At 44.6% G+C, this 124075-nt stretch overlaps 1 protein-coding gene and 2 long non-coding RNA genes across 5 annotated transcripts; 1 reads left to right on the forward strand and 2 right to left on the reverse strand.

Moving 5' to 3' along the window:
• The first annotated feature begins 16077 nt into the window (after positions 1 to 16077).
• On the forward strand, positions 16078 to 96785 carry MARCHF4 (membrane associated ring-CH-type finger 4). 2 transcript variants are annotated; one of them, XM_085228285.1, is made up of 4 exons: positions 16078 to 16847; positions 70955 to 71116; positions 77892 to 78084; positions 96424 to 96785. In XM_085228285.1, the coding sequence occupies exons 1-4, from the start codon at positions 16386 to 16388 to the stop codon at positions 96783 to 96785; spliced, it is 1179 nt and encodes a 392-aa protein (XP_085084411.1). In that variant the 5' UTR covers positions 16078 to 16385. The 2 variants fall into 2 exon arrangements, with proteins under 2 accessions (XP_085084411.1, XP_085084410.1); XM_085228284.1 differs by having other exon boundaries at positions 70955 to 71110.
• On the reverse strand, positions 89235 to 94872 carry LOC146544003 (uncharacterized). The gene is made up of 3 exons (XR_014884327.1): positions 94788 to 94872; positions 92158 to 92318; positions 89235 to 89446 (listed from the first exon to the last, which is right to left on the reverse strand). It is a non-coding gene; the product is annotated as an uncharacterized LOC146544003 (long non-coding RNA).
• Positions 96786 to 96837: 52 nt separating the features above from the next.
• On the reverse strand, positions 96838 to 100362 carry LOC116216812 (uncharacterized). Of its 2 annotated transcripts, none has more exons than XR_014884436.1 (4): positions 100203 to 100362; positions 99621 to 99787; positions 98354 to 98527; positions 96838 to 96969 (listed from the first exon to the last, which is right to left on the reverse strand). It is a non-coding gene; the product is annotated as an uncharacterized LOC116216812 (long non-coding RNA). The 2 variants fall into 2 exon arrangements; XR_014884437.1 differs by having other exon boundaries at positions 99617 to 99787.
• Between the last annotated feature and the right edge of the window lie 23713 nt (positions 100363 to 124075).

A 124075-nucleotide genomic window follows, 5' to 3' on the forward strand; every position in this document is an offset into this window, starting at 1 on the left:
TGTGGATATGCAGAGTTTTTTTGTTTTTTTTTTTTGTTGTTTTTTTTTTGTTGTTTGTTTGTTTGTTTGTTTGTTTGTTTGTTTTGTGGTTGGAGAAAACAATTTGTATATGCTTTTAGTGTCTAACATGAATACTTTCTACAGTACCTACCCTCCAAGGGCTGAGGGGATGTGTTTGGGATCCTCAGTGGATCTGAGCTTTCTAATGGAGCACCAGAGCCCCAGGTTAAGAGTTCAAGAGAGTGTTTGGCCTGTTCTTGGGTTTTGGACTGGACTTGGGCATGGTAGTTGACCCCACATCCCCCATTTCTGATTCTCTGAGGGTTTCTGTTGTTACACAGCCATTGATTCCCTCTGCTTTCTCTTTGCCACTGCACATCACTGGCTGACCCACTGGGCAGCCCAGCTGTTACCACAAGTAGACTATGAATAAGGTCCTTTCCCTGAGCATCTCTGTAGTATCCAAGTCCAAATTTGAAGTTTGCTAAATCCAGTTGCATCAACCCTGATGAAAGAAGATCTCCAGAGCCTCTTGTATGAGCTTTTCTAGAATTTCAGGGCTGTTCCCCTCCTCTGACTGACAGCTTAATGAAGTGCACTTCTTTTTCCCTGCTCCTTGTCCACTGGGTGCAAGGAAAATTAGTTGCCCTCACTCTTTTGAAGCAGCCTCTTTTATCTACACAGCTTGTTCTTCCCTGGCACACTGAAGCCTTCCTGCTCATGTTTATAGTACAACCCCACCAACAGATTGCAGGGTCTCTTTTCTGCCTTCTGTCCTTCTTGGCTGGATTCCCCTCCACAGCTCCAATACAGAGCAATGGTCTGCACAGCACATGGCCTCCACTTGCTGCCAGGCCACTGCCACACTCACACGGCTGCTGCATGGCTGAGCTGGCTCTTCATCTTTTATATGATGCAGCCTAAGTGTGGGGAACAGTTTACTGGCATCTGAAAGAAAGATTTAAAAGAAAAAAAAAAAAAAAGGAAGAAAGATCTGCATTAAGATGCAAACAGTGTTTCCAAAGCTGCTGTATTGCCAGCATTTAACACAACAGGAGGTGTGATCCCGCTCCAGGAGGCACAGGCAATGTGGTCTCTTCGAAGTCCTGTAGTGTGCTTGAGCTTAGGCCAGAGCACGTCCCTCTGCTCTATGTGACTGCTTTTTTTTTTTCTTTTCTTTTTTCTTTTTTCTTTTCTTTCCCCCTTTATTTATTTGTTTTCTTTGTTTTTCTCCAGATGCTGAACAGAGCTTTATCACGATGAAACATGGCTGAACTGGCAGAAGGGTACAAAGAGAGAAGGGGACAACCATGTGCACACAAAGAATTTAATTGCATAAGCTTTGTTTCCTCAGGAAACCAGGCTAAAGAAACAAAAGTTGCATTTCCAGTTCTTTTCTGGAGCTTAAATTACTGGCCTGGTTTTTGAGCTCAGAATAAACAGCTAATCCTAGTGCCGCAGTATTGATATGAAGCCAGCTTTTGAGATCCTGTTTGTTAAAACTAAATACAGTTCTCTGCCCTTTCTCTTCCAGGTGCACAAGACACACAGAGATACTGAGAAATCCTCTAAGCAGGAGCATCAAAGGTGATGATGGTAATTAACCAACAATCTAATGTTAGCAGTCTTTTGCCCTTGTACAGGAGCAGCATCACTCCTTAGAAGATCTCAAAGCACACTTCAGATCATGAGGTGTAGGCAAAGAGGTAGTGGACTTCTCTGAGACACAAAATCTGGGGTCAAGGGGGCTTCCAAGACACAGACTCAGGGTTGTGGCATGCCAGAGACTTTCCTAAGAGTCCCAATCTTACACTGGATTCTGGTACAGCTGTTTGTCCTAATCTGCTGTGACTTAGGCCACTACTGCTTTACTGAGGAATGTAGACTCAGAGCTTTCCTCTGCCTCAATCTTTACTTAACCAAGTATGCAGGAAGTTTGTTCTCATCTTAGAAATCTCCATGAAGGCAAAGGATGGAAAGTGAGCCAGAATCTGGCCTTGGCAAGCAGCACACTTAAGCATACACTTAACTTGAAGTGTGCGTGCATAAGTTTGTTATTAAGATTCCTCTCTCAACAGAGATGGTTTTCCTTTATGTTGGGAGTCTCATCTGCTACAGTGGGAAAAGTCATCAGGTGATTTGTTTGCTACATTTTGTGTAGCAGCCTGATCCAAAAAACACTTGCTGTCAGCTGCAGTATTTTGCTACTAGCTTGTCTCAGTGACTTCCACTAGGCTACTTGGGATAACAGTTGCTCCGCTCTTGGAGTGTCAGAGCAGCGTGCTCATAAGGCACTGCTGCAGTTGCTGCTTGAGTGGTGCTGTGCAACTCCCATTATAAATAGCAAGGGTTGTGGGCAATGGGAATGCATGTGCCTGTATTTATGGAGGTATTTCCCCATTTTGATCGCAGTAAAAGTCGTGATAGCTAGATCCTAAGAAACAGCTACAAAGGTTCTGCTTAAAAGTGTGTGACTACAGAAAGCAGATGCTCATCAAGTTAAATAAGGAATTTAATTAGCCGGCATTTTATCTTGTTTTCAGCAATATGATGACAAATCGCATCTTAATAAAATAACATTAGGGAGCAGCACAATTTCAGTGCTTCAGGAAATGAGAAGCAGTATAAGTTATAGGCCTGTTCCCACCAAAGAATGCATTCTCATTCAGAAATCTGACATGATGTTAAGATGGATAATGTTTTAGCAAAATGGTCCTCTGGCATTTAGAAAGATCTACAGCCACTTCCAGCTTTAAAAGGCTGAAAGTAGGGTGATAGGGGAGAAAAAAGTGGCACGAAGAACACAAGGGACTGGTAGGCAATTAATTTTTTTTTTCAATCCTCCACTGTCAAACACACACAGGGTTCTTTACAGATGAATAAAAAGAGTTGTCCTTTCCCCCATGGGACTATAACTAAACATAGACATGGTGCACTCTGCAATGAGCAGCAATTTTAATGTTTGTTGTGTTGCCAGATATGTCCACATTCAATTACAAACTCCCATTTGATCTAGGAAATTGGTTTTGTGTAACATTATGATCACAAGTCTCACTTTCAGAAAGGTTCATGAAGGATTTTCAGAAGGTTCACTCAGGTCACAGCTTGAAGGCTGCAGAAGTTTGTCTCAACTCAGTTGTAACTTTTGGGACTCAACAAAGTAGTATTTGGAATATTTCTGTCTAGTAAAAAGGATTATTAAAATATAAGAAAAAGGATTATTAAAATACAAGAAAAAAATCATTGCTTTAACAAGAGTTATAGCAATTAAAGATGATGAGATTTCATTTAATTATACAAGAATACAGGAGCCACATGTCCCATTCAGCATGGTTGTCTATTGATTCCTTTCTTCTGTCTAGCAGCATTCATGTTTTAAGTGATAGTTCATGGAATTAGTACTTAATTGTCCATCATAAAATGCACTGTTTGATCCTGAGGCAGTAGATTTCACTTGCTGATTGTATCTTGTAAAAACACTTATTCTCAGTGGTCCATTTGACATTTTCCATCTTTCAGATTCACTGGCTGCTCCATAGCACTGGTATCAGAAAGGGAGTATAAGAGTTGTCTGGTTAGATCTTGTCATGCAACAGTGCACATATACACAAACAGTACACACATCAGTGCATATATAAATACATGTGTGTATATATTTGCTGATAAGGTTGTTTAATGATTTCATAATTTAATCTGTTAACCTGAAATTATATTGCTCTTACTGAGGACAGGAATCCTTCAGAGATTATCAATAAATTGGGTTCTTCTGATAGTAACTTGGCCTGCCTTTGGGTTAAGTAAGTGAGGGCTGGAAGCTCTGGGTCCTGGACAGCTGTTCATTGATGCATATGAAATGAGTTTATGATTCTTTATGTACTTCCTATAAAAACGGATGTACATGCTGCAAAATTCACCTTTGCTGTTTTAGATCCTCACTAACATTTACTGGAAGGATGATGGTGAAGCTCTGCTCATTGCTGTGTGGCAGCCTTGAATCAAACCACAGTATGAAAGTATGGGTTGGGAGCAGATCTCCTCCTTTAACAGGCATCAACTGTCTTTTAAAAGAATCCTGCAGGACATAGATTTGAGACTGAATGTAGAAGGGTGAGGTTTTCTCTTCTCTCCATCAGTGGAAAAATTTTTGAAATGTATTGACCTAGAAAATCCAAGCTTGGGAGCAGCAGCTGGGTTTTCAGCAAGTCTTTTGCTTCTTCTCCTATTGTCCATCTGGATTAATTGTAACACAGAGAAATGAAGCATTCCCTCTGAGGTCAAGTAAAGTTTGGAAATAGCCATCATTTCCATGCAGTTTTGTCAGGGGTGGATGGTGCTGCTTTGAAAATGGTACTTGCCAGACAAGTAGAGCTCAGGCCTGCAAGAGGTGGTGCAGCTGATTTTTTCATTTGCAGAATTAGATCCTAAGTCCTCCTGGAGCAAATTGTGAGGCAATGCATGAATCAAATCAAGATGCTGACTGTGACTGCATCATGGCACAATATCATGCGGATAGAATTTGAGGCTAAAAGCAGTGACATTAATGTCTAGTGATGTCTAATACATCATATGGTTGTAAAGTGACAAGTGAGTCCCGGAGGACAAAGATTCACCACCACTCCCCCAAAATGCCCCACCAATATTTTCTAGTCCACGGGCAAGTTAAAGATCTTGAGCTCTTAACAGCTGAACAGGTAGTTCCCTCTGCATTAGCAAATGCTGTGAGGTTTTATTTATGGTCATGGCACCATGTGGTATTAATGATCCCCATGGATGCAGCCATCTTTTTTTCATAGATTTTCCAAACTTTTACTAGTTCTTAATTGGTGCACAGTAATATAAAAAAATTGAGTGTATTCCTACAGGGCAGTCATACTTCAGACAAGAACGAGACTATTTGTGAACAGAATAAAGAACAAGCAGGAGAAACATTTTCTGTTGTCCCTGCTTCATCCCTGATTTCAGCAACAAAGCCGATACATTGCTATGTACTGATCCCACTACCTGGGATTTGTCCAGCTTGAAAACTTATTCGTGCTCATTTGAAGAAGGAAGAGAGAGAGAACACAGCCTGTATAAATCAGATTAAAGTATTGACAACTCCTAGGCAGTGTTCATTCCAGGAACAAGCTCAATATGCGTTAATGCCACTGCTATGAAAAAAGTCTATTTGGAATGCATGCCACTTTGCAAATATCTGGCGGGTCATGAGTTCCTGGGGTTTAGTTCCTAGAAGAGAAAACAGCTTTGCTGGAAAAGCCAAATACTTTAAATGAAGATTATCTGTATGATAAGTGAGAGACTTAACAGTGACTGGACTTTGCTTTGCCTGTAGTTGATGGTTCAAACCCATGAAGAACTGTAGATATTGTTACAACTGCTACAGACTACATGAAAAAAATCAGGGTTTTACCACAGGCAAGGTACACAAAGGACTCCACTGCATGCCATGATTAGACTCAGCTGGCATTCAGCAGGAAGGGCATGGCTAAATGCAAGCCTAGAAGAACAAACTTCTGTTTCTCCTTTCAATGTGATTGCTAGACGTCAGAACCATGAAATATTAATAGTCAGTGTATGTTAAGTGTCCCCCTCTCTGCCTGATCCACAGATGACTTGCATCTGTCTCTGCTTTCATCCACGGAGCTCAGCTCAACCTGTGGATGCTGTTGCTTTTTGCTTGGGAGCCTTCAGTGCACTCAGCAGCACAGCAGCTTTGCCACTGGTGTTTAGTCTGGGCTTGGCAGATGGCATCAGCTTTGTGACTACCACCCTGGCATCTTGCATCAGCACTGAAAAACCCTTTATTTTTTTTCATTTGATACATCAATTTATTTTTCCACAAAGCAGAAGTGTTGGAAGCAGTGCAACATGACCAGAGCAGCAATAGATAGCAAAGTGGTAAGAAAGAGAGAGGAGAGCTTCAACTCAAAGTGGAGAGATTTTCTGTGGCTCTACCAGGATCACATCCACTTTCCCCTTCTCTCCTTCCCAAACACACGCACAGATGCATGCACACACAGGGAGTTGAGCAGTGGCAGATGGAGAAAGGAAATAAATAAAAGTGTCAGGAGGATGAACTGGCTTGCACTTGGTCTCCTCTCATATCTCTGCATATGTTTACTGGTATGTAAAGATCACAAGACCAAGGGACTTAGTGCTGACCCAGAAAATGTATACCTCTTACAATAAAAATGAATAAAAAAATAAAAACATAGGAAAAAGGTGACTCTAGAAGAGGGGAAAAAAAAGGGGGGGGGGGGGAATATTGTTTTTTGTTTCCATGCACATAAGGACTTGAGATTTCATTGGTACAGCAATTTTGTGAGAGCACATATTGCCAATGATACTGCTGGAGAAGCTCAGCCTGAGAAAAGACAGTAGGTGGGAGGTTTCTGCTGCTGAGATCACTCACAGTTTTGACCTTTGCCTACTTAAACAATGGCCCCTCCAAGGACATCAGAGCTAAACAGAGATGAACTCAGCAGCAGTCTCAACATGTGAGACCCAGAGTCATGTGAGTCCCAGACAGGAGAGACTGTATTTCCCTCTGTGAGCTTCCCTGATATCACGCACCCAAACCAGAACAGAGGAAGGCGGATGTATTTCAACAGCACTCTGAGCTGGTGCTGCTGTGGTTTTCCAGTTTTCCTGTAAGCTCTGTGCCCAAAGGAAAATCCTGCGCAGGGAACCCAAGCAGAGGCGAGGCAATGGCTGGGAGAAAGGGAAACAATAGCCACTACTTCCTCCAGTGGGGCCACAACATGCTCAAATGCTGTTCTCTTCTCCTTCAGGGCAGGTGGGGAGATGCCAGTGTCACCTGTGGGCTGCTGGGGCTCCTGGCCTTCATGCATGGCAGGAAGCCTTGCCCAAGACCACAAGCAGGTGCAAGCATGGGGTGACATTCAAATTTAGCCTTGTCTTCTGTGTGGAAACCTTCACTTTTAGAACATGCTGGAAACAATTTTTTCTATGGTACTCTCTATCCCCCAGGGCATCCTTTCCTCCTTCTCATTGCTAGTTTCTACACAAATGCAGGATCTTTGGTGCTTAGTCACTCTACCATTCCTGCTGTTTATTTCCTCTGACGGGCGTAATTCTCCACTCGGGAGGCCTTTGTGAGTTGCTGCGAAGGAGCCCAGGGCCGTTGACATCCCATTTCCAGGGGGCAATAAACAGCAGCAGTCAAACTTCCATGTAACAAAGATTGTATGGTTATTCAGCCGTAAAGAGAAGGAAGAAGAACAGATATGCATTGTGTGTGTTTATTTGCACATCACGCAAAGATGTGCAAATTGCTCTCATAGGCGAGCCTTCCCATAATGTAAAATAGGTCCCTATGTAGCACTTTGCAGCTGACTCTGATGAGGGTTTTTTCATTTCTGTGCCTCAGTTTCTCTATAGAAATCAAAGGGCTGTAGGCCTTCCCACCTAGCTTAAGTGTTTGCAGAGCCAGATGGTTGTTCATGGTCAGGATGGCAGGGATATGAGTTATGGGGTGATATAGGCAGGGATGTGTCTCACATGGTTATGACTTGTGTTTCCCCCCTCTCATTAATGAGATCAAGTGTTTGCTTGAGAGGCAGACCTAGAGAAACAACATTATTGTTAAGGAATTGGAACTGGTATTGGAATCAGCCCATCACCACAATGACGAGGGATAAAAAGACATCAACAGACAGAACTAAAGCTGGTTAGGAAGGAAAAGTCCCTTCAGCAGCAGGGAAATGCTGCCTGCAAGCCGATGCTGGCTCAGAAGCCACTTTTGAGGGACTGTGAATTCCTCAGTCCTTTGAGGCCAACGCATTAACAGCATAACCCAAGGACCAAAGAGGATTTCCAGCCCATTAGCAGGGTGGGTTCAGCCCACTGGGGGACCCAGCGCTCAGCACCTACCTGGAGGTGTTCTGGTAGCATCCATCCCTAAAACGCTCCCCCTGCCATGAAGTGTAATTATAAAACTCCTTAACTATATAAACTTTATTCTAAATCAATTAATTATCTCAGCAAGAATATGCATATGGTTTTGAGATCTCCCTTTAATTAACACTAAGTCCATTAGGAAGTGGTAAATCTAGGCCATTGCTTGGAGGTAACAGTCTCTCACCTGACATGCTCCCACAGCCCTGGCAATGTCCCCACGGTGCCCCAGCTCCTTTTCAAATGCTCTGCCTGGTCCACGTGCAAGGCCCTAACCCTCCTTTCACAATGAGGTTTCCATGTTGTTGTACTGACGGGGTCCCTCCTTAGAAGTGCAAGGGTCAAAAAATCAACTCCTGTTTTCACTGGTGTAAATCCATTAACTTTCCCCACACACTGCTCTTGCGTTTCTTCCTGCTTTCATCTCCAGCAGCACTCCATCTCCGACAGCCCTGCCTTTAAATCCACACGATCCTCTTATCCCTATCTTATCTCTTCCTGATGGAGCCTTCAGTACTTTTATCAACAGACACTGCACTTGTCCTTTGTGCAAAGGTGTGAGGAGAAATCACTGGGAAGAGTGATAGCTTCCAGTGGAACCATCGCACACTTATTAGCAACAGTTCTGAGCTTCCCTGCCAGAATTTGGAGCATATTGAGGGAAGGGGAGAGAGCACCTCGACAGGCTGTGGGTTTGCCTTGTACTTAGTAGCTGGCACTTCCAAGCATATCTGGAAACCTACTGACTGCTCCTGCTGGAAAATGATGTGAAACTGCTGTGTGTGGTGGGTACTTGTCAGCACAGGGAGTAACGAGGATGTCCTTCTATGAGATTCTCCACTGTGTGTCTTTCTATGACCTCCAGTGTACCCTCCCTTCTCAAGACCCTCGGTATGCAGTGGTCACTTAGGAAAGACCAAAAATGGCCCTCATGTCTGGATATTTTCTTCTGCCCTCCCAGAAACTCATCTCCTATTGATGAAACTAATAAGATTATCTGACTTTTAAGTGACTTCACTGCCTGTCTTGTATTTATGCAGCATGCATACGTTTGCCTGCTGATCCAGAAAAAAGCTGCTCTAGCTGAGGATGTTATCTGGGCAGACTAAGATGTTAAATCCTAAGATACAGATTTGTAAGACTTTGGGGAAACAGCATCTAATGTTCCGCCTGTTCAATGTTCTCAGGGAGAGTTGCAGCTCAGGAGGGCTCTCACTCAGCACAAGATTCAGGACATCCCAGCACAACATCACCATGCATGATTCCTTTGCAAAACTGTTCCCTTTTTTTTGGCAGGAAGCTGGGACATCAGCAGAAACATCCCAGATGAGGCATCTCTGGCCAAGCAGCTCCTATGTCTTTAAGCTAATTGTGGCAGTGTTGTGCCACAGTAAAATCACAGAATATCCTGAGTTGGTAGGGACCCACAAGGATCGTCAAGTCCAGTTCCACACAGGACCATCCAAAAATCTAATCCTATGTCTGAGAGCTCTGTCCAAACACTTCTTGAATTCCAGAAGGCTTCATGAAGATCATATGAGGAATATTCTCAATGTTACTGTATCCAATTGTGAATCCCAATAGCAAAGCAAACATCTGATAACATGCCAGATAGGCTCAGCTCATCTTGACTGGGGGAGTACAGTGTATCTCTCAGAATCAGCCTCTAATAGGCTTTTTAAACCCCATTATTTTCTCTCAGTCTCATAATAGACAAGTGAGAGCTGGTTCTAGAGCTGCTCCATGTCCCCAAAATAACCAGTGCATCTGAGAACACAATTAGAGAATTGAAACAAATTTGACTTGACTTGGGAGAGGAGGGGAAATACCCAAACACCCAAGGGACCTGCAACTATATGCTTTCTCTTTTTTCTTTTGTTTGTTTGTTTGTTTTAGTATCTACATTCCAGGTCCTTTTAGGTTTGGGATTTCATGACAATTAGTGCATTCCTAGATAGTTAAAGCTGCTCAGCATCTGGCTAAATGCCTTCTGAATCTATCCTGAAATTTACCACCTATTGCAATTGCTCTGTTCAATTCACAGCTCTGGCCAGTAACCAAGGGGACAAGAAATTCTCTCTAGGACTTGAAGACAGGAAAGTCCCATGCTTGGTGTTCCCTCATCCTAAAGAATAGTGCCCTGGCTTTTCAAATTTCAATCTGAAATCCTAAAGGAGTAATGATGGGGTCTGTCCCCATCAACATTTGTGTTGTGTCTCTCACCCACTCTTGCACAATGACTAGCCTCAAAAGTGCTTGCAGAGGAAGCTATATAAAACAAAGACTTGGATTTCTTCCAAAATCCAAGAAAAAAGAGATGTACAGTTGTGCTTGTGCTTGTCTGCTTGGGCTACTATTGCAGGACATCTGATTTTTTGAATAAAAACAACAGTTCCTTCTCTTCATAGAGTAGAGAGCAGGCTGTTGTGGAAGCAGAAAAAAAAAAATGCTGTTTATCTGCTCAGAAGCAAACCACGATCCTCACAGGAAGAGAAGAAATGGAAGTTCAGTCCCTGCTTGGGGAGAAAGCAATAGCGCAGGGACTCTCTGAGAGCAGAGTGCCATGCTTTTTACTGCAGCCCAAGGCAGCAGAGATACCAAGGCACAGCACTTCAGAAATTATTTCTGATCTCCTTTGAGAAGATCATTCCAATCAATACATGGATTATTTCTGGATGCTTGGAGGATGCATAAACCCCACCCGCTGAGCCCTGCTTCCCAGCAGCAGCATCCTTTTTGTCAGTACTTTGCAACTGCCCAGAAAGAAAGAAAGAAAAAAACAAAGAAAATGTGACAGAGCTCCCTCCAGTCCCTGTCTGTGTCTGCCCACAAGCTTCATCAACTGAGTTATGGTAATTACATCACTTGAGATTTATTTAATATCTCCATCTAGGAAAAAGAATCAAGAAGTCTGGCTGTGACAAGCAATCAGAGGGTACTCAGCTGATGAACAGCTCCCCATCACTGAGAGAGCAGTAGGAATCTTCGATGGATTGGACTTAAGTAATGGTGTGCCAAAGGGATGGGGCTCACACCACGGCAATCAGAGCTCCTCTGCACCATTAAGGAGCTCTAAGTGGAGCAAGAAGCGCACTGCAGCTATTGACCGAGTAGGTGGGCATGAAAATGGGTTTAGGTAACTGTTTGCTTTCTGAGAGATGGAAAACACAAAGGGATGTTTCTCTGGCAGCTTCCTGGCTCTCTGATCCTGGCAGTACCCATCAACATTTATGTTGTTTATCTCTCACATACTCATGCACAATGACTGGTATGCTGTGTTCAAGCTGTTAGGCTTCAGTCCACATAATTTTCCTGCTTGCATCTACCTTCTTGTGGTCTCTGACATTTTTTTTTAATATCTGATTTGATAACATTAAAAAAAAAAAAAGACAAAAAAAAAAAGAAAGAATTTCTAATATGATTCAATATTATACTTCCACATAGACAGGTCAAGTATCACTGCTTGCTCCAGCTACCTTCTGCACCTCATTGCACTGAGTTCCAGCTTGTACGGAGAATTAAGGACAAGCACATGATCAGAAATATTTCTTTCCTCTTTGTTGAGGTGGCAGCTAAGGACCACCAGCCCACACTCTGCTCTAGAAGACCAGAGTTGGGATATCTGCCGTGAGATCTGCAGTCTGACATTAGAAACCATCCTGACACAGGATCTGTTGCAGACTTGCATACAGGGCTGTACTGAGATTCCTGGGCATTTCCTGAGAACACCAGGTCTCTGCAGAGGTTCTCAACCTGGCCTTAACAGCCCATGGTGTGGATAGCAGCACACCTGGTGCTGAGGCCCAGCTTGGATGGATGCTTTGTTGGATGCATGTCTTCTTTACTAAGCTCTCTACACTGTGCAGCTTACAGAATGAAAATACTTTATGGATTATTAATGCTATTGCTGCTATTAAGAATAAATTAGGGTTATAGAGAGAGCATCATGCCAGAATCCTGGCCTTATTTGAAGGCAGGAAGAAAAGCATGGGAGTGGTCCCACTGAAGGGAAGATCTGTCAATAGCACAGAGAGCTAAAGGTTTGCAAAAGCTGGGCTGGACCATGCTTCTCTATGCTCTGTAATACCCTGAGCCAGAGGGGCACACTCATACCACTGATCCCCACTCATTCACTCGTCTTCAGTAAGTTATAGAGCCCAAACATTTCTCATTCCAAGATGTTGCAGAGCTCAGGATGTCCCAGTCAGCAGCCAATACGTAAACACCCAGGAGGAACCAACCAAGAGGAATCACTTCCCATTTTCAGCCCATGCACCCACGTTTTTTTCTCGCTCTTTTGGTACCCAAGGAGGATAAGATAGTTTGCATTAGCATTGATGCCTCCAGTATGCTTCCTCCCTGTTATCCTTGCAACTGTTGGTGGGCTCAAGAGACACAGGGCCAAAACCCTCAGAGACAGATTTTTTCTACGAGGAGAAGGTGTTGCCAATTATTTACTCTACATTGCTTCCCATGGAGCAAAGTTAGGCAGCCTGCACTGACCTACTGACAACTCCCTGCTTTTGCTAGGATCTCACCAATGAGGCTTGGGCCAGTTCTTTCCAGTGCACACATTTTAAGCAAGAGACCTCAATCCATAACAAGGGACCTGAATGCAGCATCCAAGTGTGAAAACATTGGCCGCTGTCCCATTTACTGAAAGAGGAATATTAGTACCAGCTCACCTCTGGGAAGCATATGGAGCACCTCCGATTTATTATTTGTTTTATTTATTTTGTCACATTTATCAGCCATTCAACTCTCTGGGCACACAGCCCATACATTAAAACCCAGAGTATAATATAAAGATCTCCTCTATCGTGAGCACATCATTTCTGAAAAACCAGGCATGGTCATGAGGGAAGGATGAAGGATGCATTACACATGCAAAATATGACAACAATATATTTTTTTCCAATTCTGTTATTGATGGAACCATTCTGAAAATGTTGGTGACATCAAAATAATAGGATGAGGGCAATAAAAAGCAGGAGGGTGGAAAGCCATGCTGGAGGTTGGGCATCTAGACAGCCTCTAGTCGGCCTGTCTCATGCTCAGGAAGTCCCTAAAATGCTCTTTCCATTATTATTTCTCTGATGACCTCATCAGATACATGTGAAATTCTGAGAAGCCTTAAATGTGTTGTAGAGATACACAATGGCAAATCTGCCCAGTTTTTCTGAGAAACAGCAAGCTGCGATGACGAATGCTTTAACATTGCAGCATCTCAATGTGTAATTTATTTGCTGGAAATTAATTGCATATGCTGGCTTCATTTTTCTGTAGCGAATAATCAGTTTTGCTCCCTTTTTAATTAGGTAACATAGATTCCTCTGCTGATCATGGCACAGTAGTTTACACATCACAACTTATTCTAAGAGAGACCATTTCAAACAATTGTGCAGGGCCTACCACAACTTTTGGGTGGCATCACATTCTTTGTCAGCTCTAACTCCTGAGTCAGTACTGATGAAGACCCCATGCACCCACCAGCTAGAGAACCCAATCTGGGTTTTGGTGGATGTTATACATCTGTCATATGGGAGCTGGAAGAAACTCTACAGAGAAAACAAATTAAGGATCCTGAAATTTCAATGGTGTTGACGTGATGTCAGGCACAGGCACTGCTTTGTTTCACCAAAAAGCGTGTCCCATCGGGCGGATATTCACTAATCCTTGAGCTGAGACACTGCACCGACATTAGCAGAACTTCACAGATTAGAAGCCTACACATCATCTGTGCCATTAATGGGTTTGGTCCACATCAAACCAGCACCTTTGCCAACTGGAACGGCTGGAGCAGCAGGACAAAGCCCCAGCTGAGAGCTCATTTTCCCCCTGTATTTGGCAGCTGAATGGGGCTGTCTGGCACACATGGCAGGACAAGGTGGGGAAAGCCACCTCTGCTGACATTTGCAAGAGAAAGCATAATGGACTGCAGCAGCTGCTACTTAAAATTTTCAAATAGGCTGAAGAGAGTAAGAAACTATGAGCTTTGGCTGCTATTGGTTACTCTCAGCAATAATTTCTATCTTAATTAATTCTAATTAAACGATAGTGTTCAGTCATATTTACCCTTTATTGGGCTACAAGGAACCCATATTTCTACTGAAATATGCGCGACCAAAACAAAACAAATCTATCAGCGAACGAACGCTGCTGGGGTGAAATGAAAAATATTGATTATCATCGCTATTAAACCATGAAATCCTCCGCAACTAATTAATCTGCCAGGGAAAAAGTTTGTTAGCGGCATTTCTGCTTCCTGCCGGCAACCTGACAAGCAGGAATCACCAAACACTCGATGGCTGCCACCTGTCCCTGAAAGTTTCCCCGTTCCTTAGCTCCCCGCAGCAGGCGGCGGGGAGGTGAAAAGCAGCCCGAAAACATGCCTGAGCGCTGAGGTTTGGCGCTCATCAGCTCTGCCCTGCCTCGCTGCCTTCCGGCTCCTCCGCGCCGCCGCGCCCGCCTCCCTCCACGCCCGCCCTTTCCGCAGGGCTCGCTGCGGGGTCCCGGGCGTGCCCGGCCTCGGGGGCGCGCAGCGCGGTGCCGCCGTGCCCGCGCCTCTCCCTGCACCCGCGCTCGGCGGAGCTGTCCGCGGCTCGTGGTGCTGAAGCCGCAGCGGCCGCCCAGCCTCTTCCTCCGCCCCCCTCCCTTCTTCCCCGGCGTGGGCTCTTGCAGGCAGCCGGCAGCCTGGGGCATCAAAGGCTGGGGAGGGCCCCATTCCTCCCTTTGATTCTCCCCCCCACCCCACCCCGCCTTTTTGCTTCTGCTTTTTTTTTTTTTTTTTTTTTTTTTTTTTTTAAAGCCGGGGGAGGGAGGAGAGCGCAGCCACGTTACACCCCTCCCTTCCTGCAAATCCCCGCTTGCACTGCAAACAATCTGCCTTCCCCATTGCATCCAAGGGAGATAGCAACAGCAACATCATCACTGCAAGCCGGATGGGAGTGCAGAGAGGAGGCTGCTGAGAGAGAAAGGCACACACGCACACACCAGCTCGATGTTGCCAAAGCGGCAGGAGCCGCACGAAAAATAAGCCATGCTGCTCGGTGTGTCTGGTGCATTGTGCTCTATCAGAGCCTTTTAGGAGGAAGAAGAGAATTATCCACTCCGATTTTTTTTTTTTCCTGCCTGCGAGAGTGCGACAGACTTGCGATGGTTGAATGTCAATGCCTATGAGAGAGAACAACAGTCAGAGGAGGAGGACAGAAGGAGAGGAAAATGAAGGTGGGGATGGTGGTGAAGAGAAAGAAGCACCCTCATCCAATGCATCAAAAGGAGGTCCCTGCAATTGCTGATAGAGCCCTGGCCGCCTCACCATCTACAATGGTCTGTACAAGCTGCCAATGCGTTTGATGACGTTCCTGTTTTGTGAAAGGAGGAAAGGAAACGTGACCATGTAAGATCCACGTTTCTCCGGTCAATTACATGCGAAGAATAGGTCTGATTTCGACGGGTTTTTTTTTTTTGGTCCAGGATGGCAACTGCCTAGGGAATAATACAGCCGCCTTCCCTCACCAGTTTTGCTCTGATTTTTCTTTTTTTTTCTTTTTTTATTTTTTGGTGTGGTCCAGACAGCTGCTGGAATAGAGAAGGTCAGAATATACAAATACGTATAAAATATATATATGATATATATGATATATATTATATATATAAATATATTTATCTCAGTACGTCTGGGATTAAGCTCATTGAATGCTAATTATTTCTTTCAGGACTTTTAATATTTACAGTGAAATCTTTTAAAGGCAACAGTACATTCTGACGCCACCTGGGAGTACAGTGTTGGAGACATAGGGTGTTTTCCCATAAACAATGTGAAGGTCTTTTTGTTAAAGAGGCAATTTTGATATTAACAGCAGCTACCCATTTTGCATTTTGATAGCCAGACCGGCTGCTATTTTGTTCGGGTACACACCAGGTCTCGTGCGACTGAGTTTTATTTTATAATTGAAAAAAAGAAATAAAAAAAAAAAAAAGAAGAAAAGGAAAATTACTTGAGATGCCAAATACTGTCGAGAGGACCATATTCTCCCTCTTCCCCACACCCACTGGAGACGCGGACCCTTCTTTTTTACAGGCTTAGAGTCGACGGAGCCGAGCTGGGCTCCCTCCGGAGCGCCGCACAGCGCCGTGCCCGCGCCCCCGGACCCCGCGGCGTGGGAGATTTCTTCCCTCCTCCCGCTGATTTGCAAACAAACTTGTGGAATCCGCCCCGTCCGAGGGGGAGGGGGATAAAGTCGCCCCGGGGAGCAGAGTTGGTTGTTTTTTTTTTTTTTTTATATTATTGCAAGATTTCAGCGGGCTGCTGGGGATCTCCCCCCTCTCGCCCTCTTTTGTCGTTTCTCGGCCGGCGAGCGCAGCCCCCCCGCAGCACTGAGGTCTCAGCAGAGCCCCCCGGCCGCGGGGCGCCCGGCTCCTGCCCTTTCTTTCCCACCTCATCCCCGCCTGTCAAGGAAAGGCACATGTTAATACCACCCGGCGCGGTCATTTTCTGTTACTGCTGCTGCGGGCTCCTCCGTCCGAGACAGATGTTGCGAAACCAAGGCCTCCTCAAGTGCCGCTGCCGCATGCTCTTCAATGACCTGAAGGTCTTCCTGCTGCGGAGACCCCCCGCGCCGCCGCCGCCCTCGCCGCCGCCGCCGCTTCCCATGCCCGGCGGCGCAGAGGCGGGGGCCGGCGGCGCCGCTCCGCTCGGGGGGCGCGGGCCCGGCTGGCGGGCGGCGGCGGCGGGCGGCGGAGCGGGCAGCCCGGGAGCCGAGGAGTGGGGCAGCCCCGCCGGGGAGCCGCCCGCCTCCCTGCCCAGCAGCACCTCCTCGGATGACTTCGGCAAGGGCAAGGCCGAGGACCGCTACTCGTTGGGAAGCAGCGTCGATAGCGGCATCCGCACCCCGCTCTGCAGGATCTGCTTCCAGGGTCCCGAGCAGGTGAGGCCGTGCGCGGAGGTGGTTGGTGGGGTTGGATATTGGCTCATCCGGAGGAAAAGGAGATGGGGACGCTCTCCGTCAACCGGAACGGCCCCCAGGGGAAGAGGAGATGGGGTGCTCGCTCCTAACTTGGAATGGCCCCAGCCCAGTGGGCTCTAGAGATGGGCATGCTCTCCTCTAACCAGAATGGCCCCAGCCCTGGTGCTGGGCAGGTGTGGGGGCCAGATGTTGCTGAGCTTAACCGCAGCTGTAGTTCTTCAAGGAATTGTTGGGGCTGTGCTCCTATGCAGCCCAGGAGCCTTGCCTCCAGGTGCCCATCTCACAGCCACGCAGGTGTGGCACAGCAGGGACTCACATCCAGAGTGCATGTCAGCATGGGGGTCTCCATCCCCGAGTGAGTACTCAGTTGTGATGATGCCAAAAAGGATGTGAAGGATGGGGATCTGGTTGTGATGATCTCAGAAGGATGTGCTTAATGTGCTGTTGGCTTTTAAGAATACAACTCGAGTCTGTAGGAACACGTGGTAGGAGGCAACCCCACCTCATCAGCTTTCTTGCCCACTGCAAGAGCTCTGCAGCTTTACCAGAGCTTTCATGCTCCCACTGCACTTGCTGGAGGAAAAAAAACTGCTGGCTCCAATTGTACCTGCTGAAGCAGCAGCCTTGAAATGCTCTGTGGTACAGACCGAGGTTGGGCCAATGAAGTTTCCTTCCATCAGATGGGAGAATTAAATAAATGCAACCCCACTATAACATAAGGTGCCACCCTTGGAGCATTATTCTCCCTCATTAATGACAATTACAAGCAATTCACGTGTTTTCAAGCTGGGAATGTCCATGAAATAACATACTCAGCACAATTTGCACTTAATGTACAACTGCAGGCAGCAGGGAAGGCTGCAGATCTCTGCTTATGTGATCAAACCCAGATATGCAGGTAACCTTTATTATTCAGGGTAGCTCTGTGACAATAAGGGATCCTTGCACAAGCATGAGTCAAAGTTCAACTTAGCTGATACCCATTGCTATTTCAGGCACAGATTGTGACACACAGGGCATACGTTAAAATCCTGAGCAAAGCAGGTTTTGCTCCATGTCTTCTTCCCCCTTTAAGGACCCATGTGCTCTGCCAAGGAAAGCCAGTGTTCACCTGAGAGTGGCCACATTCAGGCACACGTCCTGCCAGTCCCAGGGGGTGATGCGTTGTGCTGGGCAGTGACCATGCCTACCACTTTGTCAGTGATAGTTGTTCACAGAGGGGGCAGTGGGCTTGCATTTATCTTCAGAAGCAGGGCCTGCCATGGACTCATCTGAATGCCCTCATGTCCTCCCCATCAGAACTAGATACTCAATAGACTGTAGCCTTCTCTAACGCTTCTGCAGCTGATTGATAGCCATGAGACACAGTTCTCACTGTAGGATTTTAGGTGAAAGTTGGGGAAATCATTGTTTTTTGGAGATGCTTTATGTCTTCCTCACTTGACTGTCTCCTCATTGTCTCTTCTAAAAGTTGGAAGCTGTGCAGCTCCGTGCCTGGGAATTTGCATTATTCCACGTTTCTAGTACTCTTCTCTGGCTTACAATTCTGCCTGTGTACAGGAGGCGTAGCGCCCGCATGATCGGCATGCGTGTGTGAGCAAATAGAGCCTAAGCAGAATTAAAACAGAAGTAACCTGCTTCCTTGGCAAACATCAACACTGGGAAATAATTGGATGCTAATTTTCATGCTTAAAGACTGTGTAGGTTGCATTGTAAAAGTGGGACTGTTTGCTGACCATCTGCCAGCCTACCTGAGTGAGAAGCCGAGCAGATGTGACTGGCATTTAATAGAGTTTCTCTTTTCCTCTTACAGTTTCTGACCAATATAATAAGACACTTACAGCTGGATTCTGCCTGTCACCCTTCAGTAGTACCTTATCCTGCAAATAATTTCTTTTTCACCAGCATGTCTTGAAAGCCTTAGCCCAGCTGAGACTTAGCATTGGTGAGCACAAGTCAATATGTGGGCCCAAGTCAGGAGTTTTAAGGCATGGTCATATCCTGACGCAGCTTTCTACAAGTACGGTTTGGAATGACTGAGAACTGAATTAATGTACTGATGTCAAGACCTGCAGTTTGGTTTATTTGTCCCTTACATCCATGAAATTCCAGTGTTGCTAAATCATAGAATGGCTTAGGTTGGAGGGGACCTTAAAGATGATCTAGTACCAAACCCCTGCCATTAGCATGGCTGCCAACCACTAAATAGGCTGCCTGAATTCTACATTCTTACTCACTGAGGTGGTTGTTACTGATTTAGTATTTATTCCCCATTTGTTTTCCAGCTGAACAGCTGAGCAAAGCCTCTTTTTCAGACGCTTGCAGCAATAGATGCCATAAACACACGTTATTCCGTACCACCCTTGCCAAGATCATCGTGAAAATGTATCCAATTGGAAAGAAAATGCAATTGCAAGTTCTTTACTGTGCAGATTAATAACAATGGCAGAAATAAATTGTGTTTTATTTACCTGTCAGAAACATCTGAAACTGCTGCAGCTGTGGGCAAATTTGCAAGGCTGCATCATAGTACCAAGAACAAAAGCCTTCATTATAAATTGACTGTTAGGCGCTTTAAGCTTATTTACTCAGATAAAATGACACTGAGTCTCCAAAAGATGATTTAATCCTGTTTTGACTTATATATATATATATATATATGCAGCAGCCAAAAAGGTTTCTTACTAATCTGGCTTTGCAAGTGGGTTTTATTTAATATCTAATGCAAAGCAAAACCTGTAGGGATTTTCACTTTGAATTTATGATTGCCCACTAAGCACAATATTGTAGGCTACTGAATTGCTTCTATCTTAAGCTCCTCATGTTTGTTTGTGGCTCTTATTAGTAAACTGATTTTTTCATTATAAATGTGCTGAGCACTGTAGGAAGGAGTAAAGCTCAGTATTGTAGAACTGCTCCAATCCTTGCAGGTTATTCAGGGAAAAACAGTAATGCAGACAAGAACAAGGGGACCTGGATACCAGGTGAGCATAGCACCTCCCACTTTGAGGGCATGGAGAGAGTGCAGCTTGGGTCTGGCAGTTGAAAGAGACAATTGCATGTACTGAAGATGGGTTTAATGTCATGAAAGCCAGCGGGCTGGACTCTGCACTTGGCAATGGCATTGCCTTTCAGAGACTTACTTGGCATTTTCAAAGGTTTTACATCCTGCACCATTGTGTCAGCTAGTTCTGAAACTGCAGATTGAAAGGCAGAGCTCAAGAGAGAAAGTGAGAAAGATGCGGAGTATTTTCTTCTGTTTTAGTTAATGCTTCATGTTTGCAGAATCTTGTCTGCTTTTCTGGATCTTTGGCAATGTTCTGCAAGAGAAAGAAACTAAAGCGAGCTCTGCTTTCACATATGTTTCATAGTGCTTGGTATGGATCCAAGTTGAAAGCAAGTCATGGAGAGTAGCAGGAACGTACATGGATGAGAAGCCCCTCTGCATCCACAGATACAGTGTTTGCTCATGTCACAAGGAGTTAGCAGTACGGTAGCATTTCGGATTTCTGAGCTGGTGCTCGCTGTGCTGAAAATAAATAGAAAAGCATTCCTAGATGAAACTGAGATCATTTAGAAATCAGTGTCTCAAGGATTGCTTGCGAGATTCTCAGTCAGAGTGTGCGTACGTCTTTCCCTACCTGTCAGTTTCTGCCTGTGTTTCTCTGTTCTGAGGAAGAATACTGTAAAGACAGAGATTTTCGTAGCGTGGATAGGACTTGTTGGCTAAGGAGGATCAGAGGGAACAGACTGTGACTTTTGCCAGCAGGTTGCTAGTTTGGACATAGCTCTGTACTCAGTGGCAAAGCTTGCGGAATAGATTTCTCTTCCCACTAAAGTCCCTTCCAGATTTTAAGGAGACCAGCTCATTAACACATGAACACGGAGACCTTTAAGGAAGCTGGAAGGGAAGACAACTTACAGTTGATAGCAGGACATGTGTTTCTATGTGATATGTCATTGGGCTGTGGAGCTCCCTTCTGCAGGACGTTAGCAAGCCAAAGGACTTAACTACATTTAATACTGGTTGTAAAGCCGTGTGGGTACCAAATCATGTCTACAGTCATCAGAATTAATTAAAGATAAGGCACCTGAAAGTACAGTACATTCTTCAGGTCTGATATCAATCTTGAGATCAGGAAAACTGAAGAGGAGCAGATCCTAAGGCTGGTCTATAGCCCCAGGGCTAACAGCTCCTTGCACACAGCCAGTAAGATGTGCCTCTCCAATGCATGTTTAGACTTCATGTGCTTGTGAGGTAATGCAGGCACTTGCTGTCACAGTCAGAACCTGCCTGGAGCTAAGATGGCCCTAAATGCATAGAGAGCTCTCTCCTGTGTACCAGAACAGCCCCACCTGGTAATTCCTGGCTCATTCTTGCTCCTCAGTCTGGATGAACACACCATTCTTGATGGTTCCATGTAGTAGCAATGCATGCTGAGTACCACTGAATGGACAGTCCTTAGCATGTGCCACTGGAAATAACAGATGAGAATCTCAAACCTGCTCCTGTTACAAATACAGGCATACCTAGAAGCTCTCCTTAGCTTGCTGGTTGGTAGCACATGAAAAAAAATCACAAACTAAGCCAGGAAACATTGCTACTCTACAGACTGGTTTCTCCATAGCACAGAGAAGTTCAGGAAATCACTGGGATGCTTGATTTCTGATTTACAGTGTTGTAAGACAAAGCAGAATTGGGTATCTTCTTTCTGGAGTAAAATAAAGAGGATAAGAGGTAGTTTGAGGCTGAATTAGAGGCATGAGTGTGATAAGGAGCAACTACGTAAGTAGCATTACAAGCAAGTGGAAAGGCAGGGAAGCTCAGGAAAGGAGATGCAAATGTTTGGTGAGATCTGTATAAGCTGGCTAGAACATCAGCACATTGTTTTTGAACACGTTGAATCACATAATGACAGTACAGGCACCCCACCTGAGTACTTTTCATAGGTGTGTTCCCACATGATTCATTTACGTGGTGTTAGAAGGAGAATTATTCATTGGAAAACAGCCAGTCCTGCTAAATCTGAAGCCTAAGAGATGCTGGGTTGCAGCTCATCAGATTTCAGTCTGTATACTGCAATTTATAACAGAAAGGAAGAAGCTTCCTGTGACGTTCAATCCACCTCTCTGCTTTCCTTTCTTTGACTTTCAGCACTTCTATAGATAGCATTTCTGTTTCACCTGTTCCTGGATGAAGTCTGTACCATGCAGGCAGAACTTATTTGGCTTCAGCAAAGGCTTTGCTTGAGCTATCAACTGAATGGAGCACAGGATGTCATCTATTCTAGATTTAGACTCTGTTGCCAAAGAGTTGATTGGCAAAGCTCCCATTAACTTCAACAGCAGAAGAGTAGGCATCCAGTACCGGGGACTTGACCCTTGTATTTCAGTAATGTTGTGCACACAGTGGGGTTTCTATAAATAATAGTGAAGGCTGCTAATCCCATTGACTTTTAATTGCTCCAGGAGACAGGGTGTTCACCTTTTGTGCCTGCTGAAACTCTGATGCCTGACCCATTTATTTCAATGCCACCAGCTAGCCCGAGGAGCAGTTTTTCTTTTCTTTCACTTTCCTCTGTATGAAAGGCTTTCTGAAGGAACTTGTCTGTGTTTGTGTCACTGTTTCTTAAATATACATTTCAAACCATGATTAACAGTGTCTGATGTCAGTTAGTGACAGAACAAGCAATGCAAAAGCATGTAGCTCCATTGTTTGGATCTGTAGAGTCACTGTTATTCCCACAAAGGCAACACTTGCTCCTGGAAGGGCTCTGTTTGTACAAAACTGAACTGCATTCAGGTTGTCTTTCAAACATTGATTCACAGCAAGAGCCTCCACTGTGACAGCTATTTACCTGCTTTGGTGTTTTTCCATTCAAAGATGGTCCAAAGGTCATAAATACAGATGTGCCAGAATCTGCATGATTCATAGTGTCTGTGATGCTGCATTTCCTATTTGTCCACTGCATGTGTGGTTCCAAGTTGATGAAAGGTGATTACCTGTGCAAAGCTTCCAACTTCATCTACATTCCCTGGGTCAGGCCTTGGTCCAAGACTTCTGGGTGAAAGATGTCCTTGAATCACTTCCCAATGAGCTGCAAGTGCTCAGCAGCCCTCCAGATTATACCTGCAGAAATCCACTGCCAGGGGGAGGAAAACATTGGTTGGGGATTGTAGGGAAAGGCAATAGCAGATAACCAGTTCAAAATTACCCAAAAAACAGTGACAGGCACAATCCAATTAAAAAAAAGATTTGCTTACACATCCCAAGGATCAGGACTCACCAAATACTCCAAAAGGAAGGATCTCCAGATAGAACACCTTCCCTTCAGGCAGCCAGCCCTTAAATGAGGCTTAGGGAGTTGCACAGGTGAATTGCTTTTACCTACTCCCAGGGCTGGCTGTGTCCTTTTACCAGGTGCTCAATCACTGGTTCAGGCTGAGACATAGCAATTCCCATACAAGGATTGTGCTATTTTAATATGTAGGGCTCGTGATTTTAGGCTGAACTTTTATGCCAGAGACAGCAGCAGAACTACTAGCCCCACACCTAAAATCCTCCCCTTGCCTGCTAGGGAGTGAGGACCCAACAGTCTCTTGCTGAAGAGGCATTTCAGCTTCTCCATGCAGTTACACCTCAGCTCTCTCTATCAGCTGTGGAAAGGGCTGATTTAATGATATGGACTGGATTAAAATAATCTGAACTGAAAAATGGGTTATGTTTTTCTCACGCCTAGGCCTGGAGTAAAATAAAAAGATAGACTATAATTAGGGTTGGTCCATATCTGTGGCCACCCAGTCTCTGTTCTTAGCGGATTACTGAAGTAATAAAGCCACACGAAGGTGTTAGATTGTATGCTCATCAGCTCTCCTCTACACCCATTGGCTGATTTCAATCAGGTTTGGCAGGGATTGAAGATCTGAAAAGAATTAAATTCCTTAAAGTTTCTTGAAAACTAGCTGATGAAAAAGAGGAAAACTATGAATGTCCTGTTATGGGAAAGATTACAGCATTGGCTCAGATGCACTACATACTGTAGCATATGTGTGCAACCCATGTTTTTGTTGCCCTCTTTTTGTTACTTATATGCATTAACTATGTTAAGTATTTTATACGTGGCCCAAGACAATTCCTCTTTATTCAGTGTGGCCTAGGCATGCCAAAAAGTTGGACACCCATAAAGTCCATGGAGAACAGAGCTTCCACAGCAAGATTTAACAAGAATATGTACTCTATTAGGGAAGAAAAAAATCACACAAAATAACATGATATTCTTCCCATGGAAAAGCAGGCTCAAATAATACAGCTTGTTAACTTTCTATCTTTCTCCTTTTCTTTTGTTAATCAGGGTTACTTGCCTACAGTGAATTGCTTGATGTTGAAAACTTACTTATCTTTCCCCATCCTTTAACAACTGACCTTTATCCTTTTTTGCTTCATCAGTGGTTACAGTAGAACAGATTAGGTTGTTGGCAGTGAAGAATGATGAATGTTGCCTTGTCTCCATGGAGGAAAAAAAGAGCAAGACCTGGAAGCTTATGTAGGTAATAAATCTGCTGTCGCCATGTCCCCCTGTGAAAAGTTGTTAAGCAGGTGGTCTCCAATGACAAGATCCAGAAGCTGAAGTTCTCACACATCATTTCTTCTGTCATAGTTTTAAACTCTCTGATGGTTTTCCCTCAACTCCTTCTCTTCTTCTTTGTCAAAGTCAATAAATACGTCAAACTTTGGTCCTATCCATCCCATGGGACTCTACTCTGCATAGGTTTTCTTATGGTCCATGTTATCTCATCTTATCCAGGCACACTTTGTTTGTAGCTCAAACATTGGTGGTACTCTAAAAATCATTACCCTCAACAGTCACATCAATTCAACCTGCTTCCCTGGGTGCAAATGAAGGAAAGGATGGTAAAGAATAGAAGAATTATAACACAAAATATGTTTCAGAGGTTGTTTCCTTCTTCTCTTTGGAGGCAAAGACTGACAAGGATTGATTGGTTGACACTGGGTTTACATTTGTCACCTCAGCATAAAACACGTCATTTGGAAACATCTTTAAATAAGTTTGTAGTACATTGAGCATTTGGGGATGTCTGCCATCATCTGACGTAGGCATGCTGTAACTACAGTTTCTGTGAAGCCTTTTCCTGTGGCTACCATCATAACCTCTGCCACTATATGGATTTACCTTGTTACTTAAACCATGCACTGATACACACTGATCCTGTCCAAGCAGTAGGCGGTGCACAGGTCTCAAGAGATCAATTAGTCCACCCATCTAAAAACCTAACACAGGCTGATATAACCAGTTCTTGAGGGTGAGCGTGGTTGAAGACTCCACTTGTCCCTAGACATCCTGTTATAGGACTTCATGATCCTTCTTCCCTCTTGTTAGCAAGTTTTATATAATGTCTGACCTGAATCTTTCCTGCTGCAGCCCATTTCTTCTTGCCCTCCCCATTAGGAGGACAGCAAATTATTTTTGCCTTTTTCTTCTTTTTTTTTTTTTCAAGTACTAAGTAATTGAAAGCCTTATCCAGCAACTGAATGTAAATATAGCAAAAATTGATCCTCTGAGGACTTTACAAGTTGAAGTGATATCTAAAGTTGTGACACTCCTTGCTATTTTGTAGTCCAAACAATCCCAAATTTACCTTTGCTCTTATGACATAATTTCTAGAATTCTAATAATCCTTTAGTGTTCTCCTCTGGATTTTCACCAGATGGTCCATATTCTGCTTTAAAAGCACTGTCTAAAGTGGAAACAATTATCTGGTTGAGTCTTTGTTAATGCTGAGTAGTGCAGAAAGATTTTGAGTCCTCTTCAGGAGATAACAGATGCCAGCCATTTCAGGGTGATGTTTGCTTTCTCTTTTCTTTCATTTACTTATTTATTTTTGGAGCAGCAGAAGGTTATTAATTTTATTCAACTCATGGTCCCATATAATCTTCGTGTCCTTCAGAACTGCTCTCTAGTTAGTCCTCCTTCATCCTAGATCTGTGCAGTTAAAATTACTGCCTTGGTGGAGAAGCTGTACTTGGCCCCATTTAGTTGCTTTTTTTTTTTTTTTTTTAACCAGTCTTCCCCTTTCAGATAAGCCTGCAGATGTAGTAAGTATTCCCTCTATTGAATCTTTCATGCTGTTAATGATTTAAGTTCTTCTGCCTTGATTCTTTAAGAGAGCTGAGAGAAAAGCGCTGCAAGAGCAGCTTTAAGGCTGTCTTCAATGAGACTTGGGTTAGGACTGTCCGTTCTCACATGTAACCACATACAGGATGGGAGAAGAGATTCCCATCATTTCATTGCAGGTGTCTGCACTCTGTTCCCAACTAAAGATACCCTCAGCAAGGCTGAATGTGACCTTTTTTGACAGATCCAGGCCTCTATCCAGTCCTACCTGAAACATTGCCCTAGCCTCCCCTTTTTCTCCTGCTTCTCTGATCACTCTAACATTGATGTGGTGGCTCACATTTCCTCCACATTCCTCCCTAATGGAGTCCCACAAGCCTCCTTTCTCTTTGTCCTTCCCATCTTTTTCCAGCTTGAATACTTTCTCCATTATGGCCCTTAAAGCCAGTTCTGCAGGTTTCATTTCTTTCAGTCCAATCCCAAATCTCCTTGTGTTTCCCAGACTTAGTGTATGCTTTAGCATCAGTAAAAGTAGCTCGGATTTCTTGTATCCAGCATTTTCCTCCATGTTCATCTTTTTTCTGCCTTTCTCTTGTGCTGAGACTTTCTCTCAGGCCATTAACCCTACCCTTAGCTCGAGCTTCTTTCCTCTCATTTTCCAGCTATGTATTGAAGTCATGACCAGATTGCTTGTTGCTTTCTTTCAAGTCACACAAACACATGCTTAGATCCTTGTCTCTTGCTTTCACTTCTATAATCTTTTTTTTTCTCCAACCTTCCTGGCACAGACATTGCCTTATTTCAGTTCAATCAAAATGAAAATGTGAAGAACATTTGCTTTGATGAACGCTTGAAGAACAGGTTGCCACGAGAACTTCCATGTGCACCTTCCCTCCCATCAGTGTTCTCTGTCATTACCCAGGTGGATCCTGTCCAGTTTTTACTCCAATTCCCAGTCTTTGGGAGACTTAAGAAAGCCTTGTGGATGGCTGATGAAGACACAATATACAGCATTGGCACCCAGGGAGCCTGCTGACTCTTCACCCACATCGCATTAGCATCTACCCTGGTAATTTCACGGGGCACTGAACTAAAGCTCAGAGGTTATTTGCATTTTCCACAAGTACAGAGCCATGAACTAAGCTCACCCCCAGCACTTCTAGTTGTGTCAGATCTTCTCAGTCTGTCTGGTATCTTGTTTGACCTTGTCCTGTCTGGGAAATGAAGCACTTTCCCTCTCCTTTTCTCCTTGTTAAGTGCACTGGGACCTGTCAGGATTAAAGGTACTGGGAAAGTACAGGCTGATTATTATCCCATTCCAAGTGATATTATAAGAACATTAAGATGGATCAGATGAGCATTCAAGAAAAGTAGGTAATAATAAAGTATTATATCAGCAGAGAAATAGCAGTTAAGTAATTAAAGAGAGAGTTTGCACAAGAGGAAGAAGTAAAGTTATAGGTGCTCCTGGCCTCTAGACCATTCTTTATTTTAATATGGTGGTAACCTTTAGAGGATGTCAGTATGTCAAGCACAGCACCAAGAAGTAATGCAGAGGCTTTTCCTGCCCGAGAGTTCACATTTTAGGGCGTAAAAAAACCAATATTTCCTTAACATTCAAGAGAGGTGAATTCCGACAAGATTTAGGGCTTGAGGGAGGTTATTGGGCTAGTGTACTCTGAACCTTTTTATAATAGCAGTGAAATAAGTTCAGTCAATGAAATTCCTGCTTGAAGGTTAACAGCTGTGCAAGGACTGGAGAAGAAATACTCCATCTAGATTTTAAATCTTCGACAATGGGAAATTGTTGCAGTGCCCAAGGAAAAAATCTGGGGAAAGAAAGAACTGAAATTGTCTTCGCATATGAACTTCTGTCTTTTCTGTCACAGGAAGGACCGTGTACTTCATGTATCCTTAGAAACGAGCTTTTGTAACCCTTAGGCTGCCTGGCAAAGATTTCCCTCAAGGAAAAATGTTCTATAGTTGAAGACAGGTTTATTCCTCATCAGATTGAAAGCAAGAAACTTTCAGACTGGGCAAACATGTATGAGATTCAGCAAGTTAGAAAAAAACAGTTCATAGCCTCTTCTGACATATGAGAGCAGAAGTGTTGTCACCTATATTTAACCCACATTTGGAAAATATTCTTCATAGACGGGATGGCTACATCATTTCTAAGAAAAACATTTCTACAGCCCCCATAGCCTGCAGGGAGGACTCCTACATAAAACTGAGCATACTAAACTGCCATGACCTGACCCAGCTGCCATCAGCATTCTCTTTGCCAATTCTCATGGGTTTATTTCTTGCCCTTTTTGCAGATGTGAAAATCTGCAGGAAAGCCCTTGGCCTTCCCATACTGCAGCTATTCATGAGAATTCCTCTCTCAACTTTTTCTTGATGTTGCTTCATTTCTTTGGAGGTGTGCTCAGGCATGTGATGCAAATATAAGGGGAAGGAGGTAATTGTGAGTGTTTAGCTCAGATTAGATATTGGAAATAATTTGTTCTTCGAAAGAGTGATGAGGCATGGGCACAGACTGCCCAGGGAGGTGGGAGAGTCACTGTCCCTGGAGGTGCTGAAGAACCATGGAGATTTGGCACTGAGGGACACAATTAGTGGGAACAGTGAGGACGGGTTGATGGTTGGAATAGATGATCTGAGTAGTCTTTTCCAACCTCGATGATTCTATGATTCAATGACCTCAGCTCGAACAAAATCACATGACCATAGAATGATTTAGGAAGCTGGGACCTCTGGAGGTCATCTCTATCACCTTGCTCAAGTAGGTTGTACTGATTGAGGCTGAGCAGGGCCTTGTCAAGCTGAAAGCTGCATCGCTCAAAGGATGGTTATTCTACTTACTTCTCTGGTCCAGTATTGGGCACCTGGTCCAATAGTTGAATGCCCTCCTGGTGCAAATGTTTTTTTTTCCAGATTTCCAATATGAATTTCTTCCGTTCCAAATTGTGTCTGTTTTCTTGTCTTATAACCAGGAATCTTCGAGAAGAGTCTAGCTCTGTCTTTGCTCTACCTATCCATGAGATGGCTGAAGACTGCAATAACATCTCTCCTTAGCCTTTACAGGAGGTGTACAAAAGATAGGATTAAATGTCTGCTTTAGCTCCCCAGGGTGGATTTGGACAGTGGTTGAGATTTTTGTAATGGTAGTCGGATAAATATCAAGGGAAAATAGCTGCCCAACCGCAGGTTGAAGAATGAGAACAAACATCACTAATAATAGCAAGGGCTCAGATATTTCTGTTTGTCGTAGCCAAGACAAACATGATCCAATAATCACTAAGCCTCCAAGAGGTGAAACTATTTTAAATCCAAGTCACAGAAAAACTGATTGTAGAAAAGCTTGATTTGAGCAAAAACTATTTCTGTTTACATTAAACAGAAGGAAAGGCAAAAAGAGATTTGTAAGTAGGGTTTTCAACTTTGCAAATGCAGATTTTTAAAAATCAGGAATCTTTAAAACTATGCAGTATGTTATTATTGTACCTTGACTAATGGCTACCGAAATAGGCATTAGTCTCTTTATAACAAACAAAAGCATTCTGTTACATGTGCTGGAAGCTCACTGTCATTCTACAGGCTATTTTTGCTTTCTTCTTTCACTTAATTTGGCTGGAAAGCTGGAAGGCTTCAAATACTGTCCCAAGATGTATTTTAACAATGAAAAAATCTTCTCCCTTTCTAGCTTGCTTTCCTACAGATACTACAGATACTGCTAAGCTGCAGTACTTATCTGTGCAAGGTCTGTTTAGAAGTCCATGAGATGCACTGAATAACATAAATTTATTTGCCAAAGTCAGCCACCTTTGACAAAGAAAGGATGCAGAATTCTTAAGCTCTTATGAGTTGCGTGAAAACAAGTGACCAAGTGATAACATTGGAACATAAGAAGTCCACTCTTACTAGGCAGCAAAGAAGCCAGCTTAGCAAGTTTGAATACCTACATTTTTTAGAAGATTGTGGTATTCAATTTAGGAAAACCAAGGAACCACACAGTATAAGTTTTGGAGTCCTCTCCGCTGACCACAGTCCAAGATCAGCTATTTTTCTTGGCCTCTTCCATCAGGGCAGTTGCATCCAGCCAAGACATTTTCCCCTCAGACTGAACAAGCATGGAGGATGTTAATGGGAAGCCCTGAAAACCTGAGCAAGCATCTTGGAAGTTGGTTAGGGGAGAAAACCCAATTGGAGTGGAGAGCCAGGTGGTAGGGGCAATTGTAGACCAGTTAAATGAGCATGTACAGTGGGGATAATATCAGAAATAATTCTGCACTGTTTAAAGAAAGGAGGCACTTTGATAAGAGGTGGCCAAAGTGCCTCTGTTACTGGGAAAGGGAACTAAGCTGCTGGAGCCCTTCAGAAATTGTCACGGTCTTGATACACCAAGGGCAACGCAGTGATGGCTTGCAAGCTTATGTATTTCCACAGAGCAGTCTGAGAGGCTCCACGTCAGGGATTATTTGCAAATGCAGGACGTACAAATGTGTGTGTGTGTAACTGAGCTGCTGTCTGTGTGTTTAGGAGGATCAGAAACATACAAGGTGAATGTTGCAATCTCCTCTGAAGCTGGCAAGAGGCTTACCACCATATCAAGGCTCTGTTTTATGTTTGGGTTGGATCCAGTTATTTTTCTTTTTACTGGATTTGAGGAGGCCTCTGAGATGGAGTTTCTCTGGTGAAATAGCGCAGGCAAATGATCTTGGGAGAGTACTGGTTGGAAGATATGCTCTGCTTCACTGACCAGCACCAGGCTGTGTTCCTGCAGGTGATCCCATCATCTGCAGGAGAGCCCAGGGACATTCACCTTCCATAATCCTTGCTCCTTTGCATCACTCCCAGTTCTGCCCTTCCATTTGAGTAACTCTTTCTATGGGATTTATCACTTCCTACAACAAGGGAGGCTTTTACCTTCACTGAGTATGTCCTGAGTGTTCCCAGTTTTTCAGCATGCTCTGCATTTCAGTCTGATTAGGCTATTTGTTCTGTTGTATTATAGAGACAAGGAGTGGCACTTAGACGCAAGAGAACATGTTCTTTCTGTATGCAGGAAAATAAGGGAAAATGTGCTCAGCTGGAAATGAAACAGCCTGGAGTTCAAAACTCACTTCTACAGACAGCTGTTCTGCATTTTCATACCCTTAGCAGCCATCAGCACTGGCCACGCCTTCTGCCCCAGAGTAAATGTCCCCAGTGGCACTTAACTTAGTTTATGCTGCGGGTACGGATGAGAAAATGAGTAGCAGCAAAAACATGGAGATTGGGAAAACCATCCAAATCTCTGCCATTCGGCCTGCCTTAACCTTGACTGTTGCAAGCTTGGACCCCTTGAGTCTCTTTTCTCAGGCTGTTCTATTGAATTCAACAGATTTCAGATAAAACCTAGGAGCCTCCTTGTCAACACTGTTGCTAGAGTTTGGAAGCCCTGTGTGTCAGAATAGCCTCAGATGATGTGCTGGTCCCCTCAGTAATGGGTGGGTGGCAGCATGAATAGCACTCCACAGGATTTATATCCCGCAGGGAAGGAGAGGGAGGGATCTTTGCCAGATATATATCTACCTATAAATGCATATGGCATAACTGCTATACCCAGCTGCACTCACATGACTGTCTTTAATCTGTTTCCTTTTAAATCGCCGTGTCTACATTACCTTGAGCTGTTTTTTTTTTTTTCCAACTCCTGAAATGCACACACAGCATTCAAGGTAGATATCTTCAGTGCATTGCTCCAATCCTGGACTATATATCCTCCAGGGCTTTCATGGCATGCTCTGAGGGATGCTATAGGCCAGGGACATGGATTCCCACTAACACACCCTCCAACCCTTCTGCATTTCAATGCACTTTTGTGATTTCTAAGCAGCAGACAGCCACCTTGCATCTTCACAGCATGCGCTGAGCCCAGCACTCATTAGGCAGGGATTTGTTGTGTGCGGATCTGTGGCAGTGCAGTGGAAGGCAGATGCCATGTGGCTGAGCCAAATTGGATAGAGAAGGAGCTTAAATGGTCACTTGTGGGTCATCTTCTCCTGTTGAAAGTGGCTCATCTGGGCAGTTGAGTAGAAGCAGCAGTTTCAGGCTGTTGCAAGGCATTTTCCTGGAAGTCCCTCCACAGTGTTGGAGACACAACACACAACCCAAGAGCTTCCTGTCCAGGGACATTCCTCTGCAGAAAGCAGTCCTTTGGAAGGTGAGTGCTTCACACTGCTGCCTGTGCATTTGTACTCAGAAATTAATACTTTGCTTTATTTCAGTCTCCATACAGTGCTCTGTGTTCATCCACTGAAAAGATCTATCCATTTGGCTGGTCAGCTGTCAGGTTCACCATGTCATGAAAGCAAGCTGACCTAGCCATCCTAAGTCATTATGGTGTATGAGAAATTAGGATTGTTTTTACTAATCATAAAAGGAGTTTTGAATCCTAGGACAGCCCTAGCAGTGGTGATTCCTACTTTATTTCCTTTTGGTCCACCTTCCCTGTCTTGCCAAACCTTTTTTCAAACAGTTGCACAGATGTATCTGTACCTGCAGAGTTGTATGAGTTTGGAAAGCTAAATAGCCTTCATGAGTGCCTAGAGAAGAGCATCTCCACTTCCTGAGGAATCAAGATCTGCCTTCTGCAGGAGAAAAGGAAAAAAAAAAAAAAGTACAATGAAGGATGGGAGAAGCTGAGCAGCAAACAGATTTCCAAGATGAATGAGCAGTGTTAGCAAAGACCAGGCATTAGGATCAAGGTGGCAGCTTGGTAACTGGTTACTAAACAGGATCTTAACTGAGGTGCAGGGGACCTAGAGTAAATCATCCATAAGTACAACTTTACTAGATGCTACTCTTTCAGTTCAAGTGAATGAAGATAGAAGAGCAGCAACCCGAAGATTTTAACTTTTCCTGAGCTTTGTAAACAAGCCATGATCTTGGGCACATCCTTGAAGTGGGATGCAGCTCTGGATTGCAGACATGTCAGCATGAGTGTCATCTTGTAGGTGTTTGCATGTGGACTGGGTGTCTAGGCAGAGAAAAATCAAAAGCTTGATTCATACCCACGCAGTGATTACTTAGTGGAAAAACTTCTCAAGGTAGGTAATTGAATTGAGCCCCCAGTCAATACAGTCAGTGGAGCTGGAGAGCTAGACACCTACATTTGCTCAGCTGACTCACTCTTGGGGCTCCACTGTCGGGAGTGACTAGACCGTCTGTTGATTATATAGGAAGACAAATGCCCACTGTGCATATAGCTACTACATCCAGGTATAATCTGTCTGGACCCAGATTCTCCTATGGTGATATGAACAACCCTTTCATAAAGGGTACATAAAGTAAGTCTAGAAACCTTCACTTCCTCCTAGGAAAGCTGTAAGGGATTGTTCCTGATCTGTACAACACTTCAAAGCTAGGTGCTCTTTGAATGCTGAGTATTCATATTATTATAAACACACCGTGATTTAGAAATGCATGTAAGACATTGAAGAGTAGTAAACAGATGGGAGATGGTGCCAAGTAAGGCCACGCTGAAGCAGCGAGCAAAAATAAGTGTAAGAGACAGTCTGACATCTTCATAAAGAGACAGACGCAGCCAGAATTTGAAGCACATAGCAATGAAATAGGGTCAGGGAGGTGAACTGCCTTTTCTTGGCCAAGTTATTCTCTTATGGGGCAGCTCCTTCTGCGCTCAGACCGGAAAATCCTCACTCCAGGCTTACCTGGCCTGGAGTCTTCAAGATGATCGCTGCACAGCTCCAGTGGACAAGGCAGGAAAAATGATAGTGTTTATGATGAGCTGCTGTGTGGGAGAGGTTTTAAATGCATCCTTGAAGTCACTGGGTTACACCAGCTCTGGGCTGGCTGAACTGACAGGTACTAATTACTAAAAGAAAAGTGACTCACTGAAAACCAATAATAATTGTCTTATATCTAATTAAAATGGATGATTTACAGTCAAATAGAAGACTGCAGCCTAAGCATGACAAGCATACAGGATGTGATGGACAGTCTGCAGCCCCACATATTTCATACAGAAATAAAAGTTCAAAAGTTGGGTGAGTTGTGCTCTATTTTAATTAGCTACAGTCCAGAAAACCTGTTCTGTAAACGAGGCAGAAACTGCACGTGGCAGGACCTTCTCCCAGTAAAACAATGAAAGTGCAGTCGGTGCTGCTAACAGCAAAACTTCTCTGGCTTCTGAGGAGTCAGTATATTCATTCCTTTTTTTCAGTATCCTACCAAAACTGCTGCTGGAAACTATTCCATGGGGAAGGGAGAGCACCTGCATTTCATAAAGAAGTGGTGAGGAGGGGGACAGTACTCAGGGACAAACATAGTAAGCATGCAACAGACACTTCTGAAAATTCATGCATTCATTGAAGGCGTTAAAACTATCTCCTGTTGGTGTGATAAGAATGTATGAAATATTTGTAAGGATTTACATGTGCGTGGATTATAAGGAAAGCTCTTGTATTTTAAGGGATTACATACTCTAACAGAGTATATGCCACATAAGTAGTACTGAGAACAGTTCTTGTGCATGCAATGTGCCCTGAAAGAACAGAAAGCAAAAGACAAATGATTGTCCATAGTCTTAGGTGTAATTTGGATGAATAAGCATAGTTTACCTCTGTTTGGCATCCAAAGTCATCTTCTTGCCTCCATGGAGGCAGTTCACAGAAAAATCACACTGGCAGTGTTGAGTTTCTCCTTTTTTGAGTGACAATGGCTCCACTGTACTTCATGAGTATCAGAGCTCAGGGGATGTCTCTGGATTCCAATTCACTATTTAAGGTTAGTTAGGTCACCTCCAACCCCTGTTTTGGGAGGGGCAGCTCAGCACATCTCAGCTCTGAATGTCAAGCTGCTGGCCCCACTCAGCAGCCAGAGGCATTTGCTGGGGAACCCTCTGGGGTGCACTGTCAGTTCAGTGTCATTTACTTCTAGAAAAAAACTGGCTTGGCCTTTAACTTACCGTTACCTTTTCATGGGTATGTTGATAATCCCTTGCTTTTGGGTTATTTCTGTTGGTAAAGCACTTAAAGGTCCCACCGTACAGTTCAAAACCAGTTTGGGACATACTCTGTCCTAACATGAAGCTGTCCTCTGTTTGCTTTCCCTTCTCTCATAAATTCCCTCAAGCCCTCAGTTTCCGGGTTTGCCTTGGACTCAGAATAGTAAGTCTTAATCTAGGGGACTTCTCTGATTTTGGGGTCTGAGTGGGAGGCGTGAGCGATTGCTCTGAACAGCAAACCCATTTATGCAAAGTGTTTCACTCTCTGAGTGGAATCGCTGAGGAAGGATGAGATTAGAAGGATATCACGGGCAAAGTGACTAAGAGATTTATCCTATTCATAGGCTTGGCTCGTACTTAAGGAATTTGCATTATTGGGATTTTTCAAAATCAGAGCTGGCTGAATCCGTTCTTCTTCAAACAGCATCACAGGTATTCAAGGCCTACTTTTTCTTTTTAAGCTTTTACCTTTCCACACAGATGTATTGCTTCCATTGCATTCTCTGTTTTTACACACTTATTTCCAAGTGCCAAGAGTAGCACAGCCTCCTCCAAGTCATTAAGGCAATTCAGTATCAAGATATATTCCCCCATGTTCAGCACATTGTTTTTTTTTTTTCCTTTTGCTAAATTTCTTCCTGATTTGTCTAGTTAATGTTGCTGCAAAGGATTAAGAGGAGTACATCTTCCTCTGACACTGTTATGTCCAGATATTTGCAGACTTTGAAGAGTTAGATCTCCTTGAAACATCTAGGTTGGAGAACTCCTCTAAAAAACTGAGCTAGACCATCCACATAGCTAATGAAAGCAATAACAGTGCCTTCAAATGGGATACAGGCACTACAGAGCAATTGCAAGTAATGCAGGTAATAAAGAAAGAAAAGTTAGCTCACTTCTTCCAACAGCCAGTAAGAGCCTCACAAAAGCACCACATCTACCCAGACTGCTGCTGCTCCTCAGCTGCCAAACCTTAAATGAGAGTGAGAAAGACTGGATCCTTGTTTTACCCCTTCCAGTCACTCAGGTGCATTGCTTGCACCTGAGCTCCCTGGGTTAGCCTGGTGCTCAACCATTGGTTCAGGCTGTGACCAGGCAATTCCATGCACCGTATGATAGATAAAGATGTTTCATTGCATCTGTTCTGAGGGAAAATCCTCAAGAGTACAGATCTCAGGGAGTCCTGCAGTAGGGGATGCCAGCACCAGCCCCCAGCTCACAATACAAAAAGAAGTCCTGCAGTGCCTTTTCTCTGCTAGTAGTCTGCATTCAGCCTGCCTAATTCAGAAATTGTAGCAGCCAAAAAATATACTTATCAGCTAATAGAGGCTGACACTTTGCTGGTGTCTTCTGAGAGGTGGATGGGGGTAGAAATGGCTGGGCTGGGCTGACACAAATGAGATGCTCTCGGTAAAGACTGCACGGAATGAGACATGCGGTGCTGGAAGGCAAAATGTCTGTGGTGAACAAAGTCAGACTAATGTCAGTTCAGAAACTATGTGTCCTCCCAGTGTGTTATCTCCCTGCTCAGTAACTGAGCCAGGAGCTGCAGGGACGTACCAAGGAAAACAAAAGGTGTCAGTGGAAGTTGGATATTAGGAGAAAAATCATCTGAGAAAGAGTGGTAAGGTACTAGAATAGGCAGCCCAGGAGGTGGTAGAGTCACCATCCATGGAGGTGTTTAAAGAATGTGTGGATGTGGCACTGAGAACATGGTTAGTGGGCACAGTGGGGATGGGTGGATGCTTGGGCTGGGTGATATTAGAGGTCTTTTCTAGCCTTGGTGATTCTGTGACTCTGTGAAAGAAAGCAAAACCTTATCTACAGCTCTTTCCTCAGTATATCAGTGACTTTGTGATCTCTTAGTGGTGCGTGTTCACGAGCAAGGCGAACTCATCTAAACCCACACTGCTACAGTGAGCAGCAACCTCAGCTTTGCATTTCCACCTTATCCTTTAAACTGCTATTCATTTCCTCTTTTTAAATTTCATCCCATTCTCCTGTACTGTCTGACTGGGATCAGGTCCCACCACCATGGTGTGAGGCTGGCACCAGGTCCTTGGCTCACCCAGGAACCTGCTCCTGGGTGTGGTCCTGGGCTTGTCCTCAAGCTGCCATGAAAGAAAAGGCAGTAGTGTAGGGATGTGAGGTCTCCAGAGAGCTAGACCCAGGTGGAAGTGTGAAATGCCGCTGTGCTGGTGGGGAAGAAGGAAGAAAGCGTGTTAATGCTTCCCTGAAGCACGGTCAGGCCACAGCTTTCATTTCTCAGCCATCCACCTCGCTGTGCTATTTGGCAAACCGCAAATAGTAACACCTCCCGCCCGCCCTCCGGGAAGCAAAATTAACTATTGCAAAGCCTGCCAGGCACAGGAAACAAAGAGTCCACAGTGTAAATTCTCACCTGCGATGTATTTTGGGCTTTCATTTTAAAAAAAATTAAAGCACAAAGAGAGACGAGCCGCCTCCCAGTGTGCAGAGCTGGGCGTGTGTACAAGGCTCATAGCAGGCTCTGCTCCTTGAGTGGAAGAAGTGAGCCCAGCCTCGCATTGTGCTTTAAGAGCCGTGGCACAAAAAGATGGGTTCCGAGTCTGGGAGGCAGCACTGCCTTTCGCTGCCACCATTGTTCCACCTTTGTTACAGCAGCTTGCTGCTGTCGGCAATTAGGCAGAATTAATTCTGTTCTTGCTGAGAGAATGGGCGTTAGCACGGCTCTCGTGGATAGGTTGAATTTTGCTGCGAAAATGTGGCTTGGCTTGGGAAATTTGCTTTTGAAGGGGTGCTGCCATGCAGAGTGGGACCAGCTGGTTTTGTTAGAGGAGCAATGGATGCGAAGCATGGAGGGGATACAGGCTAGTTAGAATGCAGCGTGGTGGGAAAGCAGGATGCTGGCACTTGGAAGTCCGTGGCTTAAATCCCTGGTCCATCAGAGCCCTCCCATGTGTCCTCCCGTGCATCCCTGCCCATGCGCTGGCACCTGGGGACATCGCGCTGTCCCTTCTCCCTGGGGACCCCACAAAGGTAAAGGCGTCAACCATTACGCATCCCCCAGACAGTCAGAAAAAAGGAGACACACACATGCCCGAGATAGCTGCTATTAACCTTGCCTTATTTTATATATTTTTACAGCTGCAGCAGATGTCTGTGAGCCTCCCTGGGGGGACCTTAGGTACTTACAGCCTTTTCAGAATTGCCTTAAAGGAGCTGATGGCTTCAGACCCAGCTCTGCGAGTCCCTGCTCACAGACAGGCTGGCTGAAGCTGCCTTGATAGGGAATCGCCTGTGAGAGCACAGCTGGATTGCAGCAGCCAGGTCAGCGCCGCTCGCCCAGCTTTAATTGCAAGCTGGGAACATAAATAAGACAAAGGATAAATAAGAAAGGATGCACTGGGAAGCCCCACACGAGGAAATAAGGATATTATTATTGATTAATAAAGATAATAACAATAGTTGTTATCAACTCAGTGTTGCAGAGTAGGGCATACCAGCCATGTTGTGCTAATGCAGGAGAAGCAGGAGGTGCCACCACCCCTGCATGCCTGTCATGCAGCTCATTTGCTCTCACCAAGCAGAGCTGGAGTGAGCACATTTGTATGATGCAGCCTGAATATCACAAGATAAGTGACCCACAGAATTTTCCCACTACAGTTGGCAGCAGTAGTCCAGGCGTATTTTTCCATGGCATTGGTGAAGAGGGCTGTGATGACCAGCAAAACTGCCTCTGCCTATGCATGCACCCCACACTGGCCTGACCCTGTCTGTACCCTGCAAAGTACAAATGGTGTTCACATCTGGGCATCACTCCCCTGGGCACCCCGAGCACAGCTTTGAGCAGGGACACAGAGCAGCCAGGAGTGGGACAGCCCTGATGGGCAGCTTTGCCTCCCTCAGCCCTGCTCCCCATCCCATGCATGGGCTGCTCCAGTCACCTCTGCTCTGCCTCCCACTTTCCTTGTCAAAATAAAGGGATTTCTCAGCCTCTGCAGTTGCTTTATAGGGCAGGTTTGGGTGTTGGAGAGCAAAACCCTGGCACATCCCATCCTGCAGTTTGTGCTGCTCCCTCTGCCCTGCTTGTGCATCATTTTGCACCATATGTGAAGTACAAATGAGAGCAGCAAGCTTTGAGAGGTGCTTGGATGTTTAATGTATTAAAGATCACACAGCACTTGGGTAGACTTGATTGAAGGCAAATGGGAAACAGCTCTATGTCACTATTAACACTTGCATTTCTCACCACTCATTGTGTACTGCCTCTAAGTCTATTGCAGATCCAGTGTAGATCTTGCACCTAGCAGCACAGGGATGCTGCGGTACAGACTTGGGGCTTTGCTTTGGAACTGAGGGGCTCACCGTGCCACCCCATGGTTGGAGCTGACACAGCTGCTCCTGAAGATGATGTATTTCTCTGGTTTGCTTTGTCCTCTCACTCCTAAGGCTGATGAAGGATGGCATTATCTAATACAAAAAAGTGCTGATTTACCATTTCTTCCATGTTTTGGAGCATCCTGATGTTCATCCTGCTAGCATGTGGGTGTAAGTGCACAGGGGGATGGGATACCATTTGGTGCAAGAAATGTCATAGTCCTCCCTCTATGCAGTGAATCTGCTCTGCGAAGGGAGGTTGAGTTAATTGGCCTCCAGGATCAGGAATGATGCCAGCTGGAGTTGTTCTTAGCATGCCATAGGCTGTACTAATCGTACTCTGCCTTCTGACCCTCTAGCCCACTGCAGGAAGCTTTATCAAACAGCAACATGACCCCCCCAGACTTCACAAAGTGTTCCACAATGGTGTCAGTTCCTCAGTGTCTGCAGCCTGGAGTCTGTCCCTGCCCAGTGGTGCTGTGGAGAGATTTTGTTGCATGCACTGGCGATGTGACCACCTAGGCTGATCATGACAAAGCATCCCATGGCTCTGCCTTTTTGTGCAGGGCTATCGCCACTTTGCCCGTGACATAGGCATGAATCATTCTGCCCAGCGTTAGCAAACAGCCTCCTCCAGAATTGCTGCTGGTTACTCATGCACAGCAATGCTGCGTGCTGGCTTAGCGCTCCAGGCCCGTCCTCTCCAGCTTCAGAACACAAGATGAGGGGATTTAGACTTGCCCCATGCCATAGCTGACTGGGGCTGAGCCCCTCAGTGGGCAAGAAGAAGGGTAGCAAATTGCCCCCATCTCTCTATAAAGAGTGAAGCTGCAGCAGGATCCTTAGCCCAGTGTTGAGCTCAGAGCTGCTCCATTGCCTGACATAGGAACATGGACTTGTCGTCACTGGAGACCTTCCCCCACACTAATCTGGCCTGGCAGGGGAGACAGAGCGAGGTGCCAGAATGCTATTTTCTTTTCCTTTTCATCCTCTTTTTAAATGGCAGTTCAGCTGATGGGCAAAACATGATCTAGAGCAGTGTTTCAGGCAGCAGAAAATTAGTTCAGCTTTTACCCTCATTAGCTGATTGCCAGTAATTAACATTTTGTCATTAACTACAGATGTTTATGGCCTAGAAGAGAAGTTTGGGTGTCTCCACATTAGCTCTCAGAAATGCACTGATTATCTCCATTTAATTGGCTGACTGTGCCTCAGTTTCCTTATCTGCTATGGGGAAAAAAGATTATCATGACTCATCCCTATCCACTACTTCACATCGCAGCTTACTAGGACTGTCAAAGGAGAACCTGCTGCCTTTGGATATGGGTCTTTTTAGGAGGTTCAGCTTCAGGAAATGCAATTTTTCACTTTCTCTAGCTTGCCAGCCCTTGCCTTTAATGAGCCTCATTGTCCAATAGATCATAATCTCCTTGGCATTAAGTGACTCTCCATTGAGTCCTGGGGCTTTATTCTAACTATTATCTTCAAATGAGTGTAGATGCTCACAGATTCATTAATGCCTGTTTTTTTTTTCATGGCACTGGATTCCTTTGCTGCTGGTAATGCTAAGGTGTGTTAATGAACCATAGATATGGACCAGCCCACTCTGAAGACCCCACTTCTGAACTGGAAACATGTGCAAAGCCCAGCACTTGGATCCCAGCTGAGTGGGTGCTGGTTCAAAGGTGCTTGGCAAAACACTGTATTGCCTCGGCCTCACAAACCAGCCCTTCCACAAAGCTTGAGCTGTGCAGGCCTTGTTTATATCACAGTGGCACCCAAATTGTGCTGTTAATAGCATGATCCCTAGGTTGAGCCTGTCTGATGGATCATGATGTGAGAGCATGACTGGTGTTCTGGTTGGGGCTATTCAAAGCAGGATGGAACTACTGGGGTGGGAGACCAGGCACAAGTTGTTACGTGCAGACAGAAGTGAAATATATCCTTTGCACATCGAGAGGAAATTTCTGAGGAGCGTGGAAAATGTGCTCTTCTTACTAGTTAGATGTCTTCAAAATGGCTGGATCCTCCACCCAAGGCAAACGTGGTCTCCTACTCCTAGCTCTGCTGCATTAGGGCTGTGCAGACTGGTGCACGTAGTTCTGCACACACTACTGCACAAATGCTTTGTGCTCTGGGGAAGGGCTTCAGGGTTGGGCTGCCAAAGCATCTCAAAGGGTTTGGACAGGAAGGTCTCTGGCAGCTGCTCAGTGTGCCAATGAGAATGGAAAATGCCTGTGGGACATCTCATTGCATAACTATGAGAGAAATTCCTCCATTCTCTCGACAGCACTGCGGTGTCCCTTTGGTCACTAGATGGATACGAGCAAGGCCATTTTGCTTGTGAGAAGTTTTTCACTGAGAGCACAACAGCTTATCCAGAACAACCACTTCCAGGTGGGACCCAACCGTGGCCCTGTACAGCATTCAGAGACCCTCCCCATGCCCCAGCAAGTACAAGAACAGAAAGAAACACTCTGCAAACTGGGAGCCAGATATTCTGCCTGGCTCAAGACACATTCACAAGCTCTGAGAGGATCCAAGGGGGAAGCAGGAATGTAAGTACCAAAGAGATTTGGGGAGAAAACAGTGTGAGAGTAGTGTGGGAACCGACTACTAGAGGAGGCAGGTTATTCTGGTCTTGAACGGGTGTGGAGCGGAGGTCACAGCTACCATAGGGCCCTTGAAAACCAAAGCGGGAGAGGAGGAGTGTGTGCAGGTGATTAAGAGCCTGATTAACGTTCTCCCGTGGAGAATATGTATAGCCATGCGATGCACAACTCGTGGCTGGAAGGCAAGAGCTGTTAAAGAGAAATTTGGAAGCCTGTAGGAGGCAAAAGTAAATTTGTGGATTTTTAAGTGGGTCTTTTATAAACCAGCTATCGTGCTTTCTGTGTGAAAGGAAACTGTAGCAGGTGCTTGAATTTCAGACCCACTGATACGTATCATTTCTAACATAACAAGGTGTTGTTTAAGACTTAAGAGTTGGGAGACCTGATGCATCTCTTTGTAGGTTCTTTTAATGGCTAATTTCTTTCTCTGTTTTAAACAAAAGTATACCTTATTTCTGGACTGCATCTGCCTGTCTTCAGCTTCTATCCACTGGATCTCGTTCTGTTTGTCTAGTGAATTAAAAAGCCCTCCACAGTTAAAAGCCTTCTCCCAGTGGTAGTACTTAGCAGACTGCAGTGGTGTCACGTCTTCACCTTCTCTTCATTAAGCTAAGCAGATTAAGCTTCTCTGTCTGCTCATCAGAGAGGCAGGCTTTCCCAAACACGGCTGTGCAGCTCAGCTTTCCATTGCTGAAATTGCAGCAGGGTTGTAGGGAGTCAGGGCACTCTCCAGGTGGTCCAAATGGCCAGACTAACCTTAGGACTTGAGGATACGTTGCTGGATGTCTTTGATAGGCTTTGGGATGCTGATTTTGTGGAACTGTAGAATCATAGAATGGTTTGGATTGGAAGGGACTTCAAAGATCATCTAACCCCAACCTCCCTGCCTTGGGCAGGGTTGCCAACTACTAGATCAGGCACCAGACCAGGCTGCCCACTGCCCCATCCAGCTTAGCCATGAACACCTCCAGGGATGGGGCATCCACAACCTCCCTGGGCAGCCTTTACCAGTCCCTCACTGCCCTCTTGGAGAAAAACCTCCCCCTGACAGTGTCAGAGAGTTGTGCATGGAGATGAGGTACTGTGAAGTATGGCCATAGAGATCTCTATACTGCGTTTCCTTTCAGGATATATTTACAGAAATTGGAAGTCCAAGAGCATTTCTTCACCTTCCTAACTTGTAGCGAGTCCTCTTCATGTCTGGCACTCTTTGGGTTAATCTTGCACTTGGAAGTTTAGTGATTTGCAGAAATCTGTTTATTTCATATGTACATTTTGTTAAGGAAAGGTCCATATGTCCTGTCTGCTCCTCTAGCACGAATAGGATTGACACAAATGAATGATGCCATCCACAGCCTGATCATACTTGGCATCCTTGCATTTGGCAGAGGCCGTGGAGCTAGTTTTAAAAAAGAAGGAAGAAGAAAAAAACTGTAAGATGCTGTCAGCTCTGCTTTCCTAAAGGGCTTATTAGAAGGTATGTTGTAAAAATCTGCTCAGCATTTTTGTGATTTGATCAAGAGTACCCAAGAGGGATGAGTGAAGCAATCTGGAAGGAATAAGAATTGATCCGAAACTCAGCCCTAAGATTATTGGAAGTCTCTAAGTTTGAGCAGACTCATGTTTCCACCACTAGTTTCATGAGCTCCTACCTTGCTTACACTGGGGCCAGTGTCCCGAACAACAGTAGAACTGCTTTAAAACTAGTATGTGTCCTGCCTGACCAGACATGCCAAGTTTTGAAACGGATTTCTGCCTCTGGGACCACATGTTCCTCCCTTGGTGTAAATGTAGTTTCTCGTCCTGGCAGTCTGAGAACATGCTGTCACCGCTACCACTTAGGTCTCTGAGCTAGGGACAGAAAGATGTCCAATCCTTTATCTTTGCATGTTTTATATGATATTGTCTTTGAAATGTGAATCTGTTACTATCTAATTTGGTTTAATGCACTCGAATCACTTTGTCTGAGCTCCCTAAAAGCCTTTCTGGCCCTGTTCATCCCAGGAAAGGGATGATCAGCAGGCCAAACTTCACCAGGGACTGTGGAATCCTCAAGAGGGATGATGACACAGAAGGATGTAGTGAGGGAGAAGACTAAGAAGCAAACAACTCCACACTTCATGGGGAGAAAGTTATTAGGTGTGTTACCTGCTGAGCTGGAGCATAGATACACTCAGTTACAGACAATGTTCAGACTAAAAATAATTAATCCTTACGAATGCTAAGAAGGAGTTTAAGGTGCTGCCTGTCTGTTTGGTTATAAATCCCAACTAAATGCATTTACCACAGTCAGTCAACCGTGTAACTTAATTCTTGCTAAATTTCTTCATAAGCAATGAGATAATTAACTATTTGGGCAGGAAGAGTGGATCAGAGTGTTGGTTCTTAGAAGTCAGCACTCCTGTGGTGGTTAAATGGCCCCTCCATGCCCTTCTGGGATTCCACAGAGCACACAGGGCAGGAAGTTCAGCCACTCTTACTTTAAGTCATGGGTGAAATTTTCAAGCCTCAAGAGGCTTGGGGATACCAAACCCACCAAGGATTGGTTAGCATTGAGGGAATATTCTAACTCTGTGTTTTTCATGGAGAGATCGTGTGTGTTTTAATACCTGTATGGATTCACATTCCTTTTTGCACCTTAAAATCAAAGAACATGGCAAGGTTGGAAAAACACAAGGTGTAATAATAAAAGATCAGAAAATAAAAAAGGAAGAGGAAATGAGTATGTATAACTCAGAGAGATATCATTTCTACAGCTTTCTCCACCTCTGGACATGTCCAAAGTAGTACCAGACATCTGGTACTCTGAGCAGCTAGCACAGCCCTATTCATGGCTGCTTGTGTGATGAGTTTTGTTTAGCAGTGGAAGGAAAAGCCTGACTGAAGGATAGAGGGAGTCGGTGGGCTATTACAAGAATGGCCTAATAAAATCTGCTGATGATATGAGGTTCAGAGGCGCTGGCCATGGATAGGAGAACGAGAGTATCAATTTTAGACTACTTTGGGTAACAGAAATTACATGAAATGGAATAAACCTATAGGGATCAATAGCCTCGGCTTCCAGTCTTGTTCTAGGACTTGACTCCTTTATTTGGGATTGAGGCTTGCATTGGAAGTCATGTGATTTCATCAGTCCAAATTCAAAGTCTCCTATATACAGGTCTGTTCAGAGAAGTCTCATGTAAATCAAGCACTCAGATTATATCCCAGACTGTAATCCTATTGTTCTTCACACACCCAGCACCCATTTGCCAAAAATTGTACATAAGGCGGCTACAGGTAGGAGAAATCATTAAGGTTGGAAAAGACCTCCACGATAATCTAGTCCAACCATCGACCTACTGCCAGTATTGCTCACTAACCACATCCCTACTGCCACATCTGCACAGTTCTTGAACACCTCCAGAGGTGGTGACTCCACCTCCCTGGGCAGCCTGTGCCAATTCCTCATCACTCTTTCAGGGTAGTTTTTCCTAATATCTGACCAGAACCATGCCTGACACAGCTTGAGGCCAAGTTGAGGAAGGTGAGATGAGGTTTTATTGAGAGAAGACAATTTGAGATTCCAACATTAAGTAAGCTGATAAATTCCATCTGGGTTTGTTTTAGTCATTCAAGTCATCCACTAGCAAAAATAAAAATAACTCCAAACTTATGACTATTTCATCATCTCTGATCAAAATCTGGAGCTATAAATCAGTTCATCTTTGGAGTCTACAATAAAGAAATGCTACCATAGATCGTAATCAGAGTAAGGCTTCCTCTGGACACAGAGTATTCAGTATGGGTAAGGTCTCGGTCTCCACACATACTCTTCATCATATCAAAGTCACCCAGTCTGCTGTCATAGAACTGAAAGTTGTTCTAGTACAGCAAGCAGACACCAGTCTGTCAAGATACGGCTATCTGAGGACAATCCCAGCTGATCAGCAGAGAATCGGGTTTTACATTAGCTGTAGCTAATTACATCTAACTAGTACAGGCTCTTCAGAGGTAGCCTCAAGTGATGGTCGTGTTGTCCCTCAGCCATCTGTCCAAACTCCCCTCCGCATGAAGTGGACCTGGGAAAGAGCCTTCAGTTCTTCCCAGTGAACACCTAATGGGTTTGAATGCACCCTCCCCAAGCACCCTGCTCTGAGACTGTACTGCAGCAAGATATAAATTACCCAGCTCCTGCCAGCTGTGCAGAGAGCATTACATGACTCACTAGGCTTTTCTACCAATTTGGGTTATTTTTTTAAATCTTTTTTATTATTATTTAGCCTGCAAAAGCATTTTCTGTATCCTTTCGTATGCTTTTAGTGGAATGCATTTAGATTTCCTTTTTTTTTTTTTTTTTTAACCTACGATTAAGGCAGAATTTTCTGTTTTTAGACATGGAATGGATGGCCATTGTCTCTAAGTTTTTGGTGTGTCAAGGGTTTACTGTGCCTGCCATGAAAACAGTTTCTTATTGAAATGAAGATGCGTCTTATTTCTGTGATGGCAACTGCCAGAGAAAAAGCATTACACTTCCAGCATATGCAGTGTGGTTGTGGTGCTGTGTGTAGGAAGGAGGAGCGTATTTCTGGAAGAACCCTTTAAGCAGGTGCAGATGCCCCTCTAGCACAAAATTCTTCCAGCTAGGCTGATGGAACCATGAGCAGTAGTTTGCTTCTCAGGAAAACATGGGAAGAGCAATTGAGGTGAATGGCATGAGAGTGTTGCATTTTTAGGAAGCCTTTGCTTTCACTGCGCTCTGGCTAAGGCTGACGTGCCTTTCTGGTAGAGCAGAGGCCCTCTCTGATGCCTCCAAGAGGAGCAGCACAGCACTTACTGCCCACCTACACAATGGCACATCAAGGTCTCATTCCCAGCCTCTCCTGAAGTCTTCGCCAGCCGTAGAGATGGAGGCGTGTGTGGATGAGATAGTGCCTCTCAGAGCAGCTCTCCAAATTACGTCATTGGAACAAAACAAGGAATACAGGGGAGGAGGAGGGAGGCAAATCAGGATGAAGCCAGGAGCAGGCAGGGGAGAGGAGATCAGCAGGATGCCAGGAGAGAAGCCTAAATATTGCTTATCAAAGCCTGCATGCAGCCAAGAAGGATCAGACATAGAGTATGGAGGTCCCGAGAACTGTGTGTGGCTGCGCTGGGATATGTGGGTGTATTTGTTATCTGCTAGAGATTGCACAGCATCATCATCATCCCTATCTAAAATTTTGACTGTGATTAATGCTATTACATGGTGTATCCAATTAATTAACAATGGCTTCCCACTTGTGGCTGCTCCTAGCCCAGCAAGTACGTCAGCTCTCTCCTGGCAGTTGCTGGCAGTGGTGTTGCTGGTTACCAACAACAGAGCTCCCTGGTGTGGTAGCACAGTGGCTGGGGCTCTAACAAAAGGACTGGAGGAGATGTGCAGATGGCCCACACTGGTGTCAAACCAAGCTTTGTCCCAGCACAGGGTGGCCCACTGTGGAGGCAGAAGCGGTAACAAAGAGGTGGGTGTTATCTGGCTGGAAGGAGCTGAAGGCATGGGGGATTGAGAGCTGCCCATGGGTATCAGGAACCTGCATGCCTTCATCTCCTCTCTTCTGCTCTCAAAAGCCACGCTAATGCTCTGTTGATTGGTGCTCACATGGGAACCACAGGCGAGTGGCAGCACTCCTCCTGCCTTCTCCCTCACTCAGGGACAAAAACTCTTTGGCATTCCTATCCTTGCTATCTCCCCACTGCCACCACTTTCACGTGATGTCTTTTTTTATTTTGTAGATAGTTTTTGATAGCTGATAACCTGTTGCCATGACAACCAGCCTCTGTTGTGACACTGGTCTTGAAGCAAGCTCAGTTCTCAAAGTTCCCGAATGTCTCGAACAGTTAGAGGGCTGCCTTTGTGCCCTCACATACCCTGGCACGTCTCTGAGGCTGAGGAAGAGGCTAGAGTTTCCTTTTAACGAGGGCAGTGGGTGCCTGGCTACATTTTTATGTATTTGTGACTCAGAGAGATTAAAAGAGAGGCTCCACTAAAGGATTAGCAGATTTGGTTATTCAGCTATCTCTTTAAATTATTATCCCCTAATTATGAGTATGATGAAAGTCCACTTGGTGAGGGATTAGAAAAGAGTCAGATGCAGCACTTGGAGCTCTTGTGCTGGTGTCTGGCTCCAGAGAAGGTGTCCATGTTGTGCTTTTGTGTGCTCCTCTCAAACAACTCATTTAAATGTGGGGCTGAGGGCCTAGAGTTGCCTGTTCTCTGTTCTGAACCCAGTGTGTAGGAGAAAACAAAGGTGAGGAGGACCCATCAACTTCCTGGCTCTCCATGGCTTCCATTTATGTTTGAACATGGTTTCTTTATCTCCCCACATCAAGACATGATCAGAGCCTCACTGTGATTTGCAAAACCCCTTGGAGTCCTCATGTATTTGCCAGACACAAAAACTACTGGTATTTCAAACCCATTCTCTTTTTGCTACTTGTAGATCTTTTGCATCTGCTGTGTTATTTGCCAATTAAAGGGCTTCAGGGACAGGACTTTCCTGCAGCTGATGGTACTGGTGGTGGTAGGGAAGAAGAAGGTGACTGCCATACAACAGTTCAAGCAGGGCTGGAAGGACAGGGATTTTCTTCTAGGAAGAAAGTTGCAGTTCACAGAATCACAGAATTGTAGGGGTTGGAAGGGACCTCTAGAGATCATTGAGACCAACCCCCCTGCCAAAGCAGGTTCCCTACACCAGGTCGCACAGGTAGGCGTCCAGGCGAGACTTGAATATCTCCAGAGAAGGAGACTCCACAACCTCCCTGGGCAGCCTGTTCCAGTGCTCCGTCACCCTCACCGTGAAGAAGTTCTTACGCACATTCGTGCGAAACTTCCTATGCTGCAGCTTATGTCCGTTTCCCCTCGTCCTGTCTCCACGTACCACTGAAAAGAGACTGGCCTCACCACTATGGCCGCCACACCTCAGATATTTATAAACCTGGATCAGGTCCCCTCTCAGTCTTCTTTTCTCAAGGCTAAACAGACCCAGTTTACTTAGTCTTTCTTCATAGGGGAGATGCTCCAGGCCCTTCACCATCTTTGTGGCCCTCCGCTGGACTCTTTCCAAGAGATCCCTGTCTTTTTTGTACTGGGGAGCCCAGAACTGGACACAGTACTCCAGATGAGGCCTTACCAGGGCAGAGTAGAGGGGGAGGATCACCTCCCTCGACCAGTTTGGGCAGGAGGCAGGGACTAACCCACATACGCCTGCAGAGTGCACACAAAGAGATTGTAGGTCATTTTTTAGTGCTGTTGCCTATTTTCCTAGTAAGCTAACATACCCCTTCCTTGCAGTCTGTGGGGTCAGTCATGAGGCAAAGCTGAGTGACCCTACAGCCCCATGTGATTTGTGTCTTCCTCAGAAGACTCAGGGCAGCAGATCAGAAGCCCCAAACCTGCTGCAGCGTGGGCTCTTGTGTGCCATGCTGCATTTTTTTGACTGAATCATTTCTTTTTTTTGGCATTGGGTGTTTGGGGGTGAGGGAGGGAAGGGTAAATAACTGGCAAGAAATGGAAACATGACAATTAAAAGGATTGAAGTGTCATGTTTTAAAGGGCTGCGTACATGATTTACTATAATGGGAGTTGTAATTATAAGTGCTCCCAACTGACAGAGGAGGCACAGCTCTGCAAGTCAGAGTACCTTATCCAGCCTGTGGCAGCATCTCTTTGGGATGGGGAACAAATGAGCAGCCCTGCCTAGGAGCAGCATCATTTTGGGGGAGGAGTTATTACATCAGCTTGTATGGGAAAGCAGAGTGGTCCCAGGCAGGGAATGGAAACTGCATCTAAACTGCTGTGGGCAGGTGAACATCATCATAGTTCTTAGGGCTGCTGGCCACAATAGTGTTGTCTCCAAGGAGCTGTAACCTTGGCTTTTCTGAGACTTTTGCTGAGAAGATCAGAGGGGAAGTGGGAAATCATATTTTGATCACTACTTTGGTTCAATAGGTATAAATGTCCTGCAGGTTTCTCTATAATAACCTTAGGTTTGGTGAAATAAGAGTGGATGGTGTGGAAGGAGCACTACCGGTACAGGGAAGGTCAGTGGGGTGAGTTCAAAGGTCTCCTTCGTCAGGACCAAGGTGCAGTGCCTTGTGCTACAGATAGCTGCCTAACTGGGTCAGTCTTCATAGGACAAGGTAGCTCCATCTTCTGGGAGCTCCATAACAGTCTCACAACTCTAGAAGCCAGGATCAGGTTCCCTGTAAAGATTGGCTTGGGCATCACCAGGTCTCCAGGGGCAAACAGGGACAAACTGGTCTATATGTTGTCTAGTACATCAGAGTCCAGCACCAAGTAGAACAGTTCCAAACTCTCAATATCTTTACGTGAAGGCTTTCCTGTTGTGTTTCAGTAGCCGCATTCAAAGTCACCCTCCATGTGAATTTCAAGCTACCCTCTCACTGATTTGTTTCATAGCTTGCAGGACCTTGAATGAGTTGTGTATTATGAACAACAAATTACATCCCAGCATGTGCAGTCAGGCTAAGCTTAAAAATGAAACACTCTTTTTCCTTAGTCAGCAAATTTTCCTGGATAACTTTTAAGAGCATTTGTGTTTACATGTCATCTGCACTGCATTGGGCCCTATCACTTCAAATGCTGAATCCAGTGACTGCCTGCTAAATGTCAGCAAGAGTAAAAAGGATGCTAGTTATCTCCACTGCTTTTGCCCATGAGCTTATTGCTTTGTTCACAGAATTGTCATGTGATGGGCAAATACAGTACTCTATTCTACTCTTCTATTCCATTTCACTCTATTCTACACTGCAAAATATGATTGGCAATTTCAGTGTTTGATGTCTGGACTGGGTCTCGAGTTTGACTCTGAAGTCCTTATTTAGTCTCCCAAGTCCATCCTGTGACTCAGTTTCCTCACTGGGGAACTTGGAGCTAATGATGCACCCTTCATGTAAGCTGCTATGAAGCAGTTCTACAAAACATCTCAAAAGAGAGGGGTTATATTCTTCAATACAACGTTAATAAATACTGCAGTACAAATCTTTCAGTAGCCTTACATATAATTATATACCCTCCTTAATTATTGAACAGATGCTTTAATAAAACATGCAGCAAATAAAATCTATTCAAGGAAAAAGATGTAAAAATTTTTTTCCCTTAATATGTACAAAAAATAATCTGTTTATTATTTAAAAATCAGAGAAGTCCTTTGCTCTATCTATGGAGAATCAAATAGAAAAATATTGAAGTTGGTAAAGAGCAACTTAATAATTCACATAGTATTTACAGTCATCCTACATAATATTTTCTACTAAGTGCGTGTTCCCTTTCCACTAATCAACTGAAGGGATCCTGCAGTCAAAGGCACTGGTGGCTGGACACTTTTCTGAGCTCTCTAGTGTCTCAGGAATGCAGCTGTGAGTGACATATGAAGTTGTTCTGCTGCCATTGTGGCCAGTGAAAACTTGCCAAGATGAAAAACCAGCTTCTGTTTAAAGGTCTGCAGTGTTTTCGCTCCAGCAGTTAGAGCATAGAAACATGAAGTCTGAAAGCAACCACTAAGATCATCTAGTCCAACCCAAACCATCACGTCTTCTGTGTCTGTCAGTACCACAGCCACATGTTTCTCGAACACCTCCAGGGATGACAACTCCACCACCTCCCTGGGCAGCCTGTGCCAGTGCCTGACCACTCTTTCTGAGAATAAGTTTTTCCTGATATCCAGCCTGAACCTCCACCTGTACAACTTGAGGCCATTCTCTCTTGCCCTAAAGCATTATACAAGCTTTGCTTTATGTGAGGACTAGTGATCTCATTGGCACATTCTGCATCCTGGTACTGCTATCACAGGCTGAATCCAGTTTATGGCACACAGAGAATATGTTTTTAAATTATTTGCTTTGCTTCTACCTCAGCAATGGTCAATTTTGAGACAATTGTTGCATGTTAACATTGACTCTTTTCTTGAATTGTCTCAAAACCTATTACTTGGCCCACACCAAAACCTGTGTGTTGCTCAGGAAAAATAAGACAGTTTACTTATGAGGAAATGAGGGTAGAAACCAAACTTTCTTCTAGCCTCCCATGGGACCTTGTTGAATCACTCAGAGTCAAACTGAAACTGCCAGTACAACATGTGAGTTCAAAGGAAAAAGGGCCAGTTTGGATCACCTGCTCCCCGAAGGGATGTGCACCCTTCTGTACCTCGACATTGAGTGCTCAGGACTCATAGAACAGAATCATTCTATGGCTTAATTAGGTTGGAAGGAACCTCAAAGATCATCCAGTTCCAACCCCCTGCCATGGGCACGGTTGCCCCCCAGTAGATCAGGCTGCCCAGGGCCCTATTCATCTTGGCTTTGAACACCTCCAGGGATGGGGCATCCACGTCCCTGTCCCTTGGTGTTGAATCAGGTCTGTAAATTGAGTGGTTTGAAAGCATTCTCAGAAGAAGGGAACATGCAAGGAGGCACCAGAAGGTCTCAGATGCAGTGGGGGTTTCTATCCACACCCTATTGAGTCAATCCCAGGCAGAGAGGACTCTGTGGGTGTGCGCTGTTTTAGGCTCTGGAGCCTACAGCAGGCTGAAATCAAAACCCCAGTCAGACAGATTTAATGTGGGCAGCCCTCTGGGGAGGGCTTCAGACTTGAATTCAGCAGCTTTGGATCACTTCTGTTAGGATCAGCTCTGACTTTTCATTTTTTTCTAATAGCATTACCTAGGGCAGGTCTCTAGATTTGAGCGTTTTTAAAAGCTATTCTTTTTAGTGCTAAATCTTGGAGGAGAAAGCCTTTTCAGAGGCTCTTCGAACAGTTTATTCTAAGATCTAAGTTTCCATTGTGTCCCTTCCCTTTCTTGAAATCTAAAATTAAGAGCTACCTGACTTTTCCAGGAACTTATTCCCAGAGTGCTCAGATTTTGCTTCCTTGCTGAAGATCTGGACCACTCATAGCATCTGAGTACTGAAATTAGGAAAAATAAGGGTTTTCACTTTTAGCTTACCAGTCTAAATCCTGGTCAGCCACTGCCTACGTGGAAAGGTCCTTCCAGAGGAGCTGAACCTCCAAGCAGAGTTAAAAGAGTTCAACCCAGAGGTTGAGCGAGGAGAGATAGACCCACACTCCTGGTCGCACGACTCCAGGACGTGAGACCTCAGCAGGAGTGTCTGGCTCTGCTGATGAGGATGAGGAGGAGAATCACCAGAGACCTGCCTCCAGGGTTATTTCTTCAATCAGCCTCCTCTCTGTTTCCTCCAGAGAGCCCCTGAGTGACAGCTCTCCAGCAGGGATTCACGCAGTGCCGTCAGTCATTCATTACTGCTAGAGATGCTACGTGCTGACAGCAGCCACCAATGGCACTGCATAGGAGCGCAGGGTGTCTGAGGGACAGGAGGTAAATTTTACTCCATCTATCATTTCCCCTCCTTGCTGGGGTTTGTGTGACTTTGTATCCGCCTTACAAAGACAGGGCTATTATCTTCTGCTCTGTGACTAGATTTTAATGAGGCAATTCTTTTACTTCTGCTTTACATTCACTGAATGCCTGGATGTGCCTGGATGCAGAGAGGAGGCACAGCACAAGGATTAAACCATTATCAAACCTGCCAGATGTTTCAAGCCAGAGCTACCATCTGCACCTCCCATCCCAAATTTCCTAGAGAGGCTGCAGTAGACACCTTGCTTCAACCTGTAGTCCAGAATTTCATCAGGGAATGTCAGGTGGCTTGGGGTGAGAGTTGCCTGTAAAAAACAACATCTTGCTCCTTAAGGTTAAGGCTGTAGGATCACCAGGCATAATCGGCTGCCCTGGGTTTCACAAGTGAGAGTACAGCAAGGGCATGCATTGGGACATCCTGGGAAAAAGAGCCCTTTGGTTCATCTCACCTTGTGCATTTTCTTAAACATGGAGAACCACATTAAATAGAAGAAAGTGAAATTACGCGAGCAAGGGAGGTGGTGGGCTCACCATCCCTGGAGATATTGAAGAGAAGATTAGATGTGGTACAGAGGGATGTGGTTAGTGGGCATGGTGGTGATCTTTTGATGGTTGGAACTTAATGATCTTAGTGGTCTTTTCCAACCTTAATGACTGTATGAACCACATGGCAGCCTCTGCTATTTTCAATTCTAAGCGCTCTCTCATATTTTTGGTTCTTGTGGGATCCGTGCAGCACCCCTGCAGTTGTCTACTCATGGGGACAGTTTTGGCCCTGTCCCATGCTTTGGCCCCACAGTGACAGGTGCCTAAACTCAGGGTTGGCTGCTCCTGGCAACAGTAACTTCCCTACCATCCAGGTGGGGGCTTTCCCCCCCCTTCCCCCCAAGGGGATGCTCTAATTCTCTAGAGATTTATTACTGCAGATAATTCCCATTGCTACCATGAGGGAAAACCCTTTTTTGGGTCTTTGGCATGCATTTAATGTACTTATCATCCTTCTCATGCTAATGCCACTGTTTTCTTTTGCTCATGTAAGAGCACGAAAAGAAATGAAGTGAGATACGGAAGATTTTCTTCTTTGTTCTCCCAGAAATATAAAAAGCATTATTCATGGTAAATATATATTTAAATCAACTGCAACAGAAAGTCCATCTCCTCCTTTATATACATATAATGTAATTTTAACTACAATTTAAGAATGAAGAAAGTTATCCCTATAAAAGTTAATATACTTAAAGACGATTAGTACAAATGAGATGTCAACTGATCAAAAATATTTTTGCATTTATAAAAATTTAAATTCTACTGAGCCTGATTGTGCAGAAAATAAGTCTAAAAATATCACATCGCTGATTTTCTGAGACAGAATTTATGCCACGGAGATCCAAGAAGAGAAATTTCCAGGTGCTCAGAGAAGGTGAGCACACTGCACCCTGTAAACCTCCAAAAGCAGCCAGAAAATAACAGAACTGGCTCAGGGCGCTGTCCTCGTAGATTAGTAATAGATATGGCACAGTTAGGAAGTACTGTACTCAAGACCAACTAGTTGAGCATGGCTGCATAATGGTTATTGCTATGGTTCCCAAATGAGATTCTTGCTTACTGTGGGTCTTGTCACATTAGAAAGCAGGTGCCTACATCTGTCTCAGCCTCCCTCAAGAACAGTGGGCTGGAGGGCATGAATCATCTCACAAAAAAATAAAATAAAAAATAAAATAAAAAATAAATAAATAAAAATCAAATGAGCCCTGTCCTCATCTGCCCTGGCTAGCCCCTACATCAGAACAGGGAGACAACCTCGGATGGAATGCCTGCACAGGAACACTGCATGTTACATGTGATAAATCCTACTGTCTCTCAATTGAAGTGTTTATCTTGCTGCCAGTGCCTTTCTCAATGTTCCTCTCCATTTCAGAATTTTTTTATTTATTTATTTTTTTAAAAGGCTGATGTTGCTGCTATCTATAGGTTATGCAAATGAAACAGTTTCCCCAAAAATATGCCACCTTCTTTTGCTGTGCTACTAGATAGGAAGAAGCTAAATAACTAGATCATCTTAGTTTGGTAAAGGAATGATGATGGTAAAGGGTAGAAAAATAAAATGAAATGTGGAATAGAATAAAAGGACTGGGAACAATTACTCAGTGCTCATTCCAGTCCAGCCCTAAGGATGACCAGGTACCAGATAACAGGTCTGAAGACAGCAAAAGGGAAGTACTCCCATACAGCGCATGAGCAACTCATTTCCTCAGGATGTTGGAGGTGGAAAAAGTAATAAAGCACCTGAAAGACAAATTAGGAGTTATTAAACTCAATATTCCATAGGTGACCTCTCTCAGTGAACTTTTGGTGTGGCCTTGATTTTATGACAATTGCTGCTGTGAAACATGAACACCAGCCACTGCTGTAACCCCAAGAGAGACACTGATTAAAATGCAGTTGTCTATCTAATCCAGGGCAGAAAGTGCCTGGTGGTAATGGAAGGCAATGTAGTTCTCTGTAAAAAAGACAAGGAGATCAGCTGGGCTTCAGGAAATGAGAGGTTGATCTGCTGCACAGCCTTAGGCAAACCATTTCCTCAGTATTGCTAGTGACCCTGGTTTGTCTTATTAATACGATGGTCACCCTATAGGGCAGGAGCAATCTTTCACTATTTGCCTGTTCATTTCGTAAGAGAAATCAACCCATTTCCCAGGCAGGGCCTCTCTCTGTGCTTGCAATGGGGACTAAAATCTGTATGTTATGAAAAAAATCCATTCCACTGTGTGTTTTACTCTGCATATCTGAACCTGTTCCACTTACAGATACACTCCATGTGTCACCCCACTCACTGACTGATGCAGATGGTCCGATTATTTATTAATTTGGTTTTAAAATATCTTCAGTGTTTCAGCAGGAGACACTTGTCAAGGTCCCATTTCCAGCAGTCACTGAGAGTTCTGCTGTTGACTTTGATGGCAAGCAGGATCAAGAATTCTTTCATCTTTTCTGACCTTCTCTTTCACACATAACCATCTTGGACCTGGGAGGGGCAGTTTCTCTTATGATGCATTCATATCTTTAAGACTTCTGAAACAGCAGGGATTACATCTTCAATCTGTCTCCATCCCTAGCGTGTCTTCGCACTCTTGCAAGCTATGGCAGCATGGAAAAGAAAAGTATGGAATATGAATTATGTGCTAAGAGCTGTTTTTCTGCAGTGCATTCCAGAAGACTCAGGACATCTGGGATGTCAGCCCCAGGCACTGGTATGCACTGGTTTTAGTGGCAGCTCCTTGGATTTTGTCCCACTTCTTGCCAGTGGGTGAAGCTGACCAGGCAGTTCATCCAACTGCAGCTGAATCAGGCATGCCCATGACTCAGGGTTTCATGTCACAGCTAGAGAAAACATCTCACTGCAGAATGGGCACAGCCAGTCTCCATTAGCTAGTCATTGAGCTGGCCACCAGCTGCACTGATAACTGGAACTTGCAGAGAGCACTGAAAGTTAGAGGACAAAGTTACCTAAACCACAGGAGAATTCAGACATCAACTTGGGGATTGTGCCCTTCCTCTGAAAAAAGAAAAAAGAAGTGCTTGGAAGCATTTCAGCAGGCTGCTGTTTTCCAGCACCACTGACTGAGCACCTTTACTGATGTGTTCAGGGAATTGATGCACCAGAGGAGTCCAGAAGGTACTCAAGGATCTGTCCTGCAATCTCCCACTGACTTCACAAGGTGAGGTCTGAAAAATCAAAAGATCACAGCTGAAAAGACCACACAGATGATGGCTTGTGCATCCCATGACCCTGAGGGCATAATATGACACCAGTAGAGCCAGCCTGAGCTCATGTGGGAACAGCACTGCTTTGTGCCAATGGTGCCAAATATAACCTTGGTCTGAGCTTCTGCCTCTAGCTCAGCACTCTGCCTCATGTGTAAGGGCAGCTGAAGAGGTGCAGAGGACCAAGTAAACTACAAACCTTGTGTCCTTGTTTGGCCTCATGTCCAGACCCCCCCGCCTTACCCAGGGGGATAGGCATTCAAATTCAGTCACAGCCAGGTTAAGCTCCCTTTGGTTGCAGCAAGTCATTTTAGAAGCAGTTAGTTAATTGGTACATTTGTTACATGCACATTGAATTACAGTGCAGCAGAAAAGGTTTACCACGAATAAAACAATTACAATAGAAAATGAAAGGAGCTGTTTAATTCCATTTTACAATTAATTGCTTGAACAATGCAATGTTTGAACCGATGAGCAGGAAACAAAGAAATCCTGCCTTTCAGGAGCCGATGTTCTCCCACTGATGATCCCTGACCTCCCAGCTAGGAGCATCACTGCACCTTGGGAGGACATACAGACAAATGACATCCCCAAGGCTTCAGCTTTGGTGAAGAAAAAAAAAAAAAAAAGAAAAAAAATATTTAGCTCATCTGGGCTTTTGCTGTTGCACCACTTCATGCTTGCCCTCATTTTGGCCTTTTTGTAACCAAAGCTTTCTGTCATATAAAGACACATGGGGCTTTAGGAATATCTCAGATCCTTATCCTGGGACTAAAGAATACATCTAGTGATAAGACAAGAGGTAATGTCCTTAAATTGAACCAGGGGAAGTTCAAGTTGGATATTAGGAAAAAATATCTTCCCTAAAAGAGAAATGAGGCATTGGCACAGGCTGCCCAGGGAGGTGGTGCAGTCACCATCTCTGAAGTATTCAAGAAAAGGGTAGACAACAAAAGGGTAGATGTGGAACAGAGGGTCAAGGTTAGTGGCAGTATTGGTGGTGATGGGTTGATGATTGGACTAGATGATCTTAGTAGACTTTTCCAACCTTAATGATTCTACATGAGGAGGCAACACAGTGCCGGTTGAGACTTGGGCTGTTCTGGAGCCAGTCTATTGCAGAACAGTGCCAGAAGTATGTTATCACCTCATAAAACCTCAGTCTCCAGTGCACACCTTAGCAATTTGATAAACGTGAGATTTCCCCTGGGATAACATCTCTTGTAGGCTAGGCTCAAGGCTCCAATGTACATGGAGTGTTACAATACTATTCCTACACTTCTTGCTACAAAGTCCTGCACAAATCAGAAAAAAAAAAAAGAAAAAAAAAAAAGATGTTTCTTCTCATATGTCTTATATTTCTCCCTCCAAAAAATTAAAAACATAGAAAAAGCAACTGAGCTCCTTGAGGAAACCTGGTATCAATTTGTTTGTAATAGAAAAAGACTTTGGTGGTGTAGTTGAACCTTATGGTAACTTTGAACAACTACGGTACTAATAAGCTGAGAAGTACAACTGCTATCCTGCAACAGGATGGAAAAGAGGGACCCCCCCCACTGCACTTATGCAGCATTAACGCCTCTGGCTGGGAGCTAGGAGGTCTGGGCAAGGAACACAACACCTAGAAACAGGCTACAAAGAAATACAGTGCTTGGAGACCAAGGAAAAGTAACAGCTGATATGAGGTGCAATTTCTCTCTGGAAATACACAAAAGGGAACTCTGGGGAGGAAAAATGGCTGCTCAAGCCACCCAGATATTTGGTAAGTGGAATAAAGTGGGTATAACTACAGCTATAATGAGTTTAAGAAGAAGATAGATCATAAGCAAGTTTAAGTAACCAAGTCAGGAGCTTCACAGAAGGTGGAGCATCTCTAATACATCAGCAGCCCAGATGAGGCATTTACAAATAGAAAAGAATTGTGGTTCATGACACACAAAGCATGGGCCATAGCCAATGCAAGGGAAGGACATTTCCCTGCATCCCCTTTAACTTTACTAAATAATTGCTCTTCTTCATTGCCCCTGCAGCTCTCAGCAGGTCACACATACACCAAGGATGTCCATTCCTCTGTAGCCTTCTAGGGGACTTCTAGTACAGGTGCTCCCCTCTGCTGAACCCTTTGAGTTTTTTAAGTCTCAGCCAGGGTAAGCAATATCAACCACAATCCTTGAAAGCTACCAGCTCCAAACTTGCACACATGTGAGGGAGCAAGTAAACCTCAAACTGGTAAACAGTTTATTAGTCATTTAATTTTATCACTCAGCAAAAATCCCAGTTTGCTAATACACTTGGGTGTTTTTGTTACAATTACCACTGAATTGCAGAGACACATCCCCCAAAATCTTCCCGTGTAGACAATGTCTGATAGACAGGTCTGAGGATCCCTTGTCCTAAGAGTTCTAATCACACATATATAGATTCTAACAAGCCATTTGAGAGAATAGGAGAAACTCACTGCCCTGAGGAAAAGCATCCCAAAGAACAAAACAGTCTTCTGCTGGCCATGCTTTTCCTTTGCATAAAATTAAGAAGCAGTTTTACAGGAATAACCCTTTCCCTGGTACCATCAAAACCATTAATATGTACCCCACCTGATTTACAGGAGCCTAGCAAAGAGAGGGGACCCAACTCACAGAATCACAGAATCACAGAATTGTAGGGGCTGGAAGGGACCTCTAGAGATCATTGAGACCAACCCCCCTGCCAAAGCAGGTTCCCTACACCAGGTCGCACAGGTAGGCGTCCAGGCGAGACTTGAATATCTCCAGAGAAGGAGACTCCACAACCTCCCTGGGCAGCCTGTTCCAGTGCTCCGTCACCCTCACCGTGAAGAAGTTCTTACGCACATTCGTGCGAAACTTCCTGTGCTGCAGCTTATGTCCGTTTCCCCTCGTCCTGTCTCCACGTACCACTGAAAAGAGCCCAGCCTCACCACTATGGCCGCCACACCTCAGATATTTATAAACCTGGATCAGGTCCCCTCTCAGTCTTCTTTTCTCAAGGCTAAACAGACCCAGTTCACTTAGCCTTTCTTCATAGGGGAGATGCTCCAGGCCCTTCACCATCTTTGTGGCCCTCCGCTGGACTCTTTCCAAGAGATCCCTGTCTTTTTTGTACTGGGGAGCCCAAAACTGGACACAGTACTCCAGATGAGGCCTTACCAGGGCAGAGTAGAGGGGGAGGATCACCTCCCTCGACCTGCTGGCCACGCTCTTCTTAATGCACCCCAGAATGCCATTGGCCTTTTTGGCCACGAGGGCACACTGCTGGCTCATGGCCAACCTGTCGTCCACCAGGACGCCCAGGTCCCTCTCTGCAGAGCTCCTCTCCAGCAGCTCATCCCCCAGCCTGTATTGGTGCATGCAATTATTCCTCCCTAGGTGTAAGACCCTACACTTGCTTTTGTTGAACCTCATCCGGTTTCTTACTGCCCAGCTCTCCAGCCTGTCCAGGTCTCGCTGAATGGCAGCACAGCCTTCAGGCGTGTCAGCCAATCCTCCCAACTTCGTATCATCAGCAAACTTGCTGAGAGTGGCCACTATCCCCTCATCAAGGTCATTGCTGAAGATGTTGAACAAGACCGGACCCAGCACAGACCCCTGGGGGACACCACTGGTTACAGGTCTCCAGCCAGACTCTGCACCACCAACAACGACCCTCTGCGCTCTGCCAGTCAGCCAGTTCTCAACCCACCTCACTGTCCACTCATCTATCCCACACTTCCTCAGCTTTGATATAAGGATGTCATGGGAGACAGTATCAAATGCCTTTCTAAAATCAAGGCAGACTACATCTACCGCTCTTCCCCCATCCACCCAGCATGTGACAGCATCATAGAAGGCCACCAGATTGGTCAAGCACGACCTCCCCTTGGTGAACCCATTCTGACTACTCCTGATAACCTCCTTTTCTCCCAGTTGTCTGGAGATGGTATCCAGCACAAGCTGTTCCATCACCTTTCCAGGGACGGAGGTGAGGCTCACTGGCCTATAATTACCCGGATCTTCCTTCTTGTCCTTTTTGAAGACTGGAGTGACATTGGCTATCCTCCAGTCTTCAGGGACCTCCCCTGTTATCCAAGACCTCTCAAAAATGATGGAGAGCGGTTCAGCAATGACCTCCGCCAGCTCCCTCAGCACACGTGGATGCACCCCATCAGGTCCCATGGACTTGTGGACCTTAGTACTGCCTAGGCGCTCACACACGTCCTCTTTCCTCACAGCAACTCAAGTACCAGAAACAATACAAGAGATCCAACCAAATCTTCCCAGATTTAGAAAACAATGTCCCTCCAGAGCCTTCTCTCTTCCAAGCTAAAAAAGCCCAACTCCTTCAACCTTTCTTTGTAGGAGAGGTGTTCCAGCTCTTTGATCATCTTCTTGCCCTTCCTCTAGACCTGCTCCAGCAGTGAGCTAACTACAAGGCTTCCTTACAGTGGTCTCTCACACTTACAAAGAATATTTTGAACAACATACTTGCTCTAGATTGGGCCCATCTCCAGCATCTGAACAACAGGACCTCAGGACAAGAAAGAAAAAAATACTTCTTCCAAAACTGAAGGTGCTCTTGCTTTCTGCTCTTAAAAGGAGTATGTGAGATGTTCAGGTGCATCTGATAATGAGTAAGAGTACTGTGGAGATTAGCTTAATTTCTTACCACAAGTGACCTTAATCACCAAATTAAGGAGAGGGCTTGGGCAGATGTCCAGGGGCACATTTTGGGGTGTCTGTAGTGTTGCTGAATGTTGAGTTGATCTGAGCCTGAAAAGCCCTACGTTCCCCCCAGACCATCTTTTAGAAGGTTAGGCTCCTGGATATGCTTTCCAGTTTGGCTAGGATACTTTAATCAACATTAATACTTCAGAAGAAAGGCTGTGATAGGACTATTTCATATTCTAGATTTTTTTAGGATTCTTCCTGTTCATGGGAACAGGAAAGATTTGCTATGCGTGACTGTTTCTGTGACTGAGTAGCATAGGGCAAAACCTGTGTACACCCTTACTGGTGCCACATTGCAACTTGTAGGATGGAAAACCTGCCAACAAACCAGCCAGCGCTGCTGTTGGTGCAGAGTTGACTGTTACGGGCTGTGTCCAGCACCTGCCATTGCCTCTGTTCCTCACACCACAGCTCCTATCTTGCAGTTTCACACCTCTCTCCCTTCTATGCCATTGCCCCAAAGTGACTGCTTCTCTCCCTTCTCTTCCTTACCCAAATATTGATGTTGCCAGTGCATGCCTAAGTCACCTGCGGGCTCTGCAAATAAAATCATTCCTGCAGTGACAAGCATGCCCATATTTCTGGCTTGCCTTGGGGGAAACATTCAGCTCACGTCGTGGCTTCCTTGCAATACGACTACTTAAGGGGGAGGAGAGTTTCTCCTGTAAACACAGGCAGATCTAATAGTTGCAGAGTTTTTTTCCTATTATCAGTGAATATAACCAGGCCAGGAGAAAGCTAGGCTGCCCACTCTGTAATCCAGATGGCCCTATAGCACGTGGCAGTGCAGCAGGGCATATTTCAAGATTTAACCTCAGTGTAGTTGTTTGGCACTGTTGGTAGGCAGACTTTGATGTCTAGTATTTCTAATTAAAGAAATACTGGGAATTTTTTGTCCTCCTCCTAGCAGCAGGAGGGCAAAGCTGCTGGAGATCCTTCGTGGTGACTGCAGAGATAAACTGAGGGATGCAGAAGGAGCATTTCTATCTGAAGGCACTGAGGCTGTCAAAGTCCCTTGAGTTCTCAAGATGAATCATAGAATCACAGAATCATTAAGGTTAGAAAAGATCTCTAAGATCATCCAGTCCACCTACCACCAATAATTCCTCACTAAACCACGTCCATTAGTACAACACCTAAACATTTCCTGAACATCTCCAGGGATGGTGACTCAGTCACCTCTCTGCACCATTCCAGCTCCTGACCACTCATTTGGAGAATAAATTTTTCCAACCTGAAATTCTCCTTGCTTGCAGATACTGCAATTTTCCCCCTCTTTTATGGTCCCACAAAGCAGGATATAGGTGGTAGAGACAGGGAGAATGTTGCTCTCCGCCAAAGTGGCAGCACAGGGTCAAGCTGATGTGCAGAGCTGGGGATTTTTGAGGCCCACCAAGCTTTCTCTGCCATTTCAATTTAACTGGAGCTTTATAAGGGTGGAGACAGGTGCATTCAGCAGATGTTGGCATGGGATGCACTGTGTCCCAGGCCATTGCCACTGGCTGAGACTGCGCAAAAGCCAATGGCATGGTGTGGCTGGAGCTGCAGGAGGGGCTAGGGCCCACTCTGCTCATGCTGACCCAGGGACACCTCAGGCCATGAGGAGCGCTTGCAGCTGCCACAGCTCTTCCCTAATTTCAGAGCATCACTGCAGAGGGTGATGGCTGTGTAATGAGTTTCTTTAGTCTTGCCTGAATGCTTTCAGCTCTGCAGACAAAACATCTCAGTGTTTGGCACCAAGGAGCAGATGAGTAGCTGATTACACACTATCCTGCCCTGAACACAAATCTTCACAATTAGTGGGATTTCTTCCAGGTAATGCACATCTATGAATAGTGATAATTTTTGAGCTCATCTCTTTACCAACTGGGGAAAAAAAGAACAACGAGAAGAACTTGCAAAAACCTCTTAAAACCTTTCTAGCATAAAAAAGTCGAGGAGTGCTGCAGTGAAAGATCTCAGGGCCCCACCAGGGCCCACCCAGTGTGCTTGAGAAGTGGGCTCCATGAGGGTATCTCATAGAGTTCAACAATGCCAAGTGCAAGCTCCTATGTTTGGGTGAAGGATATCTCAAACATGAGGAGATTGAGAACAAACCTGGGGGAACAGTCCGGGCATGCTGATTGTTGAGATGAGACTTTTGGGTAAGGGCGTTAAATGTAGGAAGAAAGGAAAACCAGAGCAAGTAGAGGTTTTCCTTTTTGAATTGGACTCTATTGCAACAGATATGACTTCTTTAATTGTTTAGGTGCTTGGCAGCAGTTATCCATCCCAGAAAATGATAGTGAAGGAGTACCTGGCTTTGCCAGAAGACAGCAGGTCGTCGTGAGCTGATTACATGGCATGCTGCCATGGTACTCTTAGTTCAGTGCTCTGAGAAGTAGGGTAGAGTAGCTGGGTTGGTGTGAAGGATGACGCTGGACATTGCTAAGGAAAAATAAAAGCCCAGCCAGGACCAGGCACTTGGACATTGCCTGTGCAGAGATACAACTTGCTGAGGGAATTGCATGTTGTTATGGAGCAGACGTGTTGATTTGGATAAAAGCAGCCTATTTCTGAAGGAGGATATGGGAAGGCCAGTCTGATTGAATTATCTAATCTAGGTGTGGTAAGGGAAACATCATATGGCTGAAACAGGTTCTGTATCTGATAGTACAAATCTTGGGAAGGAAGCGGCAGAAGCAATCTGTGCACAGTAACAACCAACAACAGAGAGGCTAATAATTCTTATTTCAATAGAGCATCTTTCATGCTGAAGGATACAAACGAGTTTTTCCTACTGGCCACTTTGAAATTGGGCCACCTCGAGAGCAGAACAAAGCCGTGCATAACATCTGACACCGCTTCCATGTTGATGTATTTGTTAATATGCAAATTGCTAATCAGTATCTTCAGAAGGTTGTTGCAGTCAGATAATAAATCAGCCCTATGTACCTATATGTTGACAGTGCCCAAACCTCAGAGCCCTGGTGTTGTTTTTGTATACGTGCATCTCGGTGTGGAGTTCAGTGCACTGAGTACTGTTTTTCTACAATAGGAAGATCAAAAGAAATAGAAAATGGCCTTTGTGGTCCTCTTCGCTGGTGTTACGGCTGTTCTACACTCATTTCTGACTTTTCTGCTTTCTGCTTTGTATTTTGCCTGGAAAAGGAAGGCTGCCTGCATTCCTCTGCTGGAGGAGGAAAACACAAGACTTTTCACCAGGAGGCATATGCAGGCAAAGACAGAAACACATGGATTCATGCAGCTTCAGATACAGGAGGTCTTTGGCCAGGACAGCAGAAAATCAGAATTAATGTTGTGCAGCTTCTCCTGGCACAGTGCAGCCAGTGCCTTTGCTCTGTCCTCTTGAGCTTCTCTCAGCTGGAGTGTTGTCAAAAGAGGCAAGGGGATTTGGGGATTAAGCCACCAGCTCTTCTTTCACATGGTTTGTTTTTGCTACCAGCTTCACGCTGGTACAGCTACATGCTGTCCTACAGTTCGTTCCCCAGGCCCTGATGAGAGATGTGACCACTATGAGCTGGTTTGCCCACTCAGGTCCTCCCTGAACATCCACCACCACTGTATGTGTGCATCCTGCAGGCAGCAGCCTTGCTGCCACACCAAAAACCACATTGTTGGGTACCTGTTAGAGAAACCCTAGGTGCTCCTGGCTGGTTTCTGCCAGATGAGGCAGCTCTGCTTCAGCTCTTAGCTGCAGCATTGCAGGGGAGTTGGACCAGGTGGTCTTTAAGGGTCCCTTCCAACTCAAATGATTCTATGATTCTATGAAATGCCTTCCCCACAAAGACATTCTGTAGTCATAAGGAGCTTGATCTCACCCAAATTGGGATGTTCTGAGAACCATTTTAATTTCTTCTAATCAGCAGATGAAAAATGAATTACTTAGATGTCATGTCCTGCCACATGGACCTCATAACGTTTGGAAAAAACGCAATGGAGTTACCTGGTAATTGAAGGGCTCTACATGAGTGAACTTTGTAATTGCATATTCTTCTCCTCGGGTCTGGGAGGCAGAAAGGAAAAGCGGATCAGGGCCACGTCTTAATGAAATGGTTGAGTCCTGCAGAGCTACTGAAGATAAAATTAACCAAACAACTCACGTTATTTCTTATTGCAGCTCCTTATACCAGCATACCTATGGGTGCAACCCAGGCCAGTTCCTGGATGAGAGATGCTGGGAACACTGGGAAGATGTTCTGTACTTCTGTCTTCACATTGTTACTGGGTTCCAATTAAAGTGCATGCAGACCCACTGGTTCCCTGCTAATGCTACCCTCTGTCTGCCTGGAAGCCTCTCAAGGTTGCTAATGTCAGGGGCAAATATTGCAGAATAGAGATTCTTTCAGCTGTCATGCTAGAGGCTTTTTTTTGTGAAAAAAGGAAAAAAAAAGAAAAGAAAAGAAAAAGGTCTACTGCTGTTTGTTTCACTGTCTTTGAAAATGGGATCTATCATCTGGAGAATCTAACCTGCATCCATTTCTGTGGATTTTCCATGGCTGTTTCTTAGCGGTTGATGGCATAATGTTGTCTGAAATGGCCATTAGCTGGGTATCTTTATGAACAGCTTCCCAGGGAAAGTTCAATTTGCTGAATTATGAGCACATCTCTGAGAAGAATTGCATTATATGGTACTCGCATGCTGAAAGCATTAACTTTATACTTTTAAAATACGCACTGATGGATCCGATGAGGATTGAAGAAGCAGAAAGGTGAAGGTCCCAATGGTTTAGATATAATATGCAATAATTGGTATCTTTTTTTTTTCCAAGAAAAATAAATGGTAAATTTAGAAAAATTCTATTTAGCTGAGGCTTTTTCACTAGGAAAAAAAAAAAAAGGCAATTGTATAAAAAAATTAATGGAAAACCTCTTCACTTGGTACAAGCCATAACTTAAGGGCACTTGATTTGTGCTGAAGAGCTGTTTTGCTCCATGGAGTCACATCAGATTTACCCCCAACATCCATGGGAACAGAGCTTAGCTCACTATTCTGTCTCATACAGGGTAAATCTAAGTATTGCCTAAAAGACTTTGTTTTTTAATTAAGAAGAAGCAGAGTGAAACAACAGTGAATTTCTCTTTCAGAAGAGATGAGATCATTCCGTCTCACAAAATGGACACGGTCCACGGCAAATCTCCAGAAGTTTAAAGCCTCAGTACGCACTGGGTGAAAGCCCAGGAGCTATAGACTAGGACACCTCTTCCCGATGCTGAGACAGCTCCCACTCTGTATTCAGCTCAAGTCTGGAGCTGAACTCACTCTCGCACCCAAGAGAGCTCAGAAGTATTCAGGTATCTTGATTTCACATGCGCAGCACTGTGATTTCTCTGCACTGAAGGCACTTCACTTAATCGGTGCTATTATCACACCTGATGAGGCACAGCAGGTGATATTTGAGATGCTTGCCTTTTGATTCCTTGCAACTGAGCAACATTTAGTAAGAATTACTTAAATCAGCTAATCAAAAACAAGTTCAATGACATTAGGATGAAGTGGGCTCCAGAACACCTAGGCAAAGTTATTTATCTTGTGGAAATCCTTCTTTAGAGGGAGAAGCAAATAATTCCCAATGTGCTTTATAAGCTCTCGGCTTCTTGGGCTGCGGATAAATAGATGTCATTCCTGAAAATCCTTTGTTATCCCCTATTTCAGGCAAGGTTTGAGTTTGTTCTTGTGGAACAGATTTCCATGACCCCTTGCCTGCCTCTTGGTGCTGGGGAAGCAGGATGGTAGGTCTGCTTGCAGGTGGGAGCCGGATGGAGGTTTGTGCATGAGGCTGCCCTGGGGATGACATTGTCTTACTCAAAAATTCACATCTGACTTCAATTCCCAGCAATGGAGGTGACCAGCTTTTTCTTCCTTCTATAGGGATTGTCCCAAAGCAGATTCCCACTGCTCCCCTTTCACAGTTGAGTGGGGCTTGTATCATTCTCTGCCTTAACTGAGGTGCTAACATCCTCCAGAGCCCATTGCACAAAAAATAACCTGCAATCCTCTGCATCTTGGGAAAATGTGTTTTCTGCTCCTTCGAACTACTTCTCTTTACAAGAAATTGATGATAAGAGAGTCTGCCTTTAGGGCAAGTCTCCCATAACTTATGGAGTCAGTGATGGTGCTGGGGACCATTTGGGACATATGGACCCAATGGTGGGGATGAGGGCCATTTTTGGGGCCTGGGCAGATGCCACCCATCTGTGACTGTTCCTAGTGATGTCCCAGCACCTGGGATACAGAAGGTTTGTGGGGTCCACGCTTAGCATCAGTGTCCCAGAGGGCTGGAGAATTTCATGCAATGCACACAATAATGGCTGAGACAAAAAGTATGATGGAAACATGTGGCTTCAGTTTTTCAGAGGTAGCTATTAAGTGTCCCCTGTTGTCTGTTGCTGGCTGGCACAGCACTCACACGCAGGAGGGGATGCACAGAAAGCATTCGAGTTGCTGGTAGCAACGCATATATTTAGGTTTAAAAGGTGGAGGTTCCTGTAAGTGAATGTGAAGACAGAAAGATCATTACGCATATTTATTGGAGTTTACCAGCTCTGTTAACAATGGGTTCTCTTTGCCATCGGAGTTAATTCCTCTGTAATTATGTTCCTAATATAGAAATCATTTGGCATTTATTTGCCATAATAAAACTTCCCATTGCATTTAAATTCAATGTGAAGTTAAGTGTATTTAGAAGACTCGGTTGAAGACCCAAAATTAAATATTCCTGGTTTCCTTGTCCAAACAAGACAAACTCAGACAAATGCTAGCAGTCAGGTCCGTGTGTGCAGCTACTCCTGTGAGCACTGGATGGTACTCATGCTTATCTGGAGGGATAAGCTCTGTCCTGGTGCACTGATCGTGCAGGCAGTGCCAACAATTGGTCCTTCTTTTTACACCTGAGCAAGGAAAATGCTCAGCTGAGGAAGCATTACTATCCAGCCATCCTGGTTAGTAAGCTGTTTCCAAAATAGGAAGATACTCTGGCAGCTGAGGTGGCAAGATGTGTGCAAGTGGCTCATCCCAGCTCTCAGGAGTAGCTTGGGACAGCTGGGGCTGGGAGAGCCCAGAGATCTCATCCTGGCCAAATGACACAGCTGTCCCCAGCCCTATGCCCTTCAGCTGATGTGTGAGCCACCACAGCTTTGGAAGCAGCCTGTGGATGCGGATGGGCTCTTAGCACTGGTAAATGATAAATAAAATGGCCAGGGCAACACACTGACATCAGTATGCAGAAGGGCTGACGCTTATCCTGATGTCAGTATTTTCTCCAACCTTTAGAAGCATACACTGGCAGCTGTGTTTTTCCCATTCTTTCTCAGAAGTCTTCCCAGCAGGCTGAAAATAGGCAATCCTTAATCACACTGATGTACTGCAATGGGCACTGAGTGGGAGCAGCTCCAGTCCATCTCCAGCAGCATGCTCCTCCTGCAGTAAAGCCAGGTTAACCTGGCCTGGCCTTGATGCCCCTGAAGACAAGCTCCTATTTTAGATAGGAAACAAAGCAGGTTGTTTCAGGGGGACTATATAGAATCATAGAATCATTAAGGTTGGAAAAGACCACTAAGATCAACCCTGCCATGGCAGGGAGATAGGAAGTAGATGATCTCTGAAGTCCCTTCCAACCCTAACCTGTCTATGATTCTGTGATTCTGTGATTCTATGATTCTATGATTTCGTCCAACCCTCAGCCCACCCTCACTATCTCCCTGGGCAGGCTGTTCCAGTGCCTCACCACTCTTTCTGAAGCTTTTTCTCCCTCCAGAGTGTCTTTGTAGAGCAGTGACAAAAGGAGTTGGTGGGAACGCCATTCTCTGGGGCACTGGAGACCAAGTTGTGCAGAGCTATCTTCTACAAACCTACAGAAATGGCCGTGGGGTTTAATTTCCATTTCTCAGGGCACAGCTGAGGGACTGTTCCTGAGCAAACTGCACAGCCAGTGACAAAGCTCCTTCTCCTTTACATACAAAGGATTTATGCCTTTAATATGCCCCCAGTGTTTATTTTTTCTGTTGCTACATGAGCACATGTGCACAAGTGTGCATGTGGCAGTGTTTTATGAATGCCTGCTGTGGACAGAATTGGGCTTCACAGTATGCAAAAATAGCTGTGTGCCACATGCAAAGATATAATACTTCACATGGCTGGAGGAAATGTGATAAATCACAGTTTTGCTGGATTTGCAAAAGCCCAAAAACTGGGGGTTTCATCTCCGTGTTCCAGCCCTGAGCTCTAGCAAAGGGCAGCAGCAGGGCTGTCTGGGTTGGAGCAGTGCAATCTTAGAGGACCAGGTCTCCACTGCTGTGTAGGATGTCTGTGGATATCTCTTGGCTCTGAGCAGCTGGGATTTCATAGACCCATTTACTATGGAGACCCAAGGAGACCTAACGAAGGTCGTCACTGTTTGCGTCCCACCCATCCCTGTTGCCTCCAGCCCTGTTAAGCCAAACCCCAGTCATGCTGTGGAGCCCTGCAGAGATCCTGGTGTGTGGGACAACGTCTTGATGCTTGCCCTGAAAAAGTTTGGGGATTCTAAAGCCTTTCTTGCTCCCCCCTCATTGTGTCCTCTCCAGTGTGTAATGGAAGTGGCTGACAGGTAGGGCTGAGCCTGTTTTTGTAGCATAAACAGTTATTTACAGTTGTGCTGAAATTTCATGGAAGATGACATTTTTAGGTCACCTAGCTGAAGCAAATGAAATGATTAATGTGTTTGCATTAGATTTCATAAAAAAAAGTATCACTCTTGCCCAGCATGGCTCTCACTTCCTCGGGCTTTCAGCTCTGATGTGGTGCCCTGAAACCTAAGGCAGTTTTCCCCCAGGTTTAGGAGGAACAGGATCTGGCCTCCCAACCCAAGGCAGGTGGGATGTGGATGCCTTCTGCTGTGTCCAGCATCCTCAGGGAGGTAACACTATTACCTAAGCCAAATCAAGTGAAAAAGGGCAAAGAGTAAAGGGGTGGTGGAAGGAGCACTTTGGCCAGCACCAGGTCTGTGCATGACCTCTTTGCCGTGCCCTGTGGGAGGAGGGAGCCTCACGATGCCATCTCTCTTTTCCAGGGGGAGTTGCTGAGCCCATGTCGATGCGATGGATCTGTGAAATGCACGCACCAGCCATGTCTGATCAAATGGATTAGCGAGAGAGGCTGCTGGAGCTGTGAGCTGTGTTACTACAAGTACCACGTCATTGCCATAAGCACAAAGAACCCTCTGCAGGTAAAGGTACTAGAGACATTTCAAAGTCTATTTATTCTCGGTCCTCTTTTTGTTTCTGGGAGCAAGTAGATTTTACTGGCTTGGTTTTGCCTCCCTGTACGATGGCCCCTAGGAAGGGCTGTAGGGCTGCTCCAATGAGCCCCATGCCCTCACTAGTGGTGCAGGGGCATCCCTCAGGGCCCTGTTCTTTCTACCTCTCCTCTCTGACCCTGATACCTTTTTCACTTTACTGTTCCCTATGTCCCAGTATAGCCTGGCACAGCACTGGAGGTGGTTGCTCTGGTGCTCTGGTCTCTCCAGGATTAATTCTCAGTGTGCAGGTGTGCACACAACAGGTAGAGCACATCCAAATGTAAGTACCTGTGGAAGGCAGCAGAGGACCTTCCTTTTTCCTCTTGTGAGTTCAAAAGCACTGCGGCTTATTATACCCCACTGCAGGCTAGTAATTTAAAATCAAGATTTAGAATGGAGAAAGCTGTGTGACTGTTAAAAATGGGATAATTTATCCTTAATAGCTATTGATTTATTGCTGGAGCAACACCTGAAGATGGACTAATTGCTGAGCACCATTAGTGCCTCAGACATAAGGAAGCACATTAGACCGAGGCACTACTGCTTAATTAGCATCATGTGGAGGGAGAGACATTGCAGCAGCATGCTGTGCTCAGACACCAGGACAACGCCTGTGTGAATGTTGATCTGTCCAGCACTTGGTTGCATTGGCTCTCTGTTCATCTCTCTGTCTCCAACAGGAGGCAAACCCTTTGCCAGTGATGGTACCCAATTGTACAGCACTCGGGGGATGCAAATCCCTATTCTCTCCTCCAAATGGCTGCCTGTGTTCAAGGCTAGGCTGGATGGAACCCTAGGCATCCTGTTCTGATGGGTGGTAACCTTTCCCATAGCAGGCGGTTGGAACTGGATGGTCTTTAAGATCCCTTCCAACCTCAGCCATTCTGTGATTCTAAGATTCTGTGATTCTGTGTGTGTCCTTCTCCATGCCTGAGGTCACTAAAAACAGTGGAGAAAGAGGCACAGCCCTCAGGATTCCAGGCTGAAATGAAGTAGCAAAATTAGTGGGGCATCACAAGGAAATTTTGCTGGGGGGAAGGAAAAAGCATCCCTGCTCTCTGCACGTCCCTGCAGCTTCTAATTCAATTTTCCCTGTGCCACAGCCTGGAGAGAACGGTAGTTCCATCCCAAGCCTAAGACCCAGAGTGTTTGAGATTCTTGGCTCCATTAAATCAGTCCAGATTGAAACACAGCAGGGGAGATGTGGACAGAGCAGCATTTGTTTATTTCTGGAAAGCTGGTCCGTAAGTGCCCGAATACTTCATGAGCCTCAGGTTGATGGAACGATGCTGGGCAGTGTCAAAGGCTTGTGGGTGCAGATTTGCGATGTGTGTGCAGCCAGCCCCTAACGAACTACCTCCAAGTACTCTACATCCCCATACAGCTCAGGGCAACTCAGGACATTCCTTTGTCTCCTCACTTGGCTAAAATTTATTGAAGCAATTCACAGATGAGCTCTCATCCCGCAAACACATTTCAAATGCCTGCCCGAAGGATCATTTTTTTGTCTCCCCAGTTAGAAAGTGACCTTTGCCACAAATATGAAAGCTGACTGCCAGGAGCAGCCAAGCCAGAGAGCTAGATAGACATCTCTGCTCCGTGAGCAAGGTTCCTGGGGGACTGTGTTCTGAGGGCTTCTTGCTGCTGGCAGGGACTTCACAGTGCCTCTCACAAAAATATGGGAGATAGGGCGCAACAGAGGGTAGGAAAAAGCAACTGGAGTGAAAAGCCACTTGGTCTGGAACAAATGCTGCACGTGCAGCTGTAGCTGTGTGCCCCAGTGCCCTGCCTGGTGTTAGCACAAAGGCACGGCTGGGAAGCAGGTGTTACACCAGCACAGCATGTGAAATCCTGAGGAACGTGGCTCACATATGAAGCCTGGAGTTCCCAAGAGGACTAAAGGATGTAGGACCTATAGCTATCACCATGCACATCTCTGTGCTCCTTAGTGCTTGTTGCCATTCTCCAGTGCTGGAAAAGGGAGGCAGAGAGGCTGTGATGCTCTGTTACTATGTGCCATAACAACATGCCACAGTGTGGCTGGGTGGGAAGTATGTCTTTTCTGCTCAGTCTTCACCCCACATGTGGTCAGCAGGGGCCCCTGGACATAGTGGTATGTCTCTTAGCAAAGCCATTAATTCCTGGCCTTCCTTCTCAGGGTGTGTTGGAATTTCTACCCAGCTTTATTCTTTTTAGAAAGCTCTGAATTTCTCAAGCACGGACTTTGGAAGGCAGGAACATCCCTTTATTCCAGACCAACCATCATATGGGCAAAGACCACATAGAACACACCTCCTCATTAAGTGAAGGATGTTCAGATGAAGCTCAGAGCATGGCTGCGCTCCAGTTGGTCAGAGCCAGGCAGTATACCCAACACCCACATGCCCCCCAGGATCTGCCTATTTCTCTGCCCATTTGGACATGTGCTGCACGTTTTTTAGCACGCCTAGGAGTATGGCATGGGCCAGATGTGCATGGTGTGGGCAGAGAAGTTGCAGTAAGGGGAATGTGGTTCATACATAATTAACACAGATTCCTTCAAGCCTCCAGGCTGTTATGATGTCTCATAGCAGAGAGGAGCCTCCAGTCTGGCATTTTGATATAAAGAATTTCTATAAATTAACCCCTCAGCCCTGGATGGCTGAAATTTAAGAGCGAAAGACTTAAAGCAGCAACACTGCTGAGACTGGAGGATTAAAGTTATTGGAGAACATGGCAAGTGTCCTGGCTAGCAGCAGCAAATGAGTGAAAATTTCCCACCCACTATGAGCAATCAGGAGGTGCACAGCCTTTGTCCATCCATCCCCCGCTGTAATTCTGCTGGTCCCTGAGGCAGGAGATATGGGCACGGAGAGTCTAAAAGCTCTTCTCTGCTGCAGTATTTGTGCAAAGCCTATGATTTTAATGAGGCCCTGAAAACACAGTTTTGGAAGCATGCAATAGCACTTGCTATGACTTGCTCTGCAGTAGGTTTCATCTATACAGCTTTGTAGCCACTCCTATGCCACATTCATTCGAATGCTCTGATTTCAGCAAATACCAGATCAGTTTGAACCAGCCTTCCCAGATCTACTGCTGTCTGCAGTCTCAAGGAGTCCAACTCTGCATCACATTCTTTTCCCTGCTTCTTCCTTACCTATGGTTAGTTCATATCCAAAGGCCCTTAGTTATGCAATGCTGGGGTTGGGATCTGGTCCCAGTTCCCTCCAGTGCTATGGGAATGGCCCCTCCTTCTCCTTGCTCTCTTCCTTGCATCTGAATAAACCAAAGCATCTGTAAGTGTACAGCAGGGAAGCTACCACGGCTTTAGGACAAATTTGCTTGGTAAGTGTACTCTCCTAAAGATAATCAAGGTGGATAGCCAGGGCCTCAGGACAGCACTGAGGAGAGAGCCAGACCCAAGCAGTGATGGGAATGCTCCACTGCATCCTTCTAGGATAAACCTCCACTTGTTTGGGATGCTGGATTTGAAACAAAATTGCTGAGTAGCACACTCAGGATGTTAATGATACGTACTAAGGGGACGTGTCAGATATAGCAATAAAAATAAACTGAACTGCCTGAGGCAGGCATGGGGGAGCTCTCAGAGGAGTGTAGGAAGGCTTTTCTAGCAAGCAAGGCTTCTTAGCAAGCTGCTGCACTAAGACAGAGATATCTTCTGCAGGCAAATACATGCCTTGGATCTGCTCGTGCTCATGCTTGTGAATCTTTTGAAACTGCTGGTGTTAAAGAAAGGGAAATATGGATCAGACCCTAAATACTACACTAATGACATTATTAATTTTTGTTATATTAGCAGCAGGGGCTTTGGTTACAAGGCTCTGAGAGAAGCACTGAAGCAAACAGGGGAATGATCTTGCCCCAGGTACAAACCACAGATCACATCAAATGGTATATGATGGGCAAGCACCAGTCCTAGATTCATCTCTACCTATGATCACTGCAGACATCAGACTTGGCTCCTAAGAACCCTTTTCTGACGCATCTGGTGCACAGAACTTTGGGGAAATTGAGGAAGGCTGGGGGAAATTCATCCAAGAGAGTATGGTGTTTTGTACATGAACATCTGGGTGTTGTGCCAAAATGGTCAGACGGGGAGAATGGTGGCAAAGGACACCTGAATGAATTAGGACATTTAAGGTGGTGAGGCAAGGCACAGGCTGCCCAGAGAAGCTATGGTGCCCCATCTCTGCAGGTGCTCAAGGCCAGGTTGGATGGAGCCCTGGGCAGCCTGATCTAATGGGGGCAACCAGCCCACAGCAGGGGGTTAGAACTGGATGATCCTTGAGGTCCCTTCCAGCGCAAGGCATTCTGTGATTCCATGAGTCTTCAAAGCAGTCTGCAGAAAAAGAGCCCTTTTTCCAGCGTGGTTGGCAAAGCCATTGCAGAGAACTGCTTCAGCTCTCTTTGTGGCCTCTGTGAGCCTGGCACTCAAAAGCTGCTTCTGTTATCCCACAGAAGCCTGTAATGCTTCCTGGTATCTCCAAGTTACACCCTGTTCAGCAGTGGCATACCATCTATAGGGCTTTTTACCTGCCCAAAGTTAGTCTCGATTGACAATGTGAGTCAGCTTTCTGTTGTTAAAGGTATGCTGCAGTACAGGCCAGCAGCTCACTGCACTCAACAGTTCACATGTGACACTTCACCGTCTAAATCCCTGGTTTGGTGCCCTTACTGATGATGGAGAGAGATTAGGAAAAAACGAAATTCTTGTGTGAGCTGCTTGTTTTCCCCAGCATTCAGCTCTGACCTGTGGGTAATTGTTCCCCAGTGCCACCCCCTGAACAGTCAGGGCTGCTTTGTTACCATCAGCACCAGGCAGCAGCCCTGTCAGTGTTGCAGCATCTCTGCTCTCATCCAAAGGCAGGTTTGAAGCTGTTTCACAGGTGTAGCTTCTCTGCCCTGAGCCACGTCCCCTTTGAAAGTATAATGTATTTAAAATCACACTGATGCCTCCCTGTCTCTGTAAAGCAGTTGTACGCAGCTGCTAGCTGTAGGAAACATCTCCTCCTTTTTCTCTCTTTAATTGCTACGTTGGAAGGACCTGTTGCTGCCACAAGCCTTGCAGTGTGCCAGACAGATGGTGAGGAGCCAGCCCATTACCTCCTTGAGAGAGAGAAATGATGCAGAATGATTTTGCTGGCACAGGAGGGTCAACGTGAGGAACCTGCAGCAAAACAATAGCATGCAGCTCTAGGAAAGGCTCCCTGCACCCAGATCCCTTCAGCATTTGCCAGGCTTAGTGGAAGGGGAGAGGACTGCCTCAGCACAGAACAGCCTCTGTCTCTTCTCAGGAGCTTTACAGTCATCTATCTACTCCATGGTCATCTATGAATCAGGCTGGTACTATCACCTCAGTGAAGCTGCACATCCCTGACACACAACTTGAGGGCTGTCTGCCCTTCAGGACATAAGCCAAAAACCGGTGCTGGCAGAGGCAAACGCTTCAGCTCACCTTTGAGCCAAGGCATGTGATCACCTTCCAGATGCAACCTTTTCCAAAGCAGAGCTTTGCAGGAGACTGCATGCAGTCCAGGAGTTTGGTAACTGGAATGGTAACAGTGCTGCGCATCTCTGTGGCAGCACAAGTCACCTTACTGCCCTTTGAGCAAGGGGCAAAGTTCTCCCTGCATCCCAAAAACGTTGGTGACCTCTAGCTGGTCTGGACATTAAAGAGCAAACTGCCTTCTTGCCATACAAAATAAGGTGATGAGGCTTGACACATGACCCTGGTGTCCCAGGATGTGTTTGACAAAGAGGCAGGGTGCTCAGGGCTCTCCAGAGCTGACACCTCACTTGGACATTGAATTTGGCATGAATCCAGGCTAAAATGCTCAATCTCTCCGAATCCTCTTCACTTGGAGGAGGTTGAAGTCCCCCTTTATTTATCCTTCTACCGGCCCTACTGAGATTTCAAGGGCATGTATCTCACAGCTAAAGGTGGCCTATATATTTCCATCTCTCCCAGCCTGTTTATGCATTTGATTTCTGATTTGCAGGAGGCACTGTGGGCCATGTCCCCCCAAGTCTTGTTAGAAAAAGCAATTTCTGCTCTTGTTTTTTACAGGACAGTTCTCTCAGCAGCATAAATCTGAGCAAGGAGGTTTTATTCTGGATGACAGAGAGAAGTTCGGGCTTTGGATATTTATAATGTAGCTTATACAAAGCTATTTGACAAAGCAAATGGATTTGGGGGAGTTAGTACTATTTTTTTTCTTCTTCTGAGGAAGAAGAACTGCCTTTTACCTTAGGAAACAGCCTGAACATGTCATCACCTAAAGGCAGGGAGTCCTGGCAGCAGCAACTTTCATCGTTGGTAACATTTTGTGGGGTGTGTATTGCTTCCATGAGATCTTATGTACTGCTGCAATCTTGTCACATCTCACCAAGCAGCACGGAGCCTGCTCACAGAAGACCTGCATGGCTGTCTGAGACAAATCTTGTGGTAAAAGGATGCCATCACCAAGGCTGCTGCCTGGCCTCGATTTGAGGCAGCATCCTGGCTTGTGATGGCCAGGTTCATCTCCAGCCACAAGGTGGACCGGGTAAAAGCATCTATGTGTAGGGTACACATATATGGCATAGGTGATCTTTGGGATCTCCACGAATCACTGCAAAACAGCAATGTCCATCATGTAATTCCTTTCTCCTCTTTTTCTCTCCTCCCTTCCCTTGTCTCCCTTCCTCTCCCTCTTGCCATCCCTTGCAGTGGCAGGCCATCTCCCTGACAGTCATTGAGAAGGTTCAGATAGCAGCGGCCATCCTGGGTTCCCTCTTCCTCATCGCCAGTATCTCGTGGCTCATCTGGTCGACCTTCAGTCCTTCAGCCAAATGGCAGCGCCAGGACCTGCTCTTCCAGATCTGCTATGGAATGTATGGCTTCATGGACATTGTCTGTATAGGTGGGTGAACACCTCTCACAGCACATGGCCAGGGTTGCTGACTGCCCACTCACCTGCAGAGAGGAATAGGAGATGGTGTGGAGAGGCTCTGTTCTCGGATTGAACCTCCTCTGTTCTTCCCATTCTTTGCTTTTTTTGACACCTTTTCTACAGTGCTCTCTGCCAGTCTTTGTAGTCCTGGAGAATCTCCTTGGCTGGGCTGGCAGAGGGACTTGCAGCAAGCCCAGAGAAAAACAAATCTCTCTTCAAAGCAAGAAGAGGGCAGGGAGGTCTGGGGGAGACTGGCAAGTATTGATTAACACTGAGGAGGAAACTCGTGCCTTTCTGGAATAGCTGATATAGGGACTGCCCTGTGTTTGACCATGGCATGCTCTGGTTTGCACCTTGCAGCACCACACTCTCCAAGTGCGTGTCTGTGCAGGTAGCTGTGGGAGGGTGGTGGGTTCAGGGCAAGGTCTCTGTCCCTGCAGGCAGCCTGAACGGGGGAAATGGCTGACAATACCTGTGGGCAGAGGCACTCACCAGCCAGGCCATTAAGCAGTGGTAGTTACCAAAACAGTCAAGTAAATACCAACCATCTCCAAGCATCAATTTCCACCCAAGCACAGGCCACCAGATAATGTGAATTTGAGGGACCTTGCTGGGAAGTAAAGAGCATTCCAGAAGGCTCCTCATACCTGTTTTCTTCCATTATTGGTATAAATGCAGAATGAGTTTTCCAGGGAAAAAAAAAACAGGATAAGGCAGTAGTCTTGGCTTGGTGGATTAGTGTTAGTGTAAGTAGAACCATTCCTGAGGAAAGGAGCACAGCCCCCAGGTCAGCCCTCAGGAAGAGCAGTACAGTCTATATCGCAGTTAGTGAAATTGGGATAGGGAAGTAACACAAACCAGGCCTCAGGAAGAGAGGTATTGGCAGCAAGCCCTGGTCTGGGTTCAGCATCCTTCCAGGATAGGACAGCCGAAACCCAGACCAGTTCTTTCCACTGTTGCCACCCCTGTCTTGACAAGACATGAGGCTGGTCTGCTCCAGCGTGAGCTGCCACAGATCTACAGCAACAAGAAGTGGCCAAGGAGGGTGAAAGAGAGACAGGCAGCCTCCTCGTGCTGGCACAGCAGCCCCGGTGACATTTTCTTGTTGGTGTGATTGGGAGTGGAAAAAAGTGATCTGTCTGTGCGTGTGGCATGCACGCGTGTCATCTTGTTGTCGGAGGACAGAAGTGGAGAGCCGTGGCATGAGCAGACGTCAGTAATATGATTAACTGGCTTTGATAAAGCTTCAAGAGCTGAGGGGAGCTGATTAGCTCATCTGTCAATAGATGCTAAATCCTCCCACATGGCAGAGAACAAGCTATGCCAGCTAGGAACTGAAAGGGAGCTGGGCGGAAAGATTCGTATTTGAGGGGTTTTGCTTCTTCTTCTTCTTTTTTTTCTTTTTTTTAAAGATCTGGCCTTTATTTTTCCTCTCTATCCCTTTGCATCTCTACTGATGTCACCACTAAGCATACTGCCCCAAGCTGTGAGCTTTGATTTTTCCAGCCAGAGAGCAAGGGGCCATCCCATTCCCAGAAATACTTCAGAGCTGCAGCTGAGAGCAGCCCCTTGCCTTGCAGCCCTCCCTGCACAGCTGGAAGCCCTGGTAGGCCAGACATGCTGTTTTTCCCACAAACTACAATGCAGTGCCCTGATGTGTATGTTTTCTCTTGCCCAGCACCTCAGAGCAGTGCTCACTCACAGCTGGCTCCAGTCATGTTGTGTGCAGCATGTCTGCTGCGCTTTCAGGCAGCCCACCCATGATCAGCCTGGAGAGATGACGTTTTGTACCATGAGAGCCCTTTGTGTACATTTCATACATTTCTCTAGGAAAACTGATATGTGCATGCAGTCAGCACCAGTGTTAAAATGTGCTTGTGTTGTGGTCTTTGCAATCCCAGCTGCTTAATTGATTTAGATTGGATATAAGGAAGAATTTTTTTACAATAAGAGTGGTGAAGCACTGGCACAGGTTGCCCAGAGAGGTGGTAGATGCCCCATCCTTGCAGACACTCAAGATCAGGGTGGAGGGGCTCTGAGCACTGATGGAGCTGTCGGTGTCCCTGCTCATTGCAGGGGGTAGGACCAGATGGTCTTTAAGGGTACTTTCCAACTCAAATAGTTCTATGATTCTATGAACTCCTCATTGGTTGCAGCTTTCCTTGACTGTGATGGATGCAGCAATGGCAGCTCTCTAAAAGATTGACAGTGAGTTCCTCGGTGCAGAGCGGCTACTTCCCATCTTTTATTCTTCTCCCAGGCCTCACAGCCCCATGGGGAAACTGGCTCCAGAGTCTCAGAGTTCTGCTCCTGACTGCCTGAAGCCTGGTGTTACTCCTCCCAGGGCTTTAGTTCCACTTCTGCAAGTTCAGGATAAAACCTCTCATGGATAATTGTAGTGACAACAGTTCTAGAAATACCAGGGTGCAGTCTGTGCATTTTTGTAACTCCTCCTCCACAGCCCAGCCCTCTTCTCCTTTTGCTTTCCAGGCTGTGGACGGGTACAAAAAAAATAAGGCACTAAGAAATGCTCAGTGATGGGGAAAGTGCATTTAGATGCACTCAGTCCTGTTAGATTTGTTGTTGTTTTTTTTTCCAGCTAACATAACACTCACAGCCTTACCTTCCAGATGCTATTCTGTCGATCCTACACTAATTGTGTGTATTCCAATTGCTCCTTCCATCAGTTTGATCCTGAGTTTTGCTTCCACTGTCAGAGGAGCAGAGGTTTGAAAGGCAAGATAGGCTCTGAGCAACCTGATCCAGCTGTAGGTGTCCCCGGTCATTGCAGGGAAGTTGGGCTAGATGGCCCCTTCCAACTCAAACAATTCTGATTCTATGATTTCCATGTGAGCAGATGTGCTGCTGAAGCAGAGTCCCTTGCCACTTCCTGCCTGTGTCCACTTTGGTTGTTCTTCCATTTCTGAAGTCCTTTAAGTAGTCATTGAGTCACTTTTGTCCAGGAGAACAATTGGCACATGGAAATTGAGATTCACACAGATCATTTGGTGATTATTATCCTCACTTGAGCTACATGCACATGCTCTGAAACTGTCTGATCTGCTCCAAGCTGAGCTTTCAAAAGAAAGCATTAACCCAGAGACTACTGAACCATGCATTTAAATTCAGAGGGTTTGACTCAGGCACTCACATGCAGTAATACACAAACTTTCTCTGAACTCCGCTAGATCCCAGCATGCTCAGCAAAGAAAGCTTAATGGACAGATACCATTTGCTGCCCCTGCACCCACCAACAGAAACAAAATCACAACCAAAACAAAATGAATCTGCTCCTCAAAACTAGCAAGACAGAAGGCATGGCCCTGTGCACCAGAAGTTGTATCCATCTGGGCAAGATGTGCAAGATGGTCTTTCAGCATTGTTCTCCCCTTTGTTCTCAGATATCTAACAGGAAGACAGGATGCTCTGAAAAGAATTGCTTGGAATTTGCAGGAGTCTCCAATACTGGAAATTTTAAAGAACCTGTTAGAAAAACATATGTCAAGAACAGGTTGCAGAGAGATGATCCCAGTTTGTGAAGGAGGAACAGACTAAATGCTTCTTGATATCCAGCCAGCCCTAATGTCTTTCACTCTGATCTCTCTCTTTTATGTGTGCTACATCTCGTCATGACTACAGGACAGACATGAGAGCTGAATTAAACCAGAAACTGGCAACAGTGCCAGCATAGGTATTGCTCTGCTATGAAGCCATCTACAACATAAGAGCCTTGAGATCTGTGGCCAGGAAGTGAATGAGAAGCGGTAGGGACAGCCCATTTGATTAGCTGCTCTCCCCACAGGTCTCTGTGAGGTAAATTCAGAAATCTGGCCTAAAGAGGGATTAGCAGAAATGCAGGTATTGAAATGTAAAGATAAGTGGAGTGAGCCTGAGCGACCAAGTAGAGAGATTGGCAGCTTAGAGTTGGACTGTAAATCCTGAGAGATACCTGCCTGTTAATTAAATGACAGTCCTTGGAGGAGGAAGGAGGGGTTTGTCTCTCTTTCTGTCAAGGTGCAATTAGAGAAAGTCGGTGTTTGTAGATTAAAGTGTCATTTGGGGTCAGGAGGACAGGAAACAATCTCCTGCTAAACAAGGAGTAACTCTGCCAGCTAATGAGAGCATGTCACAGCCTAGGCTTAGGAAATCACCAAGCCTGCTCCAAGGGAGAAATGTGGCTCAGGAAGGACATAAGCATGCTGTTGTGTGCAGCACTGTCATTGTGTATGCGTGCAGTACTGCTTGTTTTTGCACACATGGCATCCCTGTGATTGACATGTCAGGGGCTTATCCCCAGCGATGCAGAAGCAACCTGATCTGCCTTTCCTTGGGTTGCTGTCTGGTGGGGTTGATGCTTTGTCCATGCTCAACCAATCCTTGCACTCTGACTCACCCTGCTTTGCTGCTGACAGTTGCTCACTTTTGTAGGCACTAAATCCTCATGTTCTTTGAAGCTTTTCCCTCGCTTTCCTTGGCAGCCAGTCCCTGAGGGTATTTGCCTTCACTACATAGCTGCACTGCAGCTCAATAGCACAAGAGACAGGCAGAGCAGGACCATTCATCCTGCCAACGATTTTTGTTGGCACACCATGGCAATCCATTACAGATCAGGAAGTGTGTGCCCACTGTTTTTAATCCCAGCTGCCAGCAAGAATAATCAAAAGCATCCAATATGTCTGACGGGATCTCAGCACAACCGTAGGTAATAACATAAGAAATCAATAGCCAATTAAAACTGATCCACAGCATTTGATCCTTCATAGAGCAATGGGAGCAGTAATTAATGGAGCTTCCTTGCGATGGTCACAATTCAAGCTTCCTGCCAAGACTAATGTGGTTTTGTTTTAAATGAGCTTTGCTTCCTAGAGGAAATGCCAGGCTGAGGAAGACTCGGGGTGTTTTCTAGACAGGTTACTTGGGCCCTGAGCATTCAAAGGATTTAGGAGCCTAAGTCCCAACAAAATAAAATGAAACTGAGAAGTGCCTCCAGTGTCTTAGTCTTCATCTGTATAAATGATCTGATTCTCAAAAGTAGTTGCTTTCATTCAGATTTGCGAAGTTTCCCAAAGAACGTAGGAATTGCTACAGCAGCAGGGAATAAGTTCTGGGAAAGCAACAAGCTCACATGTTCTTGATGACACTCTATATATGGAGAAAAAAACAGAGAAGACAAGTTCAGCCTGAAGAAGAGAAGACTTCAGGGAGACCTGAGAACAGCCTTTCACTATCTAGAAGGGGAGTTATAAGAAAGAAGGGGACAGACTCTTTAGCAGGGTCTGTAGTAAGAGATCATGGGGAAACGGTTTCAAACCAGAAGAGGGGAAATTTAGATTAGATATAAGGAAGACATTTTTTACAATAAGGGTGGTGTGGGGCTGGAGGAGGTTGCCCCAAGATGTGGTGGAAGCCCCATCCCCATAGACACTGGAAGTCAGGCTGTAGGTGTCCCTGGTCATCGCAGAGAGTTGGACTAGGTGACCTTTAAGGGTCCCTTCCAATCCAAATGATGCTATGATTCTATGAAATGTCTTCAGAGGATAAACCTGAGGGCAACTCAGAAAGCAAACACGTATACTATCAACACACCTGTAAGAATCCCATGAGTATTCACAAGTCTTCCATTCCCATCAGCTTAATGCTGGTACTTTTTGACCAGTTTGCCTGCAAACAGGCAGGACAATCTGGGAGCACGGTCCCAGATTAGTCAATCCCAAGAGGTCTCTTTAGAAGCAGATGTAGCTAAAATGCCCCTGTAGTCTAAGAGGTCTCTCTCAACTAACATTCAAAATGGAGCCAGCAGGCCAGGATAGATAAGGACAGTCCCAAGAGGGGGACAGGATGAACAGTCCAGCTTTGCATGTTAATCTGACTGAAGGGGGATCTTAGGCTGTTAGACACCTCCCTGCTCACTGTAGAGCAGTTTTCCATGAGCTACGAGGAGCTAAGTGGAATGACCAGAGCCCATGCCCTGTCAACAGAGAAGGCAGTATGGAAGAAGGCAGGCTCATTTTTTCATAGTGTGAATCTTGGTTTGCATACATTTGGCCAAAATGTGCATGCCCCCCTAAAAGTCTCTCTGTAAATCATTGATTTATCAGCTGTGGAGACAGAAGCATTCCCTGCAGGATGTGTTGTGAGGTTCTCAATCCAGATGGGCAGGGATGATCCCTTGCTACTATTCACTCAGGGCCTTGTACCTGGGCCAGCAGCACAAGCAGCAAGGCTGCACAGCTGAGCTGCCCACCAGCTTCTTGGCCACTATCCAGGAACAGTGGATGCTCAGCAAAGCCAAGCCATGCCACCCCTCCGTTCCTGAAAGATGGGACCTATTTTTATCTAATGCTGTATTGATTATTCAATAAGAGCAGAGTGGGCCAGCCAGTGTGTGTATGTGTGTGCTGCTCTCACCAGCGGGCATTGCTGCAGGAGCTCAACTTGCATTCTGAATTCCAGCACAGCAATGGCAGTTTTTTTCTCCCTTTTCGCCCTCTCTCTCCCTTTTTACAAGATGGGCCTTGGTTTTCAGCACCACGAGAGCAGAACCTGGGCCTCTAACATACGTTCTTTCAGTCCCCAAATCCTTCGCCACATCTAGCTCCATACAGTTTCCCACTGTTGCAACAGGGCTTTGGAGATGTATTTTGTCATGAATAACCATATGGTGCTCTCTGCTCCAGTGGATCAATGTGTTTAGCATTTAGCAAGGGCACATAATTAACATTTTCTAAGGGGGAGAAGAAATCCTTCTGCTTTGTGAACTGCATCTTCTGATACGTTATAATCAGAACGTGGCTTCCCTATCACCGGATCCTCTGTTGGAATGGAGAGCCTTTTGTCACTGGGTTCAACTCCTATCCACAGGCACAGGCAGGAGCACTCACCTGCCTGTCATAGCAGGAGATTCCCTTGTAAGCAGCTGGCACAACCTCCACACCAGCTGCATAAATTGTGGTGTATAGTTAAAATGGAAAAAGCCAGAGGAAGAGGTAAGAAGAGATCAACATGAAGGCACAATAACCCAGCCCTGGAATCACTTATAACAGTGACTGATCAGTTCTTCTCCTAAGGACAGCCATCCTTCAGACCCATACACAACAATTCCATGATCAAGAATTGAGCATAGGTGGTCTCAGGTCAAGATCTGATCCTGGATAGTGATGGATCAGAAATGATAAACATGGCCCTTGGCCTCTTGGCTCTGATTTTCTTCCTTAGTTTTGCACAGTTAGCGGAAGAGTGCTTTGGTGGCAGAAGCAATCTCAAGGGGTTAGGCTCAGACAGGACCTGCAGCCCTCAGAAAATGAAAAATTCTGTGAAGCTATCCCCATTTTCCCTTACAGAATTTCATTTCCTAATAAAAACAGAGAGATATTAGCTGTACCTTCAATAAGCAAATGTCATATTTTGATCATTACCGAACAAAGCATTTTGATTTAGCATTTAGAGATGACTGCTCACACTGAGTATTTTAAATTCAGCATCAGAATTGGAATACATTAAAAAAAGCAAGTCCAAATGAAACATTCTCATCTGTCTGAAAACATGTACATATACATATACTTCCATCCTGGGGGACAGCATGACTTTTCAAGTCTTGCTTCAAGCTGATATGATGCCAGATTTCAAAGCTCTATACAAAACAATGCTGTTGCCCAGCTTTGCCTTTAGAGAAATGTCCCAGGAATATCTGAGGATATAGCATGACTACAAAAGCAGCACCTTAGTCAAAGTGGTATTAGTTATAGGATAGGAAGATTTAGAACTCTCACCAGGAGGGCTGACTGCTGTGGCAACAAAAGAAATATCCACCTCCCTGGACTTCTGTCAGAGAACATCCTGAAGATGTAAAGGAGACCCATAGAGTCCCCAGTGAACCAGGGTGTGCACCAGGCCAATGCCCTTTTGATCCAGTTTGATCTTCTGTTCCCTTCTTTTAAGGATCCACTAGCATCTGCCATGTACCTCTTGTGCACAATGTCCTATCAAGGTGTGGGGTGCCGTCTCCATTGTAAATGTGAGGAGAAAAAAACAGGCCAAAAAGATTCATACAATCCTCACTATGGAGCAAGGAGGAGAATCTGGAAGAGAGAACAGGGTATATGGGCAATGCCTTTAAACCCTGTAGCTGCACAGTTACAGGTAGACTCACAAGTGAGGAATAGTGGAGGTGTATGATTCAGAACTAAGAGCATTCTGCTTGTGGAGTTCCACTCCTTATTTATTTATTTGCCTTTTCCAAGAAGAGTCTCCATTTTTTTGCTGCCTGTATAGGTAGAGACTGCCCTTTAATCTTCTGCTTTATCGTGTGCTACGAATTAAATACCACAGGAGTACAAGGGCCCTTAAGGGCACAACATCCATTTTGCTGTAGCTGTCCACAGCCAGCTGAGCTTGCAGGAGTGCTTTTGTTTATGGCTTGACTGTTTCCTGAGCGAGGATTACTTAGAGGTTTATTTTACCCCTTTTTGCTGTTGGTTTTTGCTTTGTTTGTTTTGTCCAGGTTCTGAGGGAGGGAGTGCAAATGTGCAGGGTGGGAGAGTCGTGGCTGGTAGATTGTATATGTAGAGCTGAAAATACTGTGGCATTTCTAGAGTGATGGTACTGCTCTGTGTGGTTCCCAGGGCCAGCCCAGATCCTCTATCACAAGTGGCATCCTGCAGACAATTGATGTTGTTTTCCCAGTGAAAACAAACCATGTGGGAGTGCTAAATGGAAAGGAATTTCCTATCCTTTGGACACTTGATATCATCTTCTTCCATTTCCTTATTTGGGGCCTTACCAGCTCAGCCCAACAGGGCTATGCCATGTGTTGTGGAGGTACGCATGGCTGGGCAGAGGACTTGACTGCACATGGAGGCAGCAGCTCTCAGAGAAGCTGGCTTCTGCCTGGTAGCCATAAAAGCTCTACATTGCACCTATACCATGTTGACCCCAGCTCCCGTCAGCCCTATGACAGAAAGTCTCTACCTGTCCTCTCCATTCATCCCAGTGGATTAAGTGATGCACCTCCTACCAGTGCAATAGCAACTGTAGTGACTTTATGAGACACTGGCACTTTGATCCCTCTTCCAGCCAGCAGGAATCCTGCTGAGTCCGAGGCGGGTGCTAATGGCTGTGCAGAGCTTGGGGCATAGTTCAGATGGGGCTGCTGCTCCTGTTGCTCTGCCAGATGGAGCAGAGGGGGGAAGCAGAAGAGCTCCTGCTATCATTGCAGGGGATTGTGGCCCACCTGGGGCTGAGGAAGCATTAAGGCAGAGCTGTCCTTCAAGCCCAGCTTGCATGAGAGGAGCCAAGCTGCACTAAGCCAAAGTTTGCTGGTTCATCAGCAACAGAGGGACTGGGGGCCTGCTTGTCCTGTTAATGATCTGAAAGGGAATAGTCCACCCCTTCACAAAGTACCTCACCAAGAGAGCTGGGAGCAGCTTGTCTGCATACACTGGTGGGGGCTCATCTTCAGTTTTGCCAGAGTTGTGGCCCGTGTGACCTGAGGAGAGCCAAGCATGAGACAGGTGTGAAACCTGCCTGTCAGTGCAATCCCATTACAGAAAATACACCTAAGGGTGATGGGGAGAAGAAAGAGTGTTTTGTCTTCCTCAGACCCATGGGCTCCGTGATGGCACATATCACCCACTGATCCAAAGGTCATGCTGGACCAGGCTCTGAGTACCCTGATGCAATTGTAGTTGTCCCTGTGCACTGCAGGGGTGTTGAACTAGATGGCCTTTAAAGGTCCCTTCCAACTTAAACAATTCTACGATCAACAGCAGTGAACAAGGCCCAGCCACACAGCCATCCCAGTTCTGCTTGGCCAAAGCACAGCTCAGCCTTGCACATATTTAATCATCTCTCGAGGTATTAAAAAATGTGCACGGAGAATGATTGATAAGAAAACGCCTGATTATAATCAGCTAATTATTTTTTTCCATATGCTAAGCATTCACTCGAGCTCTAATCTTTATGAATAAGTTTTCAGTGTATGCTGTGTATCTTTCAACGCCGGACATTTCCCAGCTTGCACAGCCTCCTTGTATCAGCATTCAGGGCAGACCTTTAGTGGATATCCTGTGGACTAAAAGCATTCTGCTCACTGCTCTGGTGCCTCACAACAATTAGAGATGTCTTAAGAATGGCATAGAGGTCCCAGCTCATCCATTACCCTCATGTATGCAGGGTAGACTATCCACTAAGCACTAGAAACATGGTGTAGAAAAAAATTATATTTTGGAAAACAGATGAGAGTTAGGAAGGAGTCTATCCTTCATATTTGAGTTTTCCTGAGAGCAAAGAATCCCTGAAAATCTGAACGTAGCAGTACTTTGTACGAAAAGGGAGTGTGTGATGAAAGCATTCCTGAACTCAAGAAATGTATGATGTGAGGATAATGGACTCCAGAAAAGCAGCAGCAGCAGCAGCCTCAGGGGAGCAGAGCAGGGAGTAACTCTTGGGAAGAGAATCAGAAGGATGAAAGAGCTGCGAACAGCTCGCGGTTGCCAAAAGGGATGATACTAAAGGCACAACAGCAAACTGTGCCTGTGCAGGGGAAAGCTCAGAAGCGTGGGAAGAGAGCACTGAGGCTGCATCAGGAGCTCTTTGAGGACCCAGAATCAGAAGCTGCAATCACAAAAAGGCAGAAAGAAAAGCCTGCAACTAATGACAGGTCTCCAGGAATCACACAGGCATAGGGACCAGTCAGACCTGAGCCCCAGGATGACCATACAGGGAGAGAGAAAGCAACAAGAAATGGGTCCGTAAGGTTATGTTAAAGCAAGTGTAAGAGCTCAAATAATACTTGATGGGGGAGAAAAAAAAAAAAAAAAAAAAGGCCAAACATTAAATGTTGCCTTTGTTTCAGTCTTCAAAACTTAACTAAAATAATTTTAATGAGGAGAAAGGAGCCCAGGGCAGAATCAGAGAAGAACAGACTCAAAAATATTTAGACAAGTTAGCTGTGTCCTTGTCAGCACATTTTAATGAACTACAGAGGAAGCCGCAGGAGCAATCCCTGACCCATGAGCATTTTATCATCACGAACTCAGGGAGGACACAGGAGGTGCCAGGCAGCTGGGGAAATGCAGGCAGAGTACCTAGCTTTGAATATAATCTCTGTCATTGCAGAAGGTTTGAACGGCAGATCAAGGAAATGAAGGGCAAAGGAGTTTAACTGATTCATAGAAAGATACTAGAAAAAATCATTAACTGACCAATTGAGGAGCATGAGAGTATAACCACCTCTGATTTGGGAGGGTCACTATCCTAGTGGCTGAGGAAGAAGCAGTCGGTTTGACATCCCATGGCTTGAGCAATGCTTTTGATGCTTTGCCTTCAGGTTCCCCTAGAGAAAACAGTGAAATGTGGTTTAGATTATGTAACTAAAAGGCAGATGTACAACCAATTGAAAAACTGCTTTTGTAGTTGTTGTCAGTGGTGTACTGGAAACACATTTCAAGTAGGAATGTTTTGGACTCCGCTCTCTTCATTATTTCTATTAATGGCTTTGATAATGAAACAGGAAGTGCTATTATAAAATCTGCAGATGACACCAAACTTGGAAAGGCCAGAAGCACTCTGGAGAATCAGATCAGACTTTGAAATGTTCTTGCCAAACTGGAGAGATCAACAAGATGGAAATAAAAAGAAAGTGCAAAGTGCTATTCTTGGGAAAGAGAAAACAAAACCCTTAACAAAAGCTGGGCCAGGCAGTCACAGTACCAGAGACAGTGATGCTGTGACCACATATCAGCATGTTATGTGGCAGGGTACTGCGAGGAGGGCAGCATTATAGTCCTCACTCTGCACCTCTGCTCTGGGGATTGCACTCTTTGGGACCTTCCTTGCAGAAAAAGGGTATCAAATTGAAGAGATTCTGGGGATGATGAACAGGAGTGAGGGGAAGAAGAGAATTTCCTGATTCCCCACTTGATAGTCGCTTCTTCCTTCCCCAGTCAGCCCGTGTAGTGTCTGCAGTGATCCATGGCATTACTTTCAGTTATAAATCTACCTACTTCCTAGTTCATCCACTTCACTAGTGCCTGTTGAGCAATTCTACAGCCTTGAGTCTTGGCTCTGGAGGATTTAAAGATGTCGTGTTGTTTAAAGAACTTGTCAGATTCAGCTAGAAGAGACCTTGAGGAGGTGCCAGACACCAGATGCCCCTTTCCCAGCCCATATTTCCAAGGAAAGGTGTCTCTGGCTTTTTTTTTTTCTTTTTTTTTTTTCTTTTTTTTTTTCTTTTCTTTTTTTTTTTTCCAGGTTTATCACCAAGGACTCTCTTGCATCACTGATGAGGGCTAAAGCACAGGGGAATGCACTGAAAAGTACTATGGACTGTAGGGAATGCTGGGAGCTTGGTGACTCATCTCTTGTGTATTGTGAGACATAAGGTTGACATGAGACATTCATGGTTATTTCTAAAGTATCTTTTGGAATGGAGCAATCTCAGAGAGACTATGAGAATTTGGGGTGTGTAGGGCCAGCCTTACCTGAACAACAGCAGAGCTCAGAGTAGAAGCCAGTACATTTCAGTGTAGTACACTGGAAACCTATGGTCTGTTGTGATAGGACAAAGGAAAATGGTTTCAAACTAAATGAGGGGAGACAAGAATGTTGGTGAAGCACTGGCACAGGTTGCCCGGGGTGGATGCTCCATCCCTGGAGACACTCAAGGTCAGGCTAGAGGGGCTCTGAGCAACTGATGGAGCTGTAGGTGTCCCTGTTCACTGCAGGGAGTGGGACCCAGTGGCTTTAAGGGTCTCTTCCCACTCAAATGATTCTATGATTCTAAAGAGACCATCTGTGGCTAGACATGTCCACACAGTGTGCAGAACCCGTCAGGGGAAAATCCCTCTCCCTGTTATGTTGTACTGTTCTGGCTTCTTGTACTGTTGGCTGCAGCTGGAGGTGGGATGCTGTGACAGGCAGACCTCTTCTCTGAACTAGTACAGCCACTTTTCTGCTATTAGATTAAGATAAAAGGAGGGCAAGGATGGAGCATACAGAATGAGATTAATGCAAGAAAATAAGTGAAGTGGGGGAATTTGAAATTGCCACAAAAGATGAAAGAATTCAAAGGAGAGGAAAGAAGGGTATGTGTATGCAATTATGTCAATAGGGGGAAAGTCCAGCAATGAAAGCCCTATCTCCCAGGAGGATTGGCTGGCCTTGGCCTGAGCCATCACTGCTGTGGATGCAAATATTTAACTTTGATCACAGCTGCCATAATCTTCCCCTGACACTCAGCAAGGAAAGCATCAGAAACAGGCAAAAGCATGGCAGCAGTCTGGCTGAGGTGAAACTGCATTTGGAAAGGAAACGGAAGTGTGGAAGAGCTGCTGAAGGTGGAAACAAGAGATGACAGCTCAGATAACAGGGCAGGGGCTTTATGAGAAGCAGGACAGAGTAACTGGCTAGGACAGATTGTGATTTTTGTTCCTGTAGATAATGTGAGTGACAGCACAAGGGCAAAGTAACACTCACTGTCAGCAAAGGCCTTGTTTTCATGGTTTCTTTAGTGGCAAATGGGAGAAACACTTTCTGCCCCAAGAATTTACCTGTCTGTTTCAAGAAAATGCATGGCAAGTGTTGGAATGAGAGGAAGGTTAATTAGAGGCTGGAGGTCCTGGAGAAAAGATCGCTCAGTGGTAGAGCTGACAGTGCGCGCAAGGTGACTGCTTGTCATTTCTGGGAAGCTGCTGCTCCAAATTGAAGACTTGCAGCTTCTTGGGTTAATCTCACAGGATGGTGGTACCTTAGCTGATCCCCTCTTGCCTATCTGGAGGCTCAAATTTGGGTTCTTTTATATCTGTTTTTTTGCTCATGCTCTGCCAACAGCCATTCTGGCTACTGAGGGCCTCTCTTGAGCTCTCACAGGCTCACCAATGGCAGTGCACATCTGTCCCAACTAAACCCAGAAGACAAAGGGCTCCTTGCATACAGCTTCTCTATCCTCCCTCGGCACTATGAATATTTGCCTTTCTGCCCTTGTGGATCACAGTGTGTTGTGGGCAGGTATTGCAAGGCTCAGAGAAACCCTGCAGTGATATCAACCTTATCTCTGGGCCATGATTCTCCCCTTGGTCATGCTCTTCTTTCCGATTCCTGCATCTTCGGTGCGAAGAAGCTCAGGCATAGCTGTGCAAATCAGTAGAACGTGGAACTTGAACTGCTTTCAGCAGTGCTAGCTCTGTTGCAGACAACAGCTTGATCATCTGGAAAAGAAATAGCACAGATATCTTTGTTCTAGGAAGAGAATGAGAGCGAGGCTGGTGGATAAATGGAAGAGCTAGATCCTTCCCAGACTCAACAGTTGTCAGCTTGCTTTCCCAGCTGCTTGGGACATGTGTATGCAACTGCACTGGCACAGTCCTTGCCTGCCCAACTTCAAATGATTTTTCTGCCTAGACACTACAGAGCTCCTCAGAGCTGCCCATGGTCTGACTCTGCATGGACTCATGACTAACAAAGTCATAATAGAAGGAGCAAGAAAGTCTAATATATAAGAGAGTGAATATAGCAAAAAGAGATAAATACAGTATCCTTTTGGTACTGTCGAGTTCAGCATGTTTTAAGCATGACCAAAGCTCAGTCTGGCTTTTTACTGTGCCTCCATCCTGGAAACAAACAGACATAAGAGTTAAATCATAAAAGCAAGACAAGCATATATGATAAGTTCCCTGATTATTTCCCCTGACATTCAACAATTTTCAGTTCAAGGAATCTCCTCTGATTCTGGTCCAGTCAGGTCTCTGCATGAGTAAACAAAATGAGAAGAACTCATCTTCAGCGCCTACGTTCTGTAGGAGCTTCATTTCACCACACTACAAAAAGGAATTTCATGGACCTGGCAACAATCTGGAGCAATGCAGATTTGTGTGAAACTCACACCGATTTTCTTTCTGAAGAGGATGTCTTTCACATAGGATATGTTGAGAACAGATTTTGTGGAGCAGAAGAGGGAAGGATAAACTTGAGAGGAGTGGAAAAGGATTAGGCCACTACTGGAATCCATCTGAAATTCTCATAGAGATATTTCTGAGTTGAAAGGAGAGAAGTTCACAAAGAGAGGAGTTCACACCAACTTGCTATCTTCCCCACATGTAGAGGATTTGGCTTACAGAATAATTGCTTCCAGCTGGATGCTTGCAGTTGAACACAGTTCTTCCTGAAGGATTTTCCACTTTTCTCTGGCCTTTAATTGCAAAGATTCAGCTCTCTTAACCAGAATGAATCTCAAGGGAGGAGTGTTTCTGGAAGGGGGTACACACAGCTGAACGTAGGAATTCCAAACCTAATTTAACTCAGGCAGACCAAATTTGTTTCAAGTGTTAAGCATCCTGCAAGTTGATATGAAGTGATGGACTCTTGCTTAATCTTGGCATTCGCTGTTGCAAATGAATCACCGTTACTTCCGCCTCCCTGCCCACCCCTCTGCTTGGTTCTTTTTTAATTTTACAGCTTCCTGAGCTTGACACTGGGAAATCAATAAGTAATTTAGAGCCCCGCAAATACAGAGGAAAACAAGTTATTTTGCACTTTCATAAATATTTGGAAACCAAAATTATCTAAGAAAACAGGTGCTCAGTTGACTCAGCAACCCATCCATCAGCATCACACAGCTAATTGCATAAGATCATAAACATTTATAATTAGAAGGCAAACAAACAAGAATTTTATAAACAGCCCTCTTGAATCAGCTTGCGCATTAAATATTTGTGATAAGGTAATTAAGAATAGATTTACAGTCCTGGCTCAGTGTTTAATACTTTGGAGAATGGATTTGATTCTATGGAGGATGTTCTACAGCCAAGGAGAAAATATTTGATTTTGGTTCTTTTATCCAAGGCTTAAAGTGGTCTCAAAGAAATATTGGCTCTGTCATTGATCAGAGTGGAATTTCATTCATTACACATCAGACAGCTCATTTAAATATGTGTCTAATGTCCCTTGTCATGGACCAATCCACTTTAGCCCTGCTTCAAAGCTGTCTCCTTGGCTGGATCTGCAGGCTTTCCCTTAGTCCTGCTTTTTATGGTTATGCTTTGATCAGAAGATGTCAGAATTCTCAACCATGTTCCAAACTAGACGGGAAAAAACACCTTTTTTTTGTTTTGTTATGACATCATGTTATTTCATTTTGAAAAACTGGCATCGTTACAGGATTACACCTGTGCAATCTCAGTGGTTTATGAGAACCAGAATAAGGATCTCGCCCATATTTTTAGCCCATTTTACTTCCCATCTATTTTCCATGTTCCAAAATAGCTAGATTTGAATACTTAAATTAACTCATATAATTACTTCTACAGCTAGTAAACAAGCTCAGCACTACATTAAGATGAATATGAGTCCCCCTGAAGCTAATTTCTGATCAAGTCAGTAGGGCTTCTAGTTGTGTTTAGAATCAGAAAGGCTAGAAACTCAGATAGCAGTAAACCTAGAATTTAAAGTTTGTAAAGTCAGATGCATGCCCTGAGAAATTAGATATCTGCACACCACCAGTGGGTAAAAGGGAAGTCAGTCTTAATGGTAGGATGACATTCAGATATGTTGTTTTGTTTTTTTTTTATATGGAACTGGTTTACTTAATAGTTGGCTGTCATCAGAAACAGTCTGAGAAAGTTGGATGGAGGGTAAAGCCCCAACATTCAATTCATCAGGGATAACAGTAAACCACTTACTGTATCCTGTTGTGAACATCATCACCCCTCAGTGGACAAGGCAGCCTCCTCATTTTGATATGGTTTTGCTTCTTGCATCTTGTAGGTCTTTTGTTCTTTGCTCTCGTAATTGAACTCCTGGAACAGGTAGGCAAAACTGCTCTTAATACAAGTGTTTCTGGTAATGTTGATGGTGACCAAGAATAGTGAAGCTATCACTGTTGAGAAGAATGAAGTTATCCACGTGCTAACTCAACTAGTACATGCCCTACCTGCTGGTCTGGCTTCAGTTACACAGGGGCACTTTCCTATCGGACAGATGGCTGTAAATCAAGGACACAGAGACCCTCTCACATTGCATAAATCCCAATCTCCAGTAAAGCTTATTAACTATATTACAGTGTGTCAACTAAGCCAGTCTACGTGGGGAGCTTCGTTCAGCTTCAGTGGGTAAAATCAACACTGTTGTAGGCACTGCTGCTTGCATTGCATTCAAAGGGTATAGTCAAAGCTTGGTAACTTGAATGGTGTCAATGCTTCATAGTCACATAATGTCATCTTCCAAACCACTTCTGGCATTATCTCGTCCTTCCAGCCCTCTTGCTGTGGGGAGGATGACAGAGTTCTGGGAGATGAGCTAACTCCTGGTGGAAGGGTCTGAGCAACTCATTCTCTTTCAAATGCAGAGAAGTAAAGTGTCCTAAAGCCCACTTGCCATTCCCCTGATATTAGTTCTAGTGCATACAGATGGGTAACAGGACATTTGCGTTCCTTGCACACTCACAGCAGAAACTACGTAAGCTCTTTTTTTCCAAGTGTGTTGTTTTCTCCCCTTGGAAGCGATGAGGTCTGACAAGGTACCTGCTTTGCCAATGAGCAGACATTTGCCAATGATGACAAACCATTCACAGGTGTAGCCAGCCCCTTCTTGTTTTTGACTGCTGTCCCTGGCCTCTGTGCGTGTGTCTGCTCCGCTGCAGTGTGTGTGGGGAGATGTGCTCTGAGTTTGCAGTGACGTTAGTGCAGCAGACGTCACCGGCACGTCAGCTGCAGTTACTTACCCTCCAAACACACGGTGAATCATGCCTATGCAGCATGCAAAACCAGCTCTGTGATAGATAAACCTCAGGCATTTATTGGTAAACAGATACTGTTCTGCTGTAAGAGCGTAACTCACTCCGCTGCATTTAAGACCTGTTTATTGATTGCTGAGATGAAGCTGTAATCCTTTTAATTCAGGGGGAAAGGGATCCAGCAGAGCAGAAGCACAAGGGGAAATGGTTTCAAACTCAAAGAGAGGAGATTTAGACTGAATACGAGAGAAAAGTTTTTTTGTAATAAGGGAGGTGAGGCACTGGCACAGGTTGTCCAGAGATGTAGTGGAAGACCCATCCCTGCAGACACTCAAGGCCAGACTGGAGGGGCTCTGAGCACTGATGGAGCTGTGGGCGTGCCTCTTCATTGCAGGGGGTTGGACTAGATGGCCTGTAAGGGTCCCTTCCATGGACTCTATAATTCCATCATATATCACTGAATAAGCTGAGGGAGAGCTGAGCAGACCAGCCAGCTGGAGGGCGCGATGCTGGGGTGATGAAGATGATGGTGCTTCTAAAGTTTATCTCTACTTTATGTTTAATTCTTTCCACCTTCCCTCCAGGTCTAATAATACACGAAGGGCCCTCAGTTTACCGGATTTTTAAACGGTGGCAGGCGGTCAATCAGCAGTGGAAAGTGCTGAACTATGACAAAACAAAGGACATGGAGGAACAAAAAACAGGGACCAGGACAAATCAGCGTCCCTCCTCCCAAACCACCCACTCGTCCTCCACTGGTGGTACAGCCACTAACTCCGCTCCGGCCGACAGCGGGGCCCGGGCCGCCGGCCATGCCACAGGCACCCTCTCTGACCACCACTGTGCTTACACCATCCTGCATATACTCAGCCACCTGAGGCCTCACGAACAGAGGAGTCAGTCTAGTAGTAACAGAGAGCTCGTCATGAGGGTCACGACGGTCTGAGCCGAGGAATTCAGGAGGCCTTAACGCAGAGCGGAGGAGACGCAGAACTCGTAACGCAGAGGAGCATGGTGTGCCTTTTTCTTTCTCTTCCCTTTTATTCTTTTTTTTTTTTTCTTCTTCTTCTGTTCCTTCTTTTCTTTTTTTTCGGTAACTGCACAAGATATAAGAGGCGGCACCTGGCCAGCTGAGGAGAAAGCAGGTGGAGGGAGAGCTGCACACTCATGCTAAAGAGGTTAATGTTTTCCAGCCAGTTTAAAAAAAAAAAGGGAAAAAAAAAAAAACGAAAAAAAAACCCAACCACACAAATCACAAAAAGAAAAAAAAAAAACAAACAACAAAACAAGTGCAATACAGACTAAAAAACTGAGTAGGCAGAGTTCTGGGGAAGCAGAGGAACAGACGGTTTAGCATGTCTTACAAATCCTATTACCTGGAATAGGTGATGCTCTGTACACACCCGCCCTACACACACACACACACACACACACACACACACACACGTAAGTGTGAGATTTATATAAACAAGGAAGGGAGTGAAATATTTGGAGTATTTTTTTTTTCCAGACTGTGATTAACCAGGGCTATGAGTCGTTTTGTTCATGAGTCATTCTGGAACCTTGTTCGATTTACCATAGGATATCTGAAGTGAAATGGCTGGGGATTTTTCAGTAGTGATTTATGGGGGAAAAAAAAAAAAAAAAAAGCAACAAAACAACAACTGACCATTGAATCATCTCGCCAAGAAAATGCAACAAAGCCCAGGCGTACCCAAATTTCACCAAAACAAAAATTGCGATTTTTCATTATGTTCCTGACAAAGGGTTTGTGAGGGTGGAGTTGGGAGGGGGGGGAGGGAGGGCTTTCCATGACCTTTATTCAACATATAGGCATTTTTGGCGAATTTTGTACAAATGCTCCGCGGGTGTTTCAAGCACAAGTACTGGTGTGATTTATGCCTTCATAACCCCAAATCCAGCATCCACATCTTTCCCATTCACACACACCATTTTTCCATGCAGGCATCCCAGATTAATTTCCTTCCAGTTTACTCCAGTCACAAAAAACTGACCCATCTTCGTGGGTTTCTGCTACCTTGCTGATTCACATACTCATACATTTGAGAAATATGTGGTTTTTTTTTTTTTTTTTTTAGTGTCTTTATCCCTGCTGCTCAATTTGTAACAGTCTCAGTCTTGTAGGCTGAACCTTTCACATCCAGTTTGTTTGTTACAGAGTCTATTCCATTCAATAGTTCAACAGAGAGTTAGTCTGAAGAGGGAGCACAGTTGCTGATCAAATGTATAACACTTCTAATAAGTCTCCTTCTCTGGGATACATCCACAAAGGTACTTGTTGCTCTTCAGGAATGTTCTCTTTCAATGCACAATGGCTGAATCATTTGTGGATATTAAAGGGACACTGTCAAGTACTTTTTAAATAGTTTTTAGAGTTTGAGCTTTTTTTACTCTCCATTGTTTGTAATATTCTCTTACAATCTTGGAAATAAAATTTCTTTCCCTACTGATATTGTTATTTTCCATTTGGCATGTAGTGTTTTCTCTACTCACCTTGTTGCTTTTACCATCCCTGTCCTTCTCCACCTTTCATCTGCAACAGAAGGCGATCCATGTTTCCAATTTCCTGCTCACTGTCCTCAGTCCTCGGAGTGTATCTCCCAGCTCTCTGGGGTTGAGCTCTTTTGCTGATGCAGCTGCCACAAAGCAAGCATCAGAGTAGAAAGCCTAAAAACAGAGAGATCAGCTCATTGAGCAGCAGCTCAGGAGTCCAAAAACAATGAACCTGCAGTGATCAAGCCTGAACTTAGCCTTCCCAAAAACTGCTATGACTTCAGCCAAACCGTGCCCATTCTGCAGAAATGCTGAGCAGCAGCACACAGTGGCTGTGTCCGACTGCCTGTAGTCATTGCATCATCTCCCACAGCTTTTAATGAAGCCATGGCAAATGCGAGCCACCAGCCCCTACAGCAGCAATGCTGTTATAGGCTGAGTGTTTCTGCATTGGAGGAGGTGTCAAATTTAGCCCCCAGGTTTGAACTACCAGCCATTCTGTAATGCTGAAGATGGAGGATAGAGTCTTAAGGCAGGGCCATGTTTTTCATCCAGATTACTTGACAGTGTCCCTTTGAATATCAGAAGGCAACAGAGCAGGTACTGCTCTAGCAGAGAATCTGGGAGATAAAACACCAGCCAAGAAAGCTGATGTGATGAGGACAGACATGAACAGCATGCTTTCTGAGGCCACTTGTACCTTTATCTGACCAATCTTACTATCCACCAAAGAGTGCTTTTGGCTGAGGTGAGGGAAAGGACATTAGTGGGAGGAAGGAGAAGAAGAGGGGATTCTGATAATCTCTAAAAGCAGCTATCCCAGAATGACAGTATTGCAGTGAACAGTCTCTGGAAGAAGTACTTCTGACTCACAGTAGAGATAAACTTGGTAAAAAAAAAGCAAACACAGCAGCCTCACCCCCACGCCTGTCCTGGAAACTGCTCATTCCAAAAGATAGGTAATAGTGGTGGTTTTGGGGAGGAGAAGGTGTACACCTGTGAACAGGAGGCTATCAGACAACATGTTGTTTTCCCCCCTGTCCTCCCCTCATTTAAAATGGAGAATTCCAATTCCTTTAATTTGGCAAAAGGCTAAAAGCTTATCAGGTCAGAAGCACAATTTGCCGTGCGAGAGTGGTGTGACAGCGATCCGAGCACACAGGACTCTGCGTTACTCTCACTCCAGCTCTGCCACCGACTCTGTAGCCTTGGGCTGTTTGGCTCAGTCCCCCATCCACACAGAGGGGGAATAACAATACGTACCTACCTCACAGGGGTGTTGTGAGAATCCACGTTGGCAAAGCCTGCTGAAGTGCCACAGGGAGTCGCGAGGTGCGTGGTGGGGGTGAGCAGCGCTGCCTGTTTGCTGGTTACAGTCCGAAGTGCTCAGCAGGAGAACCACGGGCCCTCTCCTGCTTGGAGATCCGCCTCGATCTGAAGCAGAGGGTGTCCTCTGAGTGCCCTCTCCTCCATTGCATGACATTTTAAACAGCTGTGAGGTGCAGGGTAGTGACCGACATGAAGTCCTACTTGACCAGGGATTTGCTACAACCTTTTCTATATCTGTGGGGTTTGTTGGTTTGGTTTTTCCATATATTGTGCTTAGAAATAAACTTTCCACTTAGGGCTGGCGGTTCGGGGTCTCTTCTGTTGCATGGCAATGTATACAAGTCTTATTGTCTGTCTTACTGTGCAAATGATCCCGCAGCCCAATTTCAAAGATGGGTATGGTCTGAGCCTTTTCCTGGTGGCATAAGACTCAAAAGCCTGTCTAGATTGTTTAATATTTAAACACCACTATGAACTTGTCAATTGTATGTGTTCTGTGCAATACAAAGCATGTCATTACCTGGCTTGATGGGCAGAGGGGCAAAAGGAAGGTCAAAACTTGTTCAAAGAGCTTCGTACACGTGCCAGCTTGGAGCCGAAGGGCTGCCACCAGCAAAGCAAACTCGATGAAGCCATTGGAAATTATTTTCAGAACAGCTTATTCCAAAACAAGGTAATTCCGAGTTTATGAACTTCGAGGCTGCCGGCCCAAGAGAACAAGTGCATATTTAGTGTGGGGCTTGGGGTTTGGGATTTTCTCTTTTCTTTCCTCCCCAAAGTATTGATGGCAGAAATACTGATGAGGGTCTCTTCCTTTCATAGCACAGTTCTCTCGACTCCTACAACCTCCTTGTGCCATCCTGTTTATGCTACTATGCAGGATTTTAAAATGTGCAAATAGAGATAGTACACACCTGAGACATGCAAAACGCATTGTGTATTGAAGCCAGACCTATGTTGCAGAAGGTTTCTCTTTTTCCCCTGCATCTTTTCTCCAGTTGTCTGCTGGGTTCCTAAAGAAACATTACTGTATTTTCTTACAGAGCAGCCACATCAGCTCCACCAACAAAGTTTGCTGAATTTGGCAGCTGTTTCTCCCACTGGAGAAAAATTCCAAATCCTATCACTGTGGACACCCCCCAGTTCTTGGGCTTTGTGGTCCTCCAGTGCTGTCTGGTGGTGGTCAATGTGGGGGACTCTGTTCAGCCATCATCAAAAACTGTGTGTGTGGTCCTGCTCATTCTTGTGATTTCTGCTAGTTCCCCGATTTTAATCAGTTTTGACAGGTCTTTCTGATAATGCTTTTCTGGTTTTATGGTTTTCAAAGGTGTTTTTGCTCTGTGTCAGTTGTCACTGCTATTCTCGCCTACTACATTAATGCTGGCCTCTTGCTTCCACAGCTCTTCCATTCTTGCCATTCACTTTCTTGCTAAACACCCACTGCCAAATTCAGATTCTTATCATCTGTGCCTGTAATGGCTCAAGAATATGGACCAAGGTGATCAGAAAACATAGTGTTCGTTAAGACTATATCAATAGTCAGATTCTGTCAAAGCCAGTTGGTCCTCTTCGATGTATATTTGCCAATCTCAGAGCCTGCTGTTAATTGGTTGCCACAGAAGACTATAATACTATCAAAACTCTTATACGCAGCTAACATTTGGTTTCTGATTTCAAATGTCAGAAATAATGAGACGTTTTCTGAGTAAATCAGATGTGCTCCCTGATGTAGTTTCCCAAGCAAAGTGCTGAAGTTCACATTCTACCTTACCATGATGGGTAACCCAAGAAAAGAGCAAGTCAGCTACAGAGATTTGAGTCACTGGATGCTGGCATTTTTAGTTGGGGAGGCAGGCAAATACTGCTCATGTCTGCCAATTCCATAACAGTGCTCAAAACCCTTGCATCTGGCAGCAGTAAAACATCAGAGCCAAGACCCGTAGATGATGGACAATTCTGAAGACCTTCCAGTTTGGAAGACCATCTCCTGCCCAAATCCAGTAGTCAGTCATTCAAGCTGCTTCTCTTTGTTTTCCTCTAAAGAAAAACCTTTACTTTGATTAAGCATCATGCTGCTACTCATCAGTGTGGGAGCAACCATCTACCAACCCGTGGCTAATCTACCAGGACTCTGCACATCTCTTTGTGAGACTTCAAGCAAGAAGACTTACTACTTCCCCTTGCTGTCAATCAAGGACTTAGAGGCAAAATTGCTGCAGTAATTGATGCGAGTCAGCAGTGCAATTGCCTTAGGATATCCTAACCTCCTCCTCCTCCTCATTCTTGTGCTAACAGATTCCTCATCCTCTTTGCCACCCCTAACCTCCAACACTGCAGATTTCCTGAGCAGACACCGGCACAGAATTCCTCACTGTCCACTTTCAGTCTTGCTACTTGCTATCCTTCATGTATTCAGATAGGCAAATTCATTTCATTGACAGATAATGACATATTTAAATCCCAAGAGAAAAAACAAGTGAAGGAACTCATTGCATTGACGTTCACCTCCCTTTCCACATGGATGGGGATATAATGAAGATATCAATTGGCTTTCATATGACAGCAGATCTGATAGCTCAAGGAAGATTTCCCTCAATAACATGAGTCTGACACGCTGACGTTACTGAAGGCACTTTGATCTCAAATCTATCCTTTTGGATGTAAGGAGAACTGAATCTGACACTTCTGTGCTGTTGACACAAACATCAAAATAGCTTAGTTCATTATTCAAATTACCTCCAGGTCAGTGGGTGAATTTCTCCTTTGATGAAAGAATGATGTTTTCTCTTCCAGATTTGGAATCGCAAGATTAAATATATGTAAATATATACATATATATTTATAAATGTTTTCCTGCAAAAAAGAAAAAAAAAAAAAGGAAAAAAAAAAGAAAAGAGAGGAAAACAAACAAACCTGAAAGAATGCATAACGGCATTGAATAAGTCTTGACAGGAGCTAGGGAGTTACTGCATGGAAAGTACTACATATGATTTGACTTCAGGCAAAGAGAAGACAGAAGAGTGAAATGCTTTTATGAGATCTTTGGCCTGCCTCTCTGGTTCATACTCATTACGTATAGCATTTAATTAACGCAGAAGTATGTGGAAAACAGACACTTAGCTCCAGCAATGGGAAACAGACTGAAGTATCCTCAAACTTATCTGAGCCATACTCAAACAAGCACAATGATGCAAAAGCACAAGGACCTACCATCAGAAAACGTTTGACAAGAGATGGATATCCAAAAAAGGACAGGTGCAATTTTCCAAGCCAAATTCTTCCTTGCCTTTTTAATTCCTATTATTATCTTTTTTTTTCCCCAAGCATCCTGGGTTTAAAAAAAAAAAAAACAAAAAAACAACAAAAAGCAAAAAACACCCAAGACTTAAACAAATAACAGAAAAGAGCTTCTTAGCATTATGCATAAAGATATGGCTTTAACACACACAAGTAGCTACAATTAATTTCTTGCTTGCTAAATGAAAGTCTAGGTGATTGGGTCTGCTCATCATCAAGAAGGAGCCTTCCTAGATTGCAGCCTTCCACAGAGAATCACAGATTACCTCTGTTTGAGATAGCCAGCCTCTTGCACTTCCCTAAGGCAAGATGACATCCTGTTTGCTACCACGTCACATCCACACCATGTGAGCTGGTGACTGCAGGCTCAAATATGAGATGAAGTTCAAGCATTTGTGCAATTACCAATGCCACCATTAGCAAGTGGTCAAGAAGAATGCTTTTCCCAACAAGGAGAAGGCTGCTATTAACAAGTCTCTATGGGGCAGCAAGAGCATCTATCAGTTTGTAGCAGCTTTGAAATCAGTAACCACAAGAATTGCAGCTGCCCTGCGTACCCCACTAGTGACTCTTACCATCCTTTCATAGTTCAGAATCGATGAGCAGAGTAGCTCTGTCATCATCTTCCTTTCAACGCAGCTTTCCTTTAACATCCAGGCAGCCACATTCCTCTAGAAATTTTTGCACTGCATGTTACAAAGTTTCAGTTTAGTCCTCTTTCCAAGAAGGACAGACAGATTTCTACCTAGTCCATCCTATCTTCTAACACAACTACAGATAAAAAAAAAAAAAATCTACGTTCTCTAAACAGTTGATCTCAATACCTACGTTCCTCTTCTCTTTCACACATTATTCCCTAATCTCTTTGCTTTTGCTTGGAAAGGGGTGATTCCTTGCTACAAAGAGGCACGGCATCTTTCTGAGATGGAAGTGTGGGCAGCCCTTCTCCTCCTTCTGAGATGCACACAAACCTTTCTCCACATCCCTCTGGACTTGTGTGGCCAGCAGAATCCTTATTCACAGTCTAACTTCTTAATTCAGAAGAGCAAACACTTTCAAGCATTTCCTTCACTGCTGCAGAGCCATGGGATAATGGCACTGGGAATCTTTCATATCTTAGCCTCAGGGTAACTAGAGTGGATGATGTACCTGAGCCCAACACACAGTGAAGGCAAAGTACTTGTATTTTAGAAGGTGGTGAAACTGGGTAAGGTTTGCCCAGATAGAGGGGAGAAAAAATCTTTATCAGGTTCATATGGCAGCAAAACAAAACTGCCTTTTCCCTAGCATTTTTAGCTTGTACACATCAGCTCTCCATTTTAAACAAACCTTCTGTAGGCAAAGCAGGCCCAGCTTGGGGAGAAAATCTTCCTCATAGCAGAAGCACAACCAGCCCATAGCTATGCATCAGCCCCTTCAGGACTTCTGCCCCAGTGAGGCTGAGAGTAAGAAGAGAGGTAACCAGTGGGGATGGCTATAACGCGTCCCTTAATCTACATCCCCAATAGGCTTGGTCCCCAGCAGGCGAATTCCACACCTCCTCACATGAGCCCCCCTTTGAAATCACTTCCAAGGACTATGGACTGATCCTTCATTACTACAGGGTCTGACCAGGAGAGAGAACAGCTTCTGCATGAGTCTCCAAGGTCTTGGAAGGGTCCTGAAGTGGGCCTGGAACCAATCTGCGTCCACTGAGGGATGAGTTGATGGTATGTCCATGCAAAAATGCACTCTTGGAGACTTTCTACAGAGATGTCTGTGGGGTAGGGGAGGGGGGGGCGTTGGTTTTGTTCAGAGCAGGAAGCACGGGGGAAAGAAAAAGTTGCAATGTAAGAAAATCAGCCACAAGGGAGGGGTTGACTAAGAGGAATGACCATGTCAACTGTGTTACTGTCCCGTCATTCTCCTGAACCCAGAATGGAAACTTCCAAGTGCTCTTCATGAGCTTATGTTTATTAGAAAACGATTCCTGGGTGTTTAAGGTTGTTTTCTAATGAAAATATCCATAATAAAAAGAGGGAAAAAAAAGCAAATGAAAGGCTCTTGTTAATCTTTTCCTCTCCTTCTCTGTTAATCTGTATTGCACTGTGGAATTTACCTCCTCCTTGTTTGTTTACTGCCATTCCTGGTCAATAAAATGTCTTTCTTTCTGGTCACAATCTGCACAGGGTGCATACATAAGCTTTCATCTCCTGCCTACACATCAGCGGTCAAGGCTTCACGTAAAGAATGTGGAAAAAAAACTGTGGCTTAGCACCACAGTACAATGCCTTTGCACTTTGACTCCACATTCATTTACGTCACTAAACAGCAAATGTTGTTTACCAAACATTGCTAGAAGGTTCATGCATAGTGCCTACCCTATGTGCCAGGGAGAAGCTCAACCATGGTAAGTACGTGCAGCGCTGAAAAACATGCTGCTATTTTTGGAGCACCCCCTTTGCTGTCATGGTACGTGGCTCTATTATATACAAATTGCTACGAGGGCTTCAAGACACAGGGAGGGCTCAGAGCAAATATATACTGAGAAAGTGAGGATGAAGGAAGGACCAGCACAGGCTGTGCTGAGAAGCTGTGGATTCCTCATGCCCAGAGACGTTCAAGGCAGGTTGGATGGGGCCCCAGGCAGCCTAATCTGGTGGGTGGCAACCAGTCCATTGCAGGAGATTGGAACTGGATGATCTTTAAGGTCTCTTCCAACCCAAGATATGAAGCAACCATCAACATCATAGCAGGAAGGGACTGGTAAAGAGCTAGGCTAGTGCTGCAGCTCCTCAACAGAATACTGGATACATGACAGCAAGATGTACTTTTCTTGTTCTGAATGTCTTTCCTTGTTTTGGCAGTACCTACTAACTGTCTAAAACATCACTTCTACACAGTGCGTCCTGAAGTCCATTGCCACTAGCTGCACATTCCCCATGGCAGGAGGAAAGCATAGGCAATTCTTTCTTGGTCACACACAGGGCTCACAAAAGACATGGGCACAAGGAGCATTGAAAACTCTTCTGCTGAAGGGTCAGTGAACTTTCCCCATGATTGGACATGCAGCGATCCTCCTGTGGAGGCTGACGGACTTTATACCTCATCCTTCCCCTATCTGTTCCGAGGTCTAATTCCAGTAAGTCTGTGATAAAACACAGAGAGACAGAGAGAAAAAGGAACAAAAGGAGAAAAAGAAATGGAAAATATAAGGATCTGATTGGAGAGAAACAGCTGTGCAAATCAAAAAATAGCAACATATGGAGGACAGAAAAGACAAGGAGAAGGAACTTGACAATGGGAGCAAGGACAGGGCTGAGAGAAGGGAGAAGTATGGTGTGATATGGCTAGTGGCATCTACTGAGTACTGAGCAATAACACTGATAGTTTGGAGAAAATAGGGCATGGCAGGCTCTAGAGAATCCTTGAGGAAAGGAGGAAGGAACCGTGGAGTATCAGCAGACAGCTTCACCAAGTCCTGTCCAGCCAACCTGTCTGTAAGTCCAGAACCAAAATGGAATATTTCACATATAGCAGCCTGCTTTGCTTTATGCTGTGCACACAGCTACAGTGCTAAAAACCATAACATGGCCTGCATCTGCTCAGACCAAAATTTCCTACACCAGCCAGCCAGGAATATGCCGAATTGTAGCAGCTGTAACACACTGGTCTTTGCCAACTCAGAAGAACTGGAATACTGAAATGCCAATTTGCTCTAAAGAGATAGAAGGTTGTCTGTAAAACAAGGAGGTTTGAATGATTCTGCAGCCTGGATTCTCTCACACACAGGCAAGAGTGTTGCCAAAACATTGAGATCTGAGCTCAAACTGCAAAATTCACAGCAGAATTGCACCAAAAAAAAAGGAAAAAAAATCACAGACTTGAGAGTAAAAAGAACTTCAGGTAAGGTGGTAGCAGGAAGAGGCTTTAACCACAGGGAATGTGAAACTATGTTAGCCTAGATGTGGGTGAATATTTCAAAATCTAATCTACAATGAACAAAGGTATATCTGCAAGGGGGATATATTTGCAAGCAGCAGTGAGGCACTGGCACAGGCTGCCCAGAGAAGCTATGGTTGCTCAAGGCCAGGTTGGATGGGGCCCTGGGCAGCCTGATCAAATGGGTGCCAACCAGCCCATTGCAGGGGCTTGAAACTGGATGATCTTTGAGGTCCCCTTCCAACCCATTCTATGATTCTACAATATTTACTTGAATCTTAAAAGGAAAATAATCTAGTCTGAGAATTTCAAGTCTCCCATCCAGAAGTGATACAACAGCCTTCTGCTCGATGTCCAGAGGACAACAGCCCCTGAAGAGGATGGCAAACAATTGTCTGCAACTTCAGTGATACATTTCTCACTGTAATATAGATCTACTGGGGAAGTGGTTTATTAATTTTGAAAGAGATTGCCTAAGGGCCTGAAACAAAGTTGGATGAAACCAGCAGGATTCCTCCTCAGACTGCAGTGCTGCATAGAGTCGAGCACGTGCCCTCAGAGACACATTGTGCTCCCAGGTCCTCAGCACTCACATCTTCTGGTCTTACAGCTCTCATGATTGATTAGCTGAAACACTGTGTTCATTACCAAGATTGGTTACTTACATATATCTATAACCAAGCACGAGCCTCCCCAGAAACAGCCCCATGCTTCTGTGCAAGGCACAGTCACTGAGCTGTATGTCTTACAGACAATAATTAATGTATTCCCCTTCCTCTCATTTTGAATTTGGCTGAGAGTGAGAAAAAATGATATTTGATACAAACAATATCCTGGTTATTCAGTGCACTAAATAACAACAGGCATATATAAACTCTCTTCTTTCTTCTTCACTTCTTTTCCTTCTTCTCCTCCAATTCCCTGAGCCTATTCTACTTTGTGAATGCCATGGACTTCATTGTATCATGGAAGCCTTCACAGAATCTCAGGGTTTATAATGGATCTCAAGAGATCATTAAGTCCAACCCCTCTGCTAAAGCAGGTACCCTACAAAGTCTAGTCAGTCTCAGGTCCAAGCACAACGTCTCATTTTCAAGACTATACGCAAAGCAGAGGGAGATGAAATCACCAGATTCCCACTTTCCCATACAGCCATGAAAGAAATCTGATCTGGAGTTGTTTCAGCCCACAGCATTTAGAGTGACCCTGGAAGCTACATCTGTCCTCAAACTCCAGTAAACGCCCTCATGAGATGAGCAATACTTGGGTCATATGCACATATTTCAGCCTACTTATTGAGATATTTAACCTGAGCATCTACAGCTACATCTCACCAAACTGTACACGTATAAAAGGCACTTGTCAAATTCTAAGCTGCCTTAGCAATCTTCAGAGAAAAATAGGTACCTCCAAGGAATTATCCCAATTGTATTCAGCACCAAGCTGCCTACACAGTTGTCTAGTATGATTTGAGATGCTTGACTGGCCTCCAGTGTTTCAATTTTAAACTGATGCCCATCCCTAAAGTTAGGAAGAAAGAACCCACCTCTTCTGAAAGGAGGAACCAGCAGTCAAACCGGGTGTCCTTTCCTTGACTTTATTAATCTTAGGAAATCAGTTCAGCTGTTAATCACAGGAAGTAAGTCATGCTGAACTCAAGATGCAATCTCCAAAACACAGATTCCTTCAATCATCTTATTGAAAAGGGGAGAAGGAAGGCTAAAGGATTTGTGAGGTTCTCCTTCCATCTGCAGACTACAGCCACGTAACACTGTAACCCTGCAATTAACTGTGCTAATGGCCTACAGCTTGTGAAATATTGCTTGCAGCCAGCCTCCTACTCTCAACTTTTGTTCTGAATTTGCAAAAAAGATGTTTGATTTCAGGGATTCTTTATAAAGCAGGATCCCAAAAAGATGCTGTTCAACTTGTCCTAAAAAATAAAAAATAAATTAAACTCTTGGCAAAAGTGAGGGTCCTCAAATTACTGCTGCCTCCTAGAAACTTAGGCCTGGATTTCTAAACAAAAAGTGGAGAAGCAGCATTTTTCAAACAGCAAACTCTGCAATGCTGTGAATGAAATCTGGCAAGAAGCCGTTCTCTGAACAGTTCTGTGGCTGTCACAGTCTGTGACTCGTGATACTGCAGAGAGCTCTCATCATTACAGTGCATCTTGTGTCAGAAGCATCTTTTGGAGCTTTTGGGAATTGTTTGTTTGCTTGTTTGAAGGCTGCAGTAGAAGAAAAAAAATCTTAACAAAAGAGAGGAGAGATGGCTGAGCTGTCAGGCAGAATAGGGCAAGAGCAGCCACCACAGTCAGCAACTGGGCTCCCATGAAGCCTTTTTCCAAGAGAGCCCCTGGAATAAAAAGATCCCTGGAATTGTTTAACTAAGGTATTTGCCTGCTTGTCAAAGCAAGCAAGAAGCATCTGGGGATAGAATGAGGCTTTAAAAGCACTTGGAAGGCTGAAAGAGAGCAGGGGTTCAACAAGCCAAAGCTATCTACACCCACTGTATATTCCAGAGCAGTGGATGTGTGATAGGAAATTGCCCACACTCTAACACAACAAACAACAATTAGAGACACTGACCTGGTAACAAGGGCCCTCTAAACAGGGAGAAAGGCCTTGAAGAGGGACAGTCCCACATCCAGATGATAGCTCTTGGCTCACCACTCTCACCTACCCACACAGCAGGCCTCCTCTCCCACCACTTGATCTTCAGCCTCAGCCTCCCATTCTGAAAAGCCAAAGATTTTCTGTTCTTCTGCAGAGCAGGTGTCCCTAGCTCCAATTATCATCCCATCCCCACCTGCAAGTGGGCCACAGGGCCTGAGCTCATAAGCACTGACACCTGTGCTGGCACCACCCCTACACTTCATACGGGCACATCTAAGGGGACCAGCAGTCCTGTTCCTTTTCCTAGGCTTGAACTTATCATCTTAGGCTCAAATTACAGCCCAGTGGGCATTTAAAATGTTCACAGTACTTCTCTCGGCACAGTATTTGTAAGTATGTGTAAAATAAAAATCCCATTGCTTTACCTCTCCACAAAATAAAAATCTACTGTTGCCTTTGGCATCTGTCTCCACACTTCTTCCACACTTTTCTCTGGGCTTGTAGTGGAATTTGCTGCTGCTGCTGAGATACATAAGATTATGCAACTGTCTAGCATTTTGATTTAATCAGCTAGGGGAAAAAACTGTTCCAAATTCTATTAATAACTAGCAGTCAGCTCCCTCCCTCCCCACATTCCCACAGAAGGAGATCACAGTCAGATCCCTGCAAACACAAACTAGCAGCCTGACTGGATCAATACCATCCATGGATCCAATTCTGCACTGAATTCTGGGTAATTAATCTGCCAGGGGGAGAGAATCTTAATTAAGAAAAGCCAAGCTGTTCTTTTCCAAAACCTTTTGATTAATAAAGCTGCAGCATTGGTTTGGCTGAGGATTTTTGTCTAAATTTTCAGTCTTTCTGTTCCCACTAAATGGTTTTGAAAACAAGGGAGTGGGAGAATCATCAAGCAGCAGAAATGTAAATTATTCACTTTGGTTTCCTCACACCACATTAGTGATGAACATTCTTGTTATTCAGAATGATATCAGCACTGGGGAGAAGCAGTGATTCTACATCTTGGATGGATAGCATCACTGAGGGGCTGCTCCATCCTCATGTAAAGGGGCTGCAGCTGGGATAAGACTGGGACCATTCCTCCGAGGAAGAGCATCCAGGACAAAAGGTTTTCCTCAGAAGGCCAAAGCTTTCTCATATCTTTCAGGAAATCTTGGAAATACCTGGAAAAAGTTCCTGAAGCAGCTGTCATTGGGAAGCCATCATAAATCCTCTCACAGACATGTGGAGGTTTAGGAGTATGGGAAATATTTCAGAGACAATGAGATTGGAATTCTTTGTTCTTCTTCTACTTCTTCAAATTCATCATTACATGATGTGTAGCAAATATCTATAGAAACACCTATCCTATCATGCTCAGGACCTTCTTCTGGTGCTAATACTAAGAGGTACAACCTCACACAAGCCTAAATTCCTATTTTGTAGGGCAATAGAGGCCAAAGGGCACCACAGAGCAACTGCCTATTCCATCTGGTCTGCATTTGCTCTTGAACCATGCTGGGTACTCTTTGGGCCAAAAATATATCAAAAACTATGTTAACAACTCAACAAAACATCTCTGGGACTCTTCCCTGGTATGGGCAGAGCCTGCGTAACTTAGCCTGATGGGAAACAAATGCCTTTATCTCATGATGATATCAAGATATTTATGAATCTTTACTGTTTATCATGATTCACGGCAAAGGACATGTCTCAAACTACTCTGGCACAGCACATGCAGAAAGATGCAAGAAACTCTACCCAAAGTAGGGTTATTCCCCAGCAAAGACTCAATTAGCTGCAAGCAAAACCCTCCTGCAGCAATTTGCACATGCAGTTCTGAAGGACTAAGAATGTCCTTCTTCTTTTTATTTCCCCAAGATAAGACTAGTCTGTGAAAAAATGTGATAACTGATCACGTTTCTATTCTGACACAGTGCAAAGAGCCAGCAGGCAGCTCAATGAAATGGGCATTTCTGGAGGCCCTAGATGAGCTGGGCGAGTACCAAGCAAACTCAGCTTCCAGCAGCCCTATTTATCTTTAAGGTCAAACTCCACTCACCTGTCTGAAGCCAAGGAAGGACCCACATATTTACTGCAAAAAATTAGCATATTCCCTATTGGTATCCTAGATACAGGATAATTATGGTAAAGACTGATGAAAATTATTTAACTCCTGCTAAGGGGAAAACATTATGGCAGCTAGATTAAAGATGTCCTTTATAAACCATCACAGAGCAAGAGAACGCGATAATGAATGAGTTAATTACACCAGCATTTGAGGTTGATACTACCCATCTGCTGCTTTGATTAATTAAAGTCTGATGGACAACTATGAGGCCTTCTCAGGTCTGAAAGTAATTAATTGCCAAAGTCCTCAATAAATCTAACAATGTCACTGACTGAACTGGCAGAAGGGAGCACTTTGAACAGCTCTCAGAGGCAGCAAAGCAGATTATGGAGTCTGAAGTATCCTTAGTGCCAATGTATTGATGTAATACTGAGAGCTGTAGCATAGCAATTTTAACTTCTTGTTTAAACTCCTCCTTAACTGCTTTTCTCTCCTCCCAAGACTGCTAAAAGAGTCTTACTAATACATATGAACTTCTCAGGGGGTAAGAAGACATTGGCCCTTTCTGGGTTTGTCCAGACTCTCCAAGCTATGGTGAATGGGTTCAAGTTTTTGCTCTTGCATGCCTGTTTCCTTAGACCAATTGACACAAGATCTGACAGATAAGTACTTTGGACTAGGGGTACCGGTGGATGGGGAAGTTGGACATAAGCCAGCATTGCACCTTCATAGCCCAGCAAGCCAAATGTATCATGGGCTGCATCAAAAGCACCATGGCCAGCAGGTCAGGGAGGTGACAGTGCACCTCTGCTCTGCGCTGTGAAACCTCACCTGGAATACTGTGTGCAGATGTAGAGTCCTCAGTACAGGAGAGATGGATGGAGTATGTCTAGAGTAGGGCCACAGAAATGATCCAAGTAGGGAAGGTGTTCCATTCCAAGGACAGGCTGACAGCTGGCGCTGTTCAGCTTAGAGAAGAGAAGGTTCTGAGGAGACCTGAGATGAGGCCTTTCTGTATCTAAAGGGGAGCTGTTAAAAAGAAGAGGACAGAGTCCGTTGTGACAGGACAAGAGGAAATGACTTCAAATTGTAGGAGGGAGATTCAGATTGGATATAAGGAAGTGTTTTATGATAAAGGTGGTGAGGCACTGGCACACACTGCCCGAGGCACTGGCACACACTGACCCTCACTCAAGGTCAGACTGGAGGGGCTCTGAGCAACCTGACTGAGCTGTAGGTGCAGAGAGTTGGACCAGATGGCCTTTAAGGGCTCCTTCCAACTCAAATGATTTTATGAAACACAGTGGAGAGCAGAACTCTTCCAATGCTTTCCCTCTTCATCATCCAAAGAATCCAAAAAGCATCAGCAGTTACCCAAAAACTGGTGGCAAATCAATACCACCATTTGAAAAGGCCTAGGAGAGATTCAGCACTGAGCTGGAACCTGAGGAACCAGACACAGCTGTGGGGACCAGGAGCAAAGGCAGCTCACAAGGAAAAGAAGAAGCTGCTAGTCAAAGAGCAAAAAATGTTGTCTACCAATTGTAGAGAAAACTGGCCATGACCAGCAGAGAGGGGAGGAAATAGCGCTTTTCACTCTTTCTCTACACTGGACATCAGTCTTGCAATATAAGCCCAGCTGGAACACAATGGTATTTTGAGGCAACGCCATGAAAGACCACTTTCTTTTGCAGCAAACAGTGCTAGAGGACAACAGACCACCTTCAGAGCCAGTAGAGTTAAAACATGTAGCGTGGAGACTTTGCACTATAAGGTGCTGCTTTTCCAGAGAGATGGGAGAAAATAAAAAAGTATTTTATATCTCCTTCCATTTTTATCCTACTTATGCATTGTCAAGCAGCTCTCACATATCACCTCAAACAGTCACAACTGAAGAACTAAAGCTTCTTCATACCACAGATCCAAGACAACTATTAATAACAATTATCAGTGGTGATTAGCTAATACGACCATAATACAACAATCCCACTGCCTGCCAGTCATTTGCAGGCATGAGCACATTGACGCATGACAGCTGTTCTTACTAAATACTGCCTCGTTCCTGAGGACACAAGGAGAATCCTCTTTGCAGCAGCACCCTCAGCTGAATGTGAAGGTGGCTGCAACTTCCCATCCTGGAATGGGACAGGAAAGTGTGAGTTTAGAGATATTGAGCTCAGCAGACATGTTTATATAATCATGTTGGAGACAGGGATAAGTATATTATGGCACGTCTGCTTTGTGTGTTATTGTTGGCTATTTGTTTCAGCAATTGAAAAAAAGAACCACAAACACTCAGTGTAAAAGGGTAAATGGGTAACTATGCAGAGGACACCAAAAAGGGTTTATCTACGGTACACCTATTTTAAATGACAGAAGCTTTTTCTCAGATAACTGAAAAAGGGTTTGCTAAGGAAAGAAACTTCTAACATGCAAGTTAAATAAACAACAGACCAATGTTCCAGTTACAGGGGAATACAAAACTAGTCCAGGAAAGAAACAGATATGAAAGGGTGGCAGTAGGAAGGCACTTTCTACCAGATAAAATGGACTCTTTGTCTCCATATAAACAAAGGAGTGTGAGAGACAGATGCCACATACATTACCTAGATTTCCCAGGAGAAGAATGGAAGAGAAATTAGGACAGAGCAGATGTTCCAGGAATTAAAATTTTCAAGAGTAACTCAAATAGAGAAGGAGCTCTTACTGCTCAGGTGAGTCCAGCTGCCTCAAAGAATGACTACATCATGCAGTACAGAAGCATGTGGATGTGCCCTGTGCACCTCAAAAAAGCCCTTTAGGTTAGAGTCATACAAGCACTGGGCTCTCAGAGCCCAAAGGGCAAGAGGAGCTCATGTTCTGCCAGTCCATTTTTAGGAAGCAGATAAGAAGGCATGTCTCTGCAGATCATTTGATGACAGATACGTACGGACGTGTGCATCCACTGCAGAGTGAATCCATCATTCAACCTACAATTTGGGTTTTTCTGACTCTACCTGAGACTCAGTTGAAGACCACTAAAAAAAAACCAAACCAAACCAACCAAACAAAAAAAACCAACAACCCAAACCAAGGATGGGGAAGTAGAAAGGGGTGACTGTTCCCACATATTTTTGCTTTCTAACCTTTCCAATGACCACATATTTAACTCATGTTACTATCCAGAAATCCCTCGCCTGTTGCCAACAGAAGAACACATTTCAAGAAGGGACTTGAGAAGCTATTCTTTAAGGGCATAATATTTTTGTCTGAGTTTCAAAGTTACGCCCATTTCACTTCTAATGTTAAATACATATCTCCCTCCCTCCAAAAAAAAAAAAAAAGTCAATTTAGAACAACAACTTAAGAAAACATTAAAATCTTACATGACACTGTAAGACAAACCATTGATCCAAGCTCCCTGCCATTTTTTGTCATTGCAAGGGAACATGGAGATTCAAGATCATAGAATCATAATCGTTTGAATTGGAAGGGACCCTTAAAGGTCACCTGGTCCAACTCCACAGAACCACAGAATTGTTTGAAGATAAGCCCCAATGTTATTTTTTTTTCTCCACTGCACAGACCACGTGCTACAGAAGTTCCTGGTGTAACCCCACACACTGCAAAACAAGTGTCACATTGAATTAGCAATTCTCTACCATGCTTCTATCCTATTCTTTCCCAAACAGGCACGTAGTAAAGTGCAACCAAAAACACGTATCTCTTTCTAACTCCTATTTTATAGGGCAGTGAAGACCTTCCACAGTATTATTATCATGGATTGTAAAAAAACCCACTAATTAGGCTAGCACATTAGACACTTGTTAATTGCAATCTTGGTTCTCAATGTCAGGAGACACTCTCATTTGTACATTTATAAGCAGCGAAAGGAAGGAGGATCTATCTTTGGGGGAAAAAAGAAAAACAGCTGTTGCCTGATATTGTGCAGTTTACAAGTTGGCTAATCAGCTACTGCAGTATCTTATTTTTGTCACAGGGTAATGCAAGTATCTGGATGTTTGGATAGACTGATTTTATCCAGCAGAATATACAAACTAAGCATCTCTTAGCTCGAGTCAATGAAACTGTATTGATAGGTAAAGCAGCAAAAATAAAATAAAAATCACGACTCCTACTGTCTAAATCTTGGCCTGAGATCTGCATTCACGGATGAATTTTAGAAGTATTTATACACGTCTCAAAATGGACATTCAGTTCAGCTGGTAAGAACTCAGACAAAAACACTATCAAGTTTGAGGAAGTTACATAATGCTTTTTTCAGTCAACTCTGACTTGAAGAGGCTTTCCCCTTACCCATGTACACAGTGCACCTTTCAATACCTTCCTCTCAAAAAAAAAAAAAAAAAAAAAAAATTCCTTTCCCACATCTGTCCAACCTATATAGGTATGGCAACATACCACATTTCCATAGCTCATTCAAAGGTGGCTTTTGAGCCACGATATCCCTTCTGACATTCATCAAAGCACAGAACAGAGAGGGATAGCTGCCCAAGAAATGCCAAAAACTGCAGAACCGATCAGCAGGCTGCAATCTTAACAAGGAAGCACTGAAAGGAATGAACATTTAGTATTTGAGTCAATGCTTTACAACTAATCAATGAACCCAGCCTGAACAAAAATTAGATGCTTTCTCTTTCTCCATTAATTGCTAGGAGGAAAATTGCCCTTTCAAGAGTTTGCACTAGCCACTGTAAGTCCATGCCAATGCTCTATCTTACTCAAGATACCTGAGGCAAAACAAACTGCTTTAGCACCTGTCAGCTGCCTTCTTCCATGTTCAAACATGCAAAGAAAAGTGCGTAGAGCTGCAGATTGCTAGCATGAGAACTAAAAGTTGGGTTATATGTCCTCACTTCTCCCAGGCCCCTTAGTTCCTTCGGCTAATTATGTATTTCCAATAAAACCATCCACAGCACTGATCTGAAGGCTTCAAAAAATCCATCCATCTCCTCAATATTTTGATCTGAACTGTCAAAGCCCAGAATCTACTCCCTTCAGTTCTGCTGCCTTTGCTTCTTGAAATTACGCGTCCTGAAGCAAAGCACTTAACTGCACATTACAAACCTCAAATCAAGAGCCCAAAGGCTCCTACTAGCCCACCAAAGTGCAGGGAGATCACCATAAGAAATATTTCCTATTAAAAACAAGTTGTGCAGAAATTGAACACTATCTGCAAAGGGGATCAAAAATTAAAGGTGTTAATACAAACAAGTGTGCCTGGAATCAACATTTCTCTGCCAACGTCAACTGTCTGTCATGGTTGCATCCTTTATTTAACCAGGAAGGCAGCAAGACATTCTTACTTTTGAAGTGCATTTTGCGAGAGAATTTGCTATGCCATCCCCATGAGAAGATGACTTGGTAGAAAAAAATGAGCTTATATTAGGCTCAATAACATTAGATTAGAGAGCTATTAAAGACTGGAATGTGACAGATGACAGGAGAATGCTAGTCTCAATACAGGCACATTTTGAACCCACAGACACATATTCTGCTACCAGGAACAGCAAGGGTATTTTTGGAGTCACTCAGAATCTGCCTTGTTGCATGTCTTGTCACCCTTCTTTTCACCCTCCCACACTTTCTCTACCTTTCCTCCAAACCTGCAGTACAGAAAAAGTTTGGGTTTTTGCATTGTTTGCACTTGTAAGGGCACAAGACTTTCCAACTGCCCCTTCCTGCAGCTTCCCAGTGACAAACCAGCACTGAAAAGGATTTGCAAGTAGGAAAAAGCCTGCTACCAAGCACCATTACCGTGGAGGAAGGATTCCAGTTTCTTTCTAAAGCTTTTGGTCTTGAGAGCCGACTTGGATGACACCCTTTTCTTCCTCCTGCTGATCTACAGATCAATATGAACCTCTTTATTGATCTAATTATGGCTGCAGGGGGCTCTTCGCAACTCGAGTGCATTTGTCTCCCTGTGAAGTTAATACAATCAGGCACAAAGATCACTTCATTACAAGATCATCTACGCTTGATCTTATTTGAGCTATAAAAAAAACACCACTCCTTTGTTGTACAAACTGTACACAGAAAGCACAGAGCTGGATGACTGCAGTTAGCCTGAGAAGCAGCGCTCAGCTCCCAAGAGCAGCTGGAAGAGGAGCTGTCACCCAGTTAACATAGCACTCCCACAGTGATTGGGATGGAGCCACAGACACCGCTCTCCAAGCCTCTGCCAGCTTCTTGCAAGGCCTCAGCTCACCACTACCTTGGCACTGTTCTAGCACTAGTTGAAGACACTGGGACATGGCGATGACCAGTCAGTGGTTGGTCTGGTGATCTCTGTGGACTTTTTCAACCTTAATGATTCCCAACACATACCCCTTCTGAAATGCACACTGTGGGTTTGCACAGGCAGACGACTGTCCTCAGAGCAAAAGAGGCTCTTAGTAGCTGGTGGCCCAGACAGGATGCTGTCTGCAAAGGAGGCTGAGAATGCCCCAGTAAATGCAGCTCCATGTCTGTACTTTAACTCACCTGAGAAATGTGGCTCTCAGCATATCACCCAGTGGATATTCCACTTACATAAAAGAACACATCTTCAGCAGTGAAGACTAAGAGTCCAATTAACAGCCAAAAAAAATCCGTCAGAAAAAGGATCTGAATTTGAGATTCCGATGTAGTCAGAAAAGGCTTTAACCTCTTTGCTAGAGGAGGCATTACAGGGACAAAGGAGCAGCACAACCAGCCTATCTTCACTAGTTTGTTTTCAGATCTACTCTACTTTTGCAGACATCATCTAAGGACATCAACCCCTCAGGCCTGTGAGCGAAGAACACTTTCTTTGTGAATTCTGCAAAGAAAGCAATGCACCCTTGGAACGTGGGCAGAGCATGTGCACAGGCACAGCACACACAGCCTTTGCTACTGTGTCCCAGTCTGAAAAGGACACTTACAAAATCCTCCAGTGAAACCATCTCACCATGTCAACACATTTTTAATAATACCAACCTATTTATGTGGCTATTACCTGTCTCCATTATAATTCACCCAGCTGAAAAATAGAGAGCAACTTAACCTTCTCTTTAAAACCTCAGGATGAAAGTAAGCTATTACAGCGCTTTCTGTACCATTAAGTTTATTAATAAGTACAGAGAAAACCCTGAAATCTTTTAAACCAGTTCTTGCACATGTACATGCTAGATATGAAGCAGTACAGGAAACACTAGACCCTCAGTTCATCATTCATAGAAATTTCTGAAAATAAATTAAACGTGCACACTTGATACCAGTAGTACTTATACAGCAAGCTCTTCTCATCCAAGCAGCCAGCACTGCATTCAGGAACCAGTGATCATGAGAAAATTCTGAGGGAGGTTATTAAAGATCACCAGGCTGACACTGCCCAGTTTATAAAGTGGAGGGTAGTTGTACAACTAGAACAAGATGGAAAGCTACAACAGAAAGAAGATAAAATGTCAAGATCTTAGACATATTGCACTGGAAAGAGAGCGAAGCTGGATGGAGGGAGAGCAGCACACTGCTTCTTGTGAGGTCATCTCCCCTAAAACCACCTGTTGGTAGCAAGGCAGTGGTGTTTATGCTATGAGCATTCACACACTCAGCCTATGGCAGTTCAAACCACTCATTGCTGCTTATCCGAAATCACTGCAGCAAGCCTCAGCTCAGGTCCCATCCTGTGTGAGGAAGAACAGTACAAATGCCAAACAAAATGATCTCTTCTACCATACAGCATTTGCCATTGCTTTGATTTTTATTTAGGCATCTTCCACCAAGCACTTATTCTCTCATTCATTCCACCTGATCTCTTTCAGAGTCTTTAATAGAAGGCTAACACTACTTATTCCCAGAGTGAGGCTAGGAGGGGCTCTGCATTCTCAAACATACACATTCAGAAGCAGCGTGACAGCTACTGACCTCATGTGCTGATTGTAACAGACATGCAGCAGGCACATGGCAATGGTAGGGAAGAAGGAGAACACATTAGAGACTCCCAGCCCACCTCTGATAGTACGGAGTGATGGTACTTCCCTGTCTTTTTGCATTAAAGCCTAGAGCTGTTCAAACACCAACCAGCAAAGGCACTCACTCAACACATTGTCTTTCCCTTCAAATATTCTCCAGCTGACGGGGTAGCTTTGTTGCTGTTCGTTGTGTAAGAGGCTAAATCCATGAGCACATTTTGTGCCCAAAGGTCTGCTGAACTTGAGAGAAGTGAGACTGCCTTGCCTGAGCTCTGTTTGTAAATATAAAATCTGCATTTGCTGCCTTGGTATTAACAGTCAGCTGGTCAACAGTGAGCCCTTTAAGGGCCCGAGGGCACGAACAAGAAATAAAATCATACACTAACAGTATGGCACCTCAAAAATTATTCATTGTTTCTTACCCTTAAACTACAGCAGCATGCAAAGAGAATGAAGGGGTATAACTCATCTGTTCAACATTTTAGAAATTGATCTTGGAGAAGTTTAGTGTTTCTGTTCTGTGCTGCTATGGAGCTGAGCACTTCTGTAGGAACGCTTGTCATGTGTGCACCTGCCTCCACATGACCATTATCATCATAGAGGCAACCTTTCCAAAGGAAACGAAGAGGAAACTGAGAATCTGACCCTAGGTTGTCAGTAAGTTTCTACCCTGATGAACTCAGAAAGAACAACATCAGCATTCTGATAAAGCATTTATTCTATTTGTTTCGTTTTGCAAAGGCTGCACAAGTAAGAAGGACAACCACGTGGGGGACAGCATGACATCAGCATAATGACACAACACTTTGGGGTTCCTCAACACTGATCCCCCCCTACCCTGGATCCCCACACTTGTATACACACTGGCCAACTATACCTTTCAAGGCTTCTACAGCCAGCAGAAGTGATGAACTTTCCTTGAATTAGCCAAGTGAATAATTGCAAGACAACTGATCTGTCCAGTCCAGGAAGCACAGCTGCTCATGAAAAGGTTGATGTAGTACAGAAATTGTGTAGTTCTGTGTTGTCACTTCTTTGCAAAATGCCCTCGGTAAGCAATCCAAGCCAAGTAATCATTGTTAAAAGCATCCCCCACAAAGGGACTGCAGCTCTAGGACATATGGATATTATCTACAAATAGCTAATGCACATTAATAAAAATTGGTTTATACATTACAAGTATTGATGTGCTCCATGCATAGTAGCTACAACAACTCTCAGTTATCAAGTACTACTTTAAGCTGATGACACACACAGCTAAATTCTGACAGCCATGCAAAGGCCAGGAAAGAACATATTTTTTTCCTACAGTATTGTGCTTCTTAGGGCCTCCATTGGAGTGCATCCATTTAAATGAATCCTAAGGGAATACACTTGTTTGTATGATTTGCTCACATACAAAAGTAAATATTATGCCCTCATCTCTTCAAATTTTCAGCAGTTAAATTTAAGCGAAAGACAACTTCCTTTGAGAACTCAACATACGCTCCTTTGCATAGCTGGGACATTGTCTCTACCACACAGACCATCTCTGGAACCTGGTACCGATCTTCTATACAGAAATAGATTCTACAAAGTAACCTTCCCCACAAAGAATTAACAGCTGTCCCAAAGGTGAAATTGGTCCTGCTTTCCAGCACAGCCTCACACTGCTATATATATGCAGTGATTGAGTTCCCTTAATTTCCAGTGGTCAACTTGGTATGTATCAATCCTGCCGTGTTTCAAGTTAGCGACGTGTTGCAGGAAATCCTACAAGTTTTTTTCCCTCTTGGTACTGGCTTTTTCTTGCATCCTTGATCCCACTGCAGTTCCAATATCTGAGTCACCATCAGCATTGTGCTAATGGGGATTATACACAATCTCACTTGTAAACCTTGAGGGTTGAGTCATTCAAATGCTAAAGCCCCAATTGCTCCCATCTCCAGAGGACTGCAGAGAAAGCTCTCCCGGTCAAGCTACAACCCAATTACATGATATTGTCTTTCTGGGCTAACCCTACTCCTTCTACAATGATTTCTGTCACTGCCCGAAGGGAACTCCGTAACAATTTGCATTTTTAAATAGGTCAGTGTGCACGTCCGGGAGAAGAGTAAGTGGATGTTCATCGTATAAAACAGCTCATTCTTTCTGGATTGTGAAAGAGATACAGAAAGTATATTCTTTCAGATAATAAGCTTTGAAATCTCATTTGTTTCCTGTCCTTGCTTTCCAAAGTCATTAAGTGAAATAACCGATTGTTATTTCTCAATAATACCTTGGTCTTGTCTCTTTAATGCCTGCCTCTCATACGTTCCTTCTGCTTGTGAGCCACTTACTGGAATTCCCTCTGCTCCACTTCTCTAGACTAATGATCACGTTCTCTTTCCATGCTCCCAGGAAACATCACAATAACTAGATGCTTTTTCTGTCTTCACTTGCTTCCTCCCCCACCTCTTTCTCCATTAACCTTTTGGACTTAAATATCCTCTCTATATAAACACTTTAATCAACCTAAGTCTCTCCAAACTCTTTGAACTATTTTCTCTATCAGACAGCATGAATAAAAAACCCTCCTCATTGGAAAGTGAGAGATAATCAAGAGGTTGAATAAGAGGTCCCAGATAGGTCTTGGATGGAGCTAGGATTAAAATTCTGCTGTTGTTCCCCACAAGTGAATCAGATTCTCTCTCTTACCTCTTTATGAAGTCAAGGAAATTTTTTCACTGAAATTAACAGGCAGACATCACGTGTTTCCCTTATTCTTCCAAAATTCCACCTGTCATTTACACTGTACAGATTAACCTCCTTTATGTCCCAAGTAGCCCAGCCACCAGAACTCATTCTGTTTCGAATCATCCTTTTTGATGTCTTTTAGCAGACCCACAGACTACTCAGAATCAAAGTTAAAAAACCCAAGCATAAGAGCTGAACTGCAATGTGGAATTACTCTGCTTGGTAACAGCTGAAAACCACTTCCTAAAAAGAAATTTTAAGGTGGACGCCCTATAACAGAGATGTCCCAAGTCATGATTACTACTTACCTGTGGTGTCACTTCTCCAAGATTCAAGTTAGCTGAATAGCTCTGCACTGTACAGAAAGGACTGCAAAATGGTGAATGCCCCCCAAAAAAAAACGTTCACAAGGAGGGTTAAAAAAGACTCATTTTGGAGTTTAATTATGGTAAGGAAACTACATCTCAAATCACTAAGAAAGAAGACCATGTTATTTCTTATTTCGCATTTGCTGCTGAGCCATTTTTTATTCTATGTAGGCAGACCAGTGCCATCTCATGAGAATTCAGGAACACTGTGGGCTAGAAGATGGTATTTACATAGGATTCAGACATGGTATTAAGGCATGACAAGGAAAAGCTTTTGGCCAACTCTTACACATTCAGATCAGGGCTTTCCATAATGACCTGCTTGACACCAAGTAAAAAAATTTTTCCACTCTCCATTTTATTATGTAAAAGGTCCGTAAGCATCCTGAAATAGCTGCTTTAACTCTTGGGGAAAGCCAACATGACGCAGAGGGCTATATGCTGTTTCTTCATGCTGGAGATGTACCTCACTGCATAGAGAGAAAATATTTGACTACTTGCACTAGCAGACTTGAGAAGGGATTCTCACACATCCAAACTATATTACAACTCCAACAACCAAGTGCTTACAGCTGCTTTATTTTACCTAGCATTATCTCTGATCCACATGCTTCAGGCAAAAATACCTGCATCACAGTTAGTCTCCTCAGGGGCTTGTGTAGAAAATGTTTCTAGCTACACTCCACACTGCAGATATTTCTGCTTTCTGCTATATCTTGAAACCTGCAATATTTACTCTTCTGGAGGAAAAGGAAATGACAGTTATTAGTTGTTGTTGTCCATCAAATTAGGAAGAATATGTTAAGACAGGAGTAAAATTTATTTAATACAAGCAAAAAGAAAAATCCTTTGGTTTGATAAATAAACACAATGTATGTCTATGGTCACCCTACCAATTCTGTCACAGACTTCCCCAACTGTCCATCATATGAATCTATATAGCTGACTTGCTGTATACAGACGGGTCCTAAAAATTAGTAAACCAGAAAATGTGTTATGAAATGTGTTATTGAATAACTCCTCATTTCACAACAGCAAAAATCAGATTATTTTATTTGCTGTACTGCACATGTGCTTAGGTTACTGGAACTATTCCTTTCATTTTCTGTAGCTACTTGTTTGTCAGTGTGCCTCTGAGCACAGAGCCCAGCTCACCTCTACTTTGAGCAACATATCACAGAAAAGATTCTCTATTTAAAAAAGGAGATTCTTTCTGACCATTCTTCTGTGAGTATTTTAGGATGCTGGTAGGGGGGATGCTTTTGAGAATTGATAGCTGAGAATTGTAAAGTCAGACACCAGTAGAAATAGGATTTGTTTCACTGTCTTCTTTATGTTGGCTTCACGAAGTTATTGAGGAGCAGCAGCAGATTAATTTCTGCTCAACTTTAATCACTGATTTAAAGTAAATGCTGAAAAAAATTAGTCAGATGAATGAACTATTTTAAGGCATTCTTAGCTCAGAAATGCAGCAG

Source organism: Meleagris gallopavo, chromosome 7 (genome assembly GCF_905368555.1).
Source record: "Meleagris gallopavo chromosome 7, MGAL_WU_HG_1.1, whole genome shotgun sequence".
NCBI classification, from domain to species: Eukaryota; Metazoa; Chordata; class Aves; order Galliformes; family Phasianidae; genus Meleagris; species Meleagris gallopavo.

What these genes read in the sequence shown, in the direction of transcription:
- MARCHF4 (XM_085228285.1), top strand. Translation starts at nt 16,386, where the DNA reads ATGTTAATACCACCCGGCGCGGTCATTTTCTGTTACTGCTGCTGCGGG. An exon ending in GCTTCCAGGGTCCCGAGCAG is followed by an intron (nt 16,848 to 70,954) that starts GTGAGGCCGTGC and finishes TCTCTTTTCCAG; the next exon opens with GGGGAGTTGCTGAGCCCATG. An exon ending in AGAACCCTCTGCAGGTAAAG is followed by an intron (nt 71,117 to 77,891) that starts GTACTAGAGACA and finishes CATCCCTTGCAG; the next exon opens with TGGCAGGCCATCTCCCTGAC.